We start from the raw sequence: 134,490 nt of genomic DNA, 5'->3' as shown, positions 1-134,490 counted from the left end.
TCAAGATATTAGAAATAAAACTAATTTACTCACTATTTTTTACATATTGAAGATAAGGATATATTAGTCATTATAAGAGTGGACATCGAATTTGGAAGTAGGTTTCATGCATAGAATTGAAAGATACAAGAAACTGGCGAAAAATTACAAATGAGGGCCCCAAGTGAACCTTATTTCAAATAAGGCCTAAAGTGCCCTTGTTTTATCAAACAATGGTCTAAAGTTGACGTTGTTTCAAATAAGAGCTTGAAGCTGCCATGTAGTCTAAAAAATGGGCTTGATTTCGAGGGCATTTTTTTTCTTTTATCTTCGTTGATTTTTTTTGTTTTTTTATTGTATTTTTCCTTTTTCTATTTTTGTAAAAATTAACAAATTTTTTTAAAAGAATAAAAACACACAGAGGTGGGAGGGGCAGCCTTCTCGCCTATGGCAGCCCCCCACTACGGTAGGGGAGGGGAGCAGCGAAGTTCGGCGGGGTCATCGCCGCATCAACAAGGGCCGGTAAGCCATCACCAAAACAGAGAGAGGATCAGGCCCTCTCTTGGATCCGGGCAAGCATTGTCGGCCCCCACCTTGACCTGGTTAAGGCAAGGTCAGGGCCTAGATCCAGGAGAGGGCTAGAGGTCCTCCCCTCTGGTTGGTGGGGTCGCAGGCGCTCGCCGAGGCTCCGGCGGCCCCACCAGCCTTTGCCAACCCCATCGACCCCCCACCAATGGTGGACTAGGCTGCCACTCCCACTTGTGTGGGTGTTTTTTTTAAAAATAGAAATAGGAAAAAATAGAGAAAAAATAAACTGAAAATCAGTATGAGAAATGACGAAAATGCCCTTTAGGCCAGTTTTTTTAAAATTTTATGGTCGGGCTCATGTCTTTATTTGAAACATACTATGCCATTTCATACCCTTATTTGAAATAATATTCACTTGGAGTCTTTATTTGAGAAAATGATAGGACTTCGGGCTCTTATTATGACTCAAACTAGACTAATATTTTCTCACTCCAAGGCAATGGAAAGGCTGTGATCGGCCTCAATTTGAAATTAAAACTAGCAATATACCAAGAAAATGTAAAGTTTTCCTTTCCCACTATTGCAATTATATCTCCATGACTATGCTGGCAAGTAATCCAAGGTCCATAGCTCAAGAGATCCCACCAAACACACATTGGGCACTCCTCCCTCCTTGTAGTCCCTGCAAAGTAAGTCAATAATGGAGAACACTGGTGGCCATCCCAATCCACCCAACAGTTAGGACAATGACATGACCAGCCTTGCATGGCTCATAATTATTGAGTATGATTAAGGGATTGTTTGGCAATTGATTAATTATATCTGCTTGTGGTCGTGGCGCATTTTCTTATAGGACGGGTCGTGTTAACGAGTTTCCCAAAATCACATGTTAACAACAATCCACGCAAAAAAAGGGGAATAAAACATAATTTTCTTTTTTCACCTGTTCTCGATATATTTAAAAAGATGTGAAACAATTACGTACGAATCTACATGCGGATAAATATATTCGGAAAGTTTCCCGCGTTTCATGTTGAATGAAAATCATTTAAAAAAATGTGTGCGTAGGAACACCAAAACGTGTTTTTACAATGATCATGGAGTCGTTCCTAGATTGGTGAGATTTTGATTGTTTCTTGGTCGGCCAAATTAGTGGTTGGTCGAGGGTAGGTGAAGGCGACATCTATGTTGGGAAGGGAAATTACATCTGTCCTTTTCTGCCATTACCTTTCTTGATCGCATCAAATTACATTCCAAATTCACGATCCAAGTTTTTCCAGGTGATGTCGCCGTAATTGGACACGTGTCATCGGAGCGTGGCTTTGCGCAATGTCGATAGTGATTTTCCGCGTATGTTTTGTTTGTGTGCGCGTCATCCCTGGAAAGCAAGACCTATCTTGTCGAACTCGCAATCGGATCGAAGGCAATAATCGGGAAAAAATGAAGTGTCGTGTCCGTGAGAACGTATGTAATTGTGCGAATGATAAGCATTCCGATTTTAGAATCAATTCATAAGAAATAGGTTTTTCCACTTTTAGTTTCAAGATGAGTTTATGAGCAAATAAATATGTTTGATAACAAATCATAATTTCTATTCCCGAAATAGAAGTTTGTTTGATAACAGTATAAAATTTTTAGGGTTGTCGTGAATCGGTAGCTGATAAGCCACCTGTGGGTGGACCGTGGACCGACGGTCATCGAACCCACGATGTAATCGGTGGACGGCGAACCAACGGACCTACTTGCGACCGATTGAGGTCGGACCAGCAACTAGCGATCGATAGAGAGAGATTACCAACCGGCGAACAGCGAACCGACGACGGGTTAAGGGCGGACCAGCAACAACCGGCCGTTAGAGGGAGATTGGCAACCGACGAACAATGAACCGACGACCACAACGCAAGAGAGAGGGAGTGAGCGATGAAAAAAACTCTTATTTCTCATTTCTGTTCGAGAAACAGAGAAACTGAAATTTTAATTTCTCATTTCTATTCCAAACCTATTTATGGGACAAATTTTTGTTCCAAAAATAGAAAAATGAGATTGCGTTACCAAACATATTCGGGTTTGAAACAGAAATAAAGAAACAAAATGGTTATCATCTGCGCTATAATTAGCTAAGTGCTCCAACTAATTAACCATGGTTATGTGGGACAAATCGTTCCAAAAGTCATAAACCTATTGTACGATGATTAATTCAGTTATGAATCTTTCAATTGTACCAAATTGTCCTTAAATCTTTTGAAGATTTGCCAATATAGTCCTTCCGTCTAATTTTGATAGGAAATAGCTGGCGTAGACGCCGAACGATGCCGACGTGGATGATTTTTGCTTTTTAAAAAATTTCCTGAATCTTTCTTCTTATTTTTTTCCTTCTCTTTTTTTTTTTTCCTTTTTTCCTCGGCCAGCTGGGCAAGTGGCAATGGCCGACAAAGGTCGCCGGCCACAGGCGAGGCCGTTGTGGCCCCCTGTTGGCCCTTAACAATGGAAAGAGAAGAAAGAAATTTTCGAAGCGCAAATCGCGTTTTGATTCTATTCTCATTTTAACTTGGATTTTGCTTAATCCTACCCCGTAGATACTCTGATCAATCTCTTGGACGTTTCTCTTGGATAGTTTTGCTCTCTCTCTCTCTCTCTCAACTCGATCTGTCCCCTTTATAATTTCCTTATTCCCTTCAAATAAGATACATAATTGCGTGCGATGTCATGAAGTTCACTTATTGTTGGACATAACGTTTTGAGATCGCAGGTCAAAGCGGAGTGCACAATTCATCGCAAGAAAATCAATTGATCAGTCATAAACCTATTGTACGGATGCCAATTCAGTCATAAAATTCTCAATTTGATTGTTCGCCTTATTTAAGTTTTCTAGCAAATTTTTTTCGAAAGGATTATATTGAAATTCCACACAAAAATTTATGATTGGATTAACAAAATCGAAAAGTAGGACTGGATTGATATTCTAATTTAGGACTAATTGGACAATTTCTCCCGGAGGAAGGAGAGCCGCGTCGACTCGCCGCCTCTCATGGAAAAAGATATAGAATTATTAGGGTTTGGTCCAAAAAGGTGGCCCATCACTCCATTTTTTTTCTATTGGCAACCCCGTGGTTTGCGTTTACATTACCTCCCCAATTTTGCTTACTCTTTCCTTTTATTTTCCCCATTTAATTAAAAAGATTATTTCAATTTTTCAAAGTATTTATTAGGCATCACAAGAATAAATCGATGGTATAACAAATTAGGTTTTCTTAATAAGTACTTTATAAAAATTCAAATCATTAATAACTGTAGGAAGATGTTCAATGTAGTCCTTCCATTAATTCAAGTTCAGGGATGACGTTGGACATTTTCTTATGGTTCAGGGACTTAGTTGAATATGTTTCAAAAATTCAGGGACCACATTGAACTAATTGAAAGTTTATGGATTACATTGCATAATGGGTTAAAGTTCATCGACAAATTAAAAGTTCAGGACCATATTGCATATTGGATCAAAGGTTAGGGATCATTTGTGTTATTTTCCCTTCAAATTATGATGCCTCACGTATTGTCATATTCTCCTATGATATGCCATGATTTACAGAAGAAATAAAGACGAGTTAAATGAACTAACTCTAATTACTCCCCTAAAACATTTATAAATTTACAAGCTGAAACTAAAACAAAATTTGTGGGGTATATTCAGTACACTTTTCGGCTTCCTCCTCTAAAATTCTAAACTAATGATTTTTCAAAAAAATTTAGAAAAAGTCCTATGCACTAATTTCATCAATGTTGGAAGGTTTAAAAGACGTTCGACACGAAATAAAGGTCAATTTACGAAATGTAAGATAATAAAACAAAGTAAAAATCAATCCAAACAGTCGTGCGTAGTGGTTTTCAAATGAGTAGTCGATGTAAAGATTTTCTTCTTTTTCATTTTCTGGTTCGATGTCACAATTCAATTCACGGAGAAGGATTGGTATTACAATTCGATCACGTCGTACCCCAAATTCAAAAGCTTTGTCGCAAATTATCATCCTCCTTTCTTTTTTCTCTGAATTTTCCTGATTCTTACATGCCAGAGTTTTAATGGAACATGAATCCTGACTTTCCCAAAAATTTTGAGAAAAAAGAGTTCCATTAACATGATACCAGGAAGATCTCGCGACTGCAACTTATGAAGTTCCCTCTGAGAGCAACTATGGTCCTTGCAAATCCGACCAATTATTCAAGCTTGTCTGATAAATGTCGTTCTACATTGTTTCTTGAAAATTTTTACTTTTGCTAACATGGGATTAAGAACACATTCCAAAAGTCGCATCGAATCTGCTGATCTTACAATCCTTGCGATCCTAAGTTAGCGGTGTTTTCTGTTTTTCGCTGCTGTTCGAAACAAGGTTTGATTAATTTTAGGAATTCATTTTTGGTTTCTCATACCACTCCTTTGCAAGTTTTTTTCTTTTTTCCTCCCTGCATTTATGGAGACTACTCCTTGGTAAGTTCTTGAAGTCGACAAGAAGCAACGTTGTATAGTTTCAGGATTGGTGTTTTCCTCCTTAATATCCAAAAGAAAAAAAAAAGGAATGGTGATTCAAAACAGAAAGAGGACTTTCCCCAGAGATTTTTCAGGCAATGAAATCATTTCCAGTGCCGAGTTTTGATTTAAAGAGTATTTTGTAGCGCTTAATCAGCTCTATTTCAATTACTTGTTCTGCAAAAAAGCGTACTTTCTGCTAACCAGCTCTATACTTGCTAACTTCACGTACTAATTATGTATCTGTAGCCTGCACAGGATACCGTAGCCTAGTCTTTCTCTAGGAATCAATCAGTCCCTCGCAAAATCTTGCTGCACTGCATTTTGTGCCTGAAAGCGTGAAAACGAAAGAGACAAGAAAAATTGTTATATGATAGTTGTGGATTACATCAATATGTATACCCTAGTAATAATCGAAAAGACCAAAATACCCTTATTAACAAATAAGCCTAATAAGTTTCAACACTCCCCCTCAAGTTGGTGCATAAACATCAAAGAGCCCCAACTTGTTACACAACGTAATCACTCTACCATCCCGCAATGACTTAGTGAAAAGATCAGCAAGTTGATCCTCGGTCCGTGTGTATTCAAGTGTTATTTCCTTGTTCCGAATCTTTTCTCGCACAAAATGGCAATTTACTTCAATATGCTTCGTGCGTTCATGAAAGACTGGATTTGAAGCAATATGCATAGCGGACTGGTTATCACAACACGTAACCGAGGGAGATGAGGATGGCATGCTGAGTTCGGATAACAACATCCTCAACCAAAGCAACTCGCTAGTCGGATGAGCCATGGCCCGATATTCCGCCTCTGCACTCGATCGAGACACAACCTGTTGCTTCTTACTCTTCCAACTCACAAGATTGGCCCCCAAGAACACACAATAGCCAGAAGTCGATCTCCTATCAATAGGACACCCAGTCCAATCAGCATCAGAGTAGCCAATGACATTAAGATGTCCATGATTCTTGAACAAAAGACCTTTACCCGGTGCTCCCTTTAAGTACTTAACAACACGTAGCACTGCTTCCCAATGTGTAGTGCGAGGAGCACTCATAAATTGACTAACCACGCTAACAGCAAAAGAAATATCTGGTCGAGTGACGGTTAAATAATTGAGCTTACCCACTAGCCTCCGATACTTACTTGGATCATGAAGTAAGTCACCTTGTTCCGCATCAAGTTTTACATTAGGATCCATTGGAGTATCAACAGGCTTTGCTCCAAGAAAACCAACCTCACTCAGAATATCCAGAACATATTTTCGTTGTGATAAGGAGATACCATTACGCGAGTAGGCTACCTCAATGCCCAAGAAATATCGCAGATTGCCCATATCTTTTGTGCTGAACTCTGTCTATAAAAACTGTTTCAACTTTTGTATACCTACGTAATCACTACCAGTGATGATAATATCGTCCACATATACAACCAGGAGCATGCACCCCCTAGGAGAAGTGGAGCTAAAAACAGAATGATTCACGGTACAACGTTGCAAACCGAACCGAATAACCGCATCACCGAAACGGCCAAACCAGGCACGAAGAGACTGTTTCAAACCATATAATGCTTTATGCAGGCGACAAACACTAGTAGACTCCCCCTGAGCAACAAACCCCGGAGGTTGCTCCATATATACCTCTTCCGTCAAGTCGCCACAAAGAAATGCATTCTTGACATCAAGCTGATGGAGAGTCCAACCATATCGAGCAGCAAGAGAGATGAAAACACGAACCGAAGGTATCTTTGCGACAGAAGAGAATGTATCATCGTAATCAATTCCATAGATTTGGGTGTAACCTTTGGCAACCGGACGCGCCTTCGGACGTTCAACGGACCCATCCGGTTGAAACTTTACTGTAAAAATCCAACGGCACCCCACAACCTGTTTGCCATTAGGTAACGGTGTAAGCTGCCATGTCCCATTATTCCAGAGCGCCCGCATTTCATCCTCCATAGCCTGCCGCCAACCTAGATGGGTAAGAGCTTCTGCAACAAGACTCGGCACGGATACGAGAGATAAAGAAGCAACAAACAAGGAATATGTAGGAGAAAGACAATCGTAGGATAAAAACCGAGAAAGAGGATAACGAGTATGTGCACAACTATACAAACCAGTATAGGGAGCAAATCGGGAATTGGGTTGACCGACACAAGAACGCGTACCTTTGCGTAATGCAATGGGAATATTTATAGTAGAATCGGGCTCAGAAGAAACGGGTGGATCAGAGGTCGGGAGATCAATTGGTGGAGAAGCATACATGTCCAATGCGGGTGGCAACTGTACTACTTCACGTTGAACGTAACGACGTCATTGATAAGTCCGGTCGAAAAATTGAAAATCGTGTGACGGCTTGGGCACCCTCGTCAATGGGATAGGCAGAAGTGGAGTCGTGGCCAAGGATAAAATATCTTCAGAAGGAGTCACTCGTTGGTCGGTAGAAGAGTAATATGATCGGTCCTCGAAAAAGGTTACATCTGCTGAGATATACAACCTCCGACTAACGGGACTATAGCACTTGTACCCTTTTTGAGTTCGAGAGTACCCAAGAAATACACACTTTTCGGACCGTGGATCAAGCTTATCATGACCAGGACCAAGACGATGCACAAAACAAACACACCCAAACACACGAAGTGGTAAAGAAAAAAGTGGACTAGTAGGATGAAGAATAGAAAAAGGTATGCCCCCACGAAGTACAGTGGAAGAAAGACGATTTATGAGATAACATGATGTAAGAATAGCATGCCCCCAGAACATTTTGGGGAGGTTCATATGAAAAAGTAGACAACGAGCGACATCTAAGAGATGACGATTTTTTTCGTCTCCCACCCCGTTCAGCTGGGGGTATAGGGACAAGATGTCCGATGCAGAATTCCATGAGATGTAAGGAATGATTGAAAACTAGAGGAACTAGCCATGTATTCTTTGGCATTATCAGAACGCAGGCATTTAATTGAAGCATGTTACCGATTGAGAATTTCAAAGTAAAACATACGAAAATAGGAAAAGACTTCAGTTCGATCTTTTATTAAATATAACCATGTTACGCGGGAATAATCATCCACAAATGTAACAAAATACTTGTAACCGGACATATCTCCGACATGACATGGTCCCCAAATATCAGAATGTACCAACTCAAAAAGATTTGACACATGACTCTGGACACGAGAAGGAAAAGATACCCGATGATGTTTGCCAAATTGAAAGGCATCACATTGGATAGGACTCATAGACTTTGAAACAGGAGAGAAATGGCGAAATACGTCGGACGGTGCATGACCCATATGACAATGCATCCGAAAGAAGTCAGAGGTGGTGCTCTTCCGAGCAAGAGCAAGAATAAGATCTTTGTTCAAGTAGTACAGCCCATTCGACTCATGCCCTCCACCAATCATCCGTCCGGTCCTCGGATCCCGAAAGATACAACGAGTAGAGGTAAATGTCACAGAGCGGTTCAAATCTCTAGTAAGGGAACTAACAGAAAGTAAGTTACATGGGAAAGCTGGCAAATGGTAAACGGATGAGAGAGAAAGAGAGGGACGCAAAGTTATATTCCCTTGACCGGTGATCCGAGACCGTGAACCATCAGCAAGCGTAATGTAACTAGGAGACATAGAGGTAATACTAGACAATAATTTAGAATTACCGGTCATATGATTGGTGGCACTCGAGTCTACGACCCAAGAAGTGGGTGCGGTAGAGAGTAAACAAGACAAATTACCTAAGGAAGTCCGTGCCAGAGTAGCGGTAGGAGCAGAGGAATCCACCACCTGGTTGGGACGAACTAAGGACTCATACTCGGCGCGAGATAGCATAATAGTGCTAGGCAGCTCCCGTGACCGATTAGGTTCTTTTTGCACTGGAGACTCAACAACTTCGGCATAAGCAGCATGTGGTCGAAGCTCGGGATGAAGGGTATAACAATAAGCCTCAGTATGCCCAACTCGTTGACAATGGTGGCAATAACGAGAACTTCCAGCACCCCTAGCTCCATCACGACCACGACCAGGGGAGAAACCAGATCTGCCACGACCACGATGACCACGTCCCCGACCTCCACGATTACTAAATGATTGAGAAACCATAGCACTTGCGACAGTGCGAGATGATGAGTCGTGTGTGTACCGAAGAACCCGAGAGAAAACTTCATCAACCGATGGAAGAGTACCCCGAGAAGTAATCCGTTGTCGAAGAGAAGAATGAGTATGACCAAGCCCCCCGAGAAATAACATAACTCGCATATCCTCCCGATGCTTGGCCAACTCTCTAATGTCATCAAGGGCGGGTAAATAAGTATCCAATTTCTCGCAAAGGCTGGTGAACTTGGAGTAGTAATCCGATATAGACATATCTCCCGCACGTAGATCAAATAGCTCTTTCCAAGCATCACAAACACGAGTCATATTATCTCGACCCGAAAACATAAGAGCACATTTATCCCAAATGACTTTAGCCGATGTACATCGCATAAATTGAGGACTAATTTTGGAATCCATGGTATTCCACAACAACGTCCGAATGGCAGCATCGCTAGAACGCCAATCATCTATCTTCATTGTATCCGAAGGTGGAAAAGAAGTTAGATAACTCTGTTGTTTGGTGGCCAAAAGATATGTCTCAACTGCCATAGACCAAGAAGGATAATTGGTCCCATCTAGCTTGATAGAACTCAACTTCAAATTAGTAAGACTAGTATCCGTACTCGAGTTTCCAGCCATAACTCAATAATAAACAATGAACTTAACTCCACTATCACAATCAGTAACACTAAGCAAATCAACCAACTGCTTGTAATCAATAATCAATAATCACCGCTCGTCGCTCTCATCAGGTTAAACTCCGTTAATCTGAGTGCCCAACTTAGCCTAATCCACAACATGTACCTGACCAGCTCCAAGTTTGATCGTATAAAACCATGAACTCAACACCAACACAATCACAAAACCATTCGCGATGCTCCTTGGGGAACAAAATCTGGACTCTCACTTTGAGTGCTCCTTGCAAAAGCATTCACCGATTCCAAAAAAAATTCTGCTTTCTCCTCTAAATGCTGTTCTGACATAACCTTAGTGGCATATTTTTCTTCAAAACCATTATTTTGACATGCAACTGCACTATCAACGAAGAACAGGCAGGGGCCTTCTTTTCTGTTTTTTTTTCTTTTTTGTTTCTCCAAAGCACTAGCGATCAAAGAACGAGGGCAAGAAAACCAGTACCTTGTAAATAGAATCCCAGGGTATCAACGCTAAATCGAAATCATTGAAGGCCACCGATCAGCTTTGAAGGACCATCGTGAAGGAGATTCACAAAGAGACTTCATAGCTAAGCATAGGTAGGGGCCGGACGACGTCGTTTTTGGGCTCGCTGACCCAGACGTCGCCGGACGACGGGTCGCCGGTCAGATCCAACAATTCCGATGAGATTCGCAGTGGCTGGAGATCGGCGGTGACGAGTGGCTATTTCAGGTTTAGGTTTTAACTCGGCTCTGATACCATGAAAGCGTGAAAACGAAAGAGACAAGAAAAATTGTTATATGATAGTTGTGGATTACATCAATATGTATACCCTAGTAATAATCGAAAAGACCAAAAATACCCTTATTAACAAATAAGCCTAATAAGTTTCAACAGTGCCGATGTTTTACATGTACAGGATGATCAGAGCAAGAGCTTGCCTTCATCTTCAGGAGCATCATCCTAGCCTCATCTCATCTGGAAGTTGAGTGCTTTGATGCAATAAGCAAACATGGAGGCAAAGAAGACTGTAAAAGCAACCAGGACTCCAGCAACAGGTCCCATGAAGTTTGGGTCATACCCAAAAGTATCTTGAATGTATAGATTGATGGGTTGGTCAGCTTGGCCAGGGACCTTGATCTTGTCCTCGATGTTGCCATACTGCGACACTATGCATCCATACACAGTCCCTGCCACGGGACAGATCCAGTAGTACCACACCCACCATTTCGGTATCCTCTGAAAAGAATCGAGACCAAATAGTTAAGTCCTGTGTGAGAACATATGACCAGATGGTCGCAAGAGAGTTGAGATTTCGAGGACTAAAAGGGACTCACCGGTTTTGGGATGAAGAATCCAGAGAAAAGATTGAAAAGAGAGTAGAAAGCGGCGGCAAAGATGGCCGCAACTTGCTGGTTCGGTGTGAGGGAGACTGTCATCATGCCGTAGTATGTGAAGTAGAGGAAGGATAAGAAGCTGATGAAGAAGAACGAGAAGAATTTCGCCGCTGTCCACTCGAAGCAGACCATTGCATACACAATCGCCGTGTAATATGTGGCCTGAAAGAGCACATACGGCAATTCACATATCACCTGCACATAGCGAATCGCTAAAGTTTAATTAATTGGGTGGAAGATGTATGGGGATAAAGAATCAAGGGATAGCTTGGTGATTAATTCCCACCTGCACGAACGCTTAAGGCAGAGCAGAATACATTCCAGCCGCTCTTTCTCAGTAAAACACGGTTCTCTCGATAGCTATCACCGGTTGCACGGTCCCGGCATTATTAATGCCGATAAGTAAGATGGCAGAGTACATAGCTCCAATAATCATGGTTAGATCAGACTTATCTTCCCTGGAAATGTGATAAAATGCAGCAAGCATGAATTGGATGAAAGATCGAATTTTAACCCCGATGTTCTATGAAAAACCATACCACTGAAAGTTTAGTCGGTAGGACAAGGAGGCACGTACCTTCTGGTGCCGACCCTCCAGAAAAATGTCCCAATCATTAGGGCACATGCTAATGTGAAAACGTTTCTGACAAGGTTATAGTCAGGACTTCTCCAATACGTCCCCCATTGTTTCCAAAGACAAGATTTGAACTGTCCCCATGGGGACTGCCAGTATTGCGCTGGGGAATACAAGTCCTTCACTCCTGGAGGCGGCGTACTCAGCTCCTTCACTAGTTCCATGTTCCTCCAGCACAAAGGCATAAAATTGTTAGCAGGTCAGCGACAAAGTTTTCATTGACAACAAGAAAAAGGATTTAGTTTGATCTCAAGTCTCGGCACTTTACTTACTTAAACAAGGACGACGATCTGAAATGCTCAGCAAAGTCTGTCTTGAGCCATATTTCAGTTGCTATCCAGCTCACCTCGAGCATCCATGTTGCGGGATTGTACTTCTCCTTGATTTTTGGGACTCCGGGAATAGACTGAAATAAGCAAAAATGAGAATGAGACCAGATGTTTCTGCCTTGTCTTGTTGATACCTATCATACCGGATCTGTTAAAAGGAATTTGTGTAAATGTACAAGATTAGTACCTCAAAGTATTCGATGACCTTGTAGGAATTCTGACCCAGGGGTCCGGAATATATCACTTGCCCTCCTCTCTTCATCAACAGCAGCTGACGGAAATGTGATCCAGTTAAATTTAGGAACTTCTACTAGTCATTGCTTGCTTTTACAGGAAGAAAGGAAAGAAAAGTTTCAAATTAGTCACCTCATCGAAGGCTTCAAAGATGTCAATGCTAGGCTGGTGAATTGTGCAGACCACGGTCCGACCATTATCCACCGTGTTCCTCACCATTCTCATAACAATGGCAGCAGCTCGTGCATCAAGACCTGACGTTGGCTCATCCATGAATATTATGGATGGATTAGCAACAAGCTCTACTGCTACAGTCAATCTTTTCCTTTGTTCTGTCGATAAACCCGTAATTCCTGGAAGAGCAACTAGTGCATCCTTGAGATAATCCAATTCTACCAATTCCATCACTTCATTGACAAAAATCTGACAGCACAAACATTTCATGATAAAATTATCAAATGTCACCGACTTGTTCGTATTGTTGATACAGTCTTTCTATCACGACTTGAATAAATAGGCGAAAGGCTGAAAATGAATGTACTCATACCATTTTTTCTTCTTTCCCAACTTCTTTTGGTAGACGTAGGAAAGCCGAGTGGATTAGAGACTCTCTCACGGTGACTTGAGGCGAATGAATATCATTTTGTTCACAGTATCCCGAAATTCTGGCAAAGGTTTCTTGTTTTTTAGGATATCCCGAAATTCTGATGTCCCCTTCAATGTAGCCACCTGTATTCCGCCCTGCTAGAATATTCATTAAGGTAGTCTTTCCAGCTCCACTCACTCCCATTAGTGCTGTCAACTCTCCAGGTCTAAATGCACCTGTTACTTCCCTGAGTAACTGGAGTTTGTCATCCATGACCCCTTGTTCCTTCATTTCCTGTTGAATAAAGCTCACAACATTGAGTACTTGAGTAGCTCTTGCCATCTCAAATCACTATACGTTATGAGATGTTGACTTAACGCAAGCACAGAAGCAAGGGATTACATACTGGAGACATGTCCACATAATAATTTACGCTATCAAAGGACAATGCTAGAGGAGTGAAAGGCAGAACCATTCCTCTCTTTGGAGCAACACCTCTTGCCAATTCAACCTTGTAATCTGCATTTCTGCCCAGGCCACTGGCATTTGTTCGGCTACTCATCCTTCGGAGTTCCATGCCTCCTGAAAGATTCGGAAGCAAAAGCTCAAATCAAAGCCGGTAACATTTTCTTTGGGAAGGAGTAATTTGTCCTCTGTGTTTTTGTTTACTTGTGTTCTTGCCATCCAATGTAGATAAGGGCCCACTGAAAGATTGTCTCCTAGTCAAAGAAAGTCTCCTCATCCTAGATTCATCCTTTGATTCTGATTGTTCATCCTCTTTATCTTTGTCTGCTTCTTCAGATATTGTAGCTTGAGGTTTTCCAAGGGATGCAGAACCATGTATCTTAGTAAACAAGAGAGTTAAAAAGTTGATGCCCTCTGAGGGAGTATGTCGGGAAATGAAACTCGGTACTTTTTACTTTTTGAGCTAGAGCTTACGATTTAGGTACGTGAGCACAAGGGCATAGAGCACATTCAAGAGAATTATGAATCCTGTAAGAGCTGCTGCACCAATCCAATACCAATTCTCATCGGAGAGACCATAGGTCTTGAGCACTGCGAAACCTAAAGTCGTATTACCGCGGCTATCCTGTAAGACAACTGACCATTTGTTGGCTTCTTGTGAAGGAGAAAAAAAAGGAACAAAAAGATGTATATGTTCCCTATTTCATAGGACGACAAGTTTGACAGTGATAATTGCTGTCTTTGGTCATGCTTCTTTTAACATATGTTAATTAAGTACACAAAACCTTACAACTGGGAAACATAAGCAGAACAGATTGTCTCAGTCAAATTGCTGTAATGTACAGAACTAACAGCCGGACCGGAAATGCTAATTCAACAGAAAATGGGAGGACAGTAGGGGATTTACCGGTTTATTCATCCAACGTGGAGCAAACATCTCATTCACAATCAGGGCATTGAAAGCATAAGTTAAAGGCGATGCCCAGTAACCCCACTTCCACCAATGAGGAATACTACCTGCCGCATCGGAACAAACTCTAAGCTCTCTGCTGTAGCGCCACCTTGCTTGCTAAGTACCAGTTAGCACCTACTGTTTTAACTGAAGTATTCTATGTCCTTTTTCTTTTATGGGACACTTACCTCGAGGAATAAGGAAGCCTCCAAGCATAAACACGACGAGGAGCATTAAAGTACCGCCTGTACTAGCAATAGCTATGGTCCTACAAGTGCCTGCAACGAATCTATTTAGCCCAGAAGACATTTGTTGGATCAAGAATATCAACAGAAGTTGCTTGAAGAACCTGCAAGTAGTTAAACCGCAGTATGGTCATTCAGTACATACTTTCAGGCGTCATTCCTTGAAGTCTACCATGATTAATGAAGTTCATCATTCAGGGTTATGCAATTTTGGCATAATTAAGGAAAGAATTGCAGTTATCTCACGTAAAGATTAACAATTGTGAAATACATAGCTTGACATCCTTGAGTAACTGCAACCTAATACAAAGTCTACCTGCTTTACGAATAAACAGTATCGAATTCCAGGTAATTGATACATTCTAGCAGGGAAAGCGACACGAAGCAATTCTTTCAAACTAAGTGACCTAAGCAATTTTCTTAATCATGAAGAATCTCTTGAGAAATGTCATTACTTTGATGGCTAAAACTGACAGAGAAGCTAGTTTATTAGATTGAATGATTTGTAGACTTTTTGGGGGAGATTGTGAAGAGTCGAATTCAGGAAGGCCATCACAAACTCCCCTAGAACTTTAGGGCGGGCAAGAAGCAATTTGCACTTGCATGTTGATATGGTTAGGATTCCGTGTGGTGCTTCTGCAACTTCAGCTCACATACCTGCTAGCTTCAGGTGCGAATCCCATGGTATAGTACGTAATGGCCATCCAAACGACGGACTCCAACACAGACATGGGAATGGTGAGCAAGAAATTAGGCAATGTGAAGGTCCAAGGAGGGTGAAACAGAAGATCTCTCTGTTTGTAGAAAACTGGAAGCCTCATAATAGCCATACTCAGCTCCGCAAAACCATTGAACATGTTGATGAGCATCGAGAACAGGAGAGCGCCAATATACATTTGTCCATCCATTTCGTTCTGAGTGTGCATCCTGCTCCTGATGAACACTGTCGACCCAATGACCGCTACGATAATGAGCTGGACTGTCTTGAAAATGTAGAAGAATGCATTTTTGTTTATCAGCAACCATTCCTTGTCGAAACAGGCCTTAACTAGCTCCATCATAGGGACCGAGTATTTCCTGAAGACTAGAGCTGCTTTGTGATTCCTGCTCCTATTGGACGGGATGGAGAGCTCGTTGTCGAGCCTCATGCCGACATGAAATTGCTCGAATCTGTTCGCGAACTCACTAATTGGTATGTACTTGTATGGTTTGGTTTTGTCTGCCCAGTATTGCTCTTGGTCCTTTCTCGAGGTAACCTGTTGTAGTAGCACATATCAAGCTAGACCATCAGATTCATAAGGGTGATGATATCAGACACGACGTGATAACATCACTTTACGTAGTACACACATTTTAAAAGCAGCATGAGTCTCGCACCATTTGAATGCGTTTAATACTAATTCACATGAAATTCGTAGACACCGACCTGACCTGACCAATAATCATTCTACCATATAGTGACACTCATAGTCGGAGCACACAACGCAGCAAAAGCTATTAAATCAAGCATCCCATTATTGCCGATATTTTTTCTTTTACCTCTTGCAAGAAATCAGCAACACCCTTTCTCTCAGGGCACCTGAACCCGCATCGCTTGAAGAAATTGAGAACGTGTTCTCGTGGTCCCTGGTACACAATCTGGCCTTCTGATAAGAGGATGATATCGTCAAACAAATCGAACGTCTCCAGTGCAGGTTGCAGCAACGACATCAAAATTGTGGCATCAGTGAGATGTGCCACTTGTTGCAGGCATTTCACAATTTGGTATGCCGCCGAACTGTCAAGGCCGGTTGATATCTCATCCATGAACAATGTTTTTGTAGGCCCAACAATCATCTCTCCTGTATTTACGTGAATTTGAGCATATTTGTTACTTCTTCCAGAATGATCTTACAAGGCTTGTCCTTAAAGTTTAACATTGCCTGATGGAAATTATCCTTTCGCACTGCACTCTCACTAAAAATATCACGACTTCTTATTCAAGCTCCATAAATATGGACATGGAGTCGATAATTAGAAGGATTTTTACTAAGAAATGCTAAAAGTAAAACCTGCCGTTACTCTTTTCTTCTGTCCACTGGATATCCCACGCTGCATTTCGTCTCCGACAATCGTATCTCGACATATGTCAAGACCCAAGATCTGTAATATGTAGAGAAACTGATCAGTATTATTGAGGATTCATCAATTTTAACAATTCCTGTGGATTAAGGTTGATTCAGTTTCTAATTGCACAATTGATTTGAAAAGAAGTCAAAAGTCTCCAAAGTTCTACCATGATGAACATGTTCTTGATTACCAATTTGCTGGAAATCTTAACAAACAGGAAATTGGATCTTCCAAATGGAAGGCGAGTAAGAGAAAAAGACATAAATTTAAGTTTTTTCTTGTTGGTGGACATGTTTATAAACTACTTAGTTTAAACGTCTGTATAAACCAACAGAATGGTCTAGAATCAAATGATACCACTTGTCCGGCTTGCAAGTGAACGCTTGACCAAGTCCAGAAATTCAGGAAAATGAGAGACTGTCCTTCCAACAAGCATAAATCCAAAATTTACCAGAAAGTGACGTGCATAATTAACGTTTCACTTACCTTCAAGGTGTAATCCGTCATTAAGCTGCTTTCAACACCTTCCATGGCTGTTGCATGTAAGTGAAACTAATAACTCAATCATAAAGAACAAAGAACTCTTTTATTACTAAGTTGCAATGACCAGGAAATTGAAATGAGTTCAAAAAACTGGATATAATGAACTTAATGACCTTCATGAAAAGATCAACCTCCAGGTCCGGGAAAATCCCGGCATCTTTTTCCCTCCCCGCAAGCTCAGAGAGCAGCTCTGTGACGGTAAGACCAATTATACTTGTGTTTGATTACTAATGTACTGATGGGCCATACATATTTAAACATGCTTTTCAAAGAAAAAAGAACAAATTAATAACAAAAATTACCATATCTAGATCCAACCCCTTGGCACCTTGCAAAGAAATCTAGTGTTTCTTTCACGGTCAATACACCCAAATGCACATCAGTTTGGCTGATATACGCACATGTTTTTTGGGGCACAAATTCATAGAGCTTGTACCCATTGTATGATATTTCCCCTCCAACCTGCTCAATCAAGACAATTTCACAAATTACATTGCGGCCTCTCATTTTTTATTACATGAATAAATTAGTACACCCCTATAGGTTCAAGAGAGTTTATCTGAGATCAGTCCTATACCTTCAAGGTTGGGTCCAATTTTCCTGCCAGAGCCAGCAAAAGGGTAGTCTTCCCTGAGGATGGTGGGCCTAATAGAAGGGCCATCCTGTAATTAATTCATTACAAATGTTAAAACAAGAAATTAGTGTTTTAAGAACTCTTATGGACTGGTTAATTAAATCCTAAAAATAATTTCCCTAATTAAAAAGAATTCTTTATTGTGGGTGTCTTTGGTTCACCTTGATGGCTTGACAATGCCAGAGACTTCTTTGAGGATGGTGAGTTTTGTCCTCTTGGCCCATCTAATCCCAACCAAACCAAGAGCTGATTCAGCAATGTTTAGGGCAACATTGGTTGGTGTTGCAAGAGCTTTGCTTCCAATGTGACAATCTGCTTCCACTTTCAGATGCTCAAATCTCACTTCCACAGTCGGCAGTTGGATACGTACCCTGCAAATAACCATCCAAATCAAATCAATTACAAGAAAAATATTCCACTATAATTCATATCAATTCATGATTAATCCATTGGCTGAGTTGACTACTTCTTGTCTTATGAGCCTAGTCCTTATCAGCTGACCTTGTCAACATGGTGGGAGGTCGGTGGCATATACATCGATAAGTCATAGGTGGAGAAGCATGACTCAGTCTTATCAGAATGTGCAAATTTTAAACTTTTCACATGAGTAAATAAAGAAGGCAATGCATGCCACTTTCTCATCCTTTTTAAACCTCAGCAGAAGTGCTTGTGTTAAGCTCTTGTTTTCTGTCTTTAGGTTGATTTGTCTGTCGGTTTGTTTTGTGAGAAAATAGACAAGTTGAAAATGCAAAGGGAATATGGCCTGGAAAGTAATGTACTAACAATTACACTGCAAAGTGGTATGCATATGAGTTATGTTTTGCTCATATTCATCTCCTTTGCCGGAAGAGTCACTAAATGAAACAGAACATTGCTAGGACTCATCGTGATACATCCTTTACAAAGAAAGAGAAACTAGAATATTCAGCGAAGCGTTTTATTTGCATCCAATTCGAAAATGAAAGTGAACTTACTTGTCAATCCTATGTCTAAGCTTCCTCAAGAACCTCGCATTATCTTCTTCAGCCACTTTGAAGATCCTGTCAATGAACTGTCGCCTATCATTCAGGTCCATCTTCCTCACATCCACCACCAACTTCTGCTCGCTGTTTTTCTCGTCCTTCTCGACCAAAGTTTGGAAGATGCTCATCCGTAGCCGGTTGTACGTCGGCAACTTCTCAATCACGGCCCACTTGAGAGCCTCTTCGTCTGCATCGAAGCTGTTCATCCGACTCGGTTGCCTGGAGCCGGCGAACACGTTTTCCATGCCCCAGTTAGTCTTGCCCCTGCTCAGGCTCCGGCTCATGTTTTGGCTCGTTTGCTTCTAGGATTGCGATCGTTCGAATCCCTCCAAATTTCCTAGAATGTTCCTCCTATTCTACTTCTTATTCTTGCTCTTCCTCCTCTACTTTAGAGAGAGAGACAGAGAGAGACAGAGAGAGACAGAGGCAGAGACAGAGACAGAGACAGAGACCAAACATGGAGGTCTAGAGAACTAAGGCAAGTGAACATACAGGTGGCATCTTCTATATCTACCCCTTAGGACTCACACGTCTTGGCTTCAGTTACTGCGTCTATTAGTGACTCCTTGCATCAGCAACCGGTGTTGCCTCCTACAACTAGTCAGACCGGTCAAGTTCTTGATATGTCCAGGAGATGTCTGGTGCGGCAGAGGGAAACTAGTATTATAAGCTTAATGTTTCATCAAGTTCGCATATTCTACTAAAAAAAAACATCTTTGCCAACTTCAGTGGGCATGATTAGAGACAAACATCTTTCGATAAAGAAATGTATGTGGAGGATATATAATTGAAAAAAACACAATCATGCTCGTTATCAGTCACCTTCAACATCTGCTGATTTTTTATTTGTTGTGTTTTTTAGTGTTAAAGATGCTTATGATTGTGCTAAGGCTCCAAATGATCAAGTTATGAGTCATTTAGCTATCGATTGCAAAGTGTTGCCAATGTCCATCCTTCATGCGAAGGCCTATCACATTATTAATGGCGTCAGCACAGATTGTGCTTAGTGAGATTTCGCTGCGCCCGCTAATAAGTAACAGAAACGTTAATCATCAATCCTAATTCAAATTAAAGGAAGTTGAATGCTTCTTTAGTGCTTGTTCTTTTCCTGTATTTCCTAAATCTGGGCAAATGCATTGCGAGTTCAACGAGCTTTGTTCCAAATATCTGGCAAAAAAACGAGTAATACCTGTGATTAGATCAGTGTGTAAACCGAGATTTCCTAAGGTATTATGGCCACCCCATGACCGAACAATGGATGGAATGAAGATGGTGACTTGGTGACAAGTGAGGCTGGCAAAAGATTCCTCTAGATAATCCAAATCTCTCTTGTAATAAGCAAGATCAGGGAGGTTAATCATAAGTAAAGCATAAACAGCTGAGGACATCATGCCATACTCGGGTCATCAGATGCTCCTTTTGGTTTATTGAAGATGACAGAAAGACTAATGCTTATGTACAGAAAAAGAGAGAGCATACTCTCCTAAAACCTGTGCACTACGCGGGCAAGCGATACCATTTGGCTTGAACTTGATCATTATCAGGATCATGTGTTGTGCATAGTCAAGTAATCGTTGGTAGAATCAAGCAAACATCAGCATATTTCATATGCTAATTTTATCGGTAGAGCGTATCTAAATCATTACGGAAAAAAATAAACTACGGACATCCTCGCCTTTGGAAATACGGGACATGTTATCTTTCTTGTTCGTCTTTGACAGATGAACAGGTTTTGGAACACATAATAACTCCAGTTAGCCCTCGGATATATGAAGTGTATGTATCATAGCAATGTATTATTGTTGTAAACTAATGGTGTCTAACTTCATTGACGGTAAGACTTAATATTGTATAATTTACTAAAGTAGAGAAAGATACTTACACAAAAGCAATTCTAACTTCCGAGGTTTGAAAATCCTTATCTATTTTTCATTTCTCAGGCTGAGTTATTCAATTCGATAGATCTCAGCTCAAGTCTACTAAAATTGTGTTCGGTTTCTATGCCAAAAAAAGAAAGAATGTGAGATAAGCAAGCGATTTTTCTCATCGGCGTAACATGAAATTTTTTCCCAGTTTTGTTGCAATTATCATATTTTTTTTCTCTGAATTTTTCTGATTCTTACATGCCAGAATTTACATGGAACATGAATATTGACTTTTTTTCAAAAGGGAAGAAAATTGTGAGGGTATCCATTACTATGATAGTATACTAGGAAGACGTTGCAACTACATCTATAAAATTCGCTCAGAAAACAACTATGATCTCTTCAAATTTGTCCAATTAAGAAAATGCTACTCTAGATTTGCGTATTATCAATCTAACCTTGCTGCTAACTTCTATGTTTTTCTATGTATTTGAAGCCTGTACCAAATACCGTAGCCTAATCTCTCTCACAATCAGTCAATGCCTTGCTACCGGGCCGAATTTGGTGTGAATGTTTTACTTGTACAGGATGATCAGAGCAAGAGCTTGCCTTCAACTTCAAGAGCAGGATCATAGCCTCATCTCATCTGGAAGTTGAGTGCTTTGATACAATAAGCAAACATGAAGGCAAAGAAGACTGTGAAAGCAACCAGGACTCCAGCAACAGGTCCCATGAAGTTTGGGTCATACCCAAAAGTATCTTGAATGTATAGATTGATGGGTTGGTCAGCTCGGCCAGGGACTTTGATCTTGTGCTCGACGTCGCCATACTGTGATACTATGCATCCATACACAGTCCACGCCACGGGACAGATCCAGTAGTACCACACCCACCATTTCGGTATCCTCTGCAAAGGATTGAAAACAAATTGAGATATCCTGCAAGAGAACGATTGACCAGATGGCCGTAGAAGATTGAGTAAAACGAACTCACAGGTCTTGGGATGAAGAATCCGGAGAAGAGATTGAAAAGACCATAGAAAGCAGCGGCGAAGATGGCAGCAACTTGCTGGTTGGGTGTCAGGGAAACTGTCATCATGCCGTAGTATGTGAAGTAGAGGAAGGAGAAGAAGCAGATGAAGAAGAACCAGAAGAATTTTGCCACTGTCCACTCGAAGCAAACCATTGCATACACAATCAAAGTGTAATATGTGGTCTGAAAGAGAACATATGGCAATTCGCATATCACCTGCACATGGCGAACCGCTAAAGTTTTAACGAATTGATGAAATTGGATCGCTTATAAAGAGTTGAGGTATAACTTAGTAATTGATTCTCACCTGTGCCATTGCGTAAGGAAGAGTAGAATACATTCCGGCCGCTCTCTCTCGGTAAAACACGGTTCTCTCGACAGCTATCACGGGTTGTACGGTCTGACAATTATTAATGCCGACAAACAAGACCGCAGCATACATAGCTCCAATAACCATGGTGAGATCAGACTGATCTTCCCTGAATAGTGATATGGGGAAGCAAGCATAAATTCGATGAAAGATCAATTTTAACCTCGTTGTTCTATGAAAAGCCACAATGCCGAATGTTTACTCAGTAGGACATGGAGGCACGTACCTTCTGGAGCCGACCTTCCAGAAAATTGTCCCCACCATTAGGGCACATGCTAATGTGAAAAAGTTTCTCACCAGGTTATAGTCAGGACTTCTCCAATAAGTCCACCATTGTTTCCAAAGGCAAGATTTGAACTGTCCCCATGAGGACTGCGAGTATTGCGTCAGGAAATACAGATCCTTGGCTCCAGGAGGCGGCGTGCTCAGCTCCTTCACTAGTTCCTTGTTCCTCCTGCACAAAGGCATATAATTTTAGCAGGTCAGCAATGAAGTTTTCATTGGCAGATCTCAAGTCTCAGCACTTAACTTACTTAAACAAGGATGACGACTTGTAATGCTCAGCAAATTCCATCTTGAGCCGCATTTCAGCTGCTATTGAGCTCACCTCAAGCATCCACGTTGCCGGATTGTGCTTCTCCTTGATTTTCGGGACTCCAGGAATAGACTGAAATTAGTAATAAAAAATAGTGAGACCAGATGTTTCTGTCTTGTCATTGTGTATCACACCAGATGTGTAAAAAGAAGTTTGTGTAAGTGTACAAGATTGGTACCTCAAAGTATTCAATGACCTTGTGGGAATTTCGACCAAGGGGTCCAGAATATATCACTTGCCCTCCTCTCTTCATCAGCAGTAACTGAAGCAAAGGTAATCCGGTCAAATATATGACCTTTTATTAGTCATTGCTTGCTTTTACAGGACAAAAGGAAGAAAAGTTTCAAATTAGTTACCTCATCAAAGGCTTCAAAGATGTCAATACTAGGCTGGTGAATGGTGCAGACTACAGTCCGACCAGTATCCACTGTGTTCCTCACCGTCCTCATGACAATGGCTGCAGCTCGTGCATCAAGTCCTGATGTCGGCTCATCCATGAATATTATGGATGGATTAGCAACAAGCTCAACCGCTATAGTCAATCTTTTCCTTTGTTCTGTTGATAGACCCGTAATTCCAGGAAGACCGACTAGAGCATCCTTGAGATTATCTAATTCTACCAATTCCATCACTTCATCAACAAAAATCTGGCAGCACGACAATTTCAAGATAAAATTACTAAATTTCACCAACATCTATTTATCGTTGCTACAGTCTTTCTATCACAACTTGAATAAATAGGCGAAGGCCGAAATAAAATGTACACATACCATTTTTTCTTCTTTCCCAACTTCATTTGGTAGACGCAGGAAAGCTGAGTAGATTAAAGACTCTCTCACGGTGACTTGTGGCGAGTGAATATCGTTTTGTTCACAGTATCCTGAAATTCTGGCAAAGGTTTCTTGTTTTTTAGGATATCCCGAAATTCTGATGTCCCCTTCAATGTAGCCACCTGTCTTCCGCCCTGCTAAAACATCCATTAAGGTAGTCTTTCCAGCTCCGCTTACTCCCATTAGTGCAGTCAACACTCCAGGTCTGAATGCACCTGTTACTTCCCTGAGTAACTGGAGTTTGTCATCCGTGACCCCTTGTTCCTTCATTTCCTGTTGAAATAAAGCTCACAGAATGAGTACTTGAGTAGCTTCACTATCTCAAATAAATGTAGATTATGAGATGTCGACTCAAGACGAGCATGAAAAGTAAAGATTACATACCGGAGGCATGTCTACATAATAATTTACACTATCAAAGGACATTGCTAGAGGAGCGAAAGGCAGAACCATTCCTCTCTTTGCAGCAACACCTCTTTGCAATCCAAGATATGAATCTGCATCTCTGCTCAGGCCGTTGGCATTTGTTCGGCTACTCATCCGTCGGAGTTCCATGCCTCCTAAAATGTTCAGAAGCAAATGCTAATATCACAACCGCTAACATTTTTACAGGAAGGAGTACTTTGCTGTCTGAAGTTTTATTTACTTGTGTTGTTCCCATCCATTGTAGATAAGGGCCCACTAAAAGAGTCTCTCATAATCGAAGAAAGTCTCCTCATTCTAGATTTGTCCTTTGATTCTGATTGTTCGTCCTCCTCATGGTTGTCTGTTTCTTCAGATATTGTAGCTTGAGGTTTTCCAAGGGCTGCAGTATTATGTATCTTATGAAACAAGTGACTAAAAAAAGTTGACACCCTCTGACAGAATGATGTTCGGGGAAACAAAACTCAGAAATTTTTATGCGTTGAGCTAGAGCTTACGATTTAGGTACGTGAGGGCAAGGGTATAGAACACATTCAAGAGAATTATGTATCCAATAAGAGCTGATGCACCAATCCAGTACCAATTCTCATTGGAGAGACTAAAGGTCTTGAGGACTGCCAAACCCAAAGTCGAATTGCCACTGCTATCCTGTAAGACAACCAACTATTTGTTGGTTTCTTGTAAAGATGAAAAGGAACAAGAGATGTACATGTCCCTATTTCACAGGACAAGAAGTTTGACAGAGATAAATTGTGATAAGTGCTATACTTTGGTTGTGCTTCTTTTAACATATGTTAACTATGGAAATAGCTTAAAACCGTGAAACATAAGTAAAACAAAATGTCTAGGTTAAATTTCTGTAATTACACAGAACTAGTAGCATTTCCGGGCCTGCTATTAGTTATGTGTAATTACAACAATTTGACTGATAGCAGGACCGGAAAAGACTTACCGGTTTATTCATCCAACGAGGAGCAAACATCTCATTCACAGCAATGGCATTGAAAGCATAAGTTAAGGGTGATGCCCAGTAACCCCACTTCCACCAACTAGGTATGTTACCTGCCACATCCAAACAAGCTCTTAGCTCTCTGCTACTACTATACCTTGGTTGCTAAGTACTAGGGAGCACCTATTTTTTAACAAGTATTCTATGTTCTTTCCTTTTATGGAACATTTACCTCGAGGAATAATGAAACCTCCAAGCAAAAACACGAGGAGAAGCATTAAAGCACCACCTGTGCTAGCGATGATCACGGTCCTACAAGCGCCTGATATGAATCGAAATAGCCCAGCAGCCGTTTGTTGGATCAAGAATATCAATAGAAGTTGCTTGAAGAACCTGCAAGTAGTAAAACCACAGTATGGTCATTAGTTTGAGGCGTCATTCCTTGAAGTCTACTGTGATTAATTTCATTATTGTGCAGTAAGATTCATGGTCAATTGCAATTTTGCCTTAAGTAAGGAAAGGATTGCAGCTATCTCCAATAAAGATCCAACTATTGCAATATATGGCCCTGACATCCCTGAGTGACTGCAAACCAATACAAAGTCTGCCTGCTCTATTAACTAACAGTAGTGAAGTCCAGGCAAAACGACACCTTCCAGAGGGAAAATCGACACTAAGTGATTCTTCCAAACTAAGTGACCTAAGATATTTTTGTGTATCCAAAAGAAGCTCTAGAGAAATGTCATTTCTTTGATGGCTAAAACTGAGTGAGAAACTAGCTTATCAGATTGAATGATCTGTAGATTTTTTGGGGATAGACTGTGAAGAGCCGAAGTCAGGAAGGACACTGGGAACATCCCCAAAACTTCAGGGCAGACAAGAACCAATTTACCCTTGCAACTTATGGTGATATCACTAAGGCTCTGTGATGCTTCTGCAAACCAATAGAAAGCCTGCCTGCTTAATTAATTAACAGCTATGAATTTCACGTAAAACGACACATTCTAGCAGGAAAAGCGACACTAAACAATTCTTCCGAACTAAGTGACCTGAGCTATTTTCCAAGGAGAAGCTCTTGAGAATTATCATTCCTTCGATGTCTAAAGCTGAGTGAGAAACTAGCTTATTAGATGGAATGATCTTGTAGACTGCTTGGGGGTAGATTGTTAAGAGCCAAAGTCAGAAAGGACACTGCAAACTCCCCCAAAACTTTAGGGAGGGCAAGAAGCAATTCAGCCTTGCAACTTATGGTGATATCGGTAGGCTCCATGTGATGCTTCTGCAACATAAGCTCACATACCTGCTAGCTTCAGGTGCAAATCCCATGGAATAGTACGTGATGACCATCCAAACGACGGACTCAATCACGGACATGGGAATCGTGAGCAAGAAATTAGGCAATGTGAAGGTCCAAGGAGGGTGAAACAGAAGATCTCTCTGCTTATAGAAAACTGGAAGCCTCGCAAGAGCCATGCTCAGCTCAGCAAAACCATTGAACATGTTGATGATCATTGAAAACAGGAGAGCACCAATATATAGTTGCCCATCAATTTCGTTCTGAGTGTGCATTCTGCTTCTGATGAACACCGTCGACCCAATGACCGCCAAGATAATGCACTGGACGGTCTTGAAAATGTACACAAATGCATTTTTCTTTATCAGCAGCCGTTCCTTGTCGAAACAGGCCTTAACGAGCTCTGTCATAGGGACCGAGTATTTTGTAAAGACTAGAGCTGCTTGGTGATTCCTGCTCCTATCAAATGAGATGGAGAGCTCATTGTCGAGCCTCATGCCGACATGAAATTGCTTGAATCTGTTAGCGAACTCACTGACTGATATGTGCCTGTACTGTTTGGTTTTGTCTGCCCAGTATTGCTCTTGGTCATTTCTCGAGGTAACCTGTTGTAGTAGCGCCCATCAAGCTATACCGTCAGATTCATGGGGGGACGATATCAGACACAACTGGATAAATTCACTTTCACCTAATACACAGATTTAAAAGCAGCCTAAGTCTAGCATAGTTTGAAAACGTTTAACACTAATTCACATGAAGATCCTAGAACAACATGACCCGACCAATGATCATTCTACCAAATAATGAGACTTAAAGTTGGACCACAAAATGCAGCAAAAGCTATTAAACTAAGCACCCCATTGTTGCTGATTTTTTCCTTTTTCTTTTACCTCTTGCAAGAAATCAGCAGTACCCTTTCTCTCAGGGCACCTGAACCCGCATCGCTCGAAGAACTCGAGAACTTGTTCTCTTGGTCCTTGGTACACAATCTGGCCTTCTGATAAGAGAATGATATCATCAAACAAATCGAATGTCTCCGGTGCAGGTTGCAGCAACGACATCAAGATTGTGGCATCAGTGAGATGTGCCACTTGTTGCAAGCATTTCACAATTTGGTATGTCGTCGAACTGTCAAGGCCGGTTGATATCTCATCCATGAACAATGTTTTTGTAGGCCCAACAATCATCTCTCCTGTATTTACATGAATTTGAGCATATCGGTTACTTCTTCCATAATGATCTTACAAGGCTTGTCGTTAGTTTAAACATTGCCTCATGGAAGCTCATCTTTTCGCAGGCACGCTCACGACTTCTTATTTGAGCTCTATAAACACAAACATGGAGTCGATAATCAGAAGGATTTTTATTAAGAGATGCTAATAGTAAAACCTGTCGTTACTCTCTTCTTCTGTCCACCGGATAATCCACGCTGCATTTCGTCTCCGACAATCGTATCTCGACATATGTCGAGCCCTAAGATCTGTAACAAAAAAACAGAGGCATAGTGAGATTGGAAGAGGCCATTTAGGTAGAGAAACTGATCAGTACTATTGATGGTTCATCAAATTTAACAATTCCTGTGGATTAAGGCAGAGTCTGTTTCTGAGTGCACTTACAATAAGTCAAAGTCTCACAAGGTATACCATGATGAACACGTTCTTGATTAGTAATTTTCTATGGATTTGATCAAACAGGAAAATGAACCTTCCAAAACCAAGGTGAGAAAGAGACAAGGACATGAATTCATTTATTTTCATGTTGGTGGACAGATTGATAATCTAGTTGGTTCAAATTTCTGTATAAACCAACAAAAAGGTTTAGAATCAAGTAAAAAAGCTTGGCCATGTTGAAGAATAGTTATGAACATCAGTAAGTAGTTAGTAGGTGGTCATAAATAAGGTAATTAGGGTTTTTGGGAGTGTTACATTCTTTATATATAGAGCCATCTATGTACTCTTTTATCAAGTCAATTAAGTAAAAATGTAATCTTTATCGATTCTCTCTCCGCCTTTCTGAAAGATCCTAGAATATTTACCGGCCAACTTGCAAGTAAACACTCGACCAGGCGAAAAACTTCAGGAAAAAAATGAAAACTCTGCTTCCAACTAGCATAAAAATTCAAAATTTGCCAGAAACTGAGGTGCATACTTAACGTTCTGCTTACCTTCAAGGTGTAATCTGTAATTAAACTGCTCTCAACACCTTCCATGGCTGTGGCCTGTGAGTGAAATTCATGATCCCATCATCAAGAATCAAGAATTTCCTAATATTAAAATGCGGTGACCACGAAATTAAAATTAGTTCAAAAACTAAAGAGATATTGAACGCTATCACCTTCATGAAAAGATCAACCTCCGGCTCCGGGAAAATCCCAGCTTCTTTTTCCCTCTTTGCAAGCTCAGAGAGCAGCTCTGTGATAGTAAAGACCAATTATACTTGTGTTTGATTACTAAAATATAATAATTATTCCGTAAAATCAAAATTACCATATCTAGTTCCAACCCCTTGGCACCTTGCGGAGAAATCTAGGGTTTCTTTCACTGTCAACACGCCCAAATGCACATCATTTTGGCTGATATATGCAGATGTCTTTTGTGGCACGAATTCATTGAGCCTGTACCCATTGTATGATACTTCCCCTCCAACCTGCTCAATCATGACAATTTCACAAAATTACTTTTCAGCCTCACATCAAATTTCGTCATCCTCAATAGGGTTAAGGGAGTTTATCTGAGTTCAGCCCTATACCTTCAAGGTTGGGTCCAATCTCCCTGCCAGAGCCAGCAAAAGGGTAGTCTTCCCTGAGGATGGTGGGCCTAACAGAAGGGTCATCCTGTAATTAAGTCAAAACAAATGTCCAACCAAGAAATTAGTGCTTTAAAAACACAATCCGACCGGCTTAATTAATTCCTAATGATAGTTAAGAATAAATTTTTGTTGTGGGTGTCTCTGTTTCACCTTGATGGCTTGACAATGCCAGAGACATTTTTGAGGATGGTGAGTTTTGTCCTCTTGGCCCATCTAATCCCAGCCGCACCGAGAGCTGATTCAGCAATGTTTAGGGCAACATTGGTGAGTGTCGGAAGAGCTCTGCTTCCGACGTAGCAATCTGCTTCCACGTTCAGATGCTCAAATCTCACCTCCACCGTCGGAAGTTGGATACCCACCCTGCAAATAATCACCCAAACCTCAAATCAATTATAATACAGATAATTCACATTAATTCATGATTAATTGATTGGTTGAGTTGACTAATTCTTGTCCTCATGAGCCTCCTCCTTACTGACCTTCTGAACAAGGCGGGATGTCAACCATGGAACCATAAACAAATTTAACGGGCGGCACATATAATTACATCAACAAGTTAGATATGGAGAAGCATGACTCAGCCTTACCTAAATGACAATGCACAAATCCTTAAAATATTCACATGAAATTAATAAAGAATGCAATGAATGTAGTTAGAATGTCTAGCCCACGTAAATGTTGCAAACAAGTGATGTCGAATATGGAGCAGGATTCCGATATCTCGTTAGAACGTCTAACTCAAAAGTTTTAAGTTAATACTAATAGGCAGAGGAAAATCACATGTATATAAAGAGAATATAAACCCAAGAAACAAGCGATGTATGACAGTTTTATGCACGCCACTTTCTCTTTTCTGTCTTTTTTTTTTTTCTCTCCTACCACAGATCCACCAATCCTCATATTGGTATGAGCTATATGCATTCATACTGGATGCAAACATCGTGGTAATAAAAAACCTAAAATTGAGTCAACGATATGAGTTATCAAATAAGGGGGTTGGTGGAGCTCATGAGGCTGGCCATTTTCTTTGCTCATGTTCATATCTGCATTGCTGGAAAAGATCACTAAATCCAAAAAAAAAAAAAGATTTTTATAATTCATCATTAGTGAAAATGGCTGAGAAAACTAGGGCTAAGTTCAAATTAGAATAAAATGGTAAATATTTGATTAGGCATTTTATTTGCATCCAAATGAAATTGGAAGTGAACTTACTTGTCAATCCTGTTTCTGAACTTCCTCAAGAACCTCTCATTATCTTCTTCAGCCACTTTGAACATCCTATCAATGAACTGTTGCCTGTCATTCAGGTCCATCTTCCTCACATCCACCACCAACTTCTGCTCACGGTTCTGTTGATCGTTCTCGACGAAAGCTTGGAAGATGCTCGTCCGTAGCCGGTCATACGTCGGCAACCTCTCGATCGCGGCCCACTTGAGGGCCTCTTCGTCCTCGTCGACGTGGCTCGTCCGTCTCGATTGCCTGGACCCGGCGAACACGTCTTCCATGCCCCAGTTAGTCCTGCTCATGCTCCTGCTTATGCTCCGGCTCAAGTTTTGGCTCCTTTGCCTCCAGGACCGCGCCCTCTCGAATCCCTCCATGTTTCCCTTGCACTAAATTCCTCCTCTTCTTTATATTCCTATTCTTGTTCTGTATCAAGTCAATGAACAGACAAATGAGAGTCTTGCTCGGTGCTTCTGGTGCAAAGTTGAAGCTCATGAAAGAAGCAAGCATGCATATCAGCAAAACCACTTTTCTGTGAACTTTGCCAACTAAAATAGAAGAGAAACAGAAACGTTCACCTCAAATTCCGGTGAAGAGCTTATGAGGCCAAGTCACTTCTTATAGACCAATCCAAAGATTACTTGTTCTTCTTTATAGAGAGAGAGAGAGAGAGAGAGAGAGAGAGAGAGAGAGAGAGAGATATGATGATGGAGGTCTACAGAACTAATGCAAGTGAATATATATTGTACAAGCATGTCCCTTATGCAAGAGGCGTACCTTGTGCAGTCATGTACGTATGGGAAAATTGCCAAAAAATTACAAAATCTATCGCAATCGTGTCAATTCAGTCATAAACATTCTTCCTTTTCCTTTTTTGGCCAATTGAATCACCAAAACTTTTGCATTTATGCCAATTCACTCAATCCGGCCAAGTTTGGCCAAACATTGCTAAAGTAGACTCTAGCTGTCCTACGTGGTGCTACCGGTCTTGACATGAACAATTGTTAATAATATTATAATTTTTTCTATTTTTATTTTTCCTTTTTCTTCAATAGAAGGACATCAAAGGTGTCAAAAGTCGTATCCGGTGCTCACTTTAGTGCCAAAATTTTTTGCTGGCTCACTTGAGTGTCAAATCGAAAAAAAAAAAGATCACTTAAGTGCCTCCCACATAAAATAACAACCAAAAAGATATGTGGTATTTGTAATTAAATTTTCTAAGTGACACGGCATTTTCATTTCTTTTTTTTAGTGACATGTCAATTATCTTTTTTTAAATCTTACCTTCTTCCTCTAGTCGGTTGCTGGATCGGCGATTGGCCAGAGGGAGGGCGGGGGGTCCGCAAGGGCTAGGTCGACCTCTCCATGGTTGGGCAAGGGCGAGCCGTTGCCATTGCTGGGCAAGGGCGAACTGTTGCCATTGTTGGGCGAGATCGACCTTGTCCAGTGATGGCTTGCCCTTGCTAGGCCGACTAGTGAGAGGGCGAGCCTTTATCGTTGCTGGGCGAGGTTGGCCTCACCCAGCCATAGCGAGGTCGACCTCGTCAACCCTCTCTCTCATCGATCAATGGCTAGAAGAAGAAGGGAGAAAAAAAGGGAAAAAAAAAGTAAATAAAAATCAAAAGCTAAGGAAATGCGCTAAATGACGTCATTTTTCCTTAGATGCTGACTGGACATTCGCGAGTCACGTCGGCTTTAGATATTAATAAAAAGGAGGCCATGTCGGATTTCTAGCTAAACAGATCAAAATTTACCCTTAAATGATTATTTTTCAAAAAATTTGGCATTTAAGTTATCCAAAAAAACTTTTTGTATTAAAGTGAGCCTTGTACAAAACTTTTGGTATTCTTGGTATTCTTTTGCCCTTTTTTATTTTCTTTCTTATTTTTTTTTTTCTCCTTCTTTCTTTAGCCAGTCACCAAACCTCGATGATCGACCAGAGGTGATGGCTGGTGAGGTCGGCCTTGCCCATCCCTGGTGAGGCTCTACCTCGCTATTGCTAGATTGGACTAAATTGGTACAACTATAATAGGTTTAGGTGTTTTTTGGTAAATCTCCCCGTACATACGTGTATGGATGACCAATGAAAATATGTGATAAGTACTCACGCGTCTTGGCTTGATCTGCGATTTCCATTAGCGAGAGACCATGTCCATTCCTTGCATTAGCAAGCAATGTTGCCTCCTAAAAACCATTAAAATGGTCAACTCCTTGATCCATTGACCAAAATGTAGGTGGGGCTCAAACGATATTCCTGGTTTTACTGGGCCAAATCAATCATGTGATGTCACATGGAGTTTGGTCCAAGCTTCATATGTCGTCTAGGAGATGTTTGGTGAGCCAAGAGGTAGAACGATATTATAACCTCGACAAGGTCAAATATTATATTCAGAAGAACGTATGAAGAAAGTGCCTTCATTGGGCAATCATGCATGAAAGAGGAGGGTGATATGGTGGTCATGACAAGAGGCAACTATGCTTGGTCAAATCATATTTCCATGATTAGGTAACCAACCAACACAAGCTATACATACATGGCAAAGGTAATGAAAAACAGGGCCGCGGATTGAAACCTACATTTATGGTGGAATTTTGTTCCAAATCGATGTAGTTTTGCCACCCCATTTATCCACTCTACCAAACAAAATTAAGGAGTTGGGTCATGGATTTTGAATCAGAAGAGAGATTTTAAGAAATGGCAAATCGATTCACTCTATCAATAAGCAAGCCGGATTTAGTATATCATAAGGGATTTGCCTTTTCTATGGATTCTTACATATTGGATCAAAAATAATTCTTGAATGAGGTATTCAACTCCAGTGATACATCGAAAAAGAAATCTTTGTCCGTTCTACCTTTTTCTTTTTATAAAGAGAATGAATCTTTTTAATTTTTAGAAAAAAAAAAAAAAAAGCTAATCTCCTACGGAAATGATTTGGAAGATTCAAAATAAAAAATAGTGGAATTTGCTTAGTAAGAAGTCCATCAATATAGATGGATTCATAGTCCAACTCAAAATCACCACATGAATAGAAAGAGCATATAGGACCCGTTGTCTCCTCTCACGCGAATAACACTAGCTCCGATACCATGTGTTGTTAGGTGGTCTTGAGCCTCTCTCATTCCAAAAGCTAGCTCAAGGGATGAGACTTTTCCTCTCACTTATAAACTAATCATTAGCCCCTTTCATAACCCATATGGGATAACTCCAACAGATATAGTGAAGAGCATAAAGGGTCCAATGCTTTTTTTCTCCTAAGACAAGAACGAGTTATTCATATAATTAAATCATCCTGTAAGCTGGGATGTCCCGACATATCATGTTCGAAAACAAATCAAAGTAAGAAAGAAAAAAAAAAACCAAAAAATTACTAAAAATAAATAAAAATTAAAAATGTCCACGTCGGTGGTGGTCATATCACGTAGGACGATCGGCGTCTACGTCAGCGATTTCCAATCAAAATTGATCGGGTAGACTTAATTGGGACAAATGCAAAAGATTTAGCACTAAATTGGCACAATTGAAATGTTTATGACTGAATTGGCACTAATGCAAAAGTTTTGGGACTTTTGGACACTTCTTCCCATGAATTATCATCTTAAGCTGATGGTGTCCAACTTCAATGATGATAATACTTAGTTATAGATACTTAGTTATTGAATACATGAAGTTGCGAAAGAGACTTACACAAATGCAATTCTAACTTCTGAAGGTTTGAAAATCCTTCATCTATTTTCCATTTCTTACGTGAGATCAAAGCTAGTTCCAAGTTAACATGATCATGGCTAAGTTAATCACCCGCGCGCGCTGATGTATATTTGACATTCACACCATCCACTTCCTGTGTTTTTTAAAGTGAGATGCTGACCAAACATAACCCATCTTCTCAATCTGTCTAAGCGGTTCTCTTGCTGAGTTTGCAATTTCCAATGTCAAAAGTAATAACAACAAGAAGTATAACGGCTCCTCTTACCTAAAGAGCAGTGGCTTAGGGTCTCGCTATGCAATTATCTGCGAACAGGTTCAAGCAATTTCATGTTAGCATGAGGCTTGACAATGAGCTCTCCATCCCGTTCGATAGGAGCAGTACCACCAAGCTGCTCTAGTCGTCATGAAACATGTCCCTATGATGGAGCTAGTAAAGGCCTGTTTCGACAAGGAACAGCTGCTGATAAAGAAAAACGCGTTCCTGTGCATTTTCAGGACCGTCCAGGTCATTATCGTGGCGGTCATTGGGTCCACTGTGGTCATCAGGAGCAGGATGCACTCTCAGAACGAAATGGATGGTCAATGGTATATCGGCGCTCTCCTGTTCTCGATGATCATCCACGGGTTCAATGGTTTTGCCGAGCTGAGCATGGCTATTCTGAGGCTTATAGTTTTCTACAAGCAGACCAACCTGTTCCACCCTCCTCGGACCTGCAGCCTAATTTCTTTCTCGCGATTCCCATGTCCTTTGATGGAGATAGCTGCAATTCTTTCTTTTCTTAAGGTAAAATTGCAATTGACCCTGACTCTTACAGTGGGAATGACGCCTCAAAATAATATCTGAATGACCATACTGAGGTCTTACTACTTGCAGGTTCTTCAAGCAACTTCTGTTGATATTCTTGATCCAACAATGGCTGCTGGGCTTATTTCAATTGATTTCAGACACTTGTAGGAATTCAGGGCTTCCAATTTAAATGGTAATTTGATGTGATTTTCCTATGCTTGTAGATTCCCGGATGCTCGTGTACAAACAGCAAACAAGATTTCAGTGGGTCGATCAATCTTGAAATTTTATGCTTAGAAAGAATCCGACCAATGTAAAATATTAACGCGGCTGTACGAACACCTGCAGGGTTGCGAACCTGGCTCTGAAAACCAGTCTGGCTCCAGGTCCCGTGGGAACCGGTCCGATTCTCAATTCTGAGTGAAGAACCACACCTGAGAACCACGCCGTAATTGAATGAACTTCTCGCTTCTGTTCATTATATTTGGAAGTACATAATAGGACATTTATATCCTAATATATATACTTTTCCTCTTCTTTCCCTCAAACCTCTCAATTCCCTCTTCTTTTCTCTAATAATTATATGAATGTGGCACAACCACTTAGTCATATCATCTCAGTTATCCCATTAAATCATAAAAGATAGCATAAGTCATCTACAGTACTAATAGATATATATATACCATCAAAGTAGGAAACCAAAATACAACAATTTCTCCAATTCCCCAGTTGATCTGTAGCCTTTTCCACTCTCTCTATACAAAAATTGACAATAACAAGAAAAGATGCTCATTATTTTCTTTGTACTTGTAAAAATTGAGCAGGGTCTTCCCCATTAATAGACAATTAAAGTGTCTTACTATATTTTTCTAGCAGAGTTATCCCAATTAACAGACAATTATAGGGTCTTACTAACTTTTTTTCTACAGCTTAACAATAAGTAAAATGCAACGAGAATTTTCCATAGCCCCGCAATCCCCGACCTCATTTCGATGATCCTTCAGCTTCTTACCCTCGACCCTTCCTCCTCCGATCAAAATTGTAGGAGGTTCATGAAACCGTCCTCCCATAACAGACTGATGCTAAATAGAGATTCTTAGCCCATTTCTCCTGCATGTGCACTCAATCAAGTTAGCGAATAGCGTAAGGAAGAACAGCGAGAAATGTGAACTAAAAAGTTTCGCGACAAGGCACCTTGACATGTGTGCTCGGAAAAGCGGAAGTTCGAAGAGTCTCTTGGGTCTCATCCGCGGGTTTTCTTCTTGGTATACTGAGAACGAATGCAGCCTGGTCCCATGTCGCAGCTGTTGCTGTTATACGATATCCAGAGTCCCATCGCCGATGAATACCCTCGCTGGGATAAAGGAAATCTAGTTCGACCACCTGAATAAAAAGTGGCTCTATTAGCCACTTATATGCATGTGTAAAATAACAAGCAGAATTTTTCACCAGTTACAAGACCTGATCTGAGAATCCAGCACCACGAGACATAACTATTGCCCATCTACTTCCAGCTGTACCCATAGATGTCACATAGAAACCCTCCTTCCACTTTTTGTTGATCCACTTGAATGGAAATGAATCACTTACTTTGTAGGACTGCTGCAGATACTGTGTACCTGGTGCCAGCAAATTAAATTGTCATCAAACGTTCAAATAGGTATGACTGTACGAGACTAATATTGAGAACCACACACCTTTTGACATCACCACCAAAGAACTCCCATTAGCAGATCCCCCTATCGCACTGATATAGTAGTTCTTTTCCCACTGCTCCATTATCCATTCCTGAAACAGAAAAGCATGGTAAGTAAATTATCTCTGATCACCAATGAAATTGCACTTCTGTGCAAGAGAATAAAGAGAGATGGGAACAAAAATTCGGAAAGGGAGGGACAGATATATCTGCAAGAAAGAGCTATACCTTGTGAAGAAAAGAAGATGAAAATTCATAAACTTGTGAAGTAAACCCAGTGCCAGCATCCATAATTAGGGCCCATAGATTCTGGCAGGAGGCAACACTACTGATCAATAAGCCATCTTCATTTCCTTTGTCAATGTGCTGGCTGAGCCTGTTGTCTGCTACATTGTAGTGATACCTACAGAGAATGGTTACACACTCAACCTCAAAACTGTACATTCTATTACTTGAAAGGTCCATATTTTTCCACAAAAAAAAAAAACTAAAGCACATAAAAAAAATAAAAATAAAAAAGGAAACAGAGCAGAGATGAATGAATCAAAGAAATCTAAAACGAGACATCAAGCCACTGGAAAAGTTGAACTTTTCAAGTGAACATATCCACTACCTTTGCTTCATAGGACGCCTCGCATTGTAAATACTAATCCATTGAGTAGCTGGCATACCCAATCGGACCTTCTTCTTCGGTTGTCCATCTTCGTCTTCATCCTCCTCCATGGTCAACCGTCCTCTCTTATGACCCACTTGAATTACAAGCTTCAGAACAGACAGTTATACATATATATACAGTGAGAGAGAAAGAAAGAGGCAAAACAAGACACTTGAAAGAACATACAACAGGCTAAAATATGTGGATTTAGTCAAACCGAGAAGAACGTTAACCACCTTTTGAGCACCCTCTGTATTGATCGGTCTGACATCTGGATTTGGTCCAATAATCCCATCAAAAAGAGAAATGTATCTTGCATATTTTGGTTCTTCATCAAACTTCAAGTTAACCACATGTTCAACAAAGTGTCGGAATGGCAGTGGACAGAAGCAACACAGAGTCTCTGGAGATGTTGCCATCTTCTTCTTGCAAACAAGGAACCCTTTATTCTCTCCCTGAAATGCAACACCAGAATCAGCTCTATTGTCAAACTCAAAGAGGGGCAAATTGCTATCAGCCAGAAACAGAAAGACAAACCTGATATCCTTGCCATGGCAAACGACCTCGAAGGAGGAAAATCAGAGTGTAGGCGAGAGATTCGAGATCATCTCTCCTACTTGCAGTTCTGCCCAAATGAGCATGTACACTGGCATAGCGCACAGTTCCCCTGCCAAGAAGACAACATTGAAGTAAGTAGCAATTGGGAACACAACCAGAGATCTAAACGGCTTGATAGACAAAGCTACATCAATTCATCTTATCCCCACAACTCAATTATTCCCCAAGTACCTGAAAACATCTGGTCTTTGGTCATACTCTACATGCAGACCTGTTGAATTATCACGCCATCTTGTAGCTAAAAGACAAAATAATATTATACATTAGCCAGTTATAGAACACTGATGGAACAATAAAATTCAGAAAATGAGCATTCAAGAAGGTACCTAATCCAAGATCAACTAGGAATAGCTTCTTCTCATCCTGAGTTCCAGGAGGACCTAGCAGAAAATTCTCAGGCTTTACATCACCATGAATGTACCTGATAGTTGGAGAGATAATATTTTGGAACCAAAATATGAGACCACCATTAATATAATGGTATTTTTTATTTTATTTTATTTTTTGGAAGAGAGGGAGGGGGGGGGAGAGGGGGAGGGGGAGGGGGGAATAGGTTCTCGAAAAGTACATAATCCAAAACTAAAGAGGCAAAAGGCTGATGATTCGCAGTAGATTATTCACAATAGGTTATTGTTAATACTCTACAGGCTATATCAGATCAGACAGGAGAAAGTAAATGATTCCTGACATTATCCACACTCAGTGGCCGACAAAAATGTCTGTTAATGACAATGGAGTGAAACTCAAAACCAAATATGCGATGCTCGATCGCTTGTCCACATCAACTCATGAAGCCTCTATGATGCAAATAACACAGGACAAAACCTCACTCACACATACTAAAAGCAACAATTGTAAGGTTGGCAACAGAACGCTTACCCTCTTGTGTGCAACTTCTCCAATATGGATATTGCTTCAATGGCTATGCATGCAACCATTTCAGTGGACATTCTAGAGTAAAAGGTACAATCAAATTAGCAATTAAAAAGGATTGATTCCAGAAATTTTATACCACAAGATCATAGTTTTGAACAAACTCACGAGTGAGAATTATTATTCCACACGTCCCACAAGCTTGGCCCGAGCATATCCATTACCTTCAGGCAATCAGTAATATTCTTAACAGACTGTTACAGCTTAAAAGAAGACAGGAGAAAATATCTGATGCTGCAAACCAAAAAGGAAATAGCAGCATACCATGACATAGAAATCACCCTGTCGACCCTTGTAGTGTACTCTTGGTACACCATGACTACCACCGAGAGTGCTGTGTATATATGCCAGGAAAAAAAAAATGTGAAGTTCACTAACAGAATGTGACAAAAAGGAGTCATACTATAATAGGACAAGGATACTTACTTGTAGACTTGCCATTCATGAGGGGGGCCATAGCTGCATCCTTTGCTGCTTCTATGCTCAAATTTCAATGCCACCTGCGAAAAAAACAAATGTTAGCTGAATCACAAGAAAAAGATATCCACACTATAGAAATCAAAAATGAAGAAACATATGCACCTCTACAGCTCCTGGCCCAGTAGTAATATCACTTGAACTTCCAGCAGAAACACGTCGGCCAACATAGACTTGGCCAAAACCACCTTTTCCCAATTTTCTGTCTATTTTGTACACTGGGGAACCACCAACTTGGACCTGAGATAGAATATATGAATGTCTTCAATAGAAAATACGAGGATAGTGCATGCACATGGGTGCACCCCAGATGTTGAACCGGTGCTATAGAAACTACCAACTCATACGTGGAGGGAATCCCAGGTTCCCAGCATTAATAGAAAAGGTTCACTATCAGGAAGTGATGGGGTTAGATATAGCCAATTCTACCATTTGCAAATTTTAATCACCAATTGGAATAGATAAAATGTTGACACTATCACTTACCAAAGTTTATTAACCAGTCGTACCATTAACAATCTGATACTACCATCAATTACTACCAAGTATTCCAGCAGAATTTGATCAACCTAGCAGTCTATCATTCAACCACAAACAACCTTCTCCCAATTTTCTGTCTGTTCTGTACACTGGGTAACCACCAACTTCGACGTGAGATAGAATTTATGAATGTCACCAATAGAAAATACATAGACAGTGCATGCGCACAAGTGCTCCCCAGAAGTTGAACCGGTTCCATAGAAACTACCAACTCATACATCGAGGGAATCCGAGGTTCCCAGCATTAATAGAAAAGGTTCGCTATCAGGAAGTGACGGGGTTAGATATAGCCAATTCTACCATTTGCATATTTTATCCTATCACTTACCAAAATTTATTTACCAGTCATATCATTAACAATCTGATACTACCATCAATAACCAAGTATTCCAGCAGAATTTGATCAACCTAGCAATCTTTCATTCAACCACAAACCGTCTGCTTTGACCGTATGCAGGAGACACAGCATCAAGTATCACATTCATGGCAATAAGAAACAGGTAACCACCAGCACTCTGCTGAAAACAAAAGCCATAGATGATCTCACATAAAAGCTTATTTGCAAGTATACCTTCTCGGGAAGAGGAGCAGTGCTTCCCTCCTCCTCAGCCGCATGTGCCTTCCCAGCGCTTCGCCCCTTGCTATCAAATTCATCCATTGGCTTCTCACCCACCTCCTCCTTCTCTTCTTCTCCACCACCACCGGCGGCGGTTCTCAATCCCACTTCCAACAACCTATTATGCGGTCTCTCCTCCTCTGCAACCACGGCAGCTAAATTCTCAGCAACAGCTCCCTTCGCCTGTCGGGTGCTCTTCTTTGGTTGTGCGACCGCAGCCGCTGCAGCTGCCGCTCGCCGCCTCCTTGTCCGCGTCGCAATTCCCTCGTCGGCTTCAAAATTCTGTAGATTTTCCGCTGCTCGCCCCTTGGACACGCCGCCACGCGGTACCGGCATCTTTCATTCTCCGATTCTCGTACCTCCGATTGTCTCTTCCAAAGAAAAAATTCGCTAAAGTTCTAGTTTTCCCCCCCTTTCTCCAACAACTGATAGGCCAGAAGAGCGCCAATCGGAGGGGGGAAAATGAAGAGACTTTACAGTGAATTCAGGTCCAAAGGGCGGAACTTCCGATCGCCCCAACAAATGATCGAGCTAAAAGAGACCAAAAATTAAGGGGAAAGCACACGAACAAACCCTGAGTTCTGACGCGAAATAGACCAACGATGTATCAGGAAAAACCAAACTTGACAACAAATTACGGCTATTGCTAACCTTTTCCGTCGGGGAATGATGAATTCGGCGTCCATGAAAGCCTAGATCATCGATTGGGGTTGCAGAGATTGGGAATTGTCTAGGATTTTTCACGGAGAGAATTTCAATTTTATTTTTCGCTTTGGAATATTTATGAAGGGAGAGAGAGAGAGAAAGAGAGAGAGAGAGAGAGAATATTTTAGTTTTGCAGGCATTGGAGTGACAAGGGAGTGACGAGGGAATGTCCAAATTTGGAAATTGTCCACGTGGATCCTTTCTGGCCGTCGGATCATAGGATGTCTTCGCATAGCCTAGCGCTCAAACCAATGATTTTTAACATCAAGAAAGATTTTGTGTTTTCGTCGATCTCAAATGCAGATCACATTACCTTTTGTGAAATGATTGTTCTACGAATTACATTCTGAACCGGGTATTAATAATGATCACTGACAAAAGAAGGTTTAAGAAAACAATTATCGGAACAGGTCATTCATCGACTTTTATCATTTAAAACCCTAGAGTTTTCTAGATGCGAGATGAGCGACAACATGTTCGTCGAAGGAAATAACTCGTCAAGTGTATGATACGCGCTAATCTTAAACTGGTCATAAGATCTCCGGAAGTCGTTTATGAGCACATCCATGCACAGATGTTTTGTCTCATCACCCAATTAAGCAAAATTTCAATCACTTTTATCTTGTCATGGTTTCTAAAGACGATATAAAGACACTTTTATGTTAACTTATATCTAAGATGCGTACCGAATCAAAATCATTAGCAGCGTTTGGTCATGTTTAGTCTATCCAAGGTGTGTTCCTTTCACAAAAAACTCAAGATTTCAAAAATTATTTCTTATATAGCTTGGAAAAATTAGTCAATAGAAAAATTTTGACTATTGGCAACAACTTCTACCTAACCATTTTCGTGAGTGATGAAAAAATTTTCGTTCATTTGTTTTTATAAGCTATATAATTATTTTTGTCTTTGGACAATATTTTTCTAATTTTAAGATTTTCGTAAAGCAAACGGACGAATCTCCACGAATATATTCAAACTCCGTTTGTTTCACGGAAAATATTTTTCCGGAAAACATTTTCCCAAATTTCCGGTGTTTGGGGGCGAGAAAATGAGCGGTCAACGGAAAATATTTTCCCGTCAACAAAAAAACCTTCTAAAACTAAGGAAAATGATTTCCTCATTTTGAAAAGAGGAAAACATTTTCTACACTTTTCATTCCTCCTCTCTTTCAACTATTTTTTTCTTTTTAATTATTTTTTTGCTTTCTTTTCGTTTTTTATTTATTTTTTCAAAATTCAAAATTTTCATTTTTTATTTTTCGGATAAAATCTATTTTTTAATTACTTTCTTTATTATTTTTTTTTATCTTTTTTTTTTAATATTCCTTCTTCTCCCTCGGCGGGTTGCCGGCCACGGCCGGCACCAAGGGCTCCGGCCTTGAGCAAAGAAAGCTATAGCAAGGAACAAAGTCATGACGTCCGTCCCGAACTTCTCGTGCTCCATGCAGAGCTCGGCGGCGGACTCGCCGCGCAGGATGACGTCGGCCTTCCGGTCTTGAGGCTCACCGCCCCACCGTAGTTGACGTCGACGAGTGGGTCGACGAGGCATTCAAAGGTCGATTCCGAGTCACCGCCAAGGGTGGCCTCCCGGAGGCGCCGCGAGACCTCCGCAGCGTAGTCGACGGGGACCACCTTCATTTGTTTCCACAAAAATTAGAGGCGCATCTCTCTTCCTCTGTTCTCGCACTTTTACTAACAGCCAAGCGAAGCTCCATTCTCTTTATTTTCACAAGTTTGCCCAATGGTGAACATTCGCCGAGAAAACGATTCATAGCAGTCATCCATGAGCTCCCTTACTAAGCGGTGACGACAACTGGACGACTCTTCCTGCAGATTCTAATCACGGGGAGACTTTTGAGGCCACGGAAATTCATTGAAGACTTCACGGCCACAATAGAGAGCACGGTTGCGAGTCCCCCGCCTTGCAAGGTGGTAATTTTCGTGGGCGCAATAAGTTGACATACGGAATTGATTTTGATTTGATTTGAGATTGCCGAAGCATCCCCGTAACTTACTATGAATCGTGAGGCTCCTTCGCTTGAGACACCGCCGTTCGCACCATCGTCGACCCTATCCGCAAGTAGGATCGAATCGATTTGATATTGTTTCAAATTCGGAAAGGTAACCTTGAACCAATTCACTTTAATTTTCCTTCATTTTTTAATTTCAAAATAAATAAAAAATCATTAAAAGAAAATCCAAAAAATTGTACCTTTGAACTTCAAGTCAGAATTCATCGAAATTGCCAAATTGAACTTTTTTCATGAAATTGGTATCAGAAAGGCATTAATTAAAAAATTATTATAATCAAGTCTCCGAACTTAAAATAAAACGAATTTTCCTTATCAAACGGCGAAAAATATTTTCCGGAACTTTTTCAAGTTTTTGCCAAACATTGGAAAAGGAAGTCATTTTCCTGGAAAATGGCTTCCTGGAAAATATTTTCCGAAAAGGTCATATTTTTCGCGAAACAAACGAAGCATCGTTGTTGATTAGGAGTTACGAGTATTATAGCTATTTGTTTCTGTTGCTCGAACGACAGCAATCATTGATGAGGATCATCCGATCTGAAAGACCCACGCTGTCAAAATAACGAACTATAAAAATCTTTCTGTTGTCTCGAAAAAATTTCCCATCTAGGGTTCTTATCTCATCTCCCATCTGATTTTATCTTTTTGTCTCAAAAGAACTAAACAAAAACCTATAAATAGAGCTCTCCTTTCCCCATTTATAAGTTGCCTTTGCCTTTGCCTTTGAACTTTGCTCCATCGAATCAAAGCTTCTAGAAGAGAGAGAGAGAGAGAGAGAGAGAGAGAGAGAGAGAGAAGGTCTTCTTACTGTTGGGGGGGATGAACTAAAGGAGTTTCGTGACAGAGCCGCCCTTTTGGAGCTTCCAAAGTTCAAACCCCTGTTCCTGACTTTCAACGCGTTGACAAATTCTCCTGCTTTGCCTTCATTATTCAGAAAGCACAGCACTTTCCGAGCCTTTTCTTGTTTCTCTCAAAAGGGTTCTTTTCTTCGACCTCTGCTTCATCGCTTGCGTGCAGAAAAGGGCATGCGCATCCAGGTAATCTCATGCCGGTTGTCAACTTCTTGAAGTGAATTCTTGTCTGTCATTTGATAGATCAGTTGCTGCAGAAATAAGGTTTTGGTTTTTCCATGTTCATCAGCATGTTGTCATTTTTGGCTCTTTCCTGGGTTCAAGAGGCAGAGAATGCTCTCAAGTTGATCTCTCATGGACTGCAAATCCTGTTAGCTTTCGAACATCATAGATCATGTCTGTGCAGTTTATAATCTACTGTGATCATTTGAGAGAGAGAGAGAGAGAGCATTCAAGCATGCTGGTGTATTATCAAGTTCATCATCACAAGGTCAGAGCATCAGATAGGACTGTATGAGCAGGTCGTATTACGTATGTCCTGCAGAGATTTTGTTAAGCTAGGAACAGATTTATCTTACGGTAGGCGTTGACAAGATTAATGTTCTGTTAAACCTAAATGATATTAAGAAATGGGTCTCCCAAGTTCGTGATTGTCTTAGCCCATCTGCTTACCAACTCCTTTTTTTGCCCATTAAGTCATGTGACTTCAATTTTCCTGGAATGTGCTTCTGTTTCCAGGGATCCGATTCATATTTGAAGGAACGGAACATGATGGCTAACCAATCCGGCGTCGACAGTCACGGACAAAGGACAACACAATCTAGGGGACTATTCCAATTTGCTTTGGCCATGGCATTTGGCATCTGGCTGCTCTTTCAGATCAATCATCAATTCGACAATCAAAGACATCACCAGAACAAGGAGAACATGAGCATCCAGGACTCGGCTGCACTTCTTTTAGGCCGTAAGGTGAATCCCGGGTTCATGGTGGGAGGTCTTGTACACTCTTACCGCGGCGACAATGATATAGCTGGCAATAGCGAAAAGATTAAGAAGCTGATGAGAGAGGCACGGGAGGGTCTGATTGGTGAAGGGAGCGTCGGTTTTGCGTTGATTGTAGAAAGAACCGGCGATGGCGAAGTTCAGGATGGAGGGGCAGTGACTTACAAAGGCAATGTCTTTGAGGATGAGAATGGGGTACCGCCCGATGTGAGCGGTGTGTATTTGATGAAATCAGAAGAGGACAGCCGAAATGTGTCTGCAGGACTTGGCGCGCTATGACATCGCGCCACAAGAAACCGGATGAAACGAGACGATCCACTGCAGAAGCAACGGACTCCAGAGATGATCTTCGCCATATCCGGATGCCGAAAAAATAATCTATAATGGGGATTGGTCTCGATAAGTCGGTATGTAATAAAAGGTACTTAGAGATAGAGAAGCTTTAACTCAAACGGCCAAAGGTCCTCTCCACCACAGCCTTCTTCTTTTCTGACATGATGGAAGTTGTAGTGCGCATGTATGGAGACCGGACTGAAAGAAATTAAGTATATATGTTCAAACTCTAAAGCATCCAGATCAATTCAGACGACACCGATATACGAACACAACTCGGGTGCACATGGGGTTCGAAATCAACCCGATTGCATACAAATCGCAATTTTAAGTATATTACGTTTGCGCGAGCCGAACACCGATGGAAAGGACTCGAAGAAGGACTAATCAATCATCCCCCTGTTGAAGAAGGCCAGCCTCTGCAATTCTTTCTGAATGTGAAGTTACTTCCTGCAAATTCTGCATCATCATCATGATCCTGGAAGAGCTTTAAAACTGGGCCTTCTTTGAGAAACCCATTTCTAATAGCGCGAAGATCGATCGGGTTGACCCGGCCCACTGTTAATTTTCTGTTTTTTTTTTTTTTTTTTTTGGTAAATCCAAAATGAGAAAAAATAATTGTCAAAATGTCTCTTGGTCATGAAACTTGGGGCAAGTCCACTGGACACACAACGTGCGCCCACACATGATCCCGGGAGTCATGTCCAGCTAAGGTTGTTGAATTCACGAACAAAAATTAGATGATTCTGTTTCCTTAGTCACACCAATCAAAGCAATAGCGGAATCGTTTCGGCTTGGATTAGTTGCTCTTCCGTACTTCTTTTTTCTCGCAGCATTAGTAGATAATTTGCGAAATGAAAGGATTGCCATTTTCAGTAACTCATGCAGGATATACGACATGAGTATACGGTAGCTTCGTCCCGTCATGGCATTCAATAACAATTGAAAATGTCTGATATCTCTTCAAAACTTAGCTATATTACATAGAATCGATATTAATGACTTGGAATTCAAGATCGGAAGGCGAGAAACGAAATTTTATCTTTTCTTTGAAATTCCATGTAGATCGACGACTCGATTTTCATGATGAAAAGTTTCCATGAACAGAGAGAAGGGTTCGTAGCCCTAGCCAGCCTTTTAAGACCGCAACTCGAAATTATCAAAGGTCAAGCTCCTAATTGTCTAGAATATAGTCTTCAATCTGTGATGAATGTCTATCCGATTTTTTTTTTTTTAAAGGATAAAAAAAATTTCTAATTCACTATGGAATCGAGGCTATGGACGACGCCTCTCCCCGATAAACCCTTCTCTATTTTGAAGCTCTCCGAGATTATGCCACTCTCCGCTCTCAATCTAGATTTTGGTCAAGATCCGAGGGTTTTACTCTGCTTAATTAGACCTAAGTATATATCCGGAAGTTCCTTACATGTATTTTTTCTTTGTCGAACCTTACATGTATTTGATTTGTGCTCTTTCAACTTATTGATGTCGGTATCCCTACACGACGGTGATGAGGATGTTGGATTTAGACCTGCATCGCAAGTCGTTATAAATGAAATGGGAGATTTCGGCGTGTGCTCGTCATCGAATCTAATGATTGACCGTCGATTATCTACGATGACAAATCCGTTCTTGAAAAAGCTATGGATGAGACTCACCGCTAAATCTCACTTGTGCTTCCGAGGCATACTAGATAACATTGAGGTCCTAAGTAACTTAAGTAGCTCTTGACTTCAAATATGAAATATGTAGAGCGCCATTAGCTCCGGCCGGGACGGGCCGGGCTCGGCTCGTTCCACTAAGAGAGCACAGTGCTCTGCTCACTGGGCAGCAATGATATCACGTGATACTCACGTGAGCACGAGCACGTGCGCCCATGTTCGAGCAAACAGCGTTTAGACATGGAGAGCACAACGCACGTGCGAGGAAGCACGAACGGAAAGTGGGCAACCACCAATCGGGTAGCCGACACGTGGAATTGACCGGACCCCTCGGGGGCTTTTTGGTCTTTTGAGTTCCATTGATTTTTCTTTTTCTTTCCCCTTTTTTCCCCTTTCTTTTTTGAGCGCTTAAAAAAAAAAAAAAACGAACCTAAAGACATCACATGATCGCTGACACCACCTCCACCATCGTCACGTGCTGGGTGGACCCCACCCCACGACCCACCTTTAACGAAATATTTCCACGGGAAAAGTTAATGAACGCTGGAAAAAGAAATTAAATAAAGAAAAAAGGATCATGTGGGGCGACTTTCCTTCTACCTTAACACCGAAAATTAAAAAATTAATATATATAAAAGTTAATGGGATTGATTAGGGTAATGAGTAAAATGTTAAAACAAAAATGACCTTATCCAATTACTAGAATCAATTAACCTCGGGATTAGCGCATGTGTATCTCTCCTTCCTATGATTGGTCCCCATCGCAACGCCTTTCGTCTTACGGTTCAATTAAGACGTGTGAATTAAATAATAATGTTATCCATAACCACAGTATAAGTCAAGCAAGTTTGTTCACCTTACATCTCTCTCGTTTAACTAAGACAACTTCAATGGGTACAAATAGAAAAAATCTCTATAGTGCACACTCACTCATAACAACCGCACTCCCTCATTTAAAAAACTGATTCTTTTATATATATATTGTAATAGAGAAATTTGAGGCATCTACATCTCTCCCCATGTGAGCGTTCATTGAAAATGTATCGAAATAAAAATGTGTTTTCAATTTGGTACATTTTATCCATTAATTAAAGAGACTCTCAATGAGAAATGAACGGCGAGAGAAAATGAAAATAGAGTCGTATGAGTTGGGCCTAAGTGAATTGTAAACCCATTTATAATTTATTTACGACCTATTACAACTCATTGATGATTTATTTAATACGCGTATTATGTTTAAATTCGTTTAGTGAATATAATTAACCCCATATAACCACTTAGAGCATAAAAAACAGGTTTGTGACCAATCTTAATAGGTGTAACTAAGACAAAGTCAACGGTTCCAACTCAAGGCGGTGGATATATGTTCAATCATAATAACCTCATTCCTTCGTTTACAAAAGTCATTCTTTATATATATATATATATATATATATATATATATATATATATATATATATATATATATATATTGTAATAGGGAAACTTTACCATAAAGATCAAAAGACTAGTTTCGAGACATTTAAATCTCTCCCGATGTGGGAATTTATTGTAAATATATCAAAATAAAAATGCGTTTTCAACTCAATTGGTACATTTAATCCATTGATTAAAAAGACTCTATAAGGAGAAATAATCAGCAAGTTATGTTGTTGTGTTAGCCTAGTCTATCTCGTCCACGAAAAACTATATTGCACGTGTGGTGATTTAATAAGTTAAAGACACTATTTGAGCTGCTTTTGCAACTATTCTAACGCTACTCCATAATCTTTTTGAAATGTCGAGACGAAAATCAAACTGATTTATCCAAAGAAATAATATATTTCCCTACAAAAACATCTTCAATTGTACGAAATTTACCAATATTGATAATCGCTCGATACTAAAACCTATGTTGGGCTGTCTTTCGTGCACTCTAAAATCATGAAAGTTGCACCAATTTTTCCTTTATTCTACTTTCTTTTTTTTTTTTACAACCCTTTATTCTACTTTTCTCGCTCCATTTTCACTCATCCCAAAGGCGAAGATTCCTAGGATCATGGATGAGGAACTTGCCGTAAATTCTTGCAAGGCTGCGAAAAGATTAAGAATCTCCATACACATGGAGCCACGTGGATGAGATCATGACCGTTTATTTTAACTGTGTTTTCCTCTCTCTTTTTTTAATTAACCTAGTTGAGCTGTAAGTATCGTGCTTAAACGTGGGTTGGGGAATTTAATAAGCAGCATGATTGGGCCACAACCACAGGGCGGGGTTCAGAAGGTACAGTTAACCAAGTAAATAATTTCTCCCCATTAATTTTTTTTTAAATAATTAATCAGAGAGATTAACGAATTTTCAGAAAATTAAAAAAAGAAATATTACACGAGTCCCGAGACGGGAATTCTTATAAATTTGTGGAGCAGAGGAATCCGGCTGTAAACTTGGACGCAATTGGAGGAACCCCCCCAGCGACAAAACCTGCCGGGGATCGATTCTTTAGGGGGGTTGAATTTGAATTTCCCCCATTTTTCATATTTGACATCACTTTTCCATTTTTTTTAAAATAATTTGTAATTAATTACCCTGTATTAATTCTTTAATCACATCATTAATGGCTAGCTTTACTGGATGACGACGGCGATGCCTACTCCTACTCCCAGTCCCTCATCAATCTTTTTCAGCTGAAGGTAGCTGCTGCTATTATTGCGGTATAGTGACAGCTTGCTAATCAGCCAGCTAAAATTAATCACTGTTAAACCACCACAACAAAAAAAAAAAATTTGTTAGCGGTCTAAATTAACCTGCTCAGCCACTTGCACACGTCTCCCGGCCCGACTACACGGGAAGTATATCACTCGGAAATTGAAATTCGCAGCAGTGTGTCTTTGCTTTTCTTGGTCGGTCAAGATATAACGCATTTCTATCGGTGAAATGTCGAGAAAACCTTAATCTAAAATATTGAAATGGCAAGATGAAATGCACGTCAACAGGACATTGCCCTAGATGAACGAATTTAAAATTTCCATACCTTTAGAATTACGAGTCTTTGGAGTTTGACCGACCGGTGAACTTAATGTTGCCGGTCATAAGGATCGAGCTTATTGAACACGGTGGATCACACCCATGTACAGTTACTTCGTTTCGTGTCCATCTGGAATACATTTGTATCTATCTTCTTAAATTCAAATTGAATCGGTCGCTTTCATGATTACGAATGACAATTATGGTTAGAGCATAATAACCAAGAGTGACATCGCAATTGTTGGAAAATGAATTTAAATTTAACCCATTGACTTTTGGTGAATTAATTGGCTAATCACCTAATTAAGGGATCCCACCTTTGAATCTCACGTCACCTTCCTTCCGCGGTCAGAGGTTAAATCCTTTTTGCCAACTCGTGACAGCATGAACTCCAATCACATTTACCCAAAACCCAACAAATAAAAAAGGAAAAAAATTATATTTTTTTATTCAAATAAAGCCTGTCTAAATAATTAAAATTTTCACTTGCCAAATAAAGGAAATTAATTTTGTTTAATTAACTCTACAGAACCTGCAAGTCGCTCCCCCCTAATCCCATAATCACCTTCGTTCTCTCCTTATTTACACTTTTGCCCCTCCCTCCGCTCCTCAAAACCCAACCCTCTCCTCCGCTCTCGCTCTCACTCTCCATCCCACAGCTCACCTTCGTTCTCTCCCTCTCTCCCTCCCTTTCTCTCTCTCTAAAAACTCGCAGACTTTCTCTCTCTACATTTCGAGCGCGGCCTCTGAAGGATTACACGCCTTCGTTCGTTAGGGAGATGAAGATGGAGGCGTCGGAGTACTTTGTCGGTGGGGAGCAATTCGCCGTCGACGACCTCCTTGATTTCTCCAACGAGGACGCCGTAATGACCGATGGATTCTTTGACAATGTCGGCGCCAACTCGGCCGATTCCTCCACCGTCACCGTGGTGGACAGCTGCAATTCCTCCATCTCCTGCGGCGACAACAACTTCTCCGGCAGCTTCGGGTCCCGGAGCTTCGGCGACTCCAGCTTCGCCGGCGAGCTCTGCGTTCCGGTACGGAAAAAAAAAAAAAAGTCTCGAGCTTTTTCGTATTCGCTCTGTTCGCGAATTCAATTCAGAAACGGGACGATCAGTAAAACAGACGAGTTTCGAGAAAAAAAATGTGCGACATTCACGTAACGAATTCGGTCTTTTCGTTTGAATTCACGAACCGGGATTGTCGCCATGTTCTGTACCTTAATTCTATCGAATCGAGTTCGCATTCTGGAGGGATTTGCGTCTTCATTATGGCCGAAATTAGAGCAAAGAAGAAGAGAAATAATCAGGAATGCAACTTCTTCCGATTTTGAAATGAAAAAAGTTGGCTGTTGCAGTTGTATTGATTGATTAATTAATGTGACTCGATCCTGTGGTTGAAATTTGAAATCTACGAATGATGATGGTAAGAAAATTACCTGAAAGAGCTAAAATGGTGGTGGATCGTGCTTTTTCTTAATGATTTTGTCGTTGTTGCAGTATGATGACTTGGCTGAGCTTGAATGGCTGTCGAATTTCGTGGAGGACTCGTTCTCGACTAAGCAGAACCTCCAACAGCCTCTCCACTTCATTCCCGGATCCAAACCGCCCACGCCCGAATCATCCTGCTCCGACGCCCTAGCCCGGTCCGAGCTCCGCGACCTCAAGCCTGCCGCCACCGATGCCGATGCCGATGCCGGCCCCCCGATTTTCCTCCCAGAGACGCCCCTCCCCTCCAAGTCCCGGAGCAAGAGGTCCCGTGCCGCCCCTTGCGACTGGACCACCCGCCTCCTTCACCTCTCCCCCGTCAAGCCTCCCAAGACCGCCCCGTCCTGCGTGAAGAAACGGGAGACCCCGGATGGGAATCCGGACTCGGTGCCCCGGAGATGCCTCCACTGCGCGTCTGAGAAGACGCCCCAGTGGAGGACTGGCCCGATGGGGCCGAAGACGTTGTGCAATGCCTGCGGGGTCCGGTACAAGTCGGGCCGCCTGGTGCCCGAGTACCGGCCCGCCGCGAGCCCGACCTTCGTGTCCACGAAGCACTCGAATTCGCACCGCAAGGTCGTCGAGCTCAGGAGGCAGAAGGAGGTCCACAGGGCGCATCACCAGCAGCAGCAGTACTTCGGACAAGGTCCCATCTTCGGCGTGTCGAGCGGGGCCGACGAGTTCTTGATCAACCACTGCGGTGGACCCGCTTACCGGCATTTGATGTAGCTCGCGATCTAGTAGAAAAATAATCTCACCTAAAGAAGGGGAACAAAAAACTCTTAGCTCGCTAGTGCTAACTCAAATCAGTTCTTAGTTTCTGTTCAATTTTGTTCTTTTAGATGTAGATTGATGATGAGAAGAAAAATGGGGAAGGGGGAAAAAGATTGTATTTTTGCTCTTAAGGCTGAAAGTTTCTTTCCTGTTTTTGATTTCTTGGCGAAATTGGCAAGTTTTGGCGTAAATCCTCGGGAATCTATTTGACATTTGACAGATCACTTAAATTCGGTTGCGAAATGGACATTCCAATCCTAAATTAAGAACACAAGGACGGCACGAATTACCCAAAAAAGGATAAGTTTTCTTTCACGTAAAGGCAAAGAAGAAAAGAAGGAACGACGAGAAGAAAAGTATTATCAAATCGACTAGGTCGGTACAATTGAACTATGAGATAGTTGAATTGAAGAAGCATGGCCTCTTATGTTTTGTTTTTTTTCTTTCGAAATTAACTCCTTGTGAAGATAGTAGAAGAAGCATGGGTTTCAGTGACGTCTGAACGGACGTACCATTTCATGTCGAATGAGATAAAGTTTGTGAAAACAATGTGGGAACAAATCGAGAAATTTTGGCCGCTTAGCTTGCAAAATGGTGCATATATAAAATAGAGAATTAGAAACTTGCACCGGGTTCGATGTCAAATTGTCCACCCGATCCTCGACATTTGCCTCCTCCTCATGGACCAACTTCATCATGTGATCTGTCGTGTCATTTTCATTTTTCGATTTTTTATTATTATTTTATTATCGTTACTATTTGTATTGACCTTGATTCAATGGAATTATATTGTTTCTCGGTTATTTGATCAAAGGATGGCCGTGCTTAGACCGATAAGCTATTTAGTATTTAATCGAGGAGATTATCCGCGGTCAAACATGTCTTGTATTCTATGAGCTTTGGCGAGCCTTGACTCTCGTGTCAAGTTATGTGCAAATACGATGCGTATTGATCGTCATTTTCACGATTTGTTTGGCTAAAAATCAACACTAAGTCGCAAATATTTATATCCCTTGTGTTTTCGGCATTAAATATTTGATAATTCGATGCAATTACTTCAGAACATAGACCCCTCAAAGCAAAGTAGATGTTTTATTTGCCCCAATGAAAAAAAAAAGCAAAAAAAAAAAAAAAACCTCCATTGTTTTAAGTTCTTCTCTCTAGTATTTAATTCCTTAATACAAGGGTGACAAGAGCTAATTATGCCTCCGTTTGAGTCGGAAAAGTGGTACTTTTGTACGAGGCCTAGTATAGATCTGAAGTACATTTTGACCTGTACATATATCCTTTTCCTTCTACGTCCTAACCTACAGTTCTACTGACCTAGGCAAATCGAAATGATCCTTAGAAACAAAATTGTGCATTTTTTCCTCGTCCCACGTAAAGAAGACTGGGAGAATGTGAACCGATACATAAGTGAATGAAGACAATGGACTTGGGCTCGGTTCAACTTTGAAAATGAATTTTGAGCAAATGCAAACGTTCTTAGCTTAATTGGCTTTGGGAAAATACAAAATATTATTTGGTAAAAAATGCTTTGAAATGCAGCTTTGGACTGAGTAGTATTTGGCAAACGAAAAGTTGTCAGGGACTTTTGGCTGTGTGTGTGTATATATATATATATATTCTATTTCTTATTTTATTTGTTTATTTTTATTTTCAAAAAAAATATTTGTTCTGTTATTCAAGAAAAAAGGTACAACCCCGAGGATGATCTCTTTTTCCTGATTTTAGGGTTTCCTTCCCCTTCGTCTTCTCCATCTTCGCTTCGTTGATGGACTTTGAACCCCACAGGCATGGAGGCAGCTTCGTCGCTCCCCCACTGAAGAGACGAGTCAAAGTTGCAATCTTGCAAATCCAATGTAGATCCTGTAATTCCTCTGGCGAGGCTGAGCAAGACGGTCCAGAAATAAGAAGCATGTTGATTGCCCGAAAGGGATCGGACGCACCGGCAGCTTGATTTGGGTTTCCAAGTAGGACAATTTTGGATGCATGAGGCTGTTTGGGGGGGATATAATGAGGGGTGTCTCGCAACGGCAATAATCCTTCGACCTCAAGTTCTACGCAGCGCAATCAACAGCAGACACATGTGCCTCAAGCTATTTCTAGGCAATGTATGATCTGGATGAACATTAATTTACGTGTTAGGATATGAGCATAAGGAATTGGATCTGTATGTGTGATAATGCATCGAACAGAATCAATGAGTCCATAATGACCCTTCGTCGGCCATCCTCTGGCCTTCGTTGGCCATTCACCCACCCTCCGCCCTCCTCTACCAGATTCACTGAAGAAGATAAACAACAACTAGCAACTAGGGTTTCACTTTTAAAGGGGGTAAAAATGGAATTTCAGTAAGGTTTTGAGAACAAAATAGGTAACCGACTCGTTTTTATTAATGAGGCCTTTAGCATTCCGAAAATGTTGTTAGCCCAATGCTAGTCCTATCAGCATTGGGCTTTTAGCCTTCTCAAGGCTAGCATTTGATTCGATGTTCCTTGAAAAGGCTTGCTAAACACCTCAACATTTCCCCAAGGGGTTTTAGAAGCTCAAAGTCCCTTGGGAAAGCTAAACCAAATACACCCTAAGTGAGCTAGACCCTATGGTACTCGTGACAGGCACGTGATTATTAAGCGCACTCATCTCTTGATACGCTTGCTCGGCTGTGAATTACAATTAACTCTAATCAAGGATTATTTTATTTATTTATCAAGTTTCTAATTTAATAGTTATAAAGTAATTGGTGTGTGCTAGTGAAATAGTCATAAAGGAGTTACAATTATTTATTAATTTTTATTAGGCGCACTTACAACTTTAAAATGTTTCAATTTTTCAAGCATGATAGTTTTTGGACATGAAGAGTTGTATCAAAATTAACAGTTTTTCGGACATGAAAAATTTTGTTCGAAATTTACAGTTTTTAGACACGAAGAATTGTATTCTATTTAGACCCAAAAATTGTATTCTTTTAGCTATTATACATTAAATGCTCCTGTTCACTATTCGCTTACTTCAACTTACATTTTCGTTTTTCTTTCGAAAGAGATACGACTATCTTTTCCATTGTTTTCTTTTAAGAGTTCTTGAAAAAAAATCATAATTGCTATATGATATTCTTATTCCGAAACTTTACTGTATGTGGAGGATTTTTGCTAGTAATCATTAGCAACGTTATGGGACAAATAATTCCTTAAATAGAGTGTGCTATTACTCTTCAAAGTTTAATTTCTAACAAACATTTCTTATTGTCAACATCAATTTTTCTAATCAAGGTTGCGATTCGGATAAAGGCCAATGCAATTGGTCGGATGGGATGAGGGCCCATGATGCTACTCATATTCGAATGGTAGATCAGGGAATTTTTGTTAGGATTAGGCGTACAAACCACCTTGAAGTAAAGAGTAGACACAAGAAAGAGAAATTGAAACACAATGTTTTATCTTGGTTCACCTTTAAAATAGGGTTACATGCAGCAGATGATTCCACTATAATTAGCATATTACACCTCTTTGTTACAACTCTCAATTATAAGAGAAAGTGATTATATATAGCAGTAGCTATTCATGGGACCCCATGCTTTCCTGTCGATGGGGAGTATGAATCATGCACCCACAATTTCGACCCTAAAGTGTAATTATCAAGAACAAGAATGCCTTCTTTAAAAAACAAAAGAAAGCCAGAAAAGCAGACACTTATTAACAAGGTACATGTTCCCATGCATAGACTTATGGTTCGGGGAGAGATCATGAGATGGTGGACTTCCGGCAGTACGTACTTAAAATTTTTGCTAGTCGACATGCATGGCTGCTTCTTTACTTTTGTCTTGCAGCTCTGCTTCAGACACGTTCTCATCAACAAAATAGACAGAGAACCATGGAGTTGTTGTCTATCTGTCTCTCTATCATCCATGTTGGCTTTTTTTTTTCAGAAAATGCAATGATTCTTGTATTGTCCCCCCCTTTTCTTCTTTGCACTCGATGATATAATTGCGTTCTCTTTTCCCTTTCTTGTTTTTTTGCCAAATAAAGCTTAATCTTCCTTCTAATTTTTTCAGATGTTTTGCTTTTATTCTTATTGATAGGAGTCTCTTCTTTTTTTAGTTACTTAGTCATTGGTGATGGGGAACTTCTCATTGGCATCTGATGGAGGATTGGAAGAGGGGGGTGGGGATGAGCATATGGTATTTATTTGAGCCATTGGCCTGGTGGGCCATTAACTCCGAGCATTCTATCTACAAGAGAAGTTTCTAATTCAAAGATGGAATCACAACATATGTGCATTTTGTAAGAAGCTCTTAAATTCAATTGACAATAACACAATTTCAAAAGGTGGGTTTCATGGAGAAGTTGATAAAAAAAAAAGGTCGAGATGTTACGGTTTACTTAATAATTTCCCCGATATATTTTTATTCATTTTGCTTCAAATATACATACAGAATGACTCGATTGCTACATGATATTCAAAACCTTGATTCGTCTAGTCGTGCCATTTGTGAAGAAATTATACACGTTTTTCCCCGATTTTTAATGAAATACTAGGGCTACGCACATGATACATGTTCCGTTCTTTGTGACAGCAACTTCTCCTCGTAAGTTATGCAAACTAAAAGGCCGATAAAATTATATATGCCTATTCTGGAAGAACATAAGCCTTTTTTGTTAAATCTTGCTAAAAGGGAGAATATCTAAGCAATGAGCATTTTTTTCTAGAGAAATAAAACATTATTTTGCATATCCCTAGAAAAAAAAAAACAAGAGAATAAAGAAAAGAACTTGCTAGGGTTTCCTCAATCAGAAAAAACGAAAGGATCAAGATGAGATCCAAATAAGTTGTAAAGTCCAAAAGGAAGCAAAAGATGGGAAAGATGGAGAGAGACAGCTGTAAATGAGACGTGAAAAGAACACCCACATGGAGACTTTGATGGGGGTGTTGAGCATCCACGGGAATGAGCATATGCAGGAAGTTGAAGAGTACAGAAGAAAGAAATATAATACTAAGGAAGTTGCTAGCTAGCCTGACATTCAGACGGTACGATCGGTTATTTACGATCACACGATCAATCAATCAATGAGTGCTTTATGCAAAACAGGCAATGATGGTGTGTGGATGTACGATTGAGATTGTGCTGTATCCGACAAGAGTGTCGATGAAGTATTTTCCTAATACTAAAATGGTTGTAATTGTAAAGGGCAAGTAATGTCTGAGAGACATGAATGGCCAATGCCCTAATTCCTTGTCTATACTTTTGCTTTTCATTATTTATGATTTTGGCCCCAGAAGATTACAATAATATGACAATTGGCTTGGGAAAAAGTTGCAGACCCATACGAGCCCATTCACTGTCCTCCCTTTCACGTGGGCTGTGCACGCAGATAAACTTTGCACATAGGATTAGGTTCTCCTGGTGGGAGTGGGTGGAAAATCATCAATCCATTCTGCCCAATTCCTATATAGTCCGCCTTCAAATTTAGGTACATGATTGCCAATAAACTTACAATTATTTGCTGTAGTTTTTTTTGTCAAAAGAAAGGGAATCCGGAGAGGCGACGCATTGCAGAAGATAGGGTTCGCAAAAGTTTTTAAATTTTACGCAGGCTGCGTGTGGGCGCGCACGTGTTAGGAAAGAATCCGATAAGCTAGTGAGAAGTTGAAAAGATAAGTTGAGCAAACACCTCAAGATTAAGCTGGAGAAGCACATGGCTAAGCCAAAAGCCAGTTGGGGCTACAGTGTTAGTTATCTCGTTGGCTTCCCTTGATATTCCTTTTGTCTAGTCTTATCGATTTGCGGTGTGTTTTGACCACCTTGGAATCAGTCAAAGTGCATTTCGCTTCCTTTGACCACCTCTATGCACAATTGCTGCTTATGGACTAGCCAGCTATTTTGTGTTCTCTCTCCACGCAATGAATCAATACCAGAAGGAGAAAACAAGAAGATCTGGTCAAATTATGAAGTGCTGATCGGTTTACCCGAGAATGAGTCTCTTAGTAAGGTCCTTTCATTTAGCACCACCTTATAATTGCGTGACATATAATCTTTGTAACTTCATACCGTGGATTTAGCAATTCCTAGTTGGAAGGATATGCATTATGTTTTGTTTGTAGAGTCATTTGAGGAGAGAGTCGTGCTCTGCTTAGGAAATGTTGGTCTTGTCTTGAAAAACAAAAGATAAAGGGAAATGCTTTCCTGGCATTATTGTTGGGAACGGTATAATCATAATCGTAAATCCACACACCATCATCGCGTATTTTGCATAAAACGCTAATTAATTGAGAAATCATATAGTTAGGAATAACCGACAGATCTGTTAAACTATCGGGCTAACAACTTCTAAAGATAGAAGTGTCTTGGAAGTTGCTTAGCTTGGAGGGTTGTTTCAAGTCAAGTGTCTGTGGACACCCCCTCCCCCAAAGCCTTCTTGAGTGTTTTGATTAGTACCACCTTATAATTGCGTAACATATAATCTTTGTAACTTCATGATATACCCATGGATTTAGCAATTCCTATTTGGAAGGATATGCATCGTGTTTTGTTTGTAGAGTCACTTTAGTAGAGAGTCGCGTTCTGTTTAGGAAATGTTGGTCTTATCTTGGAAAACAAAAGATAAAGGGAAATGCTTTCCTGGCATTATTGTCGAGAACGGTATAATTTCAATTGTAAATCCCCACACTATCACCACGTATTTTGCATAAAGCGCTAATTGATTGAGAAATCATATAGTTAGAAATAACCGACAATACTGTTCGATTGTCGGGCTAGCAACTTCTAAAAATAGAAGTGTCTTGGAAGTTGCTTAACTTAGAGAGTTGTGTCAAGTCAAGTGTCTTGGAAGTTGCTTAGCTTGGAGGGTTGTTTCAAGTCAAGTGCCTGTGGACACCCCCTCCCCCAAAGCCGTCTTGAGTGTTTTGATTAGTACCACCTTATAATTGCGTAACATATAATCTTTGTAACTTCATGATATACCCATGGATTTAGCAATTCCTATTTGGAAGGATATGCATCGTGTTTTGTTTGTAGAGTCACTTTAGTAGAGAGTCGCTTTCTGTTTAGGAAATGTTGGTCTTGTCTTGGAAAACAAAAGATAAAGGGAAATGCTTTTCCGGCATTATTGTCGGGAACGGTATAATATCAATCGTAAATCCACACACCATCACCGCGTATTTTGCATAAAACGCTAATTGATTGAGAAATCATATAGTTAGACATAACCGACAATACCGTCATATTGTCGGGCTAACAACTTCTAAAGATAGAAGTGTCTTGAAAGTTGCTTAGCTTGGAGGTTTGTTTCAAGTCAAGTGTCTATGGAACCACCCCCCAACCCCCAACCACCCCCCAAAAAAAAACCAAAGGCCTTCTTGAGTGTTTTGATTAGTAACATATGAGATTTCATCTCTTGGATTAAAGTATTTTTATATGAGAAATATTTTCCTAACAGTACTATTAGGAACGGAAACAATCTCAACCGTAGATTAACATACCATCACCGCGTGTTTGCATAACATAATCATTAATTGGGACATTGTGTGGTCGTAAATAACCGACACTATTGTCGGACTATCATGGTAACAACTCCCTTTGTACGTTCCTCTTCTCGTTTGGTGGACTTCATTGAGTAGTGATGTTATATGCCCCGATATTGCAATTCAAAAAAGAGCGTGTCTCATCGCTAACGACCTAGTTCGGACCGAACAAACAATCATCCATTCGGCACGTAAGCGATGTATAGGACATTATTGACTACTTGCAAGTTTTTTTGTCCAAGGCATGGTGTGGGATGAGTAACTTCACGGGCTATGACCCTTCACCGGGGTCAATGAAAACGATGGTGAAGAAGATGGGAGTGGCTTGAGAGAGGCGCAAAGAGAGGGCACGGGATGCGAGTGACCGGCCAGTTCACATCGGCTCCTCAACCTCATATTTTCTCGTCGCCTAAAGTCAAATCGGCCCCGTGAACGTCGGCAAATAGAAATCATCGTATCGACCCTAAGAACTCATTGCAGCAAGTCCTATATATAGTTTGCAAGCCTCTAGGGTTTTGAAGGAGACGAGGCGACGTCGTCGGGTGTGTGATGGGATGTAGCGACCCGCCATTGATGCCAACTGAGATCCTCCGCCGGCTTGTGATCTTGCCGATATGGCTAGCACTTGTTGCCCCATTGAGATGGAGCCCCGCACCCTGCGTCAAGGCCAGCTCATCCATGCCCGGGTACTTCTCTCTCTCTCTCTCTTTCTGTGTCTTTCCGGTTCGAGTTCACTTCATCACATGTACGTGCTTGTTCGGCAGCTCGTGCAAACTCTCGCGCCTATCGTTCGAGATTCGAGCTAATACGCTTTGTGCGGGAGCCCCTATAGAGAGAACTCGAGTGCCGACCGAGCCGAACTCGCATAGATCGAGATAATCCTCTTGCATAAAGAATCATGTGTCTGTCTAGGGTTTAGTAACATTCATTAGATGTCTTCTTGTGTTTGAAAAGAAGTACAGTCTTTGATGGCTTTCTTCTTTCTATTGAGCAGGAAGTTGCCGAAGACGTAATTCAAAAGATGGAACCAAATAAAGCCACATCCATATTCACCGAGGCAAGTCTCGAACTCTAAACCAATGTACCCAATCTAGCACCAAATGCGGAAGAAAATGTCCCGTAAATGCGTTGTATGTACTAAATGAAATCTGTATCGTTACATACGGTGAGAATTACGAGGAATTACCATATTCAACGGTTCAGATTCAGTTTAGCATCCATGTTATACTCATTAAATACTTACTCTAAAAGGTGATGAGGAGCATTCCAACTGTCGGTTTCAAAACAGAATGTTTGTACGAGTCGGCGACTGGCATTAGGACTTTTATGCTGAAATCTCATCCAATTGAATTAACGCGAAATGCTCGACCCTTGTAGGGACTGAAGCTGACCAACCCCACAAAGGACGCTGGGCGTTCGGCCGAGCACGGAGAGGAAGTCGGCGGCGAGCCGATCGAGTCACAAAAGCAACGGGCGGAATGCATCGAGAAACCTTGCCAGTGCTCGTGCGCGTCGGGGTTGGGCGAATCTCCGGACCAACCCGAGCTCAAAGAGCCTGTTTCAGCACCATTCTGATGCACCCGAACAGCCTCCTCCTCCTCCTTTCTCCTCCATCAGCCATTTCTGTACTTGAATAATAAGGAGTGTCTTGTATGTAACGAGGCTCTTGTTCGACATGTCTATGTTTCCAGACGATGCACATTTGGTAGTAAAAGCCCAAGTGCTTCAGAAGCTCACTTGATGTACTTATCGACTTTTTAATATGAACAAAATGGTTATTTTTCCTAACCAATTTTTTTTTTTTTTTGGCCATGTCCATATTGTCAAAATTTGAGCTTTTGTTTTATGGCTAAAAGGGCCGATGTCGATGGAGAAAATTGTTTTAATCTATATTCAACTAATATAACCGCCGGATGACGCCAAGGTACAAAGCATATAAAAAAGGTGAAATCCATCGTGAGGTGTGCGGAAAAATTTAGATGTTAAAGGAATTTTTGAAGTATAATGTACGAAATTTAGTCAATTTCGACGCTTACGTGGACGCTACAATTGGGAAAAATTTTATTCATGTTATATTACGAGGTTATTTCAATTGAATTTCGCGGAATTTGGTGGCGAAAAAACTTGATTAGAGAATTTATGAAAATTTGAATGTTTTGTTCGGACAAGATTTAAAAGAATAAGCAGTTAATTAGAAATAACTCGTGATTTTTCCTTTAAATTCCTAGTAAAAAATGGGCCCGCTTTTTTTTTCAAATGAAAGAATAAGAAGGAACTTGCGTCTGAAGTCTGAACGCGTCGTCCTCTTCCTTGCGCTAGGGTTTCGAATCCCTTCTCTCCTCCCGACGAGAGGATCGCCGGAGAGCGCCGCTCCGGCGGCCCATATCGCAGCCTAACGAGCAATTCAGGTAACCCTGGCCGTCGCTTCCTTCTGATAACACATGTGCACGGTCGTTGTTGCTCGTCTGTGGTGCAGTGTAAGGACTATGAGTGATGATTCGTCGTACGTTCTTTAGATTGCGAGTCGGAACATATATCAGCTACTGTCTGGTTGCTTTCATAAGCCGAGTTTGATCTTTTCGTATTGTGTAACATTTTCGTGGGAAGATGCCGATCGTTCCCAAAAAACGATCCATTTCAGCGAGTGAAGTGAAGTATCCTCAATTCAAGAGACCCTAACTTTTTTACATTTTTTGTTTGGCAATAACAAGATTCTAGACCATAGCTCTCATGCGTGGAGTTAATGTAGTAGTGTTCTTGTTCTTGTCGGTAATTTCTTTTTGGTATTCTGGGATGCAAGCTAGACAGGGGACTGAAAAACTTGCTGGTGATGCTCAGGAAAATTCCTAGAGGCACCATAAAATGAGCAATACGGTGCAGAGAACTCCTAGGTCAGGTGGACGGTCATTATTTTTCCAAGATTTGGCGACTCCTGTTTCTTCCAGGAGGGGAAAGTTTTCGAGCCCTGGCCAGGCTGCTGCAGTGTCCGCTCTTTGGCGAGAAAATTTCGGGGCTTCAGATCTTCCGCCACCTCCCATTTACACCTTGGAAGATCGCTCTGATTTCTCGCCAGAATCTGGCATTCCTGACTATCCAATGTCCCCAGAGATCAAGTCGGACCCAAGAACCCCAGCTCAGAGCTCTGGCCGGGATTTCTCCACTCTTAAAAATAAATCTGAGGCAAGCACTTCGTATGCTCTTAAGAGTGGGCAGCAAAACCAACAGGGTTCAGGGAATTTGAATTGGTGGTCGCCTGCAAAGAGTCCTAGTGAGCCGGAGGATAAGGGAAAAGGTTCACCAGTTGAGGGTGTTGTTCAGCATAGTGCACTTATCACTCTTCCACCTCCAAGGGAAGTTGCTAGGCCAGAGATGCAGAGAAATTGCTTGCCTGCGGGTAACCTCGACGAGGAAGAATGGGTTACTGTCTATGGGTAATGTTCTCATTTCCTTCTTTTATGAATAAATTTCATTTCAGTTCTAGGAATTGGAGTACTGTCTTGATTTTTGTCTTTGAATACCACATCTTCCTTACAGTTGCTTAATCATGTTGTGGCTTGCTGCTGTTTATCAGTCTTATCTGTCTTTATGTGCTATAATTGCCTCGTTTTGAGAACCTGATGGTGAATGACACTAGAAATGGATTTGAAGTAGTTTTGAATTCTTAGTTCCATCTTGATAAATGATCTGGTGAGTGTTGCTGCGTTACTTTTTGCATTTACTCGAATTATATGTGGGCTTTGGCTTTTATTTAATTACCATTCCCCCATTTTTATGCACCCATCAGATCCTTTTGCCAATCTTTGTACATGATTCATTTCCAATATCCAGAAACTCCTTCGAGAATTTCATTTTCTCTAGCTTGCAATCTTGAAATTCATTTTTTTTCGCACCATCCAAGAGTAGTTACTAGTAACTGTCAGATAATGTCTCCAAGGTATTATTGCATTGTCAAGCATGTTCGCTAGGTTTGTTGCCATGAGTAGAGTAGATGTTTTAGGCAAACTGCTCCATTAGTTGCCGTCTATGAATAAATGGCATAATACACTTATATCCCTTTTCTGGTATCTTACTTGAAATATCGAACTGAGCGTAAACTGCAACAGCTCAAAGGGTGGTCTTAACTGAGATGCGTATGATGTTTCTGTTCAACCAGCAGAGACTGCAGGTGTTATTGGGTTGCCAAAGTGCAGATGAGACTGACAATGGCTGCTAGAATGCTATAACAGTAAAAATGAGATAAGTCGGAACTAGAATCTTTTTGCGAGCTTTCTCAAAGTAAGTGGGGCAAAGAGAATAGAAAGTACTGTATATGTAGGTAGATGCTATCATCATTTGTACATCAATGTACTGCATGGATTCTGACGTTTAAAGTAAAGATCAATGAGAACCCATAAAGTGTGGAAGTCTTGAGAAGGTAGGAGAGCTTGTTTGTGTTTGGGACTGCTGGAATACGAATACAAAGGAATTGCTAAAGAAGATACCAATGAGACTCCAGATTTGGGATTGTTCCATGTGGTGACTTGTGCATGTGCATGATCTGAGAATCAATTTTAATCTGTTTCGTGATTACTGTTGGTTCAAGTTGCAATCCTCGGTACTTGCTTCGGATAATTGAGATTTATTGTGGATGGTAGCAATCAGGCTATGTCCCTGCATTTTGCTGGAAACTTTCATGATGAAATTGTTATGCATGCGCTTCAAACGCTAGTAGCATATTGCTTGAAATCTAGTGGTCTTGAGTTTCCTCTTTCGTTTTCTTAAAGCGTATTCTTGGGTCCATTATATTAAGTGATATTTTCATCTCCAGATTTTCTCCAGGTGATACCAATTTAGTTCTAAGAGAGTTTGAAAAATGCGGTGTAGTATTGAAACATATTCCTGGGCCAAGAGATGCAAACTGGATGCATATTCTTTATCAGGTTGGTTTCCCTATCAACTTCTCATGTATTTGGCAGCACTGTCGATGACGTTTTTATTGCACTTGTAATGATTACTTCTCTCCTGTGCAGAACCGTGCTGATGCTCAGAAGGCACTCAACAAGAATGGGATGCAAATAAACGGTATACTTATTGTTGGTGTGAAGCCCATCGATCCTATGCAACGGCAAGCTCTGAATGAGCGACTCAACAATCAAGGCTTCATGCCTTTGCCTCCACCAACCAGGAGTACAGATTTGGTTCCTCGTAGATCATCTCCTCATCCATACTATCTCCAAAATGGCACTTCTAGCAAGAATCAGTCAGGAGGTGCCATTGCTTCTCCTGCCAAGTCTGTGGTTTCCAAAATTATGGATTTGATGTTTGGGGTTTAGGCAAGCAACGCTGCTCACTCAAACAGTCTAGGCAGCAACCTTGAACAGTTTGAGTGATCCATCATCTGGGAAGAGATTTTGTATTCTTAACTCTCCTTTTCTCTTTTTCTGTTGTTGCTTTTTCGGTGATTGTGTCTGTATACTGCAGAGCTGGGATCCAAAGGTTGAATGATGAGTTCTTGTTTTGTTCTTTAATTGGAGGCAAACAGAAGATACAAAACATGGACAATGTTCCAGTGTACCTCCTTGTCCATTGTGGTACCCTCTACGTATGGGCCATTGTTACCAGCAGATATTGGAGGGTTTTTACTCTCTTGGACATCCCAAACAGAGAATATGCAATTTCGACATAAGAGTCTTTTGCATCAAGATTGGGAGAATCATATCTTATCACAGGATTATAATCTCACCATTGGCATATTTCCAGAAACAACCCGACTTTTGTTTGAACAGGTGCAACCTTGCATGAACAAACATGTTCATGGATGCACCACAAAAGATTGCTACGGACAGGAAAGATACGGTCAAAACACTTTTCAGATGCCAATGTCAATATACTAATGATGAATAAATGAGATCTCAGCCCATCGTACCCACAAAGGAAACGTGACATATTGTGATAATAAACCAAAAGATTTAGACATTGGAAGTTTCACAAGTAAAAGGTAGTAAGCGTAACCCTGTAATTCTCGTTATGAAGAACAAGTCTACATTTTCAAGCAATCGAAAAGATGGTTGCAACTAAACTCTGGATATGTTCTGGTCTAACATGGAACCACAGGTGTGAATAAAGAGAAGTGATCAAGGATGAGATGATGTTTTTATTGACTGCCATACTCAAATTACATAAACCGCAATTCTGAAGATGATACAAGAAATCAAGAAGGAAGAAAAAAAGGTACAGAGAAGACCAAAAAGGGGAGATAAAAGAAAGCCGAAGTGAAGGAGATAAATAAAACAATTCACTTGCTGATTATGCCGTATAAATGAAGCTGCAATTATTAACAACATTACAGCTTTGAAAACAGACAAAATCCACATCCACTCTCTAATCTGGTCTTCATAATCACGAGCATGAATATTGCACTCCCCAATGAGCAGCAGCTTTGAGGGATGATGGCCCCTGCTTTTCTCGCCCAATGTTTAATGCAGGAACCATCTTCATTCCAAGCATCTGTTTCTTTGTTTGTGTTGACTTGCTATAATTGTATACCACTTAAAAAGTAAATCATGAGCTGAAAAGATCTAAACCACCCTCTTTGGATCACGAGAAGCAGCAAGATGGTCCTGCAACACAATGGCAGTCAAAGTGAGTACTAATCGTGACAGCATTTCCTATCCGAGTTCATCAATGACGAACAACAGAAAGCCAGCAACAACCATGTATGCAAAGAGTGAAATCACTTGATGTTTGAAAGTCGGGACTTACAGAGATGAAATCAAATGCTCTGGTGTCCTCTTTCTTGGTATTGTTCATCACCGTAGTCGGAGCCTGATTCAAAAAGTTCGGCTGGAATATATCAGGAAAAGGAGACGGATGACTACCTTTATCTCCAGCAACATAAGCAATGCCACCATTCTGAGAATTAAGGTTTCCTAGGTGTTGCAAGTTTGACATGGTTGCCAGATATTGCTGCTGAGCAACAAACATATTTGCCATGTTGCTGTAACCTAAGGACTGAGACGGCATATTGAACAACATGCCTGGTGGTACATTATTTGGCATGCCGTTAGAAGGAAACATAAGATTTCCACCCATCACTGTGTTTTGGGAATTAAGCACATTGCTTACAGCACCATTAGAAGATTGATGAGCAGGATAGCTCTCACTGACTGACATAACATCTAGCAAAGCAGCCCCAGATATGGTTGCATTCTCCTGAATATTGGAACCATTACCATTAATGGACAAGCCAGCCATTATATCATTGACACAATTTTCGTTTCCTTGAGAATCTCCGGAACTGGGTTGAAAAATATCAATCAACTCAGATCCATATCCGTTTGCCCTCGTAGGATCTCCTTTAACGTCATTCTTATCACTAACAGACATACCGGCAAAAATGTCATCTGCAGGTTCACCACCCTTAACAGTATGGAACAAGACATCGGCAAAAGGATCATCATTAGTTTTTATATCACTTGTGTTCCCACCAGAGCCCATGTCATCTCCAAGCAAATCATCAATAAGAAGTCCAGTATGTGATGTCAGATTACCAGTCTTCTGCTCACTTTGCTTCCCTGAGTAGTCATTTGCTCTGCCAGGTTCATCGGGATCACCCGTGTCTATTAGGTCAGGCATCTGAATGACGTTATCTGTCTCAGACTTAACAAATTTATGTGCATCAGCTCCAGTACCAATGGCCTGTTCTCTATCCAGAAGGCCTAAGACCTATCAATATGACAAGAAAAGATCTTATACACTTCATCAAGCAAACATATCGGAGATGACCACATCTGTAGTGTTAGGAGAAACACTCCATTTCTCAGAGTAGAAGCAGAAAACATTACATTAGGGTTACCCAGCTCCCCCAGACAACTTTGTCATAGACAAAGGAGAGATAATTAAGACTCACGATAAACCTATGTTCTCAAAACTACCATCTCCCAGTCAATATTTAGACATAATTCTAACAGGAGCCGCAACTATCACCAAGTAAGCCACTATATAAACAAGGCTCCAGCTAATTTTTACTTTGCCTGTATCAAAGGAAAGGATCATTCCTCAGTACATTTCCTAGGATACACGTTCAAAGGACTAAGGAGGCTTACCTTCATAGATTTATCTCTCAATGAAGCTTGCGGAGACTCTGAACATCTCATCAGAACATCAACATTCTCGCAAAAATAAGATGCTGTAACTGAGAAATGCTCATCATTTTTCTTCCTTAAAATTGAATCTAGTACACAGAGAGCCTTCATTCGGACCTGACAAAAGGATATTTAATGATAAGGAAACTGAAAAGAGAGTAACAAGAATTGTATTAAACTCACACAACAAATACGCATGAACAACCAAGTGGTAGATCTCCTCACTGAATCAAGGAGACAGGATTTTTTGGACAACATTGTTTTTTCTGTGACTGATGTATGGAAAAGATAAGAAAAAGATACTCCCAGAGGCTATGTGTTCTGTTGGGTCGATCAAAAACAAAGTACCTCTGTAATTACATGGAGTAAAAGTAAAATTCAAAGGCATCCACCCCTACATCATATTGGGCAGTCATCTCTCCCAATCTGAAACATCGGAGTCTAAAGGATAATACCTGCCACTGTGGGGACTGCAGCTTTGATTCAAGGGCCCAACTTAAAGCCACTGCATCCAACTTTGCAGCCTCCACAAGGAAAGCTTGAATGGCATCTCGAGTTGGTTGTAGACGTACTCCACCTGATGTCACAATGGTGTCCAGCAAGCGTTCCTCACGCGTCTTCTCTGTATGATTTGAACTGGAATCTCCAGTCACTAGTTCTGTTTTTGCTCCTCTTGAATCTAACTTTGAGGATCCGCCGGGCTGACTATTTGATATCCCAAAAGTATTTGAGTTTTCACCATGAATTCGAACTGGTTCATACATATTAGAGTTGTCACTTTCTATTGTCAAAGACCTATGGAGGTTGGGACTCTTGTAGCTTCCATTGTCATTCTTTCCGAACGAGTGACTTTGAGTGAAGCTACTAAGTCCCTGCTTAATAGAAGCACTCCCTAAGCCAACTACCTCACTAAGAAATGATTTTTTATCTTCTGACAGCATTCGAACATTTGAATTCCCAAATCCTTCTATTCTTCTGTTGCCACTTTCAGCTGGAGCTGGTTTATTTTCCTGGTCATTAAAGATGGCAGCTAGAGCCTCCTGAGCCATGTCACGCACAGCTTTATTCAAAGCATCCCCCTTCAAAGGATCTGGCTGACCCTTGTAATGAACCAACTGTCGAACAGCCACAGAATGTCTCTGCATTTCCCTCCGAAACTCCACACCAGACTTTCCAACAGCATATTTGATCAACCTAAGAGCCTGTAAAGGATCTCACGCAAGTATCACAATGTCATACCATATCAAATTGCAAAAAAGTGAACACACCTCTGACAAACGAAGAGTGGTGCCAGAATTATACACATGTCAGATATATATAAGATATACTTCTGTCTTTGGGAAGCCCAACAACGGACTAAATAAATGCATGCCACAAGTGGGAGTAGCATAAACTCCATACAGTACAAATGAATGCCATAAGCGTCAGCGCTGACACAAAGAGACCTCTACATATCCATCTAATATGCCAGATACTCCTCAACAGAAAGTTTCACATATGCAGAATTTGTACGCTGGAGTATCAAAGAACCAGGATCAATCTGTGCAATCACAATTGAGAAACCCCCTAGAGAACTTGAATAACCAAGCACTAAGAGCTAAAACTACGCTTCGTTTATAGTCCTGCATGAGCACAAAGTGACTTTACGTAGATTATCTAAAAGCATGGTCTACTAATGTATAATCAAGTCAGGACTACTAACCAAATGACCTTGACCCCACCGATTCTCATGAGGACCAAATAAGTACTCGTCTATCAATGTGTACATCCCATTGTCGAACCCTTGATAGGACCCACAATTGATTAACGGGTAGTACTTGCACTAAACTTGAAAAAGGGGTTGCTCAATTGATGCTCTGTAATGACATCATACTTTCACTGATCAATAGAGAAAGCTATAGACAGAGTTGGCATCAATTGCTAATGAACAGCGTTACAAAATCTTCAAAGTGCAGCCAAATAACATGTAATCACACTGCTAAATTTTTAGCCTGATCAGCTAGAGAGCAATGGAACAAGATCGGTCGAATAGCTTAAACCAAGAATTCGAACTTTAGCTTTGGTGGTGGCATAGGGGAAGGCAGAAACCAATTAAAAGACTGATCAACAGTTCTCAAAAGCATTTTCAGCTCCAACACGCCGAAATTAATTAAGAGAGAGAGAGCGCGAGAGACATAGAAACTTTATTCCAAATCCTACCTTCTGTTTAACGATGGGGCTCTTGTGATCGAGCCGCTTGACAACGAACTCCGAAATTTCCTTGACGATACTGGCGTGAGAGGATCGCAAGAGCTCGCACAATTCCTCCAATTTGTAGACGGGCGCGACCTTGTCCTCGTTCGAGGTGGCGGCATCGACCATCCGCGATCTCCAGTACGATTCCACCGCCCTTCTGCTCGAGTCCATCGCCGGGCTGTGGGAGCGACCCGCCGCGAAGAACGTGGAACCCGAGAACGGAGGAAGATCTTATTGCCGAAGCGAGCGAGGATATGTATGTTTCGAAGCGAACCTGAGAAGCTGAGCCGAGCCGAGCCCCGACGAATTCGACGTTTCGAGATCACGAATTCTAGGGTTTTCGTTGAAGGGACAACGTGAGTGCAGGTGGGGCGATCAGACAGAAAGAGAGAGAGGGTTTGGCTTGCGTTGAAAGTTCGGTCTTAATTCACCGTTGCGAGATTTTGCAGTTGCAGATGAACTAAGACAAGAACATCCGAACGAGGGGAATTCTGGTATCGTCTTATTATTATTTTTTCCGAATTAGTTCAACCCGAGTATGACCCGTCCAGATACCGGGTTCGGGTCTCGGGCCCCACCCAAAAGCCTTGGATTCAATCTTGAGTTCTCAAAGCCCGCTCATGTGCCCGGGTCGTTTTGCATATCAAATTAACACGAAATCTTAGAAATTTGTTTTGAATTGTTTGTTGAAACAAATAATCCAAAGCAAAATCCCAAGCCCTCTCAAGAACATTGCGTGGAATCTGAAGTAGAGCACAAGCAAAGAACAGTTTTGAGCAAAGTTTTGTGCTACGCTATTATTCACTTGAGGGTACAGATACAGTTGCAAAACTTGGGCGATGAGCTCGTGTAACTACAAAAGAATGGCACGGTCATGTATGTCTAGTATCTTCACGAAGCTAAGCTAACAGAATCTCTAGTATCGTCCGACTCGTCGACAATCATCTCGTTCCGAAACAGCATTTTCAAGTATGGAAGGACCCTCGGAAGCACAGGCAGATCCGCGATGTTTATGCTCATCAAGTCGAAGGCAATGCAGGTCTTGTGCATGTGCGCCTCGTCGAACACAGGGATCTTCGGGTATCTTTGGCTGAAGTGGGTGAGGATGATGCGGTAGACACCAGCCGAAGCGCCCACCTGGATGGCCTCCTCCGTCGTGCTGTGGTTTCTTGCAATGGCCTCATCCACCATACTATCCTCAAAAGTCGCCTGCAATGAAAAAGCACCAACCACTTCATCAACTTTCAAACGAGAGAGGGAGAAGAGAAAGCGGGAGTCAGTTTCCGCTAGCTGCTGTCTGTATCCACCAGCACGCACCATTCAACTCCATGACCTCTAGAGTATAGCATTTTCGTGAGACTAATTACAGGAACCCTTTTCCAAAAACAAACACGGTAATGCTAGGGTAGCGTCGTTTAGATTTTAGAAGGCTAGGCTCGCATGTACAATGTAAAACGGAAGGTTTGAAACCTATCATTTTTCGTTCGTAATGTTCCTTACCAGGTTCACTTAGTCTGTACCAGAAGCACTCAAACCAATATTCAAATCTATTACATCGAGACAGATATCACATAGATCTACGCCCATTATCTTTAAGCAACACCCTGGAAGAAACTACTACGAAGAGCAATTCCAACAAGACCCCTGAAAAGGTGCAAACAGATCTTATAAATTTTACCTCGTGTATAAGGACAGTGGCTCCCCTGGATGCCTCTGTTAATTCAGGGCAGGGTCTCGTGTCGCCGGAATACACAATCTTCCACCCTTCTATCAACTTCCCATCAGAATTTAGTCTCTCCGATGCCTTCAGGGCAACACCAAATGCCTGTGGACAGTGCACAACAGGAAAACTGACCAAGGCCTCCAAACCCGCTTCTTTGAGCATCTTCTTCATATTCTGCAGAACTGGAAAAGCAACACTAATGTCTGGTGGACTACCAGGTCTTTTCCAACAACTCTGCATAGGAGATCCCCTCGCAAACAATGTTGAATCAGCAGCATTTGCCCTTGACCCATTTGTAACTTTTCTCAAGCCATTGTGTGAATTTGGACTTTCAGGAAGAGACCTTTCCATGCTTAACTCACTAGCTTCCTCAAAAACATTAAAAGACGCTTCCGTGGTGTTCCTACAATCCAGGAACTGCATGTCCAGATCTTCAAGTCTTTGGTATGCATCGAGATATCTCTTGAGCTGCCTAGGCCCAATCACAAGCAATGGCTCATGAGGCGCTCCTTTCAACAGATCACGTCGTTGGGCAAGTATTCTAGCCAAACCAGAATGGTGATCGGCATGAATGTGAGAGATCCAAATACATCTGAGACCTTTCACGGCATCGTCAGCACCCCCTACTCCAAACCTATTTTCAAGAATATAAAACATCACCCTAAGCAAGAAATCCAAATCTTTCGAAATGAACACAGCAACTCAATAAGATGAAGTTAACTAGTATGTACCTTCGTTTCATTTGCCCCAAGGTTCCTTCCCCACAATCCAGAAGCAAACCTCCTTTGGCAAAAAGATTGATATAAATTGAACTGACGTTCCTATATTTAGATGGCTGTGATGAACCGGTCCCCAAAAGAACAATCTCCAAGTCATCTCTCCTTATATTTTCCAAACAATTGGGAAGGTTATTCTCACTTAACCATGGCTCCTCTTGCATAAACCTTCTCTCCTCCCCCATTCCACCAGTCCCATTCCAAAGATGGTGGACGCACTGTGCAGCCTCCACAATCTCTGGGATCTCAGTGTGCAACTCATCGATTATGTTTGAGTGAGCAGTCTTATTCGGAATATAGGATCTGTCTAATCCGATCTTATCTCTGGGACGCAATGTGAACTGCTCAAGGGAGAGGGAAGGAGGGAGGGGGAGAGAGAAAGTTATAAATTGACAATATTGAGAATGGCGAAAATACTCATTAAGAAAATCTATGAAACTGAGCCATCCATGTGCTGCCAACACCATGGGAAACTGTCTATGTGTCAGATTATTAGAGAGTTCTAAACATTCTTGACCTAAAGAACTTGATACCAACATTTCCTTGATGATGGTCATGTCCATCGAAACTCGTAATAAAATCCATTATGACTATCTGTGTTCGCATCATGGTTGCATGATAACTCAGAATGATCCTGATAAAATCTCCAAAAACAAAAATACATTACCATTTACGTCTCAAGTATCAGACGACTAGTTCCCTGACTAGACACTAGACGAGGAAGACAGAGTCGATTCCATCGAAGCTGACCAGACTAAGTAAAAGCTGATTACTAATGAGAAATAGCTCAAAGATTTCAAATGAAGGAAAGAAAACCATGCCATTAATAAAGCATGAAGTGCAAAGAATTGAAGCTCTTATGACAATGGCCTATTATACCTTGAGGAGATTTTCAGCAGAAATGCTTTGACAAGAGAGAGAAGTACCCTGTCAGAAGAAAAACCAGAAGTGCCTTCTTAGCGGCGTCCAGCAGATAAGATGTAATCCCAAGGTCCAAATGCCAAGAATCAAAATTAAAAAGTTCGCCCTAGATGTAACCGCACACCTCACTTGAATGGACAGTGTCAGGTGCTGACAGATAGGATTGCTCAATAGACCAAAAACCTGAAGCTGGAAACAACTGAGGACACAAATAATTAAGTCGTGCAGCAATCCTCGAACTAGAACACAAGATTGGAATCTCTATATTCTTCCTGCAAAGAATGGCAAACAAATAGAGAATGATTTATTGACTCAAAAAATAAAAGTAACATTACTTCTCTAAAAATTGGATAGGTGATAAATGCTCACATCTCATGTCCAGCAATGATATGTTGCGCTGAACCAAATCTCTTCATCCAATTCTTATAATCTGGACTACTCACGATCGAGGCTGGACTCAAATGGATGACACATGTCACAGTCTTTTTAGTCTCTTTGCCCAAGAAGTCAGCATAGTAATCATTGAGGGAACCTACGGAAGACAATCTCTGCAAATGAGATTGAGTTGGGCAGTCAACAAGGAGCACAACGGGACCGGGGATAGAGGGATCCATCACATCACTGGGATGCACCTACAGTAGTAGCAAAAACAATCGTTACACAAAATAGTCATGAACTTAAATTACACTCGAAGGATACGCGATAGCTATCGTTCATTCCTTTTGAACCCCACCAAGACATTTAGCCGTTTCGAGAAAACAGACTTTCCAAGTTGCAGCTCCCGGTATTCCGGCCCAGGTCTCAGACCCTTCTCCTTTGCTCTTTCTGGATGGAACTTCCCTTTAAGTTCAGGCAACTCACAGACATAGACAACAGACATGTCACCGGGACTCATTGCAGAGTGAACACCATTGTTTTGGCCAGACTCTTCTGGCCACAGGAGAACAGCCGATATTTTGACAACATCATCATCAACAAGAATGATAGGGTCAGCAAAGTGATTTAAATCAGGAATAGCAGCGGCATCAGAACTTGGAGCAGGGCCAAAGCTTTTTGTGTGAACCATTGCTGCATTTGGGATGAAAGACTTCATAGCATCAACTAAATATTTAAGATCTGACGGACCCCAAATATTAACCTTCAAAACATGAAACAAAGTTCTCTTCTTACTGAAAACTGATAGTTGAAAGGAACATTGATACTGTAAAGCCAATTTCACACTTACCGACATTCCTTCATCTCCTATCCCAGCCAGTGTTAATAGCAACCCTATCACACGGTCAAAAGTCAGCATTTCTTTGGATGAAAGCCAGATGTAATTTGATTAATTACGGAATGAACTCATTAATTATATCTCTCATATGTAAGAATAATTGCATGAAAACAATGTCTTCTTATAATTAATAAAGATGCAAACCTGGAAGTCCGCCCGAAGTTTCAGAGCACACACGAGAGAGAAATATATGATCTATCTGAAAATCAGAGATAAAATTAGATTTCCCTTCATTGCAAATCCCACCAAGAGCACAAGGGTGAAATTGTGCCAGATTTTTACATACCTTTGACAGCTTAATCTTATGCTCTGTGCAAAACCTTTGCAACCCCTGCAAATGCATTGACATGCTAAGTACCATAATAATCTTAAGGTGCCTGTTGATATTGAACAATTAAACTGGGAGATGTGTAAATGGTCAACATACAGTTGAAAAAACCACACTGCTAAATAAAGGTAACGGATCGTACCAAAGAAAAATAATCCAGAAAAATCGATGCATGAAGCTTCTAAATTGTGTTGCTTCTGGCCTTACCTCTCCAGCATTAAAAATAAATCTCTGGTGATCAAAGAAAAGCAGGACCGATGGCGAGGTATCCTGAGTATCCATTCCAGTCCCCAATATCTGCGACAAAATTAAGGAACATAACCAATCAATAAACACCTCGAAATTTCGAATCATGATTCCCACGAAGACAATGCATGAGCAGTTGTAACCTTATCCCTTTAGCTCCGCAATAAATTTGAAAAAACTAAACCGACATTGGTTAAAGCACTTCAAGGCAGACATCATGGGAGTTAATTAGACTATAGATCAGCTAATTTCATACAAGACAGCCGCTTAATCCGAAGCCAGAGAAAACTACAGAGAGAACTACTATAGATCAGCTAATACGGTACTAAATGCTTAGAAGCTTCCGCACAAACCCAAGTAACCCAATTGCACAAAATCTATTCACCCAGAAGACAAAAAAGAAGAACCGCTGACAGAGAGAACTTCAAGTTCTTTTCAGTGCACGTGTAAAAAGCCATACCTTATCCATCTAATCACACAGAAGTAAACAAGAAATTCGTAGAAAAGGCCAAGAAAAGAAGAGAACTTTACCTGTACATAAGAGATAGTACTGACAGGATTGGCCTTAGGCCTCTTCTTGAGCTGAAGATCCTTCCTGGGACCATCACTCCTGTCTCGACCCTCGGCCCTCTTTCGATTGAACCCGGATTCCTCCATCAAAGCCTCCTTATCCCTCCCCCGATCGTCCCTAAAGGTCCTCCTGTTCCCTCCGCGAGCGAAGTCCGGGGAATGCCGGAGGCGGCGGCGGCCGCGCTCGACGGCGGAGAAGACGGTGAAGAGGGGCCTGGACAGGGTGCTAGAGAGAGGAGCGAGGGGGAGAGAGGGCCGCGTGAGCTTGAGCTTGAGGGGAGAGAGAAAGGGCGTGGCGGTGGCCGAGGAAGAGAAGAGGAGGCGGAGGTTGGAGATCATGCATGGCATCTGAGCAAAACCTCCTCTGTATTTAAGGGTTTTAGAGGGAGAAGAGAGCTGTCCGAGGCCGGAGTTCCGTCTGGGTCGGTCGCTCGTCGGATGAACAGAATTTTGGAAGTTGCCCGCATTTGAAATTTTATTTCGACTGCATTACTTTATTTTACGAAAAATAAACTATATACAAAACATGAATAACTATTTATATCCTTTTCAAAACAAATACATAAAAATTATTTTCATTAGTCATGAAAATAGTTAGCATAAATTATTATTGTCAATAAAAATATTTCTTATTGACTAATTAAAATCATATTTTCTAATTATGCTCGTAGCATGATTTTTAGAGAATCAGAACGCGTTTGGTAACTACATAAATTTATGCTCCCGGGAACAATCAGGTGGCGAGAATTTTTTTTTATTTTTCATATATTTTTTAAATATTTTTAAAATGTGTTTTAATTTTTTAATTTTTTAACTTTTTTACCTTTTTTAAAAAAATTTAATATATTTTTTAATTCATCCCTCCCTTTTTAAAATTTTTTTACCTTTTTTTGTTAAATTTTAAAGCTTATTTTAAATTTAATTTTAAAAAAATGTATTTAAAAATTTTGTTGTAAGTAATAAATTTTCAAATCTAATTTTTTTTTTTTTAAGTTCAGAAGTTCAAGTGGAAGCATGCATGGTCTTAATCTTTTTAAAAGAATTGAGACTTTATTCTTTTTTGTGAATCTCAAACATAATTTTTTTCTTCAGAATCAACTTTGTTTTATTCTTTTTTTAATCCAAAACTATTCCTCGGAACATAATCAGAATCATTTATGTTACCAAACATGTTTATGATCCTTTTTTTGTTTTGGAGAATAGAATATGAGAATCAAAATCATTGCCAAATAGACCATAAATATTTTAAGTGATGTAAGTGATTATTTTTTTTAAATATCTTTTAAATCATTTATTTTTCTCGAAATAAATAGATCCTAAATTGATATTTAAAATCTTCTCTTGAAGTAGTTTGACCTATTTTTTTGCAAAGCAATGCCCACAGGGACAGGAAACTACATGATTTAGAAGATAACCTAGAGCACTGGGATCTCACTCGATGATGAAGATATTGAATCGCTCTTCTCTGTTGAAGATGAACCCTCATTTGAAACCCTTTGTGCTATAAAGGCTTATTCTACTGATTCTAATGAATCTCTAAGAGACATCTTTGCCGTTTTTCCAAACTCGATCTCAAACTCTCTCCACATTAAGACCCCTGTTTTCCATTCCCCATATGTCCCATTCCAAATCTTCCTTCCCGAACATGAGAAACCCATCTAAGTGATTGCACTCATAAATACCGGTGCTTCTGCATCCCTCATGGATATCAAAGTCCTTCTAGAAAAATTCTGAATACCTTATACAAGGTACTTCAACTCTGCTTCTAGTGATACTTTCACCACAAAGGTTCGTAGTAAACCGGTCACTCTTCCGATTTTTCTCCAATGTTCGATTACTACCAAAATTCTTAGGTGTCATTCCCATGATAAGGATCTTATTGTAGGTTGGGACATTTTAGCTCAACTTCCACAACTCAAAATTGTTTCTAATGGACTTTAGTTTAAAGATCACTTCAAAGAGTTTGTGGACATTCAAAGACTCTTTATTATACAGCTTGAAATTCTTGATCCAATCACCCAATCTCTCTTATCCTGTTGTGCAGATTCCCATTTCCAGTTTTCTCAAAACTGTTTCCATCCCCTTTAGACAAATTCAGATTTCTTTGTCCACCTTCCATTCAAGAAAAATGAAAATGTCAATCCTACAAAAGCCAGTCATTCTATAATGAATCATGAATATCTTGCTCTCGCCTAGAAAGAATGCTCCGAGTTACTCTCTCAAGGACTCATAGAGCCATTAGACTCACAGTGGGCTTGTGAGGCCTTTTATGTCGATAAAAGAGTAGAGCAAAATCGTGGAAAGCTTCGGCTAGTCATAAACTACCAGCCTTTGAATCAATTCCTTCAAGATGATAAATTCGCACCGCCTCATAAAAACTCCTTGTTTTCTAGCCTTGCTCGGGCAAGAATCTATTCCAAGTTTGATCTTAAAGCATGATTTTAGCAATTGGGAATTAGCCTAGAAGATAGACCCAAAAATGAATTTTGCATTACGAACCAGCATTTCCAGTGGAAAGTCGTTCCTTTTAGAGTAAAAACAGCCCCTTCAATGTTTCAAAAGGTTATGTGCAGAATTTTCCAGCCCATTACGTCTAATGCCCGGATTTACATTGATGATATCCTCCTTTACTTTGTTGATGAGGAATCTCACTGTAAACTCTTCACTTAGTTCATCAAGATCGTCAAAAGATATAGCATCATGCTCTCTCGGAAGAAAATGATCATTGCCCAGAAAGAGATCGAATTCCCTAGTATGCATCTTAAAGATAGAACTTATTGCCCCGGACCCCATATTGTAGAAGATTTGCAAAAATTTCCGGATGATGACCTTACGGTCAACCAGGTGCGAGCTTTTCTTGGTATTGTCAACTACCTTAGAGATTTTGTACCTAAAGTCTCGGAGGTATTGCATCCTCTTCAAAAAAATGCTGAAGAAAAATGCACCACCATGGGGACCTAAGCAGACTAAAACAATCAAGTATCTCAAGGAGATCCTTTAGAACCTTCCTCCTCTGCAAATCCCTTCCACAGGCAAGAAAATTTTGCAAAATGATGCCAGTGACAAGTATTGGGCAGCCATTATCCTTGAAGAACTCAATGGTAAGCGTAAGATTTGTACTTACAAAAGTGAACGGTTCACTAATGCAAAAATGCATTATTATTCCACTTTCAAAGAACTTCCGGCAATTAAATATGGGATAAAGAAATTTGAATTCCATCTCATCGGCCATCACTTTCTTGTGGAGATGGATATGTCTTCTTTTCCCCAAATGCTGAAGTTTAAGCAAAAACAAATTCCTCACCCTCGGCTTTTGAGATGGGCTGAATGGTTTTCCAAATACTCCTTTGAAGCCAAACACATTTCGGTAATGAAAAATGTCTTTGCAGATTTTCTTTCTAGACCCAAAGAACCTACTTCCTTTATTAACATGTATGTGCGGAAACAAGTTTCAGACAGCACCTTCCATACTGTTAATATGAGAGAACAATAGTAGCCTTCACACCAATATCCTCCCGATGTTCTTGATCAAATTCAACACAGCCAGTTCAATGCAAACCTCTCCTCCAGTTTTTGGCATTACCATTATCAGATCTTTAGAGACTATGGTGGTTTAATATTAAAATCTGGTCTTAATTATGATAATCCCTTTATCCATCCTCTTCGACGGTCTTCAGATATTGAATTCATAGAAGAACTTAAGTGGATGTTCTGGTACATGTTCAATCTTAGTCATGTTGCCATAGAATTTCCAATAAATAAGATCATTAAGATTTTATCTCAAGCACTTTTTGGAAATTATAGAACTCATGACCAAAGACATTTGATGGATATGCTCACATGGTTTCAACCACTCCAAGCATGGAGAGATTTGTTCGTAATGCGGTGGTGAATTGGCGGACACAGAATCGAGAGACACACAATTGTGATTTTTTATAAGCTATGGTTTTTATAGGTAATTCGGGAGATAGATGACCAAACGCAACTCAAGTCGGCACTTCAACTTTCAAGCCCGATAATCATGAATAAGTTGCTCGAATTCATCAAACTTTTCCAAGATCAATTTTAGAAATCCCGCATGAGTACAAAGAACTCCAGAGAGTTCTATGCTAGGAGAACAAAGTCATTCCTTCAAAAATTTGGCCATATACAGCCAATCTTTCATGGGATACACCTAGCACACACCCTAGCACTTTTGAACCTCTTGAAGAATTTCGAAAAAATCAACCAGATATCTCAATAGATATGGACTCTCAAAGCTTTCAAGACCCATGGAGTGGTCCATTGTCATAGGACCCCTATGATTTTCCCCAGCCAATCATGCCCGGCCAGGATATTCCATCTAGCTCAAGAGATATTTCATCCAGCTCCATTGGAACCCATGATGATCCATAACTTGATAGGAAAATATCTGAGTTCGAAGAAACACAATTATTGAGAGCATTCAAACAATAGAAAGATGGCCCAGGCAGCTCGGACAACGATGATGCAAATTATTACCCTTCATAATGAGTTGTCCACGCCGCCCGATCATCCGATCGGTCACGCGTGTACTATATGTGTTTTTTTATTCCAATAATTGACCGCTTATAGTCAAGAGTTGTTAAAAGTTGTCAAAATAGTCAAAAGTTTGTATGATCTGTCTGTCATATGTAATCAATTACGGATCTCAATTGTTTGAGTATCCGATGCATATAGTTGTCGTATTGTGTGTAGTTTTGCCTATAAAAGGTCCCCTCATGTAAAATGTTGGGCATAGCTTGATCACTTCAAAGCTTGCCTCTAGAAATATTAGTGAGATTTCCAATCATGAGTGTCTAAATTCTCTCATCTTCTTTTCAAGCAATGTTCCTCAAATCTAGAATCCTCTCATTAATTTAGTAGTACAATTTGGTTCAGTATGCTTTTCACTTGCCACTTCAATGCATTCTTCCCACACTCGCACAATTACACCAACCAGTTTATAGGTCGTAAAATTCACCCGGATTCCTTTTCCCCGAATGCATTTGTGGATCCTGTGGATCAGAAATTTCTGACATCTCGAAGGATGAGTTCAAAGAACAAGTCTAGAAACTAAAAGGCAGTCCCCTGTAATCGGCTAGAGAGCCTTGTGTGCGGGGATAGCATACCTGTTTTAGGCTTTGTTCTTGGCTCGCCTCCTTTTAGCCAAAAAAAAAAAAAAGAGAGAGAGAGAGAGGATATACCGATGCATGAGTGAGCGAGTGATTCCGAATAGTAGGGATTTTCCAGAATAAGTATAAGGACGGGTGTTTAATATAAGGAAACGGAGTGTAATGATCGAATAAAAGAAAATCGTCGATGGATGAAGGAGAATATAGGAACAGAACGTATGGCTTGGATATCGAAGGATACGAAAATGCAGGGATAAAATACGATCACAACCAAGACATAAAGGACATGCCACATGCAAAGAAATAAGGAAAAAGATCAAGATTCGATACAGAATCTCACCTCCGAGGTATAAAGGATTACCATAATGAAACGGATGATAAGCAATTCAACTCACGTAGAGGAATTCTCATTCATTCATTCATATATATGCCTTACAATGGAGAACACTTTTGAACTATGACAAAGGAAATAGATAAGGAAATAAAAGACAAGTAAATTCGTTCACCAGTCTTGTCCAACCAATAACAGTCTTCAAAGATCTAATATTATTAAAGGAAATAACTCTAATCGGCTTCCCATTGATATGTCTTTAATTTGGCATGAAATCAACGACTAATAAGGGAAGATGTATCTTGAATATGGCATCAAATTAGCAACTAATATATGGCAAGAGTATATCTTGAATATGCCATGGAATTAGCAATCAATCTAGTGCATCGGTAATCTTATTGAGAAGGAAAAAATCATTACTTTACTATCGAAAAAACGTAATCGATAGTCGACAAGATTCATCGAAGCAAAGTGTGACCAAAATCAGCCTTAGTCTGAATGAACAATGACTGTGCAGAACTTGTGGATGGAATCAAAGATTGCTCATTAAGGTCGGATGTATCATTGGCTAAGTAGCATCGAAACCGACATATGACACTCGACATGACACATCGACACGTTATTTCTTAAAAAGTTGAAATTCCGACACTTTGGAGCACATTATATGTTAAATATGTATATATACATGATAATTTAATATGTTGCAAATGTTTTTCTATAATTATATTGTAGCAAGTAGCAGTGCATAACAGTGCAACACTCGCATCCCATGTCAAAATCCCAAGATGAGCTATATCAAGTTAGCATTTTCGATGGGTCTTATAATGCATAAGTGGCAACATATCCAAAATTACCAATCAAAAGAACCTTGTCAAAAGAACCCTACAATCAAATGAGATGGAGATGGTGTTACAAGGAAAAAAAGGGAGATAGAGATGGATTGCAAAAAGAGGAATGGTATAGAGTATTGAGTAGAACTCAAAAGAGATGCTCCAATACATAGGACCACAACTAGACTTATGATCCTTTTTCCTTGTGTGTAAATGATACACTCATTGATACTATTAAGGCTCTATTTATTTCGTAAAAAATAAATAATTAAAAATGATTGTTTGTATTGCTTGAAAATTATTTACTATAGTTTACAAAAATGTTTTCATTGATAATGAAAATATTCTTCCTTTATTCATTTTTGTAAGCGACACCAACGATCATTTTTAGGAAAACGATTTTCATATTATTCATTTTTCAAGAGATGAATTTTAAAAAAAAAAAAGTTGAAGTGGATGAAGACCTGAAGCAACTAAAAGGTTCAAGAAAAAGCTGAAGAGATTCAATTCTCGGAGGAAACTATGATGATCTCTCCCTCTCCCTCTCCCTCTCCCTCTCGCCAAACTTTCCGATTCAACCTTCTCACCCTGCATATGTTGAACGATACCAAACTTGATAAAGAAGTGATCAAGCACAAACAGTTGTCGCGAATCCAAGGCAAGAATACAGCCTTCCTCCGGCAAACATCCTCCCTCTTACAACCACGAGTAATATCTTGCACGGGCCATCGCAGGATCGAGTTCCTCGTACGTAAGAAAACCTCGTTCCGTCGTAGTTATGGTGTGTCTGGGAGCCTTCTTCGGGTGCAAGCATCGCCGCTCATTCGAAGATTACGTGGTCTCTGCTCTGGTCATCTTGTGCATAATCTTCGGTCTCAAGGTGATTCTGTTCTCGGTGTACCGGTGCTTGACAAGGGCGCCGGGGTCTCGGCATGGAAGAACAAGTTACTCGAGCGATACCGGCACCATCATGGAGATGCAACCTCCGGCAGCCTAAAGAGAGGCAAAGGCCACGCACAAGCAAGTCCAAACCATCCCATCAGTCTAGTTAATCATATGTCAGCTTCGAAATCTTTGATTCTTTACAGTTAGATTTGTTCTTTGGTGTCGGCATTCTTGCGACAGGAGATCGACTTCGCTGGACCTTAATAAGGATCTCGCGCTCTATGTAAGAACTTGAAAAGGAAATACTGTTTGATAAATTGCGCATTAGTAGCGTTATACTGTACAATCCTACCACATTAGTAACTTTCTGATGCTAGGAAGTGAAAATTGCTACCTTCAAATGTCAAAGTAATCGGTGCCAGCTTTAGAGGAACAATCTCTTGCGCTGCTGTTCACACTATTAGTCACCTTCCACAGCTTCAACACCCCATCAAGACTCCCGGTGCAAATCATCGTGCACCCATCCTCGCGATCATGATCATCGCCGCTGCCTAATTGACCGTCCCCATCGGCCCCGCCAGAGGACGATGGCATCGGTCCTTCATGGTAAGCTGCGACGCACCTGATCGGCCCCCTGTGGCCGACCAGGACCGCCAGGCAACAGTGTTGGCCGTCTTGGCTGCGCGCCCAAACCCGACTAGTCAAGTCTGCCGAAGCGGTAACCAAGACGTTGCCCACGCTCGCCATGCAGAGCACCGCATGCGTGTGCCCTTGGAGGCAGCCGCCGTACTGGAGCTGGCCGGAGAACCAGCCCTTGAGCCAGAAATGGACATAACCGTCAGAGCAACCCCCGTAGAGGGCGTCGCTGTCAGGGGAGAGGGAGAGGGACTTGACGGGGGATTGCTTGGCAGGGAGGGTGACAGTGAGGGAGTGGGGGCGGGAGCCGCCGCAGAGGTCCCGCCGCCAGACGCGGACAGTGGCGTCGTCAGAGGCAGTGAAGAGTACGCCATCGTCCTCCGCAACGAGGAGGGCATTGATGGCATCCGGGTGGGCGTGGAAGGTCTCGATGCAGCGGAGGTCAGAGATGCGCCACACCTTGACGGTCCGGTCAACGGAGGAGGAGTAGAGGATGTCGTCGGCGGTGCTGACGGCGAGGGAGGTTATGGGCCCCAAGTGCTTCACCTACGCGTCGAGTTGCTTGGACGTTAACGAAGAAAACAAAAATCGCACGAGCTAGTCAAGTTAGTACTCAATAGTACTTTGATTTATTCCTGAACTATGAAAAAATTCTTCACAAAAAATATTTAAGTAGATCATTAAGACATGCACTGTATACACATATATAAGATAAAAAGCTACTAGCCCAACAATTTGATAATACTGACAGTTACTTCCGACTATAAAATCTCTATCAATATGTACTTTGTGCCTGCGTGGCTATTGTTCTCACCATTGACTCTTCGCCTAAACTACTACGGTAATTAGTAGCGGAACTCAGAAAATGCGTCTAACCCCACACTTACCTACTCAAGGCAAATCTACTAAATATTCAGTGTCCATGCGAAGGAGAGTTTGAGATTATATCATTCATTTACCATCTTATCTTTCCCGGCAATGTAGCTTCGGACGTAGCCCCCGGTCTTTGGTATCGTCCCCAGCCGGACGTGCTTCAATCTCCCGTCCCAAACCCTCCGCCACACTCGAATCTTGAAGTCGGCGAACGCTGCGTAAACCATGTCATTCGACACCGCCAGCGCGATGGCCATGGAGGCCTTGGTCTTGAGCCGGTCGCACTCTATGAGCTCCGGCAGCTTCCAAACCCTGATCACATTCTGCTCGGATCCTGTGTACATCAGGTTGCCCGACACGGCGATCGAGAGAATCTGGCCGTCTTTCTTGAGGAGGGAGGAGATGCACCTGTAGGAAGCCTCAGAGGCGACGGCGGCGGCGGCGGTCTTGGAGGCGGTGAAGCGGCGGAGCGGGGAGGAGAGTGGGGACGTGGGGAGAGTCGGGTTGCTCAACCGAGGTGGAGAGATTGTGGGTGGGAAGATCTCTGCGAAGGAGGGCTCTTTGGTGGAGATGGTTCTTAGGAACTTACGGCGGGGAGTGATTCGGAAAGATGGGTTCGGAGGGGAGGAGTTCGGTGAATCATCCGGCGAGGCCATTTGGCCATCTCTCTCGCCATCTTCCATTGCAAAACGAAAGGATGATACTGCACATCTGATGTGGGCAAAACGCCTTTCTTTTTAGGTGGGGTAGCCTTCCTAGTGTTTTGTTCATGTCTAGGGTTACTGCCATGGTAATAAATTTGGTCGGGTGCAACGCGTCAATGTGTGTTCAGGCCATGGATAAATGCTTTACCAAATACTGGAATCTAATGTAGCGGTGGATGGTAGACAGTTATTTCTATTTCAATATGATTTGAAATAGAAAAATGCTTCCCCAACAAGATTGTCAGACTGTCAAGTCGATAACTTTCTTTGAAATACCACATTGTTATTTATAGTTGAGTGCCTTTACTAGAATATGATTTCGACAAAACTTTCATCGACACATCTCGTACACTTAGAAGATTGTTAGATAAATCCATAATACGAATGATGTGGATGAGAGATATGATCACCATGGTAGCGAAGAATGTGTGGTTTTTTTTTTTTTTGTGAGGTCCGGTGCGGGCCTCTCTGTTCTATTGATATGCGATTAGTTGTTTAGGGTGCGCATGATAACACTTATGAAAGTGAATTTCTGTTCCAGGAGTACTTCCGGAGCGTAAATCTGCTTGGTAATGTAACCTCCGAAACATAAATCCGTTTGGTAAAAATTTTTACGTCCGAAAGAAATTTCTACTTATGAAGTGAATTTCCACTTCTAAAGTTATTTTTCCCTCAATTTGATAAGTTAAAAAAAATAGCTTCTTCAACTTAAAAAGTACTTCTCGACTCACCATCTTTTTATTACGCCCTCACATTCTTTTTTATCATACCCATCTCCGCCAACCTCCGCCGTCATATGGATTGTGTATATGGATCAAACAACTTTCTAAATACCACCTTGATCTTTAGATAAGCATATGCAGACATATGCACGGCTACTCAAAACAAAATTTCACAATGGATGTGAAACACTATATAGCGGGAGTAATATCCCTATAACGTAGTGTGCTTATGTGGAAGAAAAGTAGAGAGCTATGTATCATTTCAAAGATTTATAAAACTGCTTAGACATAGGACAGGGCACAAATTTCTTGTCTTGCAAAGATCAAAGTTCAACATTCAATGACTTTCATTAAATATCTTGTCTGGATATCATACAGATAATTAAGCCTCGTGCACAACTATGCACTTTACATGTGATTTGGAGAAAGAGCGATGTGGGATGCATAAATAAATATCGTGCTATCAAATCAAATATATTGTGATAATTTCTTGTTGTGTGTGCTGTAAATCAATTGTGCAAACAAATTTCTACATGTAGCATCACTTATGCTCCAAAACGGAGAGATGGTAAAGACTGTAAGTAATGTATATATTTTATTTTTGATTGGCTGCTATGACGAAGATGTCGATATGTCCGAGTGGTTAAGGAGACAGACTCGAAATCTGTTGGGCTTTGCCTGCGCAGGTTCGAATCCTGCTGTCGACGCCTTTTTACCCCACTCGATTTTTGTTTTATCTATTTCCATTTTTAAATCTATTCCTTTCCCATTTTCTATCCTATAACTTCCTAGTGGCAAAAGAGTCACTTCACATGTTGATATGAAAGCCCACCCCACAGTCCCTTCCGCTTCCATCACCACCATGACCGCAACCTTCTCTCTCCACTCCATCTCCCCAACTTCCCTCAACCCGCCACCGCGCAAACCTACTCCCGCCGCTGCCGGCCATCTCCCCATACGGTGCGGCCCCAGAGACAACCGCGGGCCCCTCGTGAAGGGCCGCAGCCTCAGCACCGAGGCGATCCAGGCCGTCCAGTCCCTCAAGCGCGCGCACCGGGCCGACCCGGCCGCCGCGGCCACCACGGCCCTCCCCTCCCACCTCCGCGGCTCCCTCACGCGCCTCCTCAAGTCCGACCTCCTCGCCGCCCTCCGCGAGCTCCTCCGGCAGGACCGGTGCACCCTCGCCCTCCAGGTCCTCGCCGTCGTCCGGTCCGAGTACCGGCCCGTCGAGCTCTCCCTCTACGCCGACGTGGCGTCGGCGCTGGCGAGGCAGGGGATGGGGGAGGAGATGGACGCGCTGGTGGAGGAGCTGGAGCGGGAGGGTCCCATCGAGTGGGGGAACAAGGCGATGCCGAGGCTGCTGAAGGCCGTGATCGGCGCGGGGAGGAGGGAATCGACGGTCAGGATTTACGGGCTGATGAGGAGGAGCGGGTGGGGCCCGGGGGCCAAGGTGGAGGATCATGCGGTCAAGGTTATGAGCCGGGGGCTGAGGAGGATGGGGGAGGTGGGATTGGCCGATGAGATTGACGAGGAGTTTGGGTATGGTCATGATAGAGCTAATCAAGGTCGGGAGGTGTTGAGAGTTTAGCTTTACGCATTGTTTTTTTTTTTTTTCCTTCTTTTTCTTAAAGTGTGATATTTGTGAATTCTCGATTTACGCTATAGCCAAAATGGCTGGAATCTTGAACCTCTCCTTGGTCATGAGAATCTATTAGTGTTAAAATCTGAATTATGGAGGCATATAGATCTCCCGCTTATTGCTTTGTGGCTCTCAGTATGTGTTTTATGCTAAAAAAAATGTTCGATTTGGGCCGTAATTCTTTTATGCGACGCCAAGTCCGATAGTAGCGACAGTGTCAATGCAACCTAATCGAGATGTTAATGGATACGAAATCTCTCCACACTAGATATGATGTGGTTTAGATAATGCAATTCGAGTCTTTTAGAGATTCGTTTCGATGCAGGTTGAACTTGCGACGCTTTTATCGCTGAGCCAATTAAGGACTTTTGCTCCTAAAGGTCATTTTGTGAAAACAAAAAGAGGAACAAAGAGAGTTCACTCCCATCAAATTTATAAGGGCGAAATAACCAGCTAACGAAGCCGAAGTGATAGAAGCTTTAGATTCAAATCAAATAAGTCAAGTTCGAGCGCTACACTTGCAACAAAATAAAAAGAAAGTGAGTGAATTAAACACAAACACTAGGGGTGTCAACAGGTAGGGTCTCGGTCCGGCCCGAGCCGACCCGAAACAGAAATTTTGGTATGATTCTTTTTTTTTAATTCAAAATCAATTAACAAACCTATCAAATGAAAGAATATAAAAATAAAAAATAAAAAAATTAAATTAAAAAGAAAATATTGGTGATAAGAAAAACCAGGCATGGTGCTGGCCCGGTCCGAGTATCCAAGCTTGCCCAAAAAGGCTAGAAAATTAAGTGAATTTTCAGGTCGGGTCGGCCCGTCTGGCGCAGGCTTTTTTGACACACCCGACAAATATCATAATTTTGTAATCATACGATCTCAAAAAAAATTGCCTACCTATATATACTTATCATATAATGTTGATGTCCAAAGTGTGAATAGCATATCACAAATTGGATCCACCTTTTTTGGCCATTTCGCTTGAGTGGCATCTTTCAAGGAACCGCCCAAAGCATCCATACATCTTTCATTTTCCCCTAAAAATTTCTCCACCTCCTCGGGAACGGAGCTGATTCCGCTGCTCCCCACTCGTCGTCTTCATCTTCACCTTTCTTCTTCGTCGGCGTCGTCGTCGCTGCCGCCGTCTGCGTCTGAGCAATCACAACGAAGACGAACCCTGCGACTGCTGCTGCTGCTACTAGCAGCAGGAGCAGCAGCAAAGAGCTTCAAATGAGCAGCAGCAGCAGCAGCAGCAGCACCGGCAGTTTGCCGCCGCCGCCACCGGAAGATGCTTGGGTCAGCACTTACCGGAGATTGCAACCTCAGTGGCAATCCGCCCACCTATACCATGAGGTTTCTTTCCGTTGTTGCCTTTTTCCTCCGTTTTTACATCTCGATTTCGTCGCTAAAAACGGCGGATTCGCGCGGGAAATTTCCTCCTCTGAAGCTTCGTTCTAGGGTTCGGTTTGAATAAATTGACGCTTCGTATGACTTTTCCCTCCTTTATGCTGAAAGCCTGAAAGAATAAAAGTTAGAATCTAGAGAATTGGAGTCTTATTGATTCTGGGTGAGCTCAAGTCCGAGCTCAGCGTAGGCAAAGTTCATCTTGGTACTTGGTATATTGGTTTAATTCTTGCGGCAACAGGCTTAGAATCGAAATGGTAATAGGTTGTCACTAGTTTTTTTTTTAATCGAGGTTGTCACTAGTTCAACGGCAAGATTTTCATGGCATTCCTTTTAGCTTCTCTTATATATGCTGGTACTAGTTCCTTTTTTTTTAGGACTATTCTGTGTACTTTCTATTTTTCATGTGCCAGAGAAGCACAAGAGGCCTGACCTTCTGACAAGTTCATCACGATCTTATATAATTTGCACAAATAATGCTGCAGACATCGATTCCAATTTCCATATCACGAGTTAATCAATTTGATGCTGCAAGACTCGATATTGAGATGTCAGCAATGTTGAAAGAACAGTTGGTGAAAGTCTTCTCCTTGATGAAGGTACTTGCTGCTTTTTGTTAGTTCCCCCCCTCTGCTTGAGGTTGTGTAATATGCATTTTGAACTAATTGCCCCCTTTATTGGTTTAGCCAGGAATGTTATTCCAATATGAACCGGAACTGGATGCTTTTCTTGAATTCCTCATATGGAGATTCTCTATTTGGGTGGATAAGCCCACCCCTGGAATTGCCTTGATGAATTTGAGATATCGAGATGAACGTGCATCCGAAGCAAGAGGAAAGCGTAAGTTGCTATGTCTTTCCCTATGATTCATGCTTGATCAATATGGTGTCTTGACATTCATTGCGAATCTATTTAAGAAGTAATAATGATAGTGTTGAAAAGACATTGTTATTCTGCCGCATACTTATCCTCAGGGAAGAGAACAAGCTTTTATATTATCATTAAGTCATCATATGCTCTACCATTTTCTCCCACTTGACAGCCTTGACACCCACTTGGGATCGTACCTGTGAGCAACAGAAGTTAGCATTTATTTTCCTTTCTACTTTCTGATTTTAGTTGCAATATATCGCAACTTCTAATTAGTCTATCGCTAGGTAAGAATACTTATCTTGCCAGCTTTCTTGTTTTTCTTCATCCACTTTAAGTTTAAGCTAGTAATTCTTGCCTCTAATTAGTCTATCGCTAGGTAAGAATGACACGCGTAGATCAGTTTAACCTATATGCTTGGACACACTATTGAACTTGGGCAAACTTTCTCATAGTGAGAACAGGCTTGGAAGGACCTGGCCTGACTGTTGCTCAGAAGATTTGGTATTGCATTGCCAGTGTTGGTGGTCAATATATCTGGGCCCGCATACAGTCATTTTCTGCTTTTCGTAGATGGGGTGATTCTGAGCAGGTATTGAATCTGTTAAGATATTTTGTTTTATTCCTTGATTATAATTTTATTGAATTGAGTTTAATGTGTGTCTCTGATATCTACAGAGGTCATTTTTGCGGTGGGCATGGGTTTTGGTACAACGGGTGGAGGGATTTTATAAAGCTGCCTCATTTGGCAACCTACTTATATTTCTTTACACTGGAAGGTTAGTGCTTGAGCAACAAACTCTCTTTTGCTGCTAAGTTCTAGAAGCTAGAGTCGAATGATTGTCATCACTGATACACATCCTGCAACGACTATGGGCAATGGGATGAATAAGTTGATGGTAGTTACCTGTTGGGATGATTAGCCACACTGGTTTAGGGATATACTGTGAAGTCTTGCTGAAGAAATCCATCTGACTCTCCCTGTCCTAATTTCATGAAATGTAGGCCTTGCTGTGCATTGGGATGAGAAAGTCCTAAAATCCCATGATGTTCTAGCTTTCCACAGGCATAGGCAACAATTTACCAAATGTGGGAAGTGGCATTTTGGCTGCAAACTTGAGCTCATATAAAACTTGGATAAATATGGAATATAGATGCGACGTTTAAGATTTGCGACTATTAAGACATTAGTAAGCATCCCAGAAATCAGAATAGCTTCCTCCGGGTATTCATTTATCCGAACATGTAGAATGGTTGAAAATGACCATGATGACGGCTCCGATGAGCACTGTGAAACATTGAAGATCTTTCACGGCAAGGATTGTGTTTTGTTTTGTTATGTATCTTTAATTTAGGGTGTTTGGGGTAGTTTCCTTTCCTGCTTTCTTTCCTAGTGATATGTCCTCATGTGGAGATTTTTTACATTAAGTCAATTTCAGGCTTGGGAAATATTTCGCAGAATATTACCTATTGGAATAATAATCTTTGTATGTTGTTAAATTACAGGTATAGGACTCTTATTGAGAGAGCTTTGAAAGCAAGGCTTGTCTATGGTAACCCAAACATGAATCGAGCCGTAAGCTTTGAGTATATGAATCGCCAACTAGTCTGGAATGAATTTTCGGTAATATTTCTTTGTTGTTTTGGCTAAAGTTGATTCCTATTAATTAGGGGGCAAAGGGATATATTTTTCTTTCTTTTCTTTTTTGCTCATTTTTAAATATTTATTAATCCCTTACCAAAGTGGGGCCAAGGCCTTGGTATTATTGTTCTTCTGGTGGTGACACTAAGCTGTTGTATTAGTTGCAATATCTGCCCCTCATATAAACAGAGTACATATGCTATGATATGTTATATTGTTGTTGGGGTTCCAAGTGGGTTTTGCATAAACAAGCAGTCAGCCTTTGCAAGTGATTTCCAGTAATAAGTGTGAAGTGAGATACTGAGAAATACTTAGCATTTTAGGGGATAAGAGGCACTAATACGACTTAGCTGCTTTCTGTGCCAACTCTATTTTGATAGTATCTGTCGGTCTAAACGTGAAAAGTTATGTGCAGGAAATGTTGCTATTACTTCTTCCTCTTTTGAATTCCTCTACTGTAAAAAATCTCCTCCGCCCATTTTCAAAGGACAAGGATGCAGGCTCTGCAAGAGATGACTCTGCATGCCCCATTTGCCAAAATAGCCCAAGCATTCCCTTCCTTGCTGTCCCATGTCGACACAGGTAGAAAAACCCAAATGCACATCCTCTTCTCACTTTTGCATTGTATTCAGCTCTTTTCTCGTCCACATAGTTTAGAGAGGTCAACTTGAATGTGTCCACAGCCTGTTTTATACAGGCCTCCAACGTATCAAGGGTTGTTGAATTTTTCCTATTTTTGATTTAATTGCTGGCAGGTACTGTTACTACTGTCTGAGAACTCGATGTGCAGCAGCTCCTTCGTTCCGATGTTCCCGATGTGGTGAACCGGTTGTTGCGATGCAACGTTACAGCGAATCTGTTGGAAGTACAAGCTCTGGAAAATGATTTATCTGGTTGGAGCAAGGGAGCATTGCAGCAACTTTAACCGACGCACCGAAGAATGCTGTCATTTGGGAACCTTAAAGTGCATAAGTGAAACCATTTTTTACCCTCTTCTAGATATGCAAAGAGAGGGAAAAGTGGAGGGTTTTTATTTTTCTTTTGGTGGTTTTAATTGGTTTACTGGGGATTAATCTAGATTGGAGTGGGGAATGGGTAGATCTTTTACACTAATTTCTGTCCATGAATTCTGGAAATCCAGGGTTGGCCAATGAGAAATACACAATACGATTGTATTTGGCAGAAGAATTAAAATTCTCAAATCAATGAATATGTTAATTCTTGAACGATATTCGGATCATATGGTAAAAACAGAAAAACATAGTAGACAATCTCGAATTTAATTTGTTAGTGTCTATTGGAAGAAGATCTGTCAAATGGGTGGGTTGGGTCGGGTTTGGATCGGGTCTTAACTAGTCCGGCTCAAATTGACGTATTAATTCGTTTATGACCCATTTATGTATAGTACAAATTTTTTTATCCATATCCAACCCAACACATATCCAATTCATACTCTACTCGACTCATATTACTAAAATACTTTTATATTATATCCAATATAACATTATTTATTTCTTATAAATTTTTGAAAAAAATATATTGCCAATTGTGGACAATTTTTATAATTTAAAAAGAATCCGATTTTTTTTTTTAAATCTGATTTTTTATTTTTATTTCTTTTAAAAGTTGTGATTTTTTATCCGAATTTTTATTTCTTTTTCTATTTTTTATTTTTCTTTTATTTATTTTTCTTCTTTCTTTCTTTCTTTTTTTTTTTTCTCTTCCTTCTACCTCCTTCCTTCACCGTCGCTGTGCCTCGACAATCGGCAACCAACACAGCCGATCCCGGCAAGCTCAAGCTCGCCCGACGCCGATCCTGGCGAGCACGATCCCCACCTTCGTCTGTAGGCGAAAGCATCGCTTGATTCCCAACTTCTCATCGCCCTCAGCCAATGCTCCAGCCAATCCTTTTCCTACATCTCATTCAGCCTCCCCATTGCGTACATAGGTACAGTCGTCAACGGCGCAGAGAAGTAAATGCGGTTGAAGAGCTCAGAACAGGGCAAGGCCAAAAAAGAGAGAATATGCATGTATAGACACCAAAAGGATTTCCATAAATCCATGTCCGCCCATCAGCAAAGGGAAAAAAATAAAAAAGAAGATGGGTGAACTTCTGCAATTGTCTGTTGTGAGCCAGGATGAGAAGAGCTCCATCCACGGACTCAATCCTCTTCGCCATACCACTTTGCAATTTTCCATTTCGATTTGAGAGGTTAACATTTGGGTTAGATCCGGTTGAAATCCCTGGAAAAAGGAAAACTCTACGACTATTTTGAGAGAGATGAAGACTTCGAGAGAGGGATCGTGCTCGCCTGGATCGGCGTCGGGCGAGCTTGAGCTTGTCGGGGTCGGCCGCGCTAGTGGCCGATTGCCAAGGCACAGCGATGATGAAGGAAGGAGGTAGAAGGAAGAGAAAAGAAAAAAAGAAAGAAAGAAAGAAGAAAAATAAATAAAAGAAAAATAGAAAAAGAAATAAAAATTCGGATAAAAAATAATAAATTTTTTTAAAAGAAATAAAAATAAAAAATCAGATTTTTTATTAAAAAATTCAGATTCTTTTTAAATTATAAAAATTGTCCACAATTGGCAATATATTTTTTTCAAAAATTTATAAGAAATAAATAATGTTAAATTGGATATAATATAAAAGTATTTTAGCAATATGGATTGGGTCGGGTATATGTTGGGTATGAGTTGGGTTGGGTATGGATCAAAAAATATGTACCATACATAAATGAGTCATAAACAGATTAATAAGTCAATTTGGATTGGATCATGTAAGATCCGATCCAAACCCGATCCGACCCACCCATTTGACAGGTCTAATCGGAAGTAACCGTTACGGAGTTAAACAAATATAAGAGAAAGGTCATAACCTGTCATATGGACTTAAAGTCGATCTTCCCAAGGATTGTGTTCTTCTTCTTCATCCTTCTACTGAGCTAAAGGAAACATCCAAGCGGACATGATCCTGACCCGAATCCGACGATCCGTATTTCGTTGGCTAAACAAGATCTATTGCGCTACGATTGCTTTCCTGAAAGGGGCTTAAACCCTGTTGCTTTTTGGGAACTTAGGCACAAAATTCTAGGATTTCATTGCTTCAATGAAAAGAGGTTTAACACTGGTGGCTTTTCGTAAATAAGATTGCACCCACTTTTCAGTCCACTTTTTTCAATTTCCTTGAATCCAATTTTTGTTGATGGATATACATATACTTATTCAACAAAAAGAGAGAAAATCTCCCCTAACCAAAAAAAAAAAAAACAACACAAATGATCTCTAAATTTTAATTAACGTGCGAAGTTATTTTTGCAAACTTTGATTAATCTATAAAGTTGTTTTTGAACTTTTTAATATGGCTAATGAATTTTCGTTCAATGTGTAATGTCATTTCTAAATTTTGATCTAATCTCTAAAGTGTTCTTAAGATTTTATATATTTTCATATAGCTTAGCGAATATATTAGGAATCGTTTTGAATAAATTAGAAATTTGGAGATGATATTTTTGAAGTGAAATTCATGAATCATGTTATATAAATAAAAGTTCGATGCATAATTAACTCAATTGTCACCAGAAGGGAGAATCTGGAAAATCAGTCCCATCGAAGATCGATTCAACCCCACCTCCGAAACAAATTCAGCAAAGTGTTTCCGAGCTCTGATTCTTCGGCTTGTCTTTGTCACATGGAAGATCAATCGAAGCGCACAGCTCTACTAGTCATCGACATGCAGGTGTGTGTGTGTGTCTCTCTCTCTCTAACTGCCGGGATTTGATATGATTCCGTTCGAACATGTAAGTGGGTGCGTGTTACTTGTTCACTGACGTGAACATCTCCGTTTTTCCTTTCTTCTTTGGCAGAAAGATTTTATAGAAGAGGGAAGTGTGATGTGGGTCAAAGGCGGGAAAGCCGTCGTCCCCAATGTGATAGAGGCTGTTGAATTTGCTCGGCGTCGTGGCATTCTTGTAGTTTGGGTACTCCCTTTCCACTCTTGTACAGACTTGCCCTTTTTTTCCCAGTTTAAATCTGCTGAAATCTTGGGATTACAGTAGATTTTTCTGCAGAAAGATGATATCTTGATGCTATTTCGTGTGATTCTTGAAATGCTGAACTTGAACGAAAGTTGCGACTGTTATTATAAGCTTGTTATAAACATAGAAAGAGGAACGTTTTGATGAAGCAAGCGGCGATGCCTTGATTGACCAGAGACTAAAACGCCACAAACCCATTTTCCTCATTATGTTCAGCTATCAGAAGCTACAAATTGCTTCATCTTAATGTGGTGAATCTTCAGTGACCGTAAATGTGGACAAAGTGCTTTCTTTTACCCTTTCTAATATGTTTTGAGTGAGAGAGAGCACTTTTAAAGAACCTGACGAGCATATAGTAACGGGAATTTTTTATGGTGATCATCATCGGTACACTGTTAGGTGGTCCGAGAGCATGATCCGCAAGGAAGAGATGTCGAACTCTTCCGTCAACATTTCTACTCGTCTGGAAAAGTGGGTCCGATGAGCAAGGGTAGTGTGGGCGCTGAATTGGTCGATGGCTTGGTGATTAGAGAAGGAGATTATAAATTGGTGAAGACGCGGTTCAGTGCATTCTTTGCGACACATCTTCATTCGGTTCTTCAGGGTGCTGGAATAAATAGTTTAGTCATAGCCGGTAAGTCAAGTCAATGTTCCCGCCACTTTCTTGGCTGAACAGTTTTGAAGTGATTTATTGGTGGTGGCAGATTATTAATATCTTGGTCTCGACATTTGCAGGTGTTCAAACTCCAAACTGCATTAGGCAAACGGTCTTTGACGCAGTGGAACTTGATTACCGATCTGTTACTGTACTTGTTGATGCCACTGCTGCTGCTACTCCTGAGGTCCATCACGGTATGATGTTGGAAAGAAAGTATTTCCTGTTCTCTATATTCCCTTTGAAGGAAATGATAGCAGTAGACAGATACTGATGAAGGTTCTGTAAAATATTCGAACGATTACATTAGCCTCATTTTCATTATCACTGCCTTGATGGTCTTTCACGTAGGTAAGTCGTGCTGTGATGTCTTTTGGGCCTCAGGGTGGAATGTTTTAGGTGCAAAGTAGATTTTTGCTCTGTATTTTAAATTTCTCATGAAAGATTCTTTATCTCGATTGACCGCAACATTCAAATTCAGTTGTCATCTCATGCTTTGGTTGCTATAGTCCCGCGATTGATTCAAAATTTCTCGTTTTGCTTCTGGGACAGCGAATATCTTCGACATGAAGAATGTTGGAGTTTCTACGCCAACACTGCAGGAGTGGCTGCAGTCCGCTGCTTGAACTGGATCAATCTGATGAATTAAACAGGATCATCCAAAGGCAGATCAGTTGGATGGTCATGTTGTAGCATTTGTTAAGTCGGGACGAGAAAATCATATTTGAATGCTCATGTTGTACCATTGGCTGCTATATATTGCAATCTTAGCCACTTCCATCTGAATTTTGATCAGTTTGATTCATGGTTCAAGTAGGACGAGTTTAAGTAGTTGTCCTTCTCTCATTCCAGTTTTACCAGAAGATTTACAACTCATGCCAATTATTCACGTTTTAAGTTGCCCGAATTTACTCGGTATTCTCAATGATTCCAATTAGAACGTTGAACGAAAGAAATAGTTTTTAACGTAGATTGAGCGAATTCAATTACAATTGTTTATGCTGCAGAGAAGTGAAAGTAAAACAATAGCCATCATAATATCAAGCAACATGTTTCTGTCAGACAGGTATACTGCTGCTTCCGAATAACTGCTAATCAAAGAAGCTGTTTCAAGGGTCACAAATTTACAGAAAGAATCATCTTGAATAGCTGTGATTCCATTATAACATCACAAAGCTTCTTCTGAATTGTGCAGAGCAGTCTCCAGACATTCGCAGTAACACGTCAAAACCCGGCAATGACAGCTAAAAGAAAACAAAAATCACCATATACAGCAGCGCTTCGATATTGTGTCTTCAGCTTTCTTGTTCAATGATTCGACATTTTTAATGCCCTGAAAATCCAAAACTAAGTATCAAATATAATCCTTTAACAATGCACAGAAATGAACTGATAGAATTGTAATTCTTCAATCAGAAAACATCCGAAACAAAATGGGAAGAGGAAGAGATGAAACCACCATTGCCCAGTTGACTCTTTCTCGAGATGCGCCGCATGTTGAGCAACATGAACTGATTATCCTTCAGAGGCCAGCTTCTTGTTCAACTCCTTTTTATTCACCTGCAGTTAAGCATGATATATTGATAAACAAGCATTTACCACCTTCTTCAAGATGAGCACAGAATAACAGAAAAGCCATGCATACTGGCACCAAAAGAGCATTTGAGGAGGTTCACCTTTCCCATTGCATTGCGAGGGAGGGAGTCCCACAGGAACATTCTGGTTGGTAGCTGAAATAAACAATCAAGATTCCGGTCAAATTAAATATCAAGATTCCAGTCAGATTAAGATTTAAAAGCTAGAAATAGTCATAGTTACATTAAATTGTCCTCCTGCAACTTCAATAATATTCATATGAGGGTCATTCAAGTGCACTGGTTTAATACATCCAACAAAAGAAAGTGTTGCTTAACTCAATGACAAGTCTCAATAAATCAGTCATTCCCATTCCCCTCCCATTGATTTAATCCTTATACTGCAGCATTTGTGCAGTGTTTTAGAACTAAAAGTAAAGGAATGATCCCGTCATAAACCTTCATAAAGTTCAAGCATTTGGAACTTTGACAATAGATTGTAAAAAGAAAGTAAGGTGGCATGAACCTCAAACTGCAAGAAACTTAAGAAATATAATTATGACTTATGAACTGTATTCTGATAAGAGGACCACGCACTAGAAAGTTAGTCATAGCTTTTTTAACTACAAGTTTGTGTGGTGCGAGACTTGAAAGTGCACTCATTACTTTTTCCCAGATGCACCAGCAAAACATTTGATAATGAGGCTTTACCCAAAAAAAAAAAAAAACATTTGATAATGAGGCCTTTTGGTTTGAGTAGACTTGGCATACAAAGCAGATTCATAAGAATTTTTTACAACTAGATGAAGAATCTTCTTCAATTTTAAGAATCAAGTACCAGTTGAATTCATTATGTCTGCACAATGAATGGACAAACCTTGTATGGTGCAAGTCTATCCTTCGCCCACGTACTTAGTTCTTTCAGTGTTAAAGCAGGCTTCAATTCCTCCCCACCATTTTGCTTCAGTTCTGCCTCTGGCACAATTATTGCGCATACGGCTTCTCCATAATCTTTGTCCGGTAATCCCAACACACAGCACTCTGCTACAACAGGATGCTGCACAAACAGAAAGGTGCACCAGCCGTATATTAGAATTAGAGTCCAAAAGCTGCACATGTGAGAGAACACTACCAGAAGGAATGCTAACTTGCCTCCAAAAGAACTGCTTCAATTTCTAAGGCTGATAATTTGTATCCTCCAACCTTCATAATATCTGCGCTGGTTCCTGACAGAAGTTTGCAATTGTAGAATAATTTAAACACAGTACAAAATTTTCGTGAGTTGGAAACCAATATGAGTTGGCACCATTAATTGAATGTGAAATGACTTCTACAACGATGAAACAACACATCAACAGACTACTGTTAAAGGGCTTCAATAACTGAAAACTCCAGCCCATAGTGAGGGATTTCCCAGATGATACTGTTGTAGTAAACACCAGGGAAACAACTTCCGCATATAAATGTACTTACTTCCCAAAATGACATAGTACCCATCTTCATCCACTCTGACAGCATCTCCAGTTTTGAAAAATCCACCATCGATGAATGATTCCTTAGTTACCTAACAAGGATCAAATATATGTATCAGGAAAAGGACAATTTAAAAGGATCCCTTCAGGAAAATCCTCATTTTCGGGAAGCGGTACTGAGTTCTCCCAAAGCTAATTTTAGCCAATTTTTATCTTAATTAAGAAATATTCACTTGATAGTAGGGTTCTACTGATAAAATTTGTAATAGATAAAGCCTTTGTAGGAAATCTAGTTTTCCAGAGATGAAAGAATTTCATAGATATACCTGAGGGAGCTTCCAGTATTCCTTGAACAGTGAAGGGCTTCTGACACACAGCTCACCTTCACCAGGTGTTTCATTTCCACTTTCATCTTCTGCAATGATCTTGACCTATTGTAATTGCAACCTTCCAAATTAATAGACTCAACTAAAATTACCATATGATCTTCACTACCACATTAAACGAGCCACATCACTGACTAACCTCTACTCCAGGAAAAGGTTTGCCAACAGTGCCTCCCTTTCGAATGCCGTTAAAAGGATTAGATAATGCCATGACAAACTGCAAATGCCAAACCACATGCATGTTTATTAGACAATACATTTTGATTGGTTACTTCTATTTCGCATGAACGAAACAGAGAGCATGTGGAAAGTAGACATAGAATCTCGCTTACCTCAGTCATGCCATAGCGCTCCAAAAGGCAATGTCCTGTTATAGTTTCCCATTGTTGCATGACAGGATATGGTAATGCAGAGGAACCGCACATCTGAAGTTATGAAGGTGAAAGCAGAATCAGCAATATTTAAGTACTTACGAGAAAAAAATAGCATGTACATCTAAAAGAAAAGGTCTAATAACGTGCAACCATACCCATTCTAGTCATCTCTCTATTAACTTGAGAAAAAATCAACAGAATCCAAGGAAGACAACCAAGCAATCTCAGATTTGTGGATGAATTTCTCTACCACCTACCATAAGACGCAAATGGCTTGCTGCTGAAGCAGACTGAGCTTGTAGATCTGGGTCCATAGCTTCATAACCTTGTATCAATCGGGTGTACATAGTTGGGACCTATGAATTAAAAAGAATTGCAGTAGTAATATAACAGTGAATTTAAAAAACTAAAAGCACACAACTACAATAATTTCCCATTTATGAGACAAGGATTTATGCCACGAGTGGTACTGTTGGCCAGGTCAACCATTTCTCTAAGCATCTTGAGTATGCTACAATAGTGCCGGAACTTAATGGTGTTGACCGTGAAAAGATTATGACACATGCAGCCATTTTACTTGAATTAGTGTCATCTGCATCCAGCATACCACGACAGGCTGACATTTAGTTCTTTCAACAGTAAACTAGAGAGAGAGAGAGCATGAATAGGAAAAATAATATCAACAAACATAAATGGAGTCACACTTGCTTTGAATATGTAAAACTAGGAATCCACAGCATATTACTTTCTATTCTGACTTGTAGAGCCAGAAAATATTGCATTGTAAACATGAGGCAGGCTTACCCCGGTAAACACTGTTATAGCATCAGCAGCTTTACTTCCATCTGGATATGATTCACGCCATCTCTGCCAAATTGCCCTCACACTGAATTTTGGCATAAATTCCACCTTCAAAGTGCAGCCAGATTCAAATAGTTTGAGTTGGCGAAGCAAATCAAAAGAAGTGCTTTTATAAACAAAAAGTTTCCTCCAAGGACTGCAAAAGTAAAACAAGTAACAAAGATAAGAATATATTACCGAGGATCCAGCATAGAGGGGCGCAAGTAAAGCGTTGAAGAGTCCATGAACATGTATTGGCAGTTAAGAGAAAACACTCTTCGATAGATCATAATAGAGAAGGTAAAAAATATATGAGTACTGGTTTATCTAAAAAGCAACTTTAGAAGGCATTTCTTGGATATGATGTAGAGGTAGACAATGCAGAAACTGATCTGTAGACGTATATTCCCAGGCTTCCACCAAAGTTTTGACCTGAAATATGATTGTAAATGTCTCAAACAAACAGTCTTTTCCAAAAATACATAAACCATTCCTATTAAAAGGATTTCATTGATATGTTTCTATCTAGACTATAATAACAAAGAATTATATTATTATAACATAGCTTCGACCACCAACTGAAAGAAATTAAGTTACTTGCATTGATTTAGCTTCATCGGCACTTTTCTATTTTTGGTCGAGAAAATGCAAGATGACCTGAGTATGCTTTTGTGAGTAAAAATTTAAAAAAAATAAAAAGATGTACACGCTTCTTCAAAAATCTGGATGGACATCGTTGTTCTTGATGAAAAATTATCTTATGCAACCAAACGGAGTGCACATGCAACATCCATGAAAATGTGAAATCAAAATCTACTTGAATATTTTGTAAGAGCTGAAAGACAGTGTTCTAGAGGAAAGTGTATATGTCATAATATGTATGACAAAGGGATAATAACCTGAGCAGAGATGCTTTTGTGTGTATGCACAACTCCTTTAGGTTTTCCTGTTGTACCACTTGTATATACGATTAAAGCTGGATCCTCACCTGAACCATTGGGAACAACAGAGTTCATATAAGGACCAACCACCCATATCACTAAAGGAAAAGCAATTGATTCTAACAGCTAAACCACCTTCTCTCTCATGAGACTGAAAATTTTCCTGGAAAGTTTCATGTGTGCTTGTCTTAGATGAACTGCCTACAGGAGGAATTAGAGAACACTTGGCAGCAGTTTTAGCAGCAACATTTTGCATCAAATCGTGGTGATCCTCAGTACTCAATATCATAGAAACATCCTATAAATTACAGAGCCATCAGATACTTCTGCAAAGTTAACACAAAAAACAACATGCTTATGTACACATTTTACTAGAATCGCAGATAACAAGTAAACCAATTTGAAGATGTTTTAAAATTAATCTAAGGTAACAATTACTGCTTTTTAACATCTTCTTAATGCTCCTTTGAATTGGTAATTAGGGTCTTGATTGCAAAAGTCTTAGGCTGAGAAGCATGAACTCATTTTTTATAGAGAAAATACTGTTGCACCTAAGTAAAAGAAACTCCTATTGCCCCTTCGGATGTCCTGTTATGGAATAGAGGGATTCGACTCATACCGAATCATTTAGCACATGCAAGAGCTCGGCTTCAGGGTAGCTGAGTGCGAGCGGAACTGCCACACCTCCACTAAGCCAAGTTCCTAGCACTCCAGCAACAAATTCTGCCGAAGGTCTAGCTACAACTCCAATTCGAGCCCCGTTAAGACAACCATTTCTCCTTGGACCATCAATCTGATGACCAAAGTAAAAATTCATGAGAAGAAACTACAGCATATCGTCACATCAAAGAAGCCGGGACAGCGACAGAATCACACTTTCAGTGAATTGCTCTATAAATATTTATTTTTCAGCTGCTTCATTTACAATTAGCGAAGGTAAAAACATACTTTCAAGGTCCCTGGAAGACTATTATCCAAAATTCCAATAAGTAATAAACAAAAGGAATTGACCTAGCATACACATCCTGGTGCTTCAGAACTGATAATGTAGTGCGAGATCGCGAATTAGGTAAGCAAAGTCCATAAGCCATGAGAACGAGTGCTCACAGTTTTCAAATCCTCACTAGACAACAGTTTAGAGACATTGAATGCAGATGATATGAGTTGTAAGTAACTGTAGCTCTTCTGGTCGGCTCTAATGGCAATACTATCACGAGTTGAACATCCCTGCTTGACAGCTGCTTTGACTACCTCCATAAATGAACGGGAATGTGATGCTGGACAGCAAACACAAGCAAAACTGTTCAGTAAGACCAGGAAGGATGGAATACAGCAAGCAAAGAAAAACAAATAAATCAATTTATCTGCCATGCATACGTCATATGATTCCTGGAAATGACATAATATATTGGCCACTCTGACACTATAATAATTAAGAACTCATGCAAAGGTCTAAAATTACTGATGCTGGTAAATATGAACCCTTACACCAACAAAACACGTCGCATCTTCCAGTCTTGATAGAGGCGAAGAACTAGCAAAAACAAATCAAATTTCTCAATATACCCAATAACTTTTATGCAAGTACCTAACTTTTAGAGATAATTCAATTTCCTCCTGAGTTGATTGTGGTCTTCATGTCATCAAAAAATTTGATATGAAGGATTTGAAGGTACAATAACGAACCGAGGAATCTAAATAGAAAAACTACAGCAGGCAACGAAATCAAGGTTAACCGATGTGGTCAATGTAAAAAAAATGGACTAATCGACAAGACATCAACAAAAGTAAAATAAAACTGCTTTTCATCCCAACCCCACACCACACCACCCCCCACCCACACCCCCCCCGATTTCACTCGTCAACACTGATCTTAAGACAACAGATCAAACAACAGACGGTTTTCCACGAATCACCATTACCGCCATCTCATCAAAAGGTGACCAGCCATTCTGATTTACATGCATCTTCACACAATTGAATCTATTACATATTATTAGCCCCTAGTTCACCACAAAATAAAAAAATAGTATCACCTGAACAGGCATTACGAAACGTCACAATGGCTTTCTCATTTCATCAAACACAAGACGTCCCAGAAACCGAATCTTCTCTTTTCTTTTCTTTTTCGGTCGTAGACAATCAAATTCTATGAACAAACAAATAAGCGCAGACGACAAATCGAAAGGTCACTTACTTGAGGCAAAGCGAGACTGAGAGGAACCAGAATGCCGATACCAAGGATGAGATAGCCTCCACTCTTTAAATGATGATGAAGAAGAAGAAGAATATTGGTGGCATAAGCGACGGACTTGTATGGGTTTCAGAAAGTAGTGGTTGAGAGTCTTTAATGGGGACCTCATGTAGGTGGGTATGGTGAGAAATCTAATTAATAGGCAAATTTAAGTCTCTGGGTCTCGTGGTGGGTTCTTGTGACGCCTTCTGTTCTGGTTAGGTGATCTTGCTATGACTATTTTACTCTCATGCATGACAACGGACCATGATAGTTTGGAAAAGCTCTGTTTCTGCGCTTATTGAGGGAAGAAGACAATATGGGGCGTCTGAACCCTAAAAAGGAACGAGCTTTTGAAGTCTGGCATGCAAAATCCTTTCTTTTGGAATTGCGGGTAACGATGGAGCGTTCAAGATGGGAAGTCTAAGCAGCAGATACAGGGGCTATTGCTTGACGGGTAGATTGATTCTCTCTCTCTTTTTCACTAAACTTTGCCAGGTGTTGCGGCTATATTAAATTCAACTCTTCGGTCGGATCAAAGGCGGACTGTCAACGTCAAATTTAGGAAATTTGCAAACATTCTTTACGTCTTGATTGCAATTAATTGCGCCAATAAAAGTCGAATCTTTCGTCGAAAATCCTAATTGTTTTACCAGTGAGTTGGTTAACTGACGAGGACTCTGTGTAAAGTTTGGATGGCACGGTTGAGATTGGAGATACGGTAAAAGTTGCACCGAAAAAGTTGTTTAGGAGGACTTTCTAGGAAGTTTCCGTTGAGGGTGAAATGCTGGAGCTTCTGCTTCTTGGATTCTAAGGTCATGTCAGAAACATCGGTGGGCTTCAAGGGTTCTCGCAATTAAGGGGGCAATGAGAAGATCTGGCCCGTGGGTTCGGAATGATCGAACAGTTGGGAGGTCGTGACGTATATATGGACCCAAGGGCCTTTCAACCGTTCTAAGGATTCAATGGGCTCTGATTGTGTCTTCCGGTCGTACAGATGTAGATTGACTCCATGGCCACAAACATCTGAAAAGGGTGCATTGTCTGAGATCCTTGTCATCTGAAACTTCTTAAAAGTTGCAACCTTCAATGTTGATGCCACTGAAGGAGTAGGCTGGGTCACCTCATAAGCATGTTCTGATGAGTTGAAAGTACGAAAAACGAAGCTAAAATTGGTTCTCAAAAAGAGAAATGCCTCCCATTCGCAACCAAGCGGGCGCTCCGTGGTGTTTGAGTGCTTTTCAGATCTAATGGCGATTCCTAAGCTATCAGATGGCTTGAGGAACCTGGCTTCCGTTGGCCAGTCACTAGATCCATACGCTCCATATCTGACTGGGTTTATAATTACTCTTTCGGTATTCTCAGCCAATGAATCAAAAGGATACTCTTAAGTAACTCAGACATTTGCTTATATTGGAAGAGAATGCCTACTGATCTGTACCCATTATTTCCAAGGACGGGGGAAGAGAAGGAAATAGGATGTAATGTTCAGCATGCTCAATCTTCAAATTCCAAACATGACCACACAACAAATCATATAGACAAGGAAAATATTGGAAACTAGCTCTGTTCTGACTATAGATTCTTCACTTCTTCATGGCTTGATATGGAGGAGGAACCTTCATTTGATGATCAGGGTACTCAGTCCCCCTTTGCTCGGCAAGTACACCATTCCATCCTGCAAATACAATTTACAAAATTTGACATGAGTTGGATAGCAGTGAACCTATGTAAGTTGATCCTAGCTTGTTAATGCCAATTACTCAAACTTATAATATCCATCACTCAGCTTTGCAGTTGAGGACCAGATTGACTGAGCATGAATGAACTTAAAGGGACCCTGTTTCAAGTTGTGTTTTGCAAAACTTTGGAGTAGTTACTATGCCAGTGATGATGTCCAAGTTCAGTTCTGAAAGCATCCAAAAATTACCTGCTGCTCTTATTTCAAGCTATGAATGGAAAGATCTAAATCAGCATCAGGTGACTAATCCAAAAACTTTAATTTCAAGCCTTGTCCTTTTCATGGTAAGAAATTCAACTCTAAAAGCCTAAACATGATTTTCTACTAAGCATTAGCCGATTTGATATGGAGTAAAAAGCCATATAAGCAAGTTTAGAGTTTTTTCCAGGTGGAAAAATATGACGGTAAAAAGTATCTCTTTCTCAGTAACTTAGCAAGTTTGTTCCTCAAATTTTTTTTGTCGTTTCATGACATACAACTGCAAAAAATTAAACCCAAATACAACTTTAATACTATAATCATCCCCCACATATAGCTTTCCTCTGTACTAAGATCCAAACCATGGCTTTTATCTTTTTATAAAGTAGTGGAAAATAACTATCCAAATTCATGGTGGCAAGATGCATATAAAATGTGTAGCAGAGAAACAAAAATGGAGTTGACAGGTACCAAGAGAAGGATCGAGTCCTTTATTCTTCAGTTCTCTGAATTCCTGGCACAGGGCACAATATGGACAGAAGATATGAGAAATCACATCACCGTATGGAGCTTCAACTAAATTGTATCTCCTCCTCAGTTTGCTTCTGTACTTTGAGCCCATAAGCCACTGAGTGCACAGAGCTGACATCATGAGGAGGTAAATGTAACTTCCCAGAGGACAAGCTGCAATTACCAGAAACTAGTCAGTGAATAAAGCTTACATTGCACATGTTTTGACCAACAACAATTGACACAGGACAGAAACAGGAGAAGAGAATGGAGGGAGACATAAGAAACTTCACATCTTCAACATAGAAGTGGATCTAATATGACAAGACGATGTTGCGTATATTGGTGTTTCGAGGATTAGAAAATATTAACAGGGAATTGCTATGAAAAAAATAAAGGAGGGCTTACTCATTTCTCCAGCATCTAGTACTTCTGAGATCTGCCCAAAGGTCGCATAAGGGAAACAAAATGTCATAAGAGCTGCAAAGAGTTGATTTGAAATCAGGTTAGATTGGAGTCAAGTTTTTATTTCTAATGACCATGAACCGTCACTCCAAATGCAAGTCGGTGAGAGTCTCGTGCAAAAAGAATGTGAGTAAGCTGTTCTTCGTGTTTTTATTGGCAATACAATTGTCAGCTGCTACTTCTGCAAAACCTCGTGCCGAATGGACTGGTCAGAGTTCCTTTTTCCCTCATAACTTGCCATATATGTCTTCTATCCTCTAATAGTTTGGTTAATGGCCTATGTTCTGACTTCATCAAATAAAAGTACTCCTTTAAGATACAGATGGAGATTAGAGATGATGATAGGAGAAATTTCTCCAGCTTTTATTATCTATGCTGACTTTCCCAATTTACTCAGTGAGAGCCATGTAATCATAATCACACCATTAGAGAAGATGGATTCTCTAACGCGAAGAATAACACTGTCAGAGGACACTAGCAATTTTTTGATGTGTTTTCCATAGGATGTTCATTGCAATCAAATAACTCTCACATGTCCAATAGCAATACCGTCTAACACTGGAACTGCCAACTTATCTTGAGAAAGGCCATAAGGAGTTGCTAGTGTATCTTGATGAACAACTGTGGAGGCTGAGCCAACCGCTGTACAGATACCACTTACTCGGATTCCCCTAGCCTACCCATTTCATAACCGAAGCACAAGCTCCAGCACAAGTTTAGAATGCCAATCACACCTTCCTCCTTCAAGAACTATATCAACTATTACTCAAATGTGAAGATTTTGAAGTGCTTGAAAAATTACCAGAGAAGTTGTCTCCTCCAAAAACTTTTAGCAGAAAAACCAAGCCATTCAAGACAAGTGCTAAGAGTTGATGAAGTATGTACGGACTTCACTAATTGGAATCAGTTAATGTTGATACCATTCATCTTGTGCTCGTGGCAGTCGAATAAGCCTGTGCTCCATGGATTTCCGCTGTCATCTGCTCGAAGGTTTGACGAATTTTTGCAAATAAGCTCGCCAGCTTTAGGATCACCTCCATTCTCAGTTGTTTTGTCCTTGTCCATTCCACCAGGCAATGTCTGTTCTTCTTCTTGCAGCTAAAATTGCTCAAAAGGTCTGTGTACCTGTTTATGAAAACGCCCAACTCTTTAAAGTCAACCTCATCTTTAATGTGAACCACATACCAGTGGAACTCTCTGCTAACATTTCCTAGCAGCCATTTTTGACTAACTCATTATTTTACTAACATGAATTGTTAATTTTTCAGCGGAACTTCCAAGAACTATGTTTGCAACAACTCTCATGTGGCTCTGTTGCATTATTAACCATCAAATGAAGGGCAAGGCGACTACCTACACCTAGCCATTCATCGTAGAAAAGCCTTGCGTGTTGATTGTATGCTTGATTAAAGAAATAGGGCCATCATTCAAAGATGATAAGAATTACCTCCAATTAGTCAAGCAACATGATGTTAACATCCCTTACAAAAGTTAGTAATATACAGAGTCACAACACAGGGTACAGGTACGAACTTCGACATCTTCACCTTTGTTCCCTTAAGTCTAGTATTTTCTGAGAAGTTAGACTATGAATTAGTATTCAACCAAAAAAAACCAGACTATGTATTATTATGTAGTCGCCATGCAAGTGCTCACCATATACATGATCAGAAGTCACACGATCTGCCTGACCAGACAAACCCAGCCAAAATAGCAGATACCCAGAAAATATTTACAAGGTGTCGGGTTGAGAAAAATGAAGCTGGGAAAATTTTCATGTCTCCAATGCCATTCCGCATACACCTATACAACACAATCAGTTCTCAGGCCTCACGAGATTCAAGAACCGTTGCCCCATAGATGCTCTCGCCCGGCCAATCCATACGAAAGAGCTAACACATCTGGGATATGTTTGACTCTTCTTGGACTTAAAGGGAGACAACTTGTGACGCTTTGATTTGCAGTTGACTAGCACTCAGCAATTTCCTTGAATAAATATATAGATCACTTTCCTGAAGATACTTCCTCCACATGACCAAAGAATTACCATCGCCGGGCCACACACGAATTCTTGCTGAATGCCATACCCCAAATTTACTAGGAAACCTACGTTTGTTCCCCAAATTAGAGATATTGGATTTGTGGGATGTAATCATGCACCCACTGAAACGATGCTTATCTTCGGCTCCAGCACTTCAAATGAATATTCTGGAATTGCTCTCGATAAACATCTCATTTTCCGGTCAATATTTTGAACTCTATCGGCAAGATAATTCCATTATCCTGCAAATTTGGTCCAGCACAGTCTTCACAATGATCCAATGCTCTCCCGATTCGAGTGATGCTCTTCTAGGCAATAAATGTCATGCTGTGAAATTGTACGGACCTCTGGCCGTGGTTACCAGCAGTCACCACAAGAACAACTTCCATTCTTGAAATGATGGTAGCGATTCACATCTCTAATGGTGATCTCCCTGTCTGTGACTTTCGAGATAAATTTAATGGCGACATGGCAGTCCTCGCACACTCGGAGATTCTTGGTTATTAGAAGCCTATACCCAGGTGGAGTAGTAATGAGTCCAAATGCAATTGCTAGCCTCTCGCTGTGACTGCATATCATATGAGTTTTCTCATCATCCTCTACATCATGGAAAACAGGTACAGTATCTGGGACATAGCCAGCTTCTTTAATCAATCCTTCTACCCTCTTCAGTTCAGCATAAATTTCATCATACATGGGATGGGAAGTGTCTCCTGTAAGAAACGAGTGGACTTGGTTTTTCACTTCAATCCAGCTATATGCAACACTTTTCTTGATTCCCCTGTTTGTCATTGAGTTTCTGAGATTCACTACTTTTCCCCATTTCCCTGCCTGAGCATATATATTAGATAAAATCACATAGTTGCCAGCATCATCAGGTTCCAGTTCGATCAGCTTCTCTAGAGCTAGTTCAGCTAACTCCATTTCGCCATGAATTTTACATGAATTCAGTAGAGCACCCCACACACCAGAATCAGGAATTACTTTCATTTGCCTTATGAGGTTCCGTGCTTCATCCAATCGACCGCAGTGACCAAGGAGATCAACCATGCAAGTGTAATGCTGGACTGTTGGTTCTATATTATAATTCCTCTCCATCAACTCAAAGAACTTCCAACCTTCATTGAGCAAGCCACCATGGCTGCAAGCAGTCAGTACACCAACAAAAGTAATGTAATCAGGGAAAGATTGTTCTCGCATTTCTTCAAATAAATTCAATGCTTCTGCGGCATAACCGTGCATGGCGTACCCACTAATCATGGCATTCCACGAGACAACGTCTCTACCCTTAAGAAGCCCAAACAAAGTCCTGGCTACCTTGACTGAACCGCACTTAGCATACATATGTACAAAAGCAGTTTTCACCCTGTCATTAGAGTCAAAACCACATCTCCAACTCAAACCGTGCAGCTCCCTTCCTTGGGGAAGAACAGCAATGTCAGCTGAAGCTGATATTGTAGTGACAAGTGTGCCTTCACTTGCCCTTATTCCTGCCAACGCCATTTCACGGCACAAAGCAAGTGACTCATATGAGCAACCATTGTGGGAGTAGGCGGCAAGCATTGAATTCCACAATATCACATCTCTTTCGAGAATCACGTCAAAAACTGCACGAGCATCCTCCACACAACCACACTTCGCATACATGTCAATCAGTGCTGCACCCACAAAAGCATCCTTTTCCCACACAGTATTCTTAACATGCTCATGAATCTCTCTCCCCAGTTCAATTGCAGAAAGTGCTGAGCATGCTTTGAGCACAAAGGGAAACGTATAGTTATCAGGCACGAGCGCATGTTCAAGCATTTGGTAGTAAAGCATTGTTGCAGCCTCGTAAGGCCCATTCCATGCGTAGCCCCTAATCAAGATATTCCAAAGAAAATTGTTTCTCTTGGGGATTCTATCAAACAGGAGGTGGGCATGACGCAAGGCGTTGCAATCACAGTAAAGATGGACCAATCTGGTCGCTATGCTGGGATCAAACCCCAGTCCGAGCAAGTACAAGTGGGCATGAAGTTGTTTGCCAGGACCCAACGCATTTTGGGCGATGCAAGACTTTAAGAGATTAATGTAATATGAGTACGTTGAGCCACTGATGGAACCATTTTGTGCTTTACGGGTTTTCGGGCTTGACTTGTGAGGAGATGTCGAGGAGGGAATTGAGCCATTCGATGATTGAATTTCGAGAGCAGAGAGCGAGCTGAAGAAGGTGAATCGGACCAGAGAAGCGACTGAAGATGAGGTTTTCTTCAAGCTTGCCATGCTGTTCCTTCCCATTCGCTGTGTCGAAAAGGAATGGGAGATAAAAAAGCTTGAAACTTTGGGTAAATACCGATCGGCTTTTGATGATTTCAGACAGAGTGATGAACTGATGAAGCCGTTACCTCTGGAGATCAACGGCAAGAACTTGACTAAAATTTCAAGAATGGCCAGCTCGGTTCTTGGCGGGAAAAATCTCAACTACAATTCGCGAGGCAGCCATGTTTGTCGGGGAAAAATTAACGCAGGAACTTCACAAAATGAACTTATAAACCGAATGGCTCGCTAAATAGGTGAATATGACTCACGTATTGAACTATTCGCCTAAACCTTGGTACGACAAATTGCGTTTACCAAATGACAAAACGGCGGAACAAAACAACCATATGCGACATCCGACTTGCTTGTCGGGGTCGACGTTGCACTTTTAGAATCTAGAGTTAGAGAGAGCGAGTTCCAAACTCATCCTCTCTAATTGCCAAAAAAGTCCTAAAATTATTATATTTTTGCTAATTCAGTCTCAAGTCTTTTAATTTTTCTCACTCAGTCCTAAACCTTTTGTATTATTGCCAATTTAGTCATAAAAAAAAATTTTGTGTCAATTTAGCCCTAAACCATTTACATTTTGGTCAATTCAATCCATCCAACCAACTTTGGCCGACTGGCGTTGACGTGAACCCAAAGACGCCGATGGGTAATTTTTAGTAGTATTTTAATATTTTCATTTTTTATTTTCAGTTCATGTCCTTTTTTTTTTTCATTGCTCATCTTCTTTCTCCATCTTTGGCGACCGGCCGGAGTTGAAGGCCGGTAAGGACCAATCCGGCCACTAGCGTTGCCGCCGGTGGACGAGGCTAAGCCATCCCATGGTTGGGCGAGTTCGGCCTCGCCTAACGATGACAACGGCCGAGCCTTGCCATCGCTCGGTTCGACCTCACCCAGCAAAGGCGATGACGGAGCCTCGCACACCACCGGCCATACTGAAATTGTGGTGATACCATCCTTTTTCCTAACAAGGAAAAAAAAACTCGTTTTGAAGTTACGATGACTTTAGGGTTTTCGCAGGTTCTTAGTCGCATGATTCTACTCTTTGATTTTGCAATGTTAAGGGCTTAGGTGTGCTTGGTTCAGCATTTTCAAGGGGCTTTGGGCTTGGGAAAATGCCAAGGTGTTTGGCAAGTTTTTTGAAAGGGCATTGTGCCAAATGCCAACCTTGAAAAAGCTAAAAGCACAATGCTGGCAGTAGGGACCAGTATTGGGTTTTTAACATTTTCGAAATACTAAAGGCCCATTAATAAAAATTAACTAGTTACCTATTTTGCCCTCAAAACTTTACTGAAAATCCATTTTTTACCCTCATTTAGAATTGAAACCTTAGCCTAGTAAGTTTTGTTCATCTTCTACGTGCAACTATTGTTCATCTTCTTTGAGGGGTCCGCGAAGGGCGATGAGGGCCAACGAAGGGTCCCGAAGAGTGGCGAATGGCAGAGAGGGCCGGTGACGACCTCCCGGGGTCCGCGACCCCCGGTGGTCGCCGCCGCGGCCCTCGTCGGGGTTTGGCCGACCCCGGGCGACCTCGTTCGACGACTGCCAGTGCCAAAATATGGCTCGTCAACGGCCGGGCCCCTTTGCCGGCTAGTTGTGGTTTTGATTTTTTTTTTTTTTGGAAAAAAAAGAAATAAATAGAAAAAAAAATGTAGCCAAATGACCCTCGCAAATTTTTCTTTTTTTGCCAAACTACTTAGCCCAAAGTTGCATTTCAAAGTATTTTTTACCAAACACCACTTGCATTTCCTCAAAGCTACTTAGGCTAAAGATATTTATATTTGCTCAAAGCTCATTTGCAAAACCGAACCAAATGTAGCCTTAATCAGTTAAGCTAAAGGTGATGCACCGCGACTTGTCCTTTGCAGGACAACATGTGGGCTGGGAGGCTTGACTGTCGCTAATTCTAGGCGAGGCACGGTCGTCACCGTGGCTGGGTGTCAGCATCGCCCAAATCTGGTTCGGCCGAGCCTCGCTCAACCATGGGGTTGCTCGGCCTTATCGGGCTCATCCATCGACGGAGCGCCAATGGCCGGCAAGCCTCGGCGACCTTTGACTCCATCCAGCCGCTGAAGATGGAGGAAGAAGATGAGCAGTTAAAAAAAAGCGGGGGCAAATACCAATAAGATGAATAGTAAAACGAAAAAGAAAGGAAACAAAAAAAAAATTGAAAAAACATCAAAATATTATTAAAAATTGCTCCTTCAGCACCAGTCGGATGCATGTAAACGCCGGTCGGCTAAAGTTAACCGGATGGACTAAACTGATATAAATACAAAAAAATTACAATTGAATTGGTACAAAAAAAATTTAAAAATGAATGGATACAAACAAGAAAAATTTAAGGCTGAATTGCCAAAATTAAATAATTTAAAACTAAATTGACAAAAATATAATAAATTTAAGAAATTTTTGACAATTTTCCCCATCATCGGAATCTCCGATCTGTGCAAATTTTACATCAAACAGTGGAGAGGCGTTGAGCGATGCGGTTGCGGTGCGGCATTCATTAGTGTTAGGAGCCGGTTATTCTTGTCCATCCATAACATGATACCAGATTGAGGTCTAATGTCCATTCAGTTCCAGCATACAGAACGAAAAATATGCAGAACTACGTGCGGCACCACATTTCTAACATCCCCCTCTCTTCACGGGCATCGGATAAAACTCTCGTTTCAGCATTTTTCTCGGCAAAATCACAAGAACACTGACGAAATGATACTACATTTGTGCCCAGGTCTCATGCACAGACAAGCACAACCAGTTCAAACTAAATGAAAAGTTTAATGATATGAGAAAGAGAGAGATTATCGAGAAAAAACCGTGAGCAGAATACCGATACAGGCTTCCCAAGGAACAAAATGCGTTCAGGACATTATATAGTTTTCATGCTCCACTTGACATCGATACTTCTTCACCATCAACTTCTACAACCAAATGACAGCAATTAAGGCTCGTGTAACCAGTGAAATAGGGATACAGCCAAAGAAAGTTTCTATTTTTGAGACCCTTCGATCATCCTCCAGCACACATGATGATACAGTTCACTGTCCCAAGATGTCTGAGATGGACTTCTTGATGCTTTGGAAAAGCTCTTCCCTGATAAAAATATAGCAATCAAGTTGAGAAGTAAGAAGCTACCCGTTCCGTGATAAGTTTTCCGTTGGATTTATTGACATATATCGAGAAAAAATGGAAAATGGGAAAGAGAATCTTAATGACAAGCAAACAGATAGTGGTCGCTGGAAATGGGCTTACCGATCAGGTTTGAATAAGAGATAGCGATATGTAAACCACTGAAACAAACAGAGAAGAAGTTTTAGTTAGAACATAGACAGAAGATAGAACTTGACCATTATGATAAAACCATTAACCACAGTAGCCAAGGCAGCGAGGAAAAGCAAAGGAAAATTTGAAGTTCGCGACATATTTGGAATGAAGTAATGGTTGAAACATTCAAAATCATCTCTTCATCATCAAATTGCAACATCCAATGACAATACATATTCTAAAACTCACCGCTGAAAACAGTATCCCAATGAATTCCAGTGCACTTGGTAAAAGTGGCAACTTGTCAATGGCCTGCAGAGTGCATGTATATCAAGTCAAGAATAAAGAGCTTTGAGTATCTGATAAGCCAATGAAGAGTATAGTGTATGTCTGAATCTGAGTGCATTGCATCAGGTAATACAAATCTTTTAAAAGAATCTCTTGCGGAAAAACATGAGAACATAATTAGAAATTCCAGTTCGATTAGTTTCTCTAATGGTACCCACAGCATATTTGAAACTGAGATTGTGCACCTTCGGATGAACAAAGAGGAGGTCCTCTTTTGTGGATTTTCAAACTCTATGCATTTCCGTACACAAGCCAACAACAATCAGTAGTCGTGATGTTATCGAATGACAGTGTCTAAGTTACACCAAAGCCAGGACAATAACCTTGGTAATTTAATTTTATGTATTTTTTTTAACAGAAAAAATGACATCAATTGTATATGTGCCAAAGTCTTGTTAAACATCTCAACTCTCAAGCCAAGTCTCTAATGTTGGATCAAATAACCAAAGCAATGTAGAATACCGTTACAAGATTCGCAGACGCCCAGAGAGCCACTACACCTGCAAACCCCAAGCCAATAATAGCCAAGCGATCCTCAGACTTATCCCACTGTCCAGACAAATTAATATCAAATCAGAAAGGAAAATATGATCACATTTTGTCCAGTGGCCTTGGAAATGCGGAAGTAGTATGTTAGAAATTCCAAAGGTGCCGACTAAAAGAATTTACCAGAAGACATGCTGATGGAACCAGGTATCGACTAAGACACCAAACTGAAATGCTGATGGAAATAATATGTTGGACAAAAGTTTCAAAGACAGGCAAATAACACCTTGGAGATGCAATTCATTTTGCGAGAAAACCCTCTATTTCCACAGATAAAGATTGCACTTACATTCCTAACTAAGGACATAATTCTGAAACCAGTAGAACACACATGAAATTGCATCTTTGTACAGGGTACCCCGTAACTTGGCTTAAACAATGTCCACTGTACAAAACAAAAAGGGGGAGGAGTAACTTACCACATTTTGCACAGACTTGACAATGCTTAGGGAGGTGGACGAATCGGAGCTTTCGCCTGTAGCCTTCACTACAACAGCAAGACGATTTCCTCTTTCTACCAAAACACCCAAAATAAAAAAAGAAAAAATCATACATTAAGTAACAGCATCACTGATTGTATCTAACCGCGAAATATGAGGTCTCTAAATGTGAGGGAGCAAATTCATCTGTACACAAAACGTAAACCTCTACCAACCCCACAAACCACACCACACCCCCCCTTCTTCCCAACCCAAAAAAAAAAAAAAATGCCCAGTTTTGACTGGGAGTTGCAGCACATTTGCAATTCTATCATGAACCTTCTTTTCCACTTGGGGCTTGTAGTCTTAGTCCATATACTTGGCAGCCAGAAAGGCATGCTGTCATATGAGCTATAGTTCTACCACAATATGGACTCCATTCCAATCGCATAAGTTTCTTAAAAAGAATTCAAGTTTTTGCATTTAACCCTTCTTTCCTCGCAAGTTCAGACACTCAAATAGTGATAAAACGACTCAAAGTTTGGAACTTTACAATCAATCCACGATAATAGATAGCACTGCACGCAAGGAGAACTCTTGATAAGCCTAGAACAAATACCAGACTGGAAAGATCTCGCAACTTTAGGCGTGGAGACTGAGAATGTGCCGACGGCTGTCAAGAGGGGCTGTGGCTTATGGTGGATGAGTGGTGCTGGGGGCAAGTTCGCCAGAATGGAAGCCATTTGCAACTCCGGCCAAGAATCGACTCAAAACACGAGAAAGAACTGAAAGAACCTTCTCTCTCGTGGAGTTCGCAATTGGGAGTGGCAAATGATCAAGAATTATGCACAAAGGTCCTGGCCTTTTCGATGCCCCTATAGAGAGAGAGAGAGAGGGTTATCAGCACCACAGAAATTTGAGAGCATGTTCCGGGTCGCTAGCTAGTGCGCAGATGGAAGGGAAAGTTCTGGAGGGGCGCGATTTTGTTGCACCCAGGTGCATTATAGACAAGTGCTACTCTCTGATAATTTATTTGGCTTAACCTGTGCTTAATCCTTTCTTGACTAATCACAGATTGCAAGATTAATTTCTCCAAATCATGCCGGTTTATATTCATCGCGAGATACTATTCTTGTGAATTATCAAATTTGCATCTGGCATTCCAATCTCAAATAATTCTCTTGTTCAAATTACTAGAGTCATACATGCTGTAAGTCTCGCTCTAGTGGTTCAACTTCAAGTATGGGTGCGCCACGACCGGTTTGCTACTAATAAAGATTTCATTGCTTTACTGGTTTTAACAAGATTTCAGGAAAGGATAGGCCTATCCTGCTTAGACACGTCGTGTCACCTCATAAATGGGACTTCAAATTTCTGCTCCAGGAAAAAACCCATTTCGCCACGTGTCCCTCTCCAAAAGCCTTGTAAAAGACTGCTTTTTGCTCTCTGGAGGCAACCGGAACGGGAAAGTTTGTTGTAATCGTTAGGAGCCAAGGACCAATTTGACAATGGCATCGCTAGCAGCCCTTGCCGCAGCACCACCGGCCACCATCAAGGGCCTTGCCGGAAGCTCACTCGCCGGGAAAAAGCTCCACCTCAAGCCTACCACCCAGAGCTTGAAACCCAAATCCTTAATGTGTGTATAAGATAAGTCACTTAGAGCATGGCTTAGCTTAGGATCATTAATGGTTGTAATGAGTGCATCAGATGATAAGTTATTCATAAGCCCTTGGGTCATCCTATATTCCACGCTTCAGTTTACTAATGAGCTGTGTGTACTAAGGAGACAAGTGAACTATAATTTCACGTGCAAATTATTTGAAAAATCCTAAATCATTGTTCATCGGCCAATTTAGACACAGCCATTTCAATTGTATTAATTTTTTTTTCGTTTTGATCAGAACTTTTTTCAATCGTGCTAATTTACCCTTAAATATTTTGACAATTTGTCAATTTAATCCAAATAAAAAGTTTAGGACTAAATTAACACATTTATAACTAAATAGGAAAATCGTCAAAAGGTTTTGGACTAAATTGACATAATTAAAATGTTTAGGATTAAATTGATTATCGAACAATAGGTTGAGAGTTTGTAGGATAGTTATCCCCTGTAATTGCTGATAACTGAGGGGCTTTGCTTGAGTAGGAGTGGTGCTGTGGTGGCAAAATATGGGGACAAGAGTGTCTACTTCGATTTGGAAGATTTGGGAAACACCACTGGGCAATGGGACTTGTACGGATCAGATGCACCTTCACCATACAACCCCCTTCAGGTCTGTATCATTTCTCTGTTTCTTGACCAGTTCATGCATTAGTTGAACGATGAGTTCTAAAATAGAGAAAAGAAAGAATGTTTTTTGCTTTTGAGGTGCTCATAATATTTGGAAGTGTCGATGAATAGCGATATGCTTTCGGAAGAAAGCAAGTTTATTATAAGAATCGCAGTACCGGAAGTAACCGGTCTATTGAAGTGGAGGAAAGTTGTCTCAAACTTACCACACCTATTAAGATTTTGGAGCATTGGTTTGAGTTAGATAGTTTGTGTATTATCTGTGCTGACATGATACTGCAGAGCAAATTCTCCGAGACATTCGCCCGTCCATTCACCAAGAGAGGGCTATTGCTCAAGTTCTTGATATTGGGAGGGGGTTCGACTCTTGCTTATTTCAGCGCCACGGCTTCTGGCAACATTCTGCCGATCAAGAAGGGTCCTCAACTTCCGCCGAAGTTGGGTCCTCGTGGCAAGATCTAATTCAGCTCACAAATCATCTCCGGAACAATCTTTAGTAAATATGTCATTCACTGGCTTTGAAAGTTGTAAGTACATTGAGGAAGTAGTAACTACAATGGAATCAATCTGAGGTTTCTCTTCCACTTTTATTTATTTGGATTTGAACATGTTAGGCATGTTCTTTCAGGCCCTAACTTGACAGTTCAGCAATCTGTTTATAGACTCTTGTTCATTGGAATCGCAGACATAATTTTGACCTATGCAAACCTTTATGAAGGCAATGAACAAATTAGAAGGAAAGACAGATTGGCAGCACCAAAGCTTTGCCTCCGCTGTAAGTTAGCATGTACAAGACACTCAGATTATTAGCCTTCTTCATCCTCCTCCTCCTTGATTACAGAAGGAAAAGAGTAGCATTAGCTAAGTACAATTCATGAGGGCGCGCGTGCAGGTCGTCCTTGTATCTTTGATTGTGATCTCTGTTCCTTGAAGCTATGAATTTTCCTCCCATAAATCTTCTCTTTCGCTTACCGTCCTTCCTAACCTTTCCTCTTCTATGGAAACTACCGCTAATGGCGTGACGTGGGGCTTCTTACACCGCCCAAGTTCTCGAGATATGAAACCTTCTTGTTGGCAGTCCTTAGGTTGGAGAGCTTATCCATGTGCTTCCCGTCACTGTCTTTAAGCAAATTATCAGCAGCTGTGTCTTTCTTTTCCTCGGCCTCTTGTTCATTCCACCCCATGAAGTCCAATAATGTCATTGAACTGGGTGCTTCTGACGAATTAAGCTTCTCTATCTCCTCTCGAGCGTTGAACTTCTGTGTCCCTGTCAGTGATGGACAATCTCTTAGAGGGTTCCTCTTAAGTGGTGCTTGCGATGGATTCTGTGCAACATAATCGGCATGGAGGACATCTTCGATTCTGGACAACACTGTGAAGGCCAGGCTCTCCAGTATCCTTGAATAGCTCTCTAGGATAGCCTGTCCAACATCCTACAGAGCATTGTCGTTACGGATTAGTTTCAAAACAGCCAATAATTCTAGTGCCTTAAGTCCATTTCCAGAAGACAGGTGAATTTACGGTTAAGGTGGCTGATCACTTACCCGGTTGTATTGGATTTTGCTAATGTCCAGTGATGATTGAGAAATTCCCGGAAACCGTTGCTTGAGGAGGAGCAAAATTGTCTCTGCTCTCTCTTCGAAAAGCTCCCTCTTCTCCATGCTCACAGCCGATCCCCAAGATGATTTGCTGTCCTTGTTGTTCATCTTCCTCTTCCATATTATGATTGAGGCCTCGATCTTGTTCTTGAGGTCTAGGATTTTGTGTTCAGACGACATGTCCACTGCACAGAGGAACTGATCGGGATCAAAGTATTCGTCCGTTATGTGCTTGTAGAGGGAGTCTCCAAGGCTTGCTCTTCCATTCTGATGACCAGAGGAAAATTGCAGGTCAAGAATTGAAAGCTGTTAAAAAAGAGAGAGAGAGAGAGAGAGAGAGAGAGAGAGACTACTTTCAAGCTATGCTTTTGTGGGACTCGTCCTTTCCATTACCTTAGGTAGAGATTCAATGTAATTTTCAGGTATCTCCATTTCTGATAAGACTTGCGCATTTATTGCCATAGCCGCTTTCAGGACCTGGTTTACAGAATCCTTTTGAAACTGGATCCATTTCCTTGACATTTCCGAGAGACCGTTGGGCGGCACTTTTACCGTGGGCAACCACCACTTCTTCGAATCTCCTTTCTCCGAGTCCTTCTCGTCCTTCTTTACATAGTAGAATTCATTTTGGTCTTTGAAGTTGTCCAAACAATCCTGATGACGTAGAAATTTATTGCAAGTCATGGCTGATAATCCCTTGTTAGGCATAATTAATAAGGAAAGGTAAAGTGTTACAGAGACTCACGATGAGCATCGCATCGAGCTTTCGCAAAGCAGGGATGTTCATGTGGAGATCGGTGCGTTGCCTCGTTGTCATAATCTGTTAAATTGACCAAGAGATAATTACACCGAGAAATGCGACGGAGAGATTAGGAAATTTCCAAGGGGAAAGGATTTTCATTTTTACCTCCATGTTCACCCCGTTGTTTTTCTGTTGAGAAGGAACCATTTCAACAATGTGATCTGTCACGGATAAGAGCCAGTCGATTTCCTTTTTCCACCTCGCTCTCGTTTCTGGGGCCATGGGCTCTAGCCGTTTCTGCTCGCCAAATGCAGAAGCTGCATTGTGCTTACAATGATCAGATTAGGCAAACATACAATCTTCACATGAGTTGTTTTGCGAAAAAAAGCCAAGGCACATGTGATTTAGGTTGAAAACTAGAGAATCATAGTATTAGACCAATTCCGATAGGTCCGTTGCTCAGCTGTTCGAGCTCATCTTGTTCCGCTGTTTCTCCAAGTTTAACTCTGGACTACTTGTTGGACACCTGAATCAATAAGAAAGATGAACGTACCAGCCAGATTTGTGATGGCATTCGACAAGGCCAAGGCCGAGGAAACGCCTTTTCCTCCACCAGACATATCCTCACCCAAGAGCAACTTCGCAAACCTTTCTTTCATCAAATCCATGTCTGAAACAAGACCGAGAAAAGGAATTACGATATTTAATTGTGATACCAAGATTTGTGACCGGTCCTACTGAAGAACATTCAACACTGACTTGCCTGAAGGTTGGTGCTTATCTTTAGGTTCGTCACGGGTTTGGCGTGATTTAGGGACCTTGGCTGTAGATTTATGGAGCGACCAACCAATCTGTTGCTGCTCCGCCGGGTTCTCGTTGTGAGGCCTCGCACCATAGCTCCTTGACATCGCCGTGTCATCGCCCGAGAGCTCTCCAGCGCATGAGCTATTGTCGGCACTCAAGCTCTTGACATGACGCCCCGGGTTGTCGTGCATATCCTGGAAACGGGAGAGCCTAGACCGGTAGTCCTCTTGCTCTTTTTCCAGGGCCCGCACCATCGTTGGTCAGAGCAGATTATACCGATCCCGATCAGCAGTCAACAACACAGGCGCAAGAGCATACGTACCCGGGTACCGAATAGGATCGGCCCCGACGTAATGTTGCTAAAGCTTCAATCAAGGAAGAAGGAGAGACATGGTTAATATTGTCTGGTTTGCTTGAGCGAGAGAGGGAAAAAAAAAGGGAAGAAGCCAACTCCAAAGTGTGATAGAAAGAGAGGGAGAGACAGAGAAAAGAATGTCAATAGAATCCAGTGAGTTAGGACAAAATCGTGTAAGGTGAATGTTGTTTTTCCTTTCTCTCCTTTCGGTAGGAATTTTAGGCGAATTCTAATTCTGGAGGCTCTTTGCTGTTGTGAACGTGAGGTGCATGTTTAGTGTAAGATGTAGTGCTCTTGTTCTACCTTTTACAGCTTTGCTTCTGAGAAAACAAATCTCAACCACCCAAAATCAATTACTCTCTCCCTCTCTCATTTTCTATATCTCATTGCATCGCTTTATAAGCGTCTTAGCCAATGTCATCTCAATCATTAATCATGTGAATCTCCGCTACGATGTAGCAAAGACTGTTTGATGAAATGCAACTCGCAATTCATCGAGGAAAAATGTTGGGTAGGTTCATAAATGCTATCAACTTGAAATGGAAAAAAAAAATCTTTTCGACCAAAAAAAAAGGGAAAAAAATCTCAGCAAAGGGTTAAAAAAAAATGGTATTAAAGATGACTCGAGGAAGAATAAAAATGGAGAAAAAGAAAGGGAGTGACAACTGAGAAAAGGGTTGTTGAAACTTTCAAGAACTCGTAAGTGAAGATTTCTTGCAAATGGACGCGATTGGCGTCTTGATGACATGCCCCATGTTCGCGTACCTAGAGCAAGAACTCGAGAAAAGGTTCAAGCTTTACCGGTTCTGGGATTTCCCTTCGCAGCGCCAGTTCTTCAAGAGCCACTCGGGCTCGATCCGAGCCGTCGTCGGGAACACCAAGCTGGGCGCCGATTCGGCGCTGATCGACGCGCTGCCGAGGCTGGAGATCGTGGCGAGTTACAGCGTCGGGCTGGACAAGATCGATTTGGGCAAGTACGAGGAGAAGGGGATCAGGGTCACGAACACTCCCGAAGTTCTGACCGACGACGTTGCTGACATTGCCATTGCTCTGATGCTGGGTGTGCTGAGGAAGTTTTGTGGGTGCGATGCGTTCGTGAGGGGTGGGAAGTGGAAAGGTGGAGACTTTGGATTCACCACCAAGGTTTATTGCTCGAACTGCGGATTCCCTTCTTCCAATTTTGCTTGAAACTCCAACGTTTCGTGTCCGAATTGGCGATAACCTGATCTTTTGCATGTCGGAGACGGGCTGTTCATATATTTGATCTGACTTGTGTCTGTAGATTCATTTTCAGTTTGCATGCGTCAAATGTTTGAATTTTTGCCTCTGCTTTCTCTCTGCCTTCGTTTTTCAGTTCAGCGGCAAGTCGATTGGCATAGTTGGGTTGGGCAGGATCGGTTCCGCCATCGCGAAAAGAGCCGAAGCATTCAACTGCCCGATCAGTTACTACTCCAGATCGGAGAAGCCGCACGTGCATTACAAGTACTATCCGAACCCCGTGGCATTGGCCCGCCACTGTCGAATCCTCGTGGTGGCGTGCGCGCTGACGGAAGAGACCCGCCACATCATCGGCCGGGAAGTCATGGACGCGTTGGGCCCCGAGGGCGTCCTGATAAACGTCGGGCGGGGCGCGCACGTGGACGAGCCCGCGCTGATCTCGGCCCTGCTCGAAGGCCGGCTCGGCGGCGCGGGGCTTGACGTGTTCGAAAACGAACCGGAGGTGGCGGAGGAGCTGCTTCGGATGGACAATGTGGTTCTCCTGCCCCACGTGGGAAGCGATACGGTGGAGACCTGCGAGGCGATGGCGGATCTTGTTGTGGCAAACTTGGAGGCACACTTCACCGGAAAGCCGCTGCTGACTCCAGTCGTATGACTCATCGAAGGATCGGAACTGTTGACTGATTAAAAATCCCTTTTTTTTTTTTTTAATTCCTAGTATCTGAAGTTGGGACTTTTTCTTGCTCGAGAGAAATCCTCTCGATAACGTCTTAATGGGTATTAAAAGGAAAACCAATTGGTTTTTGGTATCTAAAAATGAGCAGTTTGATGTTTGAATCAAAAAGTTATGATCCCGTTGAGAGATTGTGTTCGTGTGAGAACTTTCCTGAATTGATGTGCACGAAAAGATGAAACTTTACAACTTATCGAAATTCTAAGCCGTACATGTACAGGCGTACTGAAGATACAAAGACTGTTCATCTAAATTTGATCGAGCATCATAAATACTTCGAGCGGATCGAGTTTCGTCACACTACGCCCTCGACTTAGTATCAGCTCCTCGCCGTCGCCAACTCTGCCGCCGCCGCCAACTCTGCCGCCGCCGCCATTCTCACCTCTCTCCGATCTCCGGTCCGTGGAGGCCATCCACGCAAGTTCCTCTATCGTCCTCCTCCTCCGCCGCTCCTTTGCCAATTACCCCCTTGTCTCCCTCACCGCTCACGCCCGGGACTGCCGCATCCCCGGCGACCTCTGCTCTTCCTAGGCTGCTGCCTTTCTCTGTCGTGCATGGCTGACCGGGCTCGAGGCCTCCCAGCGGTTTCCCGGTCATGACGTCAGTTGGGCCCTCGGCGACGGGGCACGGGTCATTCACGCAGTCCGCCCCGTGTTCGAAGATCGAGGCAGGGAGGGACTTCACAGTGGTGGCGGCCCTGGCTAAGGCGTCCTTGGAGGATTCAGGTGGAAGCGCAGAGTCTTCGCAGCCGTCGTCTTCAAGGCGCGGAGGGAGGATGGCGTCCAGAATTCTCGACGGCTCCAATTCCTTCGCGGCCTCCATGGATTCGTCCCGTTCTCTTGGCGTCCTAGGCCTCTCGTGGCTTTAAGGTTCAGAATATGGCTATGGTGGGCGTAAACTGCCGTCGTAGAAATGGGTGCTCTGTTCTCCTCTCTCTAGACAGATGCACATAGTTTTTAGGAATGAGAGTAGCCCATTTGGGAGCATGCAGGGCCACCGACACACCGTGTCTTCAAGTTCGACACGTCGCGTCCGTCGACGACGTGTCTTGATTCTATGGATTGTTATATGACTTCTACACAGTAACCGATGTTTCCTTCTCCGACGGAAGAGACAATCTCACCAATTTCCCGACAAGCCCAAAGAGAAAAAAGAAGGCCCGTTTGGTTCCTCCGTACGAATTGAGAGAGAGTCGGTAATAAGGAAAAACAGTACCATATACCCACGTCAGAGCGTGGCAGGACTCTGACGGTGCATCATACGAAAAGATTAAGAATTTAATGGGACAAAAGATGCTACGGGCCAAGCAGGTGTTGAAAAGAGAAAAAAACAAACAATGTCTCCCTGGTTGGCTTATGTTACAAATACACATGGGGAAATTCAACAATTCTCTACATCAGCCCTTAAGAACAATTTCCCTACTCTCCTTTTGACAATACATTAGAGAAGGATTTTCTGTACCATGAATTGATACATCTTGAGCTGCATCATATATATGCATCCCCAAGGGAAATGATGTACTGTAGGACTTTTCAGCACTCGCAGCCAGTGGATCTCTGCTGCCGTCCTCCACCCGTGACATCAATGGTGTCCGGAAGATATCTTCGACAAAGACAAGTTCAGAGTACTATGTTAGCAACATATACTGCACCCAAAAATAGTAAAGTACAGCGGATGCAATCATCAATGTGATAACCAAAGTTCATTCTTTGTTGTTATCTAAGTTTAAGCATATTATAATTCTGCATCCCAATCTGATGAATCACAATGACGAGGGTCTCCTCTAATCAGGGAAGCACATACTCTCTCAATAGTCAATACCATCAACAGTTTCGAGTTAAAAAAGGACTCACATTTCTTCTTCCGGCTCATTCTTCAAAGCATTTTTGGCTATACACTCAAAAGCAGCTTCCACGTTAAATCCTTCTTTGGCAGAGGTCTCAAAATAAGGAATGTTTCCTTTGGAAGCACACCAAGCCCTCGCTTTCTTCTCAGAAACCTGAATCAGAAAGGGAGGAACCAAGAATATGCCATGTCACACAGTTCAACAGCAGAAAGATTTTCAGAAATACATCACATGAGAAAAGAAGTTTCCTTGAGAAGGTCTCTTACTAGCGTAAGCAATGTACTTATGATAAAAGCAAGGGACGAAAGACTGAGGAAGGAAAACTCACCACACGACTATTGCCATCATCCACATCCACCTTGTTACCCAAAACAACGAACGGAAAGTTTTCAGGGTCAGATGGACCAGCCTGGACACAAATCATCAAAAGAATTTTAGGCCACTCATTTCAATAACCTTGTAAGCTTTCAGTCCTAATTCATTCCTCATCTTGTTAGTAAGGGTTACCTGGATCAAAAACTCCTCCCGCCAGTTGTTTAGATTGTCAAATGATTTCATTACGTTCACATCATACACAAGAACACAGCAGTCAGCACCTCTGTAAAAAGCCACACCAAGACTTTGAAACCTTTCTTGGCCAGCAGTATCCCAAATCTGCAAGTATAAATATGTTTCTCATTCTCTAAGGAATTAAACATTTTTACCTTCTCTTCACTGAGAAGAGAACGATGCCTAGTAAGCATAATAAGGTGACTCCAAAATTTTGGAATGTCATCATAGTGCACGAGACTGTGTGAGTCTCAAGGAGATTGAAACAGATGCCAAAGCCTGCCTAATTAAGATCTACAGAGAGATGACAGAATAAAACTGACGTGGCCAACAGCAACTTTCAAGGACCAATACCAAATCCCAAAGAAGTTGGTTGAATAAACCAACTAGATCGATTGTGCATGTAACCAACATCACCTTTGTGTATCACATTGACACTAACCAAGCATCAACTCCTGTCCTCCTCCATTTTGAAAGAAAACTTGGAGAAGTATCAACAAATCAACGACCTCCATTGACTTTTTTTTTTGGTCAAGATACATACATTGACTTATAATCCGTGATTCTACCATTTAGAGATTTAGGCCTGTACTTTCTCAACAAGTCAGATCCAGAAGGAAAACAAAATTTTCCCGGTATTATCTTTGCATAATCAGTTCGAATTCAAATATAGTTACCGCTGTTTCATCAGAGTAACAAAATTTGAAAGGGGAACATCTAAGGGAGAATGATGTTAACATTCCATGCACAAAACAGCACACCATCTGTTAGACCAAATAGTCTGCAATACATGACCTAAGTGATTTGATTGTGTCGGCACCATTGGCTCAACCAATCTGGATAACCTATATTTGCAGAAAAGGGTCCCTAAGCAGCATATACGACGAGCTCTTGCTTTCCAGGCAAGAACTATAGAGGACAAAAGCATATGAGAAACAGAAACTTATGCACTCAATGGGACTGACGTGCTTTGGCAGACGAAACCCAGTAACAGAGTATTCATGGAACATATTTTAGAACAGGAAAGCCATAAGGGTGTCATCAGCTAATCGGCTTCCTTTAACGAAATATGGGCAATTAGATAAGCACAATAGCAGCAATTCAAATCCCATCCTCAAATGATACAACATACTCGGAAAAGAAACTAGGAACTATGTGAAAAATTAGCTCTTTTCTCTTGTTTTTGGGCGCACCTGCAATGTGAACAACCTGTCCTCAAACTGAACTTCCTTTGTCAAAAAGTCGGCTCCGATCGTCGCCTTATACTGATTGCTAAACTTGCGATTCACATACCTAGAGCACCATCAGCAGTCCCCAATGTCAATACACAATCAATCAATCAAAGAGAAAAAAAAAAAAAAGGAGATCTAGGTTTTTCAGAAGGATACTGATTCATCAGAGAAGTCTTCCCAACCCTGAAAAAAGGCAAAAAGAAAAAACGAAAACCAGCTGAAGTCAATCACCGCAGAGATCGCACAGAAATCTGCAGATCAATTAAAGCAGGAATGAGACGCGCGCGCGCGCATTACCCGCTATCGCCGAGAATTATGACTTTGAGGAGCATACGCCGGCGAGAAGCCATTGATGATCGGAGCTCAAAGGGGTCAAATTGTTGGCTTGGTGAGTTTCGAGGCGAGCAAGTTCGTATCTTTGACGTCGTTCCTTCGGTTGGCGAATCGGACCGGACAATCCAAGAGAAATTGACTTGCAGGTGGGACACGAGCAGACCAAATTTTTGGGAAAATTATCAGAAAGTCCCCGACGCATGGAGTTTTTGCCAGTTCGGTCCCGATTTTTTTGCAAAAATTTAAGTAAGGACTTTAAATGCTTTTAGTTAAAATAAAGATTTGGAGCGGACCGTTTAGTAAGGGCCTGAACCGCACTTCGTTATTTTAAAAAAGGACCTGACTAAAGTCAATTTTCATCATTTTTTTTTCCTTTTTTCTCTTTTTTTTTTCCTTTTATTTTCTTTCTTTTCTCCGGTGGCCAATCTCAAGCGATGACTGCTAGTGGCGAGGGTTGTGCAAGGCCGCCCTAGATGGCCATAGACAAGCCTTCACCCAATTTGCTAGAGGTTGCCTCTCCCAAGCCCTTGCTTATGACCAAAAAGGGTGGCCTTGCCCAATCCTCAATGATGGCCGGCAAGAAAGGAAAAAAAGGAACAAAAAAAAGGAATTTTTTGGAAAAAAATAAATTTCGAAAATACCATAGGTCAGGCCATTCTTTAAGACAATGATGGCAATTCATGCCCTTTTATGGATTTTTTTTTTCCAAATCTTTAAATTGTATCAATTGAATCACAAACATTTTTTCATTTGTCAATTGAATTTATCGGGCCAATTTTTGACAAAAATCTCTGGGGTAGACATTGACCATCCTACATGGCTCGATCACCACCGCAATAAACAGTTATAAATAATACTTTGATATTTTCAAATTTTTATTAAATTCTTTATTCTTTTCTATTCTTTTCCTCTCTTTTTTTCTTCCTTACCCTTTTCCTACGCCGATCGCCAAGCCCTCGGCCATGGTCGGCTACCGACCAAAGGCAACTACTGGCGAGGGTTGTCCTCGTAGTCCTCGAGCTAGCGTATTCTTAATTGAGATATTTTCTTCAAATAGTTATCTAATAAAGTTCACAAATAGGCCGATGTGTTCCTCATTAATACATTTACAATCAATTCTCTCTTTCGCGTCTGCTATGTCACATAAGTAATTTCCGTCCAAAATTAATTGGATGGACTCAATTGGAAAAAAGTAAAAATATTTTGGATTCAATTGGCAAACTTAAAAAGTTTAAGATTGAATTAGCACGGTATAATAGGTTTATGACTTTTTGGACAATTTTTCCTAAACCATTCATTAGAGAAACTTGATCCAATATTAAGGGGGTGAGAATTTATTGCCTCTCTATTTCATTCGTAGTTTCATGGTTTTGCTTGATCCAATATTAACTATGTCGGCTTGTGGGACAAATATAACCAGTTGCGAGCAGAACAATCTTAGGAAGTCGCACACCAATTAAATTCATCCTTCCAATTCGACACTTACAAAGATCCATGTCAACCTCGATCATACAATCTGATATATGTGTGAGCATGTGGGCGCTCATTTTTTTTGTTTTTTTTTGGCTTGAGTAATAAAATGTAAGAACTTCTTCTTCTTTTTTCCAAAGAAACACAGGAAATAGTTTTCGTTTGCAATGGAGGACATGAATCTCTTTTCACAAAAATTTGCAGGCCCTCCGCATTAATTTCGTGAAAAACAGGAGTTTCCAAGAAAATGTTACATAAGAAACTCCACGGTAAATACAGCCACGACCTCAGTCAACTTCAAAAGCAGTTCAGGAACATGTGAAGAACTTGAGCAACTACAGCAATTTGGTTAAGCAAAATTTGCAGATTCATCCTTCAAGAAAGTAATGCGAAGAGTTCAGGATGAATCAGAACCACCGTTGCTTCCAAACTTTCGAGCCAAAAATTACAGCAACCCACTGCTCCTATAAGATCACGAGAAAAAGATCCCTCCTAATTTGAGTTTCATCGTTCCTGTTTTATACATTCCTCCAGCAGCGATGACAATTTTTAGAATACATCAAACTATACGACTCAAATCAGCAACATAGACATACTGACACCTGATTTACTTTCTGCCTGTCCCAGATTTAATCCATTTCAATCTACAAGTAATAAGTCACAACATGCAGCCACAGGCGAAGCCGCAGCATGAACTTTCTCTTCCAGATGATGTTTCTCATCAGAGCACAGATCTTGCCAACACCCAATGGAACTGGGGAAGCAGGGTCTAGCCTCTCGATTCGGATTAATATTAAGAGCCTTCGCTAGCATGACGACCATCCTCTGCCATTTTCCCCAACTCCATCTCTTGGGTAGTTTGTTGAACCCCACTGCTTGAGCTGGATGGCTGAAGGCCATACTCACTAGTGGGGCCACTGAACTCGCTTGTGGCTTGTTCTTGGCTTTCCAGGGCTATCATCCTGAATTTCTTTAAGTCCTCCTGGTATTGATTGGAATCATAGTCAGAGCTTCCATGAGGACTATAGGCTCTGCTATGTCCTGGCACAATTCCTTCATTTAATTCGCTTAGAGAAAGGTTTCCTTCCAATGCTCGGACTACCTGATCACACGAATTTCAAATCTTAGTCCGCACTTGTATACCAATTTGCATCAACCAGTCATGCCGGAAGCGAGTTGTAGCAAACTGAGACACGTGTCCTTTTTCTGGCTCAAATGAAGTGATAAACCATTATTTTCATTTGTAGGAGTAAAACCACTAAATAGAGCACAGAATTATGTCTACAATACAGGGAAAAAAGAAACACTCAGTTTCATATTCAAACAAAGGCCTTCAACTAGACAATTTACCTGTGTCATTCGTGGACGGTGTCGTGCAGAATGACGAACACAAGCAGCAGCACAAGCAATCATCCGAGTCACTTCCTCGGAATCGTAGTCCTTGTGCAGTTTGAGATCAACGATGGCATCAAATTTGCCATCTTCTAATGCTTGAATCAGTAAAGGCCTTGCCTGGCATTTCATTAGAGGAGTCAATTCTATGACCATATTCAAGGTGGAGAGATGGAATGGAGGGAAAGAATAAATACATGAAGGGGAGGGGGAGAAGGGGCATAGATGCTCAAAGTCCTAAAGTTGGTTCTTTTGCCTATCAGATAAGATCACGAACAATAACACGCCTCAAGTAAGTATACTGCTAATAGACTACTAACCCAATCAACCATGCTATCCTCAACAAAGGGTCGAGTTTTGTCAACCGGACGACGCCCAGTTATCAACTCTAGGAGCACAACACCAAAAGAAAAGACATCCGATTTCTCAGTGAGCTTCCCACTAGATGCATACTCTGGAGCTAGGTAGCTGCATTCAGTAGACTTACATCAGCTGAAGATGACAAAACCAATATACACTCAGAGAGGAAATAACAATCATCAGCAGTGCCCAATCAGACAAACCGTATGCATGAGAAAGGCCTTACCCAAAAGTACCCATTACTCGAGTGGATACATGAGTATCTGTATCAAAAGCTAACTTTGCAAGTCCAAAATCTGCAACCTGGAATCCGTATGTCAGTTTTTATAATCTGAAAAACATCCAAATAGCCTCACACGATAATATTATGTTCTGCATTAAAAAGTTCATCACAACTCCAAAAATAGCTACAGGACGAAAAGTCCATTATTTCATTCTCCTAATGATTTCATCAAGAAAACAACGTTTATAGCCCAAAGATCTTTTGTCGTTTCTCTTATCTTCATCTTATACAGGGGATGTTGGAGGGATACAGATTGCTTTTCAAGATAGAAGTGAATCAATATCTTAAAGAACTAACTGGATAATGTGGTAGTGAATTCAATAGACAGCCTAGATGACTGATATTATCATGTAATGATTAAAAAATTGCACATCATACCTTTGACTCGAAATTGAAGTCTAGAAGAATATTAGAAGCCTTGATGTCGCGGTGAATGATTTTGGGATGACCTGAGAAGTGAATCCAATAAAGATGAACTGCGAAACTTATCATAGCAGTAATGTTAAAAAAAGCATACTTACAGTCCTCATGCAAATATGCCAACCCTCTTGCAGAACCTAAAGCAATCTTCATCCTTGTAGGCCAAGACATAGTTGGGCGATCCTTACCTGCAATGACATTTTCCAATTATGATAACTATGATGTTCTCAATCAGATTTTGAGCTCCGAAGTAACAAAGCATCCTATGTTGCCTATGTATACATATCTTAGTGGAGATCAATTTAGCTAGGGTTTGTTGTCCACTTCACTAAAATCACCTAAGGTGTTTTCCCTTTTTTTAATTGTAGGAATTTTTGCCACTTATAGGGCAAAGGCTTGGCGGTTGTTGACGTCACTGACAACAACATTTGTAAATAACAATCACAATTTAGTTAAATGGAAAAAGAAAATCAGTAAAATCCCAGCATATTGCCAGTTTGTTAGACAAACAGCTTTGGTATATGAATTCCTTTTTCCATAATGGAGGGAGCCTATAAACAGGTCCCATAATTCCAACAGCACATCAAAAAGGCATTGACCACAGAGTATCAAAGGTGTACGGTCGCTAGAATCCACACATATAAAGAAAAGTTCAAGTGTGAACTTGGAAGGAAGATAACAAAGAGAGAGAGGTTATTGATATTAGCAGCGGCATCAGATGAAAGACATACATCTATTCCTCTAAAGTCATACTCACCATGCAAATGAAATTCTAACGTGCTATTTGGCACAAACTCGTATACAAGTATTCTCTGAGCACCAGAAATGCAGTAACCAACAAGGGAAACAAGGTGTCTATGATGGATGCGGCTGATGATCTCAACCTCTGCTTGAAATTCCCTCTCTCCTTGCCCACTTCCAGCTTTTAACTGCTTGATTGCAACTACTTTCCCGCTTGAAAGCACTCCTTTATGAACATAGCCAAAACCACCTTGGCCAAGTAGATTGAGATTGGAAAAACCATCTGCAGCTCTTTTTAGCTCTTCATACGTGAATGTGCTTTGTGAAAGACCTAATGCCATGCCTGGACTTGGTACTGAAGGTCTTCCTGAACCCATATCTGTTGTTGAGAATTGTTCAGAAGAAGTCAGACCTTGGGAACTTGACAAAATTCGTGGCGGAGGAGTAGGCTTTGGCCAATTTGTAACTTTGTCAATTGATGGAGCAACATTAGGTTGAAAAGGCTGAGCTGGGCCAGCGGAAGGGTCATCTGCATGGAACATAACATACTTTTAGTCTAATAACTTGTAGGCACTGAAAAATCAGAATCCGAAAAGAAATTGGCATCAAATTGTCCTGGAACACATATAGATATTCAAGAGATTAATGTACTAAAGAAACAATAAGCATTTGAGTTGTCAGAGAATGACAGGAAGCGGCATGTAAATAGCTTCAGCCTTCAGCTATTGCATTCCCCATTATTTTTGCTTGATGGGGAATGAGTGCTTTGTCTTTACAGATAATAGTAATGTGAAAAGCACTGCGGAGGAAGCTAGAAAGCGGATTGAGAATGCATGATCAGACACATGAAAGCAAATCCACATCAGTTGCCATGGAGCTCTCTAGTATCTTCCAAGGAGCCAACTACTCTGTTGTGAGTATCTTTTTACCTCATTTTGCCCTGTTCTACCAGGTTTAACAACATTGAAAAAACATTCTCGGAACTAAGGAAAATTCTGCGACGCGATAGACAACCATACCATACCATAGTTTAATCCTCCCAAAAAGTAATACAAAGGATGCAACATTTATCCCACCAGCAAACAAAAAATTGAGAGCTTGACCCAAGTAGCTTTCTCAAAATTTACAGAAACTTTAAAAGAATTTGGGTGAAATGAACTCATGGAAGCGGAGATCCAATTTTTCAGCCTCACTACCCAGTCTTAGCAAGTTCAAACCCCCGACGATTAATCCTCATTTCATACCCAAGTTCATTTCTAGCTAGAGGAAGAACTACAAAATCAAGAACAAATTACGACTCGCATTCAAGCATAAAAACTCGCCTTTAGGCCCTTGTGCCGGGTAACTCCCCAACTCAAGTCTCCTCCTCTTCCTCTTCCGATAAAAAACCACAAAAATGCCCACCCCAACCAGCACAATCAGACCCCCAATCCCAATCCCCGCTATCAGCGCGGCCAGCGTCCCCGGCGGCAATCCCCCGTTCGGAGGCGCCGGCGCGGGCGCCGAAGGTGGAGGGGGAGGCAGAGGGGAGGTGGAGTTCGTCGCCGGAGCGGTGGAGTTCGTCGAAGGCACCGCGCTCGCCGGCGGGGAAGGCGAAGTGGCAGAGCCGTTGGTCGCCGCCGGGGCGGGAGCCGGCGCCGGTGACGACATCGAGGCCGGCGAGCTCGATGCGTACGATGCTGCACGGGGTTTCCGAACTCTACCCTGTTGGCCAAGGAAGTGGAAATGGGAATTCTTTACAAATAGTTCTCTGGGGATACTCTGGATTGTTGCGTTTGGTGTGGACTGAACTGAGAGCTGTTTGACCAAAAAAAAAAAGTGAGAACTGAAAAGCGTGAGAGAATATTTTCTGGTTGTTTTTTTTTTTTTTGGTTGTTAGTAGGCCCTAACAAAAAGAAAAATACTTTCAGGTTGCATGGTATTGAAAAAAAAAGGAAAAAAAAGTAGGTGCCAATACCGAACTTTTCTTATTTCCATTGTCAAGGCACGTCACCAATAAATGACGTAGGAATCGAAACTTCGATGATTCTCGTTAGGTGCGAGACGCTATTATACGATCCTACTCAGCGATAACCATTCGAAAATGATGTGAAAATCTATCTTTTTCATCATCATTCTCTAAATTAAGATCAAATATTTTTCTTCTCTTTTTTTCGAGGCGAAATCTCGAATTTTACGTTCCCAAATTCATACGAAACGGTTT

General features: G+C 41.0%; 22 protein-coding genes, 1 non-coding gene and 1 pseudogene across 38 annotated transcripts in view; 10 read left to right on the top strand and 14 right to left on the bottom strand.

Moving 5' to 3' along the window:
* LOC115738093 (NADP-dependent malic enzyme-like) overlaps nt 1–3,151 on the bottom strand; it is a 12,225-nt gene extending 9,074 nt beyond the window's left edge. The window contains exon 1 of the mRNA XM_030670600.2: nt 3,127–3,151. The gene's annotated coding sequence lies outside the window, so the exon portion shown is untranslated. The remainder of the gene's footprint in view (nt 1–3,126) is intronic.
* A 7,533-nt stretch (nt 3,152–10,684) lies between these two features.
* On the bottom strand, nt 10,685–19,218 carry LOC115738041 (annotated as a pseudogene).
* Nucleotides 19,219–20,982: 1,764 nt separating this feature from the next.
* LOC115738040 (ABC transporter G family member 29-like) lies at nt 20,983–30,722 on the bottom strand. Its single transcript, XM_030670526.2, has 22 exons — nt 30,298–30,722; nt 29,236–29,445; nt 29,026–29,110; nt 28,764–28,923; nt 28,612–28,688; nt 28,442–28,495; nt 27,667–27,757; nt 27,168–27,469; nt 26,284–26,882; nt 25,216–25,376; nt 24,987–25,096; nt 24,532–24,682; nt 24,258–24,416; nt 23,996–24,171; nt 23,552–23,884; nt 23,138–23,428; nt 22,960–23,043; nt 22,720–22,853; nt 22,413–22,640; nt 22,124–22,295; nt 21,778–22,032; nt 20,983–21,691 (listed from the first exon to the last, which is right to left on the bottom strand). The coding sequence occupies exons 1-22, from the start codon at nt 30,681–30,683 to the stop codon at nt 21,422–21,424; spliced, it is 4,488 nt and encodes a 1,495-aa protein (XP_030526386.1). The 5' UTR covers nt 30,684–30,722; the 3' UTR covers nt 20,983–21,421.
* On the bottom strand, nt 29,812–41,154 carry LOC115737954 (casein kinase 1-like protein HD16). Of its 5 annotated transcripts, XM_048283627.1 has the most exons (18): nt 40,989–41,154; nt 40,293–40,868; nt 39,287–39,421; nt 39,131–39,204; nt 38,969–39,038; nt 38,813–38,868; nt 38,651–38,722; nt 38,098–38,192; nt 37,943–38,009; nt 37,691–37,820; nt 37,390–37,608; nt 37,112–37,260; nt 36,727–36,901; nt 36,500–36,590; nt 36,264–36,421; nt 35,958–36,185; nt 35,139–35,144; nt 29,812–29,822 (listed from the first exon to the last, which is right to left on the bottom strand). In XM_048283627.1, exons 2-16 carry the CDS (start codon nt 40,671–40,673, stop codon nt 35,973–35,975), a joined length of 2,085 nt encoding a protein of 694 aa, XP_048139584.1. In that variant the 5' UTR covers nt 40,674–40,868; nt 40,989–41,154; the 3' UTR covers nt 29,812–29,822; nt 35,139–35,144; nt 35,958–35,972. The 5 variants fall into 5 exon arrangements, with proteins under 5 accessions (XP_048139584.1, XP_030526262.1, XP_030526261.1 ...); XM_030670402.2 differs by lacking the exons at nt 29,812–29,822; nt 35,139–35,144 and adding an exon at nt 35,460–35,912 and having other exon boundaries at nt 35,997–36,185; XM_030670401.2 differs by lacking the exons at nt 29,812–29,822; nt 35,139–35,144 and adding an exon at nt 35,460–35,912 and having other exon boundaries at nt 35,997–36,185; nt 40,293–40,911; nt 40,989–41,111.
* Nucleotides 41,155–43,868: 2,714 nt separating this feature from the next.
* LOC115738118 lies at nt 43,869–45,494 on the top strand. Its single transcript, XM_030670636.2, has 2 exons — nt 43,869–44,111; nt 44,664–45,494. Exons 1-2 carry the CDS (start codon nt 44,100–44,102, stop codon nt 45,204–45,206), a joined length of 555 nt encoding a protein of 184 aa, XP_030526496.1. The 5' UTR covers nt 43,869–44,099; the 3' UTR covers nt 45,207–45,494.
* Nucleotides 45,495–50,740: 5,246 nt separating this feature from the next.
* On the top strand, nt 50,741–52,370 carry LOC115738010 (GATA transcription factor 12-like). Its single transcript, XM_030670487.2, has 2 exons — nt 50,741–50,962; nt 51,425–52,370. The coding sequence occupies exons 1-2, from the start codon at nt 50,792–50,794 to the stop codon at nt 52,136–52,138; spliced, it is 885 nt and encodes a 294-aa protein (XP_030526347.2). The 5' UTR covers nt 50,741–50,791; the 3' UTR covers nt 52,139–52,370.
* A 7,666-nt stretch (nt 52,371–60,036) lies between these two features.
* LOC115738049 lies at nt 60,037–61,413 on the top strand. Its single transcript, XM_030670535.2, has 3 exons — nt 60,037–60,390; nt 60,699–60,761; nt 61,082–61,413. Exons 1-3 carry the CDS (start codon nt 60,319–60,321, stop codon nt 61,277–61,279), a joined length of 333 nt encoding a protein of 110 aa, XP_030526395.1. The 5' UTR covers nt 60,037–60,318; the 3' UTR covers nt 61,280–61,413.
* A 569-nt stretch (nt 61,414–61,982) lies between these two features.
* On the top strand, nt 61,983–65,368 carry LOC115738038 (nuclear pore complex protein NUP35). 2 transcript variants are annotated; one of them, XM_048283256.1, is made up of 4 exons: nt 61,983–62,112; nt 62,505–63,135; nt 64,512–64,623; nt 64,714–65,368. In XM_048283256.1, exons 2-4 carry the CDS (start codon nt 62,567–62,569, stop codon nt 65,014–65,016), a joined length of 984 nt encoding a protein of 327 aa, XP_048139213.1. In that variant the 5' UTR covers nt 61,983–62,112; nt 62,505–62,566; the 3' UTR covers nt 65,017–65,368. The 2 variants fall into 2 exon arrangements, with proteins under 2 accessions (XP_048139213.1, XP_030526382.1); XM_030670522.2 differs by lacking the exon at nt 61,983–62,112 and adding an exon at nt 62,146–62,452 and having other exon boundaries at nt 62,543–63,135.
* Nucleotides 65,369–65,814: 446 nt separating this feature from the next.
* Nucleotides 65,815–70,552, bottom strand: LOC115737953 (protein MODIFIED TRANSPORT TO THE VACUOLE 1-like). Its single transcript, XM_030670399.2, has 5 exons — nt 70,027–70,552; nt 68,283–69,029; nt 67,789–67,944; nt 66,446–67,408; nt 65,815–66,303 (listed from the first exon to the last, which is right to left on the bottom strand). Exons 1-5 carry the CDS (start codon nt 70,231–70,233, stop codon nt 66,262–66,264), a joined length of 2,115 nt encoding a protein of 704 aa, XP_030526259.1. The 5' UTR covers nt 70,234–70,552; the 3' UTR covers nt 65,815–66,261.
* A 272-nt stretch (nt 70,553–70,824) lies between these two features.
* LOC115738039 (tRNAse Z TRZ4, mitochondrial) lies at nt 70,825–76,353 on the bottom strand. Of its 2 annotated transcripts, none has more exons than XM_030670525.2 (12): nt 75,861–76,353; nt 75,291–75,380; nt 75,042–75,086; nt 74,900–74,954; nt 74,653–74,751; nt 74,216–74,550; nt 73,852–74,114; nt 73,607–73,754; nt 73,441–73,488; nt 72,517–72,902; nt 71,741–72,419; nt 70,825–71,271 (listed from the first exon to the last, which is right to left on the bottom strand). In XM_030670525.2, the coding sequence occupies exons 1-12, from the start codon at nt 76,245–76,247 to the stop codon at nt 70,954–70,956; spliced, it is 2,853 nt and encodes a 950-aa protein (XP_030526385.1). In that variant the 5' UTR covers nt 76,248–76,353; the 3' UTR covers nt 70,825–70,953. The 2 variants fall into 2 exon arrangements, with proteins under 2 accessions (XP_030526385.1, XP_030526384.1); XM_030670524.2 differs by having other exon boundaries at nt 74,216–74,620; nt 74,708–74,751; nt 75,861–76,352.
* Nucleotides 76,354–82,765: 6,412 nt separating this feature from the next.
* On the bottom strand, nt 82,766–85,301 carry LOC115738125 (protein JINGUBANG-like). 3 transcript variants are annotated; one of them, XM_030670652.2, is made up of 3 exons: nt 84,673–85,301; nt 83,472–84,259; nt 82,766–83,348 (listed from the first exon to the last, which is right to left on the bottom strand). In XM_030670652.2, exons 1-2 carry the CDS (start codon nt 85,267–85,269, stop codon nt 83,474–83,476), a joined length of 1,383 nt encoding a protein of 460 aa, XP_030526512.1. In that variant the 5' UTR covers nt 85,270–85,301; the 3' UTR covers nt 82,766–83,348; nt 83,472–83,473. The 3 variants fall into 3 exon arrangements, with proteins under 3 accessions (XP_030526512.1, XP_030526513.1, XP_030526510.1); XM_030670653.2 differs by having other exon boundaries at nt 82,766–83,336; XM_030670650.2 differs by lacking the exon at nt 82,766–83,348 and having other exon boundaries at nt 83,350–84,259.
* A 1,336-nt stretch (nt 85,302–86,637) lies between these two features.
* On the top strand, nt 86,638–86,719 carry TRNAS-CGA. Its single transcript has one exon. It is a non-coding gene; the product is annotated as a tRNA-Ser (tRNA).
* Nucleotides 86,720–86,859: 140 nt separating this feature from the next.
* LOC115738127 (protein THYLAKOID ASSEMBLY 8, chloroplastic) lies at nt 86,860–87,704 on the top strand. Its single transcript, XM_030670656.1, has one exon. The coding sequence runs from the start codon at nt 86,875–86,877 to the stop codon at nt 87,598–87,600; it is 726 nt and encodes a 241-aa protein (XP_030526516.1). The 5' UTR covers nt 86,860–86,874; the 3' UTR covers nt 87,601–87,704.
* A 930-nt stretch (nt 87,705–88,634) lies between these two features.
* On the top strand, nt 88,635–92,798 carry LOC115738126 (peroxisome biogenesis protein 2). The gene is made up of 8 exons (XM_030670655.2): nt 88,635–89,007; nt 89,544–89,657; nt 89,745–89,898; nt 90,384–90,520; nt 90,607–90,707; nt 91,435–91,552; nt 91,986–92,152; nt 92,326–92,798. The coding sequence occupies exons 1-8, from the start codon at nt 88,885–88,887 to the stop codon at nt 92,453–92,455; spliced, it is 1,044 nt and encodes a 347-aa protein (XP_030526515.1). The 5' UTR covers nt 88,635–88,884; the 3' UTR covers nt 92,456–92,798.
* A 2,341-nt stretch (nt 92,799–95,139) lies between these two features.
* LOC115738128 (probable inactive nicotinamidase At3g16190) lies at nt 95,140–97,064 on the top strand. 2 transcript variants are annotated; one of them, XM_030670657.2, is made up of 5 exons: nt 95,140–95,306; nt 95,434–95,547; nt 96,004–96,238; nt 96,340–96,456; nt 96,812–97,064. In XM_030670657.2, exons 1-5 carry the CDS (start codon nt 95,259–95,261, stop codon nt 96,883–96,885), a joined length of 588 nt encoding a protein of 195 aa, XP_030526517.1. In that variant the 5' UTR covers nt 95,140–95,258; the 3' UTR covers nt 96,886–97,064. The 2 variants fall into 2 exon arrangements, with proteins under 2 accessions (XP_030526517.1, XP_048140674.1); XM_048284717.1 differs by lacking the exon at nt 96,812–97,064 and having other exon boundaries at nt 96,340–96,548.
* A 480-nt stretch (nt 97,065–97,544) lies between these two features.
* On the bottom strand, nt 97,545–104,542 carry LOC115738123 (probable CoA ligase CCL8). Of its 2 annotated transcripts, none has more exons than XM_030670646.2 (18): nt 104,044–104,542; nt 102,954–103,123; nt 102,466–102,639; nt 101,982–102,144; nt 101,805–101,893; nt 101,268–101,337; nt 101,104–101,156; nt 100,870–100,974; nt 100,323–100,421; nt 100,024–100,116; nt 99,831–99,908; nt 99,632–99,736; nt 99,307–99,397; nt 98,986–99,059; nt 98,711–98,890; nt 97,936–97,989; nt 97,722–97,819; nt 97,545–97,594 (listed from the first exon to the last, which is right to left on the bottom strand). In XM_030670646.2, the coding sequence occupies exons 1-17, from the start codon at nt 104,207–104,209 to the stop codon at nt 97,775–97,777; spliced, it is 1,809 nt and encodes a 602-aa protein (XP_030526506.1). In that variant the 5' UTR covers nt 104,210–104,542; the 3' UTR covers nt 97,545–97,594; nt 97,722–97,774. The 2 variants fall into 2 exon arrangements, with proteins under 2 accessions (XP_030526506.1, XP_030526507.1); XM_030670647.2 differs by having other exon boundaries at nt 97,549–97,592; nt 97,719–97,819.
* A 448-nt stretch (nt 104,543–104,990) lies between these two features.
* Nucleotides 104,991–108,727, bottom strand: LOC115738129 (protein PLANT CADMIUM RESISTANCE 8-like). Of its 4 annotated transcripts, XM_030670660.2 has the most exons (5): nt 108,650–108,727; nt 107,914–108,118; nt 106,937–107,008; nt 106,490–106,702; nt 104,991–105,757 (listed from the first exon to the last, which is right to left on the bottom strand). In XM_030670660.2, the coding sequence occupies exons 2-5, from the start codon at nt 108,056–108,058 to the stop codon at nt 105,666–105,668; spliced, it is 522 nt and encodes a 173-aa protein (XP_030526520.1). In that variant the 5' UTR covers nt 108,059–108,118; nt 108,650–108,727; the 3' UTR covers nt 104,991–105,665. The 4 variants fall into 4 exon arrangements, with proteins under 4 accessions (XP_030526520.1, XP_048140675.1, XP_048140678.1 ...); XM_048284718.1 differs by lacking the exon at nt 108,650–108,727 and having other exon boundaries at nt 107,914–108,188; XM_048284720.1 differs by lacking the exons at nt 104,991–105,757; nt 108,650–108,727 and adding an exon at nt 105,766–105,988 and having other exon boundaries at nt 107,914–108,188.
* Nucleotides 108,728–108,730: 3 nt separating this feature from the next.
* Nucleotides 108,731–111,531, bottom strand: LOC115738122 (pentatricopeptide repeat-containing protein At4g21065-like). The gene has a single exon (XM_030670645.1). It carries the CDS (start codon nt 111,309–111,311, stop codon nt 109,392–109,394), a length of 1,920 nt encoding a protein of 639 aa, XP_030526505.1. The 5' UTR covers nt 111,312–111,531; the 3' UTR covers nt 108,731–109,391.
* Nucleotides 111,532–114,049: 2,518 nt separating this feature from the next.
* On the bottom strand, nt 114,050–116,879 carry LOC115738130 (protein CURVATURE THYLAKOID 1C, chloroplastic). The gene is made up of 6 exons (XM_030670661.2): nt 116,562–116,879; nt 115,922–116,016; nt 115,419–115,505; nt 114,858–114,920; nt 114,597–114,634; nt 114,050–114,437 (listed from the first exon to the last, which is right to left on the bottom strand). The coding sequence occupies exons 1-6, from the start codon at nt 116,662–116,664 to the stop codon at nt 114,383–114,385; spliced, it is 441 nt and encodes a 146-aa protein (XP_030526521.1). The 5' UTR covers nt 116,665–116,879; the 3' UTR covers nt 114,050–114,382.
* Nucleotides 116,880–117,331: 452 nt separating this feature from the next.
* Nucleotides 117,332–118,792, top strand: LOC115738131 (photosystem I reaction center subunit VI-1, chloroplastic-like). 2 transcript variants are annotated; one of them, XM_030670663.2, is made up of 3 exons: nt 117,332–117,557; nt 118,068–118,194; nt 118,494–118,792. In XM_030670663.2, the coding sequence occupies exons 1-3, from the start codon at nt 117,430–117,432 to the stop codon at nt 118,671–118,673; spliced, it is 435 nt and encodes a 144-aa protein (XP_030526523.1). In that variant the 5' UTR covers nt 117,332–117,429; the 3' UTR covers nt 118,674–118,792. The 2 variants fall into 2 exon arrangements, with proteins under 2 accessions (XP_030526523.1, XP_030526522.1); XM_030670662.2 differs by having other exon boundaries at nt 118,065–118,194.
* A 230-nt stretch (nt 118,793–119,022) lies between these two features.
* On the bottom strand, nt 119,023–122,066 carry LOC115738124 (rop guanine nucleotide exchange factor 12-like). Its single transcript, XM_030670648.2, has 7 exons — nt 121,315–122,066; nt 121,105–121,221; nt 120,717–120,868; nt 120,555–120,629; nt 120,203–120,463; nt 119,756–120,076; nt 119,023–119,644 (listed from the first exon to the last, which is right to left on the bottom strand). Exons 1-7 carry the CDS (start codon nt 121,607–121,609, stop codon nt 119,222–119,224), a joined length of 1,644 nt encoding a protein of 547 aa, XP_030526508.1. The 5' UTR covers nt 121,610–122,066; the 3' UTR covers nt 119,023–119,221.
* Nucleotides 122,067–122,315: 249 nt separating this feature from the next.
* LOC115737980 (glyoxylate/hydroxypyruvate/pyruvate reductase 2KGR-like) lies at nt 122,316–123,669 on the top strand. The gene is made up of 2 exons (XM_030670446.2): nt 122,316–122,853; nt 123,065–123,669. Exons 1-2 carry the CDS (start codon nt 122,431–122,433, stop codon nt 123,581–123,583), a joined length of 942 nt encoding a protein of 313 aa, XP_030526306.1. The 5' UTR covers nt 122,316–122,430; the 3' UTR covers nt 123,584–123,669.
* A 1,261-nt stretch (nt 123,670–124,930) lies between these two features.
* LOC115738098 (ras-related protein Rab7-like) lies at nt 124,931–127,743 on the bottom strand. Its single transcript, XM_030670608.2, has 7 exons — nt 127,586–127,743; nt 127,445–127,471; nt 127,250–127,349; nt 126,015–126,161; nt 125,836–125,916; nt 125,515–125,660; nt 124,931–125,263 (listed from the first exon to the last, which is right to left on the bottom strand). The coding sequence occupies exons 1-7, from the start codon at nt 127,636–127,638 to the stop codon at nt 125,194–125,196; spliced, it is 624 nt and encodes a 207-aa protein (XP_030526468.1). The 5' UTR covers nt 127,639–127,743; the 3' UTR covers nt 124,931–125,193.
* Nucleotides 127,744–129,522: 1,779 nt separating this feature from the next.
* Nucleotides 129,523–134,057, bottom strand: LOC115738004 (proline-rich receptor-like protein kinase PERK1). Of its 2 annotated transcripts, none has more exons than XM_048284716.1 (10): nt 133,926–134,057; nt 133,610–133,874; nt 132,304–132,816; nt 131,648–131,734; nt 131,505–131,575; nt 131,070–131,146; nt 130,804–130,951; nt 130,442–130,603; nt 129,804–130,193; nt 129,523–129,765 (listed from the first exon to the last, which is right to left on the bottom strand). In XM_048284716.1, exons 1-9 carry the CDS (start codon nt 133,935–133,937, stop codon nt 129,885–129,887), a joined length of 1,644 nt encoding a protein of 547 aa, XP_048140673.1. In that variant the 5' UTR covers nt 133,938–134,057; the 3' UTR covers nt 129,523–129,765; nt 129,804–129,884. The 2 variants fall into 2 exon arrangements, with proteins under 2 accessions (XP_048140673.1, XP_048140672.1); XM_048284715.1 differs by having other exon boundaries at nt 133,610–133,832; nt 133,881–133,996.
* Between the last annotated feature and the right edge of the window lie 433 nt (nt 134,058–134,490).

This window comes from Rhodamnia argentea, chromosome 8 (assembly GCF_020921035.1).
Source record: "Rhodamnia argentea isolate NSW1041297 chromosome 8, ASM2092103v1, whole genome shotgun sequence".
NCBI lineage: Eukaryota > Viridiplantae > Streptophyta > Magnoliopsida > Myrtales > Myrtaceae > Rhodamnia > Rhodamnia argentea.
This window is presented reverse-complemented; position numbering and strand designations above follow the sequence as displayed.

Coding starts and splice junctions, on each gene's coding strand:
- LOC115738039 (XM_030670524.2), bottom strand. CDS start 76,247: ATGCCATGCATGATCTCCAACCTCCGCCTCCTCTTCTCTTCCTCGGCC. Junction 75,381..75,860: donor GTACTATCTCTTATGTACAG/GTAAAGTTCTCT, acceptor ATTTTGTCGCAG/ATATTGGGGACTGGAATGGA. Junction 72,420..72,516: donor TTGGGGCAAATGAAACGAAG/GTACATACTAGT, acceptor TCTTGAAAATAG/GTTTGGAGTAGGGGGTGCTG.
- LOC115738004 (XM_048284715.1), bottom strand. CDS start 133,937: ATGTCGTCACCGGCGCCGGCTCCCGCCCCGGCGGCGACCAACGGCTCT. Junction 131,147..131,504: donor ACTTCAATTTCGAGTCAAAG/GTATGATGTGCA, acceptor TACGGATTCCAG/GTTGCAGATTTTGGACTTGC. Junction 130,952..131,069: donor CGAGTAATGGGTACTTTTGG/GTAAGGCCTTTC, acceptor TACTGAATGCAG/CTACCTAGCTCCAGAGTATG.
- LOC115738049 (XM_030670535.2), top strand. CDS start 60,319: ATGGCTAGCACTTGTTGCCCCATTGAGATGGAGCCCCGCACCCTGCGT. Junction 60,391..60,698: donor GCCAGCTCATCCATGCCCGG/GTACTTCTCTCT, acceptor TCTATTGAGCAG/GAAGTTGCCGAAGACGTAAT. Junction 60,762..61,081: donor CCACATCCATATTCACCGAG/GCAAGTCTCGAA, acceptor CGACCCTTGTAG/GGACTGAAGCTGACCAACCC.
- LOC115738129 (XM_030670660.2), bottom strand. CDS start 108,058: ATGGACAAGGACAAAACAACTGAGAATGGAGGTGATCCTAAAGCTGGC. Junction 106,703..106,936: donor ACTAGATGCTGGAGAAATGA/GTAAGCCCTCCT, acceptor TGGTAATTGCAG/CTTGTCCTCTGGGAAGTTAC. Junction 105,758..106,489: donor AGGACTCGATCCTTCTCTTG/GTACCTGTCAAC, acceptor TTGTATTTGCAG/GATGGAATGGTGTACTTGCC.
- LOC115737953 (XM_030670399.2), bottom strand. CDS start 70,233: ATGGACTCGAGCAGAAGGGCGGTGGAATCGTACTGGAGATCGCGGATG. Junction 67,945..68,282: donor TGCAGTCCCCACAGTGGCAG/GTATTATCCTTT, acceptor TCCTTTTGTCAG/GTCCGAATGAAGGCTCTCTG. Junction 67,409..67,788: donor TGAGAGATAAATCTATGAAG/GTAAGCCTCCTT, acceptor TCATATTGATAG/GTCTTAGGCCTTCTGGATAG.
- LOC115738123 (XM_030670646.2), bottom strand. CDS start 104,209: ATGAGGTCCCCATTAAAGACTCTCAACCACTACTTTCTGAAACCCATA. Junction 100,422..100,869: donor CTATAACAGTGTTTACCGGG/GTAAGCCTGCCT, acceptor TTTAATTCATAG/GTCCCAACTATGTACACCCG. Junction 99,737..99,830: donor AACCTTTTCCTGGAGTAGAG/GTTAGTCAGTGA, acceptor CAATTACAATAG/GTCAAGATCATTGCAGAAGA.
- LOC115738126 (XM_030670655.2), top strand. CDS start 88,885: ATGAGCAGCAGCAGCAGCAGCAGCAGCACCGGCAGTTTGCCGCCGCCG. Junction 90,521..90,606: donor GATGGGGTGATTCTGAGCAG/GTATTGAATCTG, acceptor TGATATCTACAG/AGGTCATTTTTGCGGTGGGC. Junction 92,153..92,325: donor GCTGTCCCATGTCGACACAG/GTAGAAAAACCC, acceptor AATTGCTGGCAG/GTACTGTTACTACTGTCTGA.
- LOC115738122 (XM_030670645.1), bottom strand. CDS start 111,311: ATGGGAAGGAACAGCATGGCAAGCTTGAAGAAAACCTCATCTTCAGTC.
- LOC115738124 (XM_030670648.2), bottom strand. CDS start 121,609: ATGGTGCGGGCCCTGGAAAAAGAGCAAGAGGACTACCGGTCTAGGCTC. Junction 121,222..121,314: donor AGATAAGCACCAACCTTCAG/GCAAGTCAGTGT, acceptor GTCTTGTTTCAG/ACATGGATTTGATGAAAGAA. Junction 120,464..120,554: donor AGCTCGATGCGATGCTCATC/GTGAGTCTCTGT, acceptor CTACGTCATCAG/GATTGTTTGGACAACTTCAA.
- LOC115737954 (XM_030670402.2), bottom strand. CDS start 40,673: ATGCCGGTACCGCGTGGCGGCGTGTCCAAGGGGCGAGCAGCGGAAAAT. Junction 39,039..39,130: donor CATGAATGGCAAGTCTACAA/GTAAGTATCCTT, acceptor ATATATACACAG/CACTCTCGGTGGTAGTCATG. Junction 37,261..37,389: donor ATACAGAGGGTGCTCAAAAG/GTGGTTAACGTT, acceptor TCTGTTCTGAAG/CTTGTAATTCAAGTGGGTCA.
- LOC115737980 (XM_030670446.2), top strand. CDS start 122,431: ATGGACGCGATTGGCGTCTTGATGACATGCCCCATGTTCGCGTACCTA. Junction 122,854..123,064: donor ACTTTGGATTCACCACCAAG/GTTTATTGCTCG, acceptor TTCGTTTTTCAG/TTCAGCGGCAAGTCGATTGG.
- LOC115738098 (XM_030670608.2), bottom strand. CDS start 127,638: ATGGCTTCTCGCCGGCGTATGCTCCTCAAAGTCATAATTCTCGGCGAT. Junction 127,350..127,444: donor AAGACTTCTCTGATGAATCA/GTATCCTTCTGA, acceptor ATGGTGCTCTAG/GTATGTGAATCGCAAGTTTA. Junction 125,917..126,014: donor GGGAGGAGTTTTTGATCCAG/GTAACCCTTACT, acceptor ATTTGTGTCCAG/GCTGGTCCATCTGACCCTGA.
- LOC115738010 (XM_030670487.2), top strand. CDS start 50,792: ATGACCGATGGATTCTTTGACAATGTCGGCGCCAACTCGGCCGATTCC. Junction 50,963..51,424: donor CCGGCGAGCTCTGCGTTCCG/GTACGGAAAAAA, acceptor TCGTTGTTGCAG/TATGATGACTTGGCTGAGCT.
- LOC115738131 (XM_030670662.2), top strand. CDS start 117,430: ATGGCATCGCTAGCAGCCCTTGCCGCAGCACCACCGGCCACCATCAAG. Junction 117,558..118,064: donor TTGAAACCCAAATCCTTAAT/GTGTGTATAAGA, acceptor GCTTTGCTTGAG/TAGGAGTGGTGCTGTGGTGG. Junction 118,195..118,493: donor CACCATACAACCCCCTTCAG/GTCTGTATCATT, acceptor ATGATACTGCAG/AGCAAATTCTCCGAGACATT.
- LOC115738127 (XM_030670656.1), top strand. CDS start 86,875: ATGACCGCAACCTTCTCTCTCCACTCCATCTCCCCAACTTCCCTCAAC.
- LOC115738040 (XM_030670526.2), bottom strand. CDS start 30,683: ATGGAGGGATTCGAGAGGGCGCGGTCCTGGAGGCAAAGGAGCCAAAAC. Junction 29,446..30,297: donor TTCAGAAACAGGATTGACAA/GTAAGTTCACTT, acceptor GATTATTTGCAG/GGTGGGTATCCAACTTCCGA. Junction 23,885..23,995: donor ATTATGTAGACATGCCTCCG/GTATGTAATCTT, acceptor TTATTTCAACAG/GAAATGAAGGAACAAGGGGT.
- LOC115738130 (XM_030670661.2), bottom strand. CDS start 116,664: ATGGCTTCCATTCTGGCGAACTTGCCCCCAGCACCACTCATCCACCAT. Junction 116,017..116,561: donor CTCAGTCTCCACGCCTAAAG/TTGCGAGATCTT, acceptor GTGTTTTGGTAG/AAAGAGGAAATCGTCTTGCT. Junction 115,506..115,921: donor TCAAGTCTGTGCAAAATGTG/GTAAGTTACTCC, acceptor TTGTCTGGACAG/TGGGATAAGTCTGAGGATCG.
- LOC115738125 (XM_030670652.2), bottom strand. CDS start 85,269: ATGGAAGATGGCGAGAGAGATGGCCAAATGGCCTCGCCGGATGATTCA. Junction 84,260..84,672: donor TTGCCGGGAAAGATAAGATG/GTAAATGAATGA, acceptor CTCGACGCGTAG/GTGAAGCACTTGGGGCCCAT.
- LOC115738038 (XM_048283256.1), top strand. CDS start 62,567: ATGAGCAATACGGTGCAGAGAACTCCTAGGTCAGGTGGACGGTCATTA. Junction 63,136..64,511: donor GAATGGGTTACTGTCTATGG/GTAATGTTCTCA, acceptor TTTCATCTCCAG/ATTTTCTCCAGGTGATACCA. Junction 64,624..64,713: donor GGATGCATATTCTTTATCAG/GTTGGTTTCCCT, acceptor TCTCCTGTGCAG/AACCGTGCTGATGCTCAGAA.
- LOC115738128 (XM_048284717.1), top strand. CDS start 95,259: ATGGAAGATCAATCGAAGCGCACAGCTCTACTAGTCATCGACATGCAG. Junction 95,307..95,433: donor TACTAGTCATCGACATGCAG/GTGTGTGTGTGT, acceptor CTTCTTTGGCAG/AAAGATTTTATAGAAGAGGG. Junction 95,548..96,003: donor GTGGCATTCTTGTAGTTTGG/GTACTCCCTTTC, acceptor GTACACTGTTAG/GTGGTCCGAGAGCATGATCC.